This window comes from Phocoena phocoena, chromosome 20, assembly GCF_963924675.1.
Source record: "Phocoena phocoena chromosome 20, mPhoPho1.1, whole genome shotgun sequence".
Taxonomy (NCBI): domain Eukaryota; kingdom Metazoa; phylum Chordata; class Mammalia; order Artiodactyla; family Phocoenidae; genus Phocoena; species Phocoena phocoena.
In genome coordinates this window covers 6,599,874-6,743,622 of record NC_089238.1, presented here as the reverse complement: position 1 = coordinate 6,743,622, position 143,749 = coordinate 6,599,874, and the positions used below count along the sequence as shown (strand labels likewise).

The 143,749-nt window shown below is 47.4% G+C and overlaps 5 protein-coding genes across 5 annotated transcripts; 2 read left to right on the top strand and 3 right to left on the bottom strand.

Moving 5' to 3' along the window:
• The first annotated feature begins 9,989 nt into the window (after positions 1–9,989).
• SIGLEC11 (sialic acid binding Ig like lectin 11) lies at positions 9,990–17,761 on the top strand. Its single transcript, XM_065898267.1, has 9 exons — positions 9,990–10,032; positions 10,120–10,503; positions 10,665–10,952; positions 11,152–11,199; positions 14,307–14,564; positions 14,654–14,938; positions 15,177–15,273; positions 15,770–15,836; positions 17,570–17,761. The coding sequence occupies exons 1-9, from the start codon at positions 9,990–9,992 to the stop codon at positions 17,759–17,761; spliced, it is 1,662 nt and encodes a 553-aa protein (XP_065754339.1).
• Positions 17,762–26,643: 8,882 nt separating this feature from the next.
• VRK3 (VRK serine/threonine kinase 3) lies at positions 26,644–61,883 on the bottom strand. Its single transcript, XM_065898266.1, has 12 exons — positions 61,748–61,883; positions 56,648–56,843; positions 55,148–55,329; positions 47,202–47,266; positions 45,812–45,878; positions 44,431–44,515; positions 44,049–44,154; positions 42,314–42,406; positions 39,681–39,813; positions 38,368–38,488; positions 31,995–32,053; positions 26,644–26,792 (listed from the first exon to the last, which is right to left on the bottom strand). Exons 1-12 carry the CDS (start codon positions 61,881–61,883, stop codon positions 26,644–26,646), a joined length of 1,392 nt encoding a protein of 463 aa, XP_065754338.1.
• Positions 61,884–74,378: 12,495 nt separating this feature from the next.
• Positions 74,379–88,849, top strand: ZNF473 (zinc finger protein 473). Its single transcript, XM_065898265.1, is given in 5 exon segments — positions 74,379–74,502; positions 77,529–77,618; positions 78,900–80,783; positions 80,952–81,463; positions 88,748–88,849. Coding segments are annotated over 5 exon segments (2,688 nt in total). The 5' UTR covers positions 74,379–74,402.
• Positions 88,850–94,501: 5,652 nt separating this feature from the next.
• Positions 94,502–102,332, bottom strand: LOC136140182 (zinc finger protein 420-like). The gene is given in 5 exon segments (XM_065898264.1): positions 94,502–94,603; positions 94,688–96,116; positions 98,308–98,374; positions 99,469–99,564; positions 102,299–102,332. Coding segments are annotated over 5 exon segments (1,728 nt in total).
• Positions 102,333–102,503: 171 nt separating this feature from the next.
• Positions 102,504–120,515, bottom strand: IZUMO2 (IZUMO family member 2). The gene is given in 5 exon segments (XM_065898263.1): positions 102,504–102,536; positions 103,362–103,450; positions 120,015–120,089; positions 120,288–120,326; positions 120,329–120,515. Coding segments are annotated over 5 exon segments (423 nt in total).
• Between the last annotated feature and the right edge of the window lie 23,234 nt (positions 120,516–143,749).

The following is a 143,749-nucleotide window of genomic DNA, read 5'->3' as shown; positions in this document are numbered from 1 at the left end:
TCTAGCAAGCTACCTTGTCATCCAACTTCCTCACATCTCATTCTTTTTAGCCTTGTTTACTTCTCCCTATAAAAGAAAAACTCTGCTGTCTGACCCTTGCGCAGCTTGCAAATCTTACGGTTTTCCTGATTATAATAGTACCTCTCCCATTGCAATAGCCCCTCCTCTGCTTTGCAATAATCCTTTTGAAGAAAGTCTTTCTTTACCAAGTCTGAATTGTTTTTCATTGAGGTGAAATTCACAAAACATGTAATTAACCATTTAAAAGTGGACAATTCAGTGACATTTAGTTCATACAATGTTGCACAACCACCACCTCTATCTAGTTCCAAAACATTTCCATCATGCCAAAATAGAGCCCCATGCCCTTTAAGCAGTTACTTCACATGCACGCTCTCCCTCCAATTTTTTTTTTAAAGTTATTTATTTATTTATTTTTGGCTGCGTTGGGTCTTCGTTGGTGCGTGCGGGCTTTCTGTAGTTGCGGCAAGTGGGGGCTACTCTTCCTTGTGGTGCGCGGGCTTCTCATTGTGGTGGCTTCTCTTGTTGCGGAGCGTGGGTTCTAGGCACGCGGGCTTCAGTAGTTGTGGTTTGCGGGCTCTAGAGCGCAGGCTCAGTAGTTGTGGCACACGGGCCCAGCCGCTCCGCGGCATGTGGGATCTTCCCGGACCGGGGCATGAACCCGTGTCCCCTGCTTCGGCAGGCGGACCCTCAACCACTGCGCCACCAGGGAAGCCCCAAATGATCTTTAGTGCTAATTCCCCTCTGGCATTCCTGTGGATTTTGGCTTGGGAGGTCCTTGACAATTGTTGCTCAGAAGATGATTTTCATATTTGATCTGTCACCTTTATGCATATTTAAGAAGGATGGTTTTGTTTGAACAATCTAGAATAGGCACAGACTCTTGATCTCCATCTCTGATTCGTTTTGTTACCTATGAAGACTTGCGATTTTAAGCCCAGAAAAAAAAAAAAAGCCCGAGTTCTGGAATGTCAATAATTTACATCGTACGTGACAAGAAAACCACAGGCCAGTGCAGCTCAATCTTATCAGCAAAGAAGGAGAAAGAACTAAATTCAACTTGACTTAATAACAGTGAAGTTAGGAGAACTTGGTGCTTTTTCTCCTCCAGAAAAACAGGCGTCTTTGCCTCTCTGAGCCTAGCTTCCTTATCTTTTTTTTTTTTTAGATGTTGGGGGTAGGAGTTTATTAATTAATTTATTTTTGCTGGGTTGGGTCTTCGTTTCTGTGCGAGGGCTTTCTTTAGTCGTGGCAAGCGGGGGGCCACTCTTCATCACGGTGCGCGGGCCTCTCACTATCGCGGCCTTTCTTGTTGCGGAGCACAGGCTCCAGACGCGCAGGCTCAGTAGGTGTGGCTCACGGGCCCAGCCGCTCCGCGGCATGTGGGATCTTCCCGGACCGGGGCACGAACCCGTGTCCCCTGCATCGGCAGGCGGACTCTCAACCACTGCGCCACCAGGGAAGCCCCTAGCTTCCTTATCTTGAAGTCTGGGATGGCAGTACTGGACCTGAGAGGTAGCACAAATGTGGAGAGAAATCACGAGGAATTTGGAAAGAGTTGGACCTGGGAGCTAACCCTTTCTCCATCATAATCTTTCTTCGTGAGCTGAAAATAATGGTGCAGATGGGCACCCATTGTAGAGTCGGATATCAATTTAAAGGATTTTGACCAGTGTTTAAAGATATGAATAGAACAGAATACAAAATACCATGTATCACAGAGTGGTATTTTGTGAAACGATGTTGATGTGAAATCATATCTTACTTTGCATCACGGTCAGAAAAGTTTGGAAGCCAAAGTTATGAAGCACCCACTATCAAATACTGATTTTCAGACAACTGCCCACCCGCTATCAACTCCCTCTCAAAGCTGCCGATTCAACCACACCCAAAGCAAACGTTCCTGGTCTCCCAGCGTCTCTGTCTTAGCAGAACTCCGCCGCCAGGTGGCGCCTGTGCCCCGCTGTGAGTGGGTTAACCTCCAACCTTGACTCAGCCCAAGCCCGTGATTTCCTTGGGGTCTTCTCTCGCCCCGAGGATCCAGTTTACTGGGACTAGAAGCCCTGACCACGAACAGAATTCCCAGAACAGAGAGCGGCAGGAGGGTGCAGGCGGTCACGAAGGGATGTGGCCATCCTAAAATATCCACTCATCCCTTCATTCCACAGTGTGCATTAAATGCCTCTGTGCACCTCCCAGAGCTCACATCCCTGTATGGGAGGACGGACGAGACCTCAAATTCACCACCCTGCCGGTACAGGAAGGCCTCCCCGCCTAGTCTGACGCGGGACAACCCGGGGTGGAATCCAGGCGGCTGTGTGACCTTGGGCAGCTCGCTTAGCCTCTCTGTGCCTCAGTTTTCTCTGCTCTAAAATGGGACTAATAGCACCTACTTGATAGGGCTGTCTGAGCATTAAATGAGTTAATATTTGTAAATCACTTTGAAGGGCCTGGTGTGTTTGTTAAACCAATTGCTAAAAATTCCCACTTTACAGAAGAGAAAACTGAGGATCACAGTAGGGGAGTGAATCACCAAAGCCACATTTCCCCACCTAGGGAGATCTCTGAGTTGAGTCCAGTGACCTTGATTCCACGACCAGAGTTTTTCCTCGGCATTGTGCTTGCGGTAGAAGTAAACCCAGTTCCCTTGGCATAGTTGGCGGGGGGCGGGGAGCTGCCCAAGCCAGTGAAATACTGCAAAGGAGCCCAGGGTCCAACTAGACAACAGTTAGTACCGGAGTCACAGCTGAATCTAGCGTGGGGCCCTGTCTCTGGGTCAGTGGAATAGCCAGACAAGTAAATAAATCATTTTCTTACAATGAGCGACATCCAGATTGCAGTAAAGACATAAAGAGAAAGTAATGTGAGCTGGTCAGTAAGTGTTATGGAGCTATACTGCCTCTTTAGTACTGAACCGTGATGAATTATGAAGTAAGGTTGGGCGTGGCATTAACCCTCCTTCAGGAGAAGGGATCTAACAGGGCTAGAAGGCAAAGGCCAGTTACATTAACAGGTCCCGAGATTCCTGTATCACCTACGTATGCTGCTCTATGGTCTTGCCCTGAATGTTCAACCATGTTCAAGTTCCACCTGGAGTTCCCAATGACCATCTGACCAAGTGTACTGGGTTGGATAGTGTCTCCTCCACATTTATGTTCTTCCCAGAGCCCCAGAATGTGACTTTGTTTGGAAATAGTGTCATTGCAGATGTAATTGGTTAAGATGAGGTCACATTACCGTAGGGTGGGTCATTCATCCCATATAACTGATGTCCTTACAAGAAGAAAAGAAACACAGAGATGCAGGGAGAAGGCCAGGTGAAGACAGAGGCAGGGATGCATCCACAAGCCAAGGGATGCCAGAGATTGCCAGAAGTCACCAGAAGCTGGAAGAGGCAAGGAAGGGTCCTTCCCTAGAGACTTCAGAGAGAGGAGAGCCCTGCCAACACCATGATTTTGGACTTCTAGCCTCCAGAACTGTGAGAAAATACATTTCTGTTATTTGAAGCACCACAGTTTGTGGTGCTTTATTACGGTAGTGCTAGGAAAACAATCCACCAGGGGGTAAATGACTCAGTCCTGTTTCATAGCTGGTTTGAATTACTATGTTGATAATAGCCAGAAATGTGCTGTTTCTGTATTAGTGGCCCTGAGGACTTAAAAAAATTGTGTTAAAAATACAAAATATATAGCAGCACTGTTTACAGTAGCAAGACAGGGAAGCAACCTAAATTTCCATCGACAGAAGAATGGGTAAAGAAGATGTGATATGTATATATACACACACACAATGGAATATTACTCATCCATAAAAAAGAATGAAATAATGCCATTTGCAGCAACATGGATGGACCTAGAGATTATAATACTAAGTGAAGTAAGTCAGACAGAGAAAGATATCATACGATAGCGCTTATTTGTAGAATCTAAAAAAATGATACCAATGACCTTATTTACAAACCAGAAATAGACTCACAGACATGGAAAACAAACTTATGGTTATCAAAGGGGAAAGCGGGGTAGGGATAAATTTGGAATTGGTAATTAGCAGATATACACTACTATATATAAATTAGGACCTACTGTATAGCACAGGGAACTATATTCAATATCTTGTAGTAACCTATAATGGAAAAGAATCTGATAAAGGATAGATATATGTGTCTAACTGAATCACTTTGCTGTATACCTGAAACTAACACAACATTGTAAATCAACTATACTTCAATAAACACATACAGAACATGACGTTTACAACTTTAACCATCTTAAACTGTATAATTCAGTGGCACTGAGCAATTCACAGTGCTGTGCAACCATCACCACTATCTCGCTCCCGAACTTTTTCATCCCCTCCCCCACCCCAAACAGGAAGCCTGGACCCATTAAGCAATCACCCCCAAAACCACTCTCCCCCCAGCTCCTGGAAACCATTAATCTGCTTTCTGTCCCTGTGGCTTTGCCCAGTCCGAATACTTCATATAAAAGGAATCATGCAATATTTATGTGTAAGAACAGAGCCCTCAAAGATATCCAGTTCGTAATCTTTGGAAATCTGTGAATGTTAATTTCTATGGCAGAAATGACTTAGCCTATGTGATTAAATTAAGCATTTTGAGATGGGGCAATTATCCTGGATTCCCTGCATTGGCCCTAAATGTAACCACAAGCATTCTCCTAAGAGGGAGGTGGAGGGAGATTTGAACACAGAAGAGAAGCCCGTGTGATGGAAAAGCAGATGAAAGCAGAGGCAGACAGAGAAGATGCTACGCCATTGGCTTTGCAGATGGCGGAAGGGGCCTTGAGGCAAGGGGATGGATTCTCCTCTAGAGCCTCTCAAGGGAGTAGGGCTTCAACTTCAACTTAAAACAACCCAAATGCATTCTCTTACGGTTCTGGAGTCTAAAAGTCCAAACAGAGTCTCAGGGAGATAAATCAAGGTGTCAGCAGGGTTGGTTCCTGGAGGATCTCAAGGTGAATCTCTTTCTTGCTTCTTGCAGGTTCTGGCATCACTACAATCTCTTTGATCATCATCTATCATTTACCTCTGCTGTGGTCCATGCTCCCTCTGCCTCTGTCTTATAAACTTGTGATCACGAGGCTCCACCTGGAGAATCTCTCCACCCCAAGAGCTTTAATGTGATCACACCTGCAAAGGTCTTTTGCCCTGCAAGGTAACACGTATTCACACATTCCGGGGATTAAGACGGGGATGTCTCTGGGGGCCATTATTCAGCCGATCACATACACTGTCTTCTGGAACCCTCCACCTGGAATGGGACCTAAGAAGTGGCCAAATTGGGCAGGTTTTATGCTTTTTAGGCAAAGAAACAAATCTGTGAGGAATTGACAGGACAAAGAGACTTGGGCTTTGGGTGTCCAATTAGTGAAGAACCTAGTGAGAATTTAGGCTTGGGGTAGTAAATTAAAGAAGTAACGAGGTTTGTTTACACAGGCTTCTCGCCTCAAATTCCCTAGGTCTGCTGATAAGGGTGTCCTTCTCCCTCCAGATGTGGGGAGGGCACCTTTCACTTGAGAGATTTATGTCCTGCTCTCAGGGAAGCAGAAAGGAGGGTCAGAGTGTCCTCTTGAGTTGGCCGTTTCTATTTATTTATTTATTTATTTATTTTTATTTATGGCTGTGCTGGGTCTTTGTTGCTGCGCATGGGCTTTCTCTAGTTGTGGGGAGCGGGGGCTACTCTTTGCTTTGGTGCGCGGGCTTCTCACTGCGGAGGCTTCTCTTGTTGCGGAGCACAGGCTCTAGGTGCGTGGGCTTCAGTAGTTGTGGCATGCGGGCTCAGTAGTTATGGCTCGCAGGCTGTACAGCACAGGCTCAGTAGTTGTGATGCACAGGCTTAGTTGCTCCATTTTTCCCGGAACAGGGCTCGAACCGGTGTCCCCTGCATTGGCAGGCAGATTCTTAACCACTGCACCACCAGGGAAGTCCTGGCAGTTTCCTGAGTAACTATAATGCAAAATAATCAACATGCCATTGAAGCACATTTTGAGATGGCCTGCTCTGGGCCCCAAACACACTTGCACACATACACAAGCTGACACATACCCATTTGGGTTATTCATTGTGAGTCCTGGGGTAAACTCTCCACCCTACTATTTCTCCCGGGAATGGTGGAGCTCTATATCCAGGCAACTGGACCTAGTTTTCAGGCCAAGGAGGCCCAGAGGCGATGACATCTCCCATGGAAGAGAAAGAATAGTGCTCCTGATGGGGTGACAGCTTGGTCCTCAGCACTGTGTCCATGCCATGTGGTCCTGAGTCTCCCAGAAATCCTACCAGTGGCTGGCCTCCCCACCCCCATTCTTTCTGGCCATCTATTGGAAAAGCAATGAATAGTCTACTTGATTTGAAAGAAGGGAAGTTTTCGGGGCCTGTTTTGCAATTCTGTAGAAATTGGAAAACTGACTCAGACCAAGACAAGGCAGAGCGATCGAGTCAGAGACAGAGATCCTGGTTTCCCTTCTCCTCAGAGCCTGCCCCCAAGGCCTGCTCTCCGTGGGGTCCAGGCTGGGCTGTAGACGACAGCGTAGCAAGTGCAAGAGGAGGGATGGGCACCTCGGTACCAGCTGGGACCATTTAGTTAAAAGTGATGTTGCCTCCAGGGACTTCCATGTTGGTCCAGTGGCTAAGACTCTGTACTCCCAGTGCAGGGGGCCCCGGTTTGATCCCTGGTCAGGGAGCTGGATCCCATATGCTTCAACTAGGAGTTCGCATCTTGCAACTAAAACCAAACCAAAACAAAACAAAAACGTCGCAAGGAAGATCGAAGATCCTGCGTGCCTCAGTTAAAAACAAAACAAAACAAAAACATGTCGCAACAAAGATCGAAGATCCGTGTACCACAACTAAGACCCCACACAGCCAAATAAAAAAAATGAATATTAAAAAAAAGAAGTGATGTTGCCTCCTGTTTGAGAGACAAGCAACAGGGAAGTAAAGTGAGAAACTGGTTGTAGATGAAGAGGAACTGAGGGTTTCCTCTGTGCATTTTCTGTGCTTTTCAGGCTGCATTTATCCCATTTCCTTTTTATGTATTTGTGATAAACTCAGCAATTTTCCCGGTCAGCAACTTCCCATCCTAGACAAGTTCTGGGCTCTTTGAGAGCTGACCACTGCAGGTCCACCAGAGGGCGCTCGAAAAGGCGAGCGCTGGTCCCCAGGATGGGCAGACCCAGGCAGGTGGGCACCGTCGCCCCCACTTAGGTAAACGGTGGCTTTCTGCACCACAGTCTGAGGAGGAGGAGGGAAACAGACTGTTCTGGGGATCCTCAAGACCACCCTGAAGTTTGATGATTCATTGGAAGGACTTAAAGAATTCAGAGAAACTGTTATGCTCAGGATTTGTTACAACAAAAGGACACAGATTACAATTTGCCAAGGAAGGAATTCCCTGGCCATCCAGTGGTTAGGACTCTGCACTCTCACTGCTGGGGCCCCGGCTTCCATCCCTGGTGGAGGAACAAAGATCCTGTAAGTCACGCTGCACGGCCAAAGAAAAAAAATTAGAATAGAATAGAATAGAATAAAATAAAATCTGCAAAGTTCACAGGACAGGGTCCAGGGGAGGCCAGGCACAAGGTTCTGGTGGTCTCTCCCAGTGGAGTCATGTGGACAGTGCTTAATTGTCCGAGTGCTATGGACTGAATCCCCCCATCCCCAGTTCCTATGTTGAAGCCCTAACCCCCTCAATGTGACTGTATTTGGAGATAGAAACAAGGGGGTAATTAAGGTTAAATGAGGTCATAAGGGTGGGACCCTTATGCAATAGGATTAGTGCCCTTATAGGAAGAGACACAGAGACACCAGAATTCTCTCTCTCTCCCTCTCTCTGTCTCTGACATGTGAGGGCACAGTGAGAAGGCAGCTATCTGCCAGCCAGGAAGCAGACCCTCCCCAAACTAACACCTGGATCTTGGACTTCTGGCCTCCAGAACTGTGAGAAAGTGTTGATACATTTCTGTTGTTTAAGCTGCCCAGTGTGTGGTATCTTATGGCAACTCAAAGCTGACCAATACACCCAGCAACGATGTGTGACAGCATTTGTGGAGTATAAACCTTGGTGTCCAGCGTTTTTACTGGGGGTCTGTCATGGGTTGAATTGTGTCCCTCCAAAAAAGATGTTCAAGACCTAACCCCCAGTACCTGTGAATGTGACCTTATTTGGAAACAGGGTCTTTGCAGGTGATCAAGTTAAGGTGAGGTCATTAGGGTGGGTCTAATCCGATATGACCAGTATTCTTATTAAAAAATAAAAAGGAAATGTGGACACCGAGACACACATGCCAAGGGCTTAGGATTCCCTCCCAGGAGCTGGGTAAAGCCCACGCCTCTCTTTGGATGAGGTTAATTCTTTACTACATGTGTTGCCAGTCACTTGAGAAGTTGGGTTAGATGCCAGCAGAGTGGTCCCAGATATGTGTCCTTCATTCCTATGTTGTCCCGACCCTCAGGAGAGGGACAGATGCTCATCAACCCAGCCCCTGGGCAGTGCTGACCACGCTCTCCTCTTAGGGCAGGTCTGAGTCTGGAAGCTTCTTACAAGTGCTGCCTAAATCTTTTGCAGGCCCCTGAGCAAAATGAAAATGTGAGGTCCCTTTGACAAAAAAAAAAAAGCAGGGAAAACCTTTTTCCTTTTTTCCATGGACTCTCTATCAGTCATGTTTTGTTTTTCTCTTAACATTAAAAAAAATTGTCTTAAAATACCCATAACATAAAATTTACCATTTTAACCATTTTAAAAATAGATTTATTATTTATTTATTTTTGGCTGCAATGGGTCTTAGTTGTGGCATGCAGGATCTTTCGTTGCAGTGCACGGGTTTCTCTCTCGTTGTGGCGTGGGCTCCAGAGCGCGTGGGTTCTGTAGTTGCAGCACTTGGGCTCTGTAGTTGCAGTGCACGAGTTTAGTTGCCCCATGGCACATGGGATCTTAGTTCCCCAACCAGGGATCGAACTGGCATCCCCTGCATCGCAAGATGGATTCTTAACCACTGGGCCAGCAGGGAAGTCCCTGTTCATAGTGTTTATATTTGCTAGTTAACGTCCAATCCCTTGGGCTTGACTGGGGGGATGGGCAGTGCAGACACTCACAGGCACCCACTCAACTCAGCACACTCCAGACCCTCTCTGTGCCCAAGTGGTGGGATGGGGGTGCGAGGGTGGGCCCAGAAGCTGTCTCCAGATCCAGGATGTCCCCGGATTGACCCTGTGTGATTCAAAGTTCCAATCCCCCTGGCATGCGCTCCTTATCCATTAGACTTCACTTAGAAAATGCAAACTCTAAGATAAAATTATTAGGAATTTCAAGATGGCAACCTCAGAGCATCAAACCCCAGGTGGGAAGCCCTTCTGAGCGTGAAGCCATGTGCAAATATTCCACTTCGTACTGTGGAGCTGGGATCCTTGTGTGGACACATACACGGCCCCAAGACAGGCAGGGAGGTGAGTAGACTTTGGAGAGCCTGGGTGGGGGCACTGGGTTTGGGGTCACGCAAAAGTGAGGCCGGATTTGTGAGGTCATACCCTCCACTGCCCGCAGCCCCTGCGTGCAGTAGATGTTTGCCTGGCAAATGAATGAATGAATGAATAAATGAATGAATGAATGAATCCCTGCCTCCAGCACCTCACCTGGAGCCTTTCCCCGCTTGTTTCCTGGGAGAGCCCCGCTCCCGGCACCGCCCTTCCCCTAGGCTGACCCAGGGTGGCTGCTTCCTGGGGTCAGGGTTTAGAGCAGCCCTGTATCCTCTCTCTGCTCTGATGCGTCCATCTATGAAAGGAGAAGTCAGAAGAGATGTCTTCCAGACATTTGCAGTTCCGAGCTTCCTCTTTTACTCATCTGTGGATGGTCACTGCCCCCTTCTCCCCCAGAAGCTTCCTGTTGGGGCTTCCTCCCCGGACAGACAGGCAGGTCCAGAAACTGGACAGTCCTGGAAACTCCTGGCCCCTTGGACATGGACAGGTTGCTGCTGCTGCTGCTGCCCCTGCTACGGGAGGGTGAGTGCGTGGATGGTGGGGAGAGCAGGGTCCCGGCCGGGACAGGGCTGGGGCTGGAGCTGCAGCTGAGCCTCTGTGTCCCCCCAGGGTCCCTGCAGCAGGATCCGTGGTACCAGCTGCAAGTGCAGGAATCGGTGACAGTGCAGGAGGGTTTGTGTGTCCTTGTGCCCTGCACCGTCTCCTATCCCTCGCTTGGCCGGACCGACTCTACACCCATTTATGGTGAATGGTTCCGGAAAGTGGATAGACCATCCCAAATGGACCTTCCCATGGCCACAAACAACCCAGGCAGGGGAGTAAAAAAGAAGAGAAAAATCCCATTCCACCTCCTTGGGGACCCTGGGGCGAACAACTGCTCCCTGGGCATCGCAGACGCCCGGAAGGGGGACAGTGGAAACTATTATTTTCAGCTGATGAGAAGTGATGTGAAACATAGTTACAAAAATAACCTGCTCATTGTGAACGTGACAGGTACGGAAGCGTCCCCAGGAACAGATAACAGGGATGGGGGGGAAGGACGGACCCCCCCTGTCCCTCCACCTCTAAGGGGGACACTGGCGCATGGTCACATCAGGGCTGGGCACACACAGGGGTCCCCTCTGCGGTCTGGCTTCTCCCTCTCTCCTCTCCAGCGCTGACACGGACCCCCGATATCTACATCAAGGAGCCCCTGGAGTCCGGCTCTAGCAGCCACGTGACGTGCTCCGTGCCAGGGGCCTGTGACCGGGCCACGCCGCCCACCATCTCCTGGACCGGGGCTGCCCTCCGCCCCCCGGGACTGGACTCGAAGGGGGCCTATAACTCCTCGGAGATCCTGCTCACCCCCGGCCCGCAGGACCACGGCACCAACCTCACCTGCCGGGTGACCTTCCGCAGGGCTGGCGTGAGCACGGAGAGGACCGTCATGCTCAACGTGTCCTGTGAGCGCGGAATCAGGATGGCGGGCTGCTCGCGGGGCGGGGAATCGGCACTGGTGACCCGGAGGCCAGGGGCTGGGAGGGTCTGCCGGAAGGATGTAGGCCCTATTCTGCTGTGCTTCCAGTTCTGTGCCTCCTGGGGGGTGAGGGGCACGGAAGGGTCAGCTCTGACTCTCTTCCTCACTGCGTCTCTCTGCCCTAGACGCCCCCCAGAACCTGACCATCAGCATCTCCCGAGGAAATGGCACAGGTAGGAAGGGAGGGCCGTGGGGATACAGCGGGGATGGGAGAGACGGGAGAGCCCCCATTCACTCCTAGACAGATTGTTTTTTATTTACTATTCATTTCGTGCGAAGACGATTTTTCAAACATATGCAAATTATGAGGAAACACCATAAAAGGAAGACCCGGGGTTTCCCTAGTGGCGCAGTGGTTGAGAGTCCGCCTGCCGATGCAGGGGACACGAGTTCGTGCCCCGATCTGGGAAGATCCCACATGCCGTGGAGCGGCTGGGCCCGTGAGCCATGGCCGCTGAGCCTGCGCGTCCGGAGCCTGTGCTCCGCAACGGGAGAGGCCACAGCAGTGAGAGGACCGTGTACCACAAAAAAAAAAAAAAAAAAGGAAGACCCGGGTGGTACTTACCACCCTGGGTAAGAACTAGAAGATCATCTCCACCTTTGGAGCACCCGATTTTAGCCCCTCCCTTCTGGGCTCGGAGAAAGCCACTACACTGAATTTTGTGTGATTCTTCTTTTTATTGATTTCATTTTACTTTATTTATTTAAAAAATATGTATTTCTTTATTTTTGGCTGCCTTGGGTCTTTGCTGCCGCACGCGGGCTTTCTCTAGTTGTGGCGAGAGGGGCCTGCTCTTCGTCTCGGTGCGCGGGCTTCTCTTGCTGCGGAGCACGGGCTCTAGGTGCGCGGGCTTCGGTAGTTGTGGCACGTGGGCTCAGTAATTGCGGCTGGCGTGCTCTAGAGCGCAGGCTTGCTAGTTGCGGCACATGGGCTTAGTTGCTCCGCGATACTTGGGATCTTCCCGGACCAGGGCTTGAACCCGTGTCCCCTGCATTGGCAGGCGGATTCTTAACCACTGTCCACATTAGGACATTCACAATGTGGTGCAACTACCCAGCTCAACCTAATTCCAAAACTTTCTCATCACCCAGAAAGAAAGCCCTGTACCTGTTAAGTACTCAAGTCCTCTTCTCCCCTCTCTCCAGCCCCAGGCAACTACTCATCTACTTTCTGTCTCTGTGAATTTGCTATGAATTCTGGACATTTACAGAAATGGAATTACACCATATGTGGACTTTTGTGTCTGGCTTCTTTCACTTAATGTGATGTTTTCAAGGTTCATCCACATTGTAGCATTGATCAGAACTTCCCTCCTTTTTTACGGCTGAATAATATTCCACTGTGTGGATGGACCACCATCTGTTTCTCCATCCATCTGCTGATGGGCATTTGGGTTGTTTCTACCTTGTGGCCGTTGTGAATGGTGCTTCTCTGAACATTCCTGGACAAGTAACTGTTTGAGTCCCTGATGTCGATTCTTTTGAGTCTGTACCTGGGAGTGGATTTTCTGTGGCAGAGCTGCCTTGACTTTGGTGTGGCAACATCTCATGATCTTGACCTTCACCCGCAGTGCTTGGAGCTGTAATGACCATGTCTCCTTGTCGACAGACCATTCCACTGCGGAACTTAGTTTTCCATTCCATTTTTGTTTTTCTCTTTTCCATTCTACTTTTTTTTTTTTTTTAGCGGTATGCGGGCCTCTCACTGTTGTGGCCTCTCCCGTTGCAGAGCACAGGCTCTGGACGCGCAGGCTCAGCGGCCATGGCCCACGGGCCCAGCCGCTCCACGGCATGTGGGATCTTCCCGGACCAGGGCGCGGACCCATGTCCCCTGCATCGGCAGGCGGACTCTCGACCACTGTGCCACCAGGGAAGCCCTATCCATTCTACTTTTGACAAGCGTTTGAGTTCACTGATTTTAGTTTTCCTGGGAATGTCCCTTCAAACATTCCCCATTCCCTGGGCGAACAGAATAGCCTTTCTTTTGGGCAATACTTCTAAAGCTTGATTGAGCACACACATTTCTCAACGACCCTGTGACAATGAAGATTCTTACTCTGGAGGCCCAGCGAGGCCTGCAAATCTGCATTTCTAACCAGCTCCTGAAGGGTGCTGATCTACTGGGTCACAGTCCCTACTCTGAGTTATGAGATTATAAGTTTTAGGGCCAGGAGCATAATTGTGGAGCCTCAGGGATGTATATATATATATTATTTTTTAATTAATTAATTTATTTGGCTGTGCTGGGTCTTAGCTGCGGCATGCAGGATTTTTTTTTTTTTTTTTTAGTCGTGGCACGCCGGCTCTAGTTCCCTGACCACGGCTCGAATCTGGGTCCCCTGCCTTGGGAGCACGGAGTCTTAACCTCTGGACCACCAGGGAGGTCCCTCAGGGATGTCTATTATCGATGCCACTAGATGAGGCTATGACAGAATAGCTCTGGAATGGCCACACGAGAAACTGGCAATGAATGTTGCCTGGGACAAGAGGAATTTGTCACTTGGGGAGTCAGTGTGGGAGGGACTTCATTCTGGACACCCCTTCCTTCCTCTGTGAATTTTAGAATGCGAGATGTGAACGCCCTATTTACTGAGATAACCAGGGCAAAGGAGGTGAGGAGGTAGAGACCAGGTCCTGAAGCGCCTTGAAGGATCTGGGACTTGAATTTTGGATACTTGAACGGCTAATGGTGAGCAGTTCAGGAAGGAAGGAGAGAAACGTGGATGAGGGCAAATGCCTCAGAGAAGTTAAGGGGCAACCCGTGTCCATCCACAGATGGACAGATGAACAAAACATGGCCTATTCAGACAATGGATGAGATTCAGCCACGAAAAGGAATGAGGCACTGACACACGTAGATGAACCTTGGAAACATGCTGAGGGGAAGAAGCTGGATATTTACACGCCATGGCCGGAAGAGACAGATCCACAGAGACAGAAATTAGTGGTTGCGTAGGGCTGGGGTGATGGGAGGATTGCGGGTGGTGGCTAAGGGGTGCAGAGTATTGTGGGGGGTCATGAAAATGTTCTAAAATTGATTGCGGTGATAGTTATCGCATGACTTTTAGGTGGTATGTAAATGGAGTTGCATGGTATGTGAATTATATCTCAATAAAGCTGCTTAAAAAACTACTTGTGGGATTCCTTCCCAACTTAAAAAAAAAAAAAAAGTAGAAAGGAGACATAGAAACAGGGCTTCATAGCCTGGGCTCAGCTCTCTCTTTCTCTCTGTCTGTCTCTCTCTGTCTCTGTCTTTGTCTCTGTCTCTCTCTCTCTCCAGAGCTGAAATACCTGGGGAACGGCTCATCTCTTCCTGTCCTGGAAGGAGAATCTCTGCGCCTGGCCTGTGTCACCGACAGCAACCCCCCAGCCACACTGAGCTGGTCCTGGGGGAGCCGGACCCTGAGCCCCTCACATCCCTCGAACCCTGGGGTCCTGCAGGTGCCCCGGGTGGTGTCGGGCCATGAAGGCGAATTCACCTGCCTAGCTCAGCATCCTCAGGGCTCCCTGCGGACCTCCGTGCGTCTCTCCGTGCAGAGTGAGCTGGGAGGAGGGAGAACACCCAGGGAGAGGACACTCAGGTCCAGGGGCGGGGAGGGGCACGCTGACACTTCTCGTTCCCCACAGACGCCCCGCAGCTGCTGGGACCCTCCTGCTCCCAGGAGGATGAGGGTCTGCACTGCGACTGTTCCTCCCGAGCCCAGCCGGCCCCCTCCCTGCGCTGGCGGCTGGGGGAGGGGCTGCTGGAGGGGAATTTCAGCAACGCCTCCTTCAAGGTCACCTCCAGCTCGGCTGGGCCCTGGGCCAACAGCTCCCTGTGCCTCCGCGAGGGGCTCAGCTCCGGCCTCAGACTCGGCTGCGAGGCCCAGAACGTCCACGGGGCCCAGAGTGCCACTGTTCTGCTGCTGCCAGGTCAGGGGACCTGTTGAGGGCAGAGGCTTAGGGGGAAAGGAGTCTCCATCCTTTGAAGATGGAGCTTGTGGGGAGAGGGGCTAGGACGGGAGGGGATGAGAGACAGGGGTGGGAGCAGAGTTCTGTTCTTTGGCTGGTTGGGGGCTGCAGAAGAGGAGAGCTCAAATTCTGTGGGAGGAAGGGGCATGAGGGTCCTGGGGCTTGGAGGGGAGTCACCCTACACCCCGATCATCTGCAGGGAAGCCCAAGCTTGGAGGAGAATTCGTTCTGGGGGCCGTCGGAGGAGCTGGCATCGCTGGCCTGCTCAGTCTCTGTTCCTGCCTCATCTTCTTCACGTGAGTGTCATCTCTTGGGGGAGGGAGGCGAGTGCAGGGGGCGGGAAGGGGTCTGAGCCCTGGAATCCCAGGCAGCCCCCCCTGGAGGAATCTGGGTGGTGCAGGGCTTTGGAGAACTGGGCCTTGAGTCAGGGAATCAGAGCAGGGTCTGTCCCCACCCCTCCATCCCAGCTATCCATGAAGGGCGCCCGTTCTCATTATGAAGGTCAATAAGGTGAGGCGCACTCCTTACCCCCTGGCCTCGGTCAGCCCTTCTAGCCTATTTTTTTTTTTTTTTAATTTTTCTTATTTTTTGGCCACGCTGTGTGGCACTTGGGATCTTAGTTCCCCGACCAGGGATCGAACCCATGCCCCCTGCAGTGGAAGCTTGGAGTCTTAACCACTGGGCTGCCAGGGAAGTCCCAGCCCTTCTAGCCTCTTAAGCAGGGAGGACAGTAGTCGCCCTCCAAGCTCTGAGCCAGCTGGGCTGCTGAAAGGTCCTGGCTTCCCCTTTCAGAGTGAAGACCTTCAGGAAGGTCCCCGGTGAGAAGGATGCGCCCTCCCTGCTGGGTCCCACCTCCCAGGTGAGTGATGGGCGCTCTGCCCTCGGGATCCCATCTGGCTATCTCCCCAGCATGGCCACGGCTGCAGTCCTCTCGATGACTTAGACGCCCATCATGACCCACACAGGCTTTTCCTCTTGGACCCTATCAACACAGTCACACAGCCCAGCGACCTGAGAGTCACCCTTCCCTCTGCTCTCCGTCTCCTCTCTCAGAGCCAAGGACCACCCAGCCATCTTACTGACTATATTCAGTTCCACCTGGACCCTCCCTACCCCCACCTCCTCCTTTCTCTCTGGACTGCTGACCCACTTCCCCCCCCCCACTTCCTACCTCACCTCCTCAAGACAGGATGCCACAAGGCTCTCCCCAAAATAATTATTGTCTACTATCAAGTTTGGGGGTCCCCAAGACAAGCTCAATTTCAATAACTCACCAGGAGGACTCACAAAACTCACTGAAAGCTTTTATACTCATGGTTATATCACAGGACAAGGATAGAGATTAAAATCAGCTAAGGGAAAAGGCACATGGGGCAGAGTCCGGGGGAGGCCAGGCATGAGTCCCCAGTTGCCTCTTTCAAGTGGAATTGTGCAGAAGGTGCTCAACTCTCCCAGCAATGATGTGTGGTAACATGTATGGGCTATTGCCAGACAGGGAAGCACACCTGAGCCTTCACATCCAGAGTGTTTTTTCTTTTTTTTGGCCACACTGAGCAGCTTGTGGGATCTCAGTTCCCCGACCAGGCATCAAACTCATGTCCCTGCAGTGGAAATAAGGAGGCCTAACCACTGGACGGCCAAGAAATTCTCCCATACCCAGCATTTTTATTGGGAGTTGGTTACGTTGGCATGGCTGACTGCCCTCATGGCTTAACTTAGTGTCCAGTGTCTGCAGAGGTGTGATACTGTGTGACCCAAGGCCCCCACCATCTGTCACATGTTACACCATCTAGTGTGGGCCAAGACCCGGGTGAACAAAGACACTCTAATCAGTCAAGATATTTCAAGGGCTTAGAGGTTCCCTCCCAGGTGCTGGGGCAAAGGGTCACATTTTCTTTGGGCAAGGTTAACCCTTTCTGGCACAAGATCCTTTGATTTTAGGGTTCATAATGCAATTGGGTGATTGTGTTTGCCTGAACCTCTGAAATGCTGAGTGGTCCCTGAAGGGCCATCCAGGTCTGAGCAAATCCCTGTCCTCACACCATCCATCCCATTTTTGTCCCATCTTAATTTGCAATTATATAGTAATATAATTGACTACTGCTTTAACGCCTGCTCCCCGCCATCCCCCCACCCCCACCCCAGCAAGTTGCAGGAGGTCAGGAATGGTGTCTTCTTTGTTCCTCACTGAATATCCAGAGCCTGGCACCAGGGGAGCTTTTCCATAAGGCAGCACTGGAGTCAGAAAGATCTAGAATGAATCTTGGCCTTACCAATGACTAAACGTGTGATTTGGGGATATTTACTTAGCTTCGATTTCTCCACCGATAAATGGGGATAATGGTGTCTCCCAAGTAGATTGTTGTGAGGAATCCAGGAGACTGGCAACTAATTACTAAGGGCCAGGCATTATTACTCTCAGGCATTTGTTGAATGAATGAATGAATGAATGAATGAATGGGGGCCTCAGCCAATGTCTGGAATGAATAGATGAAAGACTGAATGTTCAGTTTTCAGGTTTACTTATGGACCCCACTTGCTCTCTTCCAGCCCTGTTATCCTGATATGACCCCCTTCTTCCCCTCCACTCAGGGTTACCAGCATGAGTGTCCTCCAGGCAGCCTCCGGGACCTCCCCCTACCAGTGGTGGCCGCCCCCACATCTGGGGTGGAACGTGAGCTCCATTACGCCTCCCTCAGTTTCTACATGCTGAGGCCCCGGGAGCCTCAGGACCAGGAGGCCGCCAGCACCACCGAATATGCTGAGATCAAGATCCATAAATGATGACCCCCAGCTCTGGAGACCTCCCCCCACCAGAGCTCCCCAAAGACTCTCAGCTGAGGCTGTCGATGGGCTGCATCTCATCCCTCCGCCCCACCTGCCCCTCCCCCTCCCCCTCCCCTCCACAGGGACCCACCCCTGGGGCACTTCCTCCTCCCAACACATTGCATACTGGCCTCTCTCTGAGCCTGCTTCCTGGAAAGTCAATTTGTGTGTTTTCTCAGACAAAAAAAATCATTCACGGGCTTCCCTGGTGGCGCAGTGGTTAAGAATCCGCCTGCCAATGCAGAGGACACGGGTTCGAGCCCTGGTCTGGGAAGATCCCACATGCCGCAGAGCAACCAGCCCCGTGGGTCACAATTACTGAGCCTGCGCGTCTGGAGCCTGTGCTCCGCAATGGGAGAGGCCATGATAGTGAGAGGCCCGCGCACTGCGATGAGGAGTGGCCCCCACTTGCCGCAATTAGGGAAAGCCCTCGCAGAGAAACGAAGAGCCAACACAGCCAAAAATAAATAAAAAAAAAAAAAAAAAAAAAAAATCATTCACTGATTATCTGAAATCAATGATTCAAGGGTACCTCTTGAATTTTGTGTCCTTGATATTTTGGTTCTCCTTAAGTTTCTGGCTTTGCAGAATCTGCTTATAAAATTCCTTGCACTTCCAGTCTGTGTCCATTTACATTGTAATATAGTTTTTAACGGGGGTCACATCCAACTGATTTTGTTCTTTTTTCCATTGAGTGTCCATTTAATTTTTTCCATTGTTTCCATTCATGAGGAAACATGCCCAACAAGAGCATTATGGGCCAAGATAGGGAATGTGTTTTGGGCATAAAGTTAATAACTTCATGCTGATGACTGTCCTTCAGATTGGAGGTGCTGAAGCATGTAATTCCATCTTTCATAGCAGATTTTGCTTTGCCATTTTTCAGGATCACGTTGCATCTCTTGATCAATGACCTTTAAAAATGGTGTCTACCGACAAAACAAGAGCATGGTTGCCACTTTTTACCCCCTTCCTCAACATGACACAAGATGGTTCCATGTGCTCTCATGCTGGCAGAGTATTTGGTAACATCTGTGTAAGAGAATCACATTCTCCAAGGGATGAAGTCTTTTTGAAAATACCGTCATGGGAATGCCACAGTAATTATCCACTTCAAGTCAGAATTTCTTCTCACAGACGTTGAAAACAAACAGATGGTTACCAAAGAGGAAAGGAGGCAGGGAGGGATAAATTAGGAGTTTGGGATTAACAGATACACACTACTATATATAAAAGAGATAAACAACAAGGACCTACTGCATAGCTCAGGGAACCATATTCATTATCTTGTAATAACTAATAAGGGAAAAAAATCTGAAAAAGAATCTATATGTATATATGTATAACTGAATTACTTTGCTGTATACCTGAAACTAACACAACATTGTAAATCAACTATACTTCAAATTAAAAAAAAGAATTTCTTTTCCTGTTCTAAGTCATGTCTCTTTTAAGAATAGCCTTGACACTTAAAGAAATTTTCCATCAATTCTTTAAACAACAGAGCACTTAACATTGTTTTCTGTTCTTTTTATATATTTATTTTTGGCTGCCTTGGGTCTTGGTTGCTGCGTGCGGGCTTTCTCTAGTTGCAGTGAGCGGGGGCTACTCTTCATTGCGGTGCAACAGCTTCTCATTGCGGTGGCTTCTCCTGTTGTGGAGCATGGGCGCTAGACATGCAGGCTTCAGTAGTTGTGGCACGTGGGCTCAGTAGTTTTGGTTTGCATGCTCTAGAGCGCAGGCTCAGTAGTTGTGGTGCACGGGCTTAGTTGCTCCACGGCATGTGAGATCTTCCTGGGCCAGGGTTCGAACCCGTGTCCCCTGCATTGGCAGGCGGATTCTTAACCGCTGCGCCACCAGGGAAGCCCTCTGTTCTTTTAATTTGCATAATTCTATGGCTAAACAAACCCTGGAAATTATAAGTAAGCAATGAAACATGCTTCCCCCCATGGATCATTTTATTTTTATTTTTATTTTTATTTTGGCCGTGCCGTGTGGCTTGTGGGATCTTAGTTTCCCAACCAGGGATTGAACCCGCACTCTCAACAGTGAAAGCACCGATTCCTAACCACTGGACTGCCAGGGAATTCCCATGGATTATTATTATCTTCTTCTATAAATTTTATTTATTTATTATTTTTGGCTGCATTGGGTCTTTGTTGCTGCCCACAGGCTTTATTTAGTTGCGGCGAGCGGGGGCTACTCTTTGCTGTGGTGCGCGGGCTTCTCATTGCGGTGGCTTCTCTTGTTGCGGAGCATGGGCTCTAGGCGTGGGGGGCTTCAGTAGTTGCAGCGCGCGGGCTTAGTAGTCACTGCAACTAGAGAAAGCCCACCCAGCAACGAAGACCCAACGCAGCCAAAAATAAATAAAATAAATTAAAAAAATAAATACGTTAAAAAAATAAATACGTTTCACAACGTAGACGGGAAACATCTACATCTCACAACGTAGATGTGAAACATTTCACAAACACCCAACATAATTTGCATTTGTAGACTCTCCACCAAAGCAGTAAAAACTTCCCCATTAACTTCCAACTGGGTGTTAAAAATAAGACAACAGGCCCAAAATGGAGTTGCTTATGCTAAGCCCCACGTCACCAAACAGAGACTCCGTGTCAGTGTTGGCTCTTCCAGAAATGGCAACTTAAACCATCAATCAGGAATCATCTGATCAGAATTAGTTAAGCAATATGCCTGACAGACCCCTGCAGTCCCCTGAAGAAAAGCAAGTTTGCAATAAGCAACCTGCTTTTTTTGCCTAGTAGAACTTTCTTTTTTTTTTTGTGCGGTACGCGGGCCTCTCACTGTTGTGGCCTCTCCCTTTGCGGAGCACAGGCTCCGGACGCGCAGGTTCAGCGGCCATGGCTCACGGGCCCAGCCGCTCCGCAGCACGTGGGATCCTCTCAGACCAGGGCACGAACCTGCGTCCCCTGCATCGGCAGGCGGACTCTCAACCACTGCGCCACCAGGGAAGCCCAGCAGAACTTTCTTGTTCCTGCTTCCTTCTGCCTCTAAAAAGTCCTTCAACATCTGTTCTATCTGCTCGACAGGACGCTGCTCAGTTCTGGAATCACTGAACAGAGCCAATTAGATCTGTAAAAGGTACTCAGCTGAATTTTAACATCCACAAGGAAGTCTCTGCAAACATTTGCTATCGTTTCTGAGGTCTCATCCAGAAGGCATTTTACTTGCAATAGCCTGAGAAGCAATCCTTTTTCGTAAGAAAAATACTTCACAAGGGAAGGGAAGTGATTTGTCCTTCCCAGCTGCCTAGTGGGCGGCCCCTCTTGGAGATGAAACCCCACACCTTGTTAGGGAACCACTGACCGAAACTGCTCGCCTTTGCCAAGCACGATAATAACCACTTGCATGAGTTGTCTCATGACAGGAGGTCCTGATAAACAACATGGTGCTTGCAGGAGAATTCAGGAGGGGCCAAAACGAGGGAGGAGGCGCCAGTCGGTAATATGTCCTGCCAACCTCCCACAAATCCTCATGCTAGAATCCATCTTGGCGGAGAGATGCGTGCACCACCAGGAAGGACCCTGAGTCAGCCCAAATATGGGCACAAGCAAGATGCTTGGCCAGAAACAACCCGGAAACTGACCCCATCACCATAAACCTTGAGACTGCGAGCCACGTGGCAGAGCCCTTCTCCTGGCTTCCCTTACCCTGCTGCTCTCTGCTGGGGCGCCCCTTCCCAATAAAGTCTCTTGCTTTGTCAGCATGTGTGTCTCCTTAGACGATTCATTTCTGAGTGTTAGACCTCACTCTCGGGCCCTGGAAGGGGACCCCTTCTGGTAACAACTTGAGTTTACTGAAGGCTCAGAGGTGCCCTGCAGTAAAAATTATTTAAAAACGCACACCCCCAGCACCACAAATGTCTCACTAACCTTGAGCCAGGGTTTCATTTTGGGGCAGAGGTCGGGTAGAGGGGACAGAGAACAGGTTCCAGCCACTGTCGGCCACATGGTGGCCTGTGAGTCACTCCCACTCCCCTGGACCCTGTGATTCTCATCTAATGCCGATGACCACACCCTCCTCTTTCAGAGGTTGGGGGATGAGCTGCCAAAACCTGGGCTCTGGAGACAGATTAAAGCGGGCTCACTGACAGGGAGGGAAACTGCCCACATTCTCGCTGCTCTGCCAGGACGGACGTGGGACTCTCCCATTGTCTGAGCAGCGCTGGGTCTCGCTGCCTTTGCTCGCTCAGAGAGAAGGGTGGAGGACAGGGGCCTGCCGGACTTTGATGCTGGACTGGCCAAGTGCACTGAGGGCAGGATGACGGGACGGGCAGGTGTTGACTATGACCGTCCCTCTTGCCTGATCTGGGGCCCTGAAGGGTGGCTGACGTCCCTCTTCTTTTGTGGACTCATAAACAGAGGGGCTGTACGTAGGAGATTTTCTGATGGGTTTTCTCTCTCCTTAAGGACTACCTCCTTCTGGAAAGGATTATACACACTTCCTTTCAGCCAGGAAACGATCATCAGTCTGCTAATCTCCTTTCCTCTCCTGAGCAGGGAGAGAATCAGGGCGTCTCAGAGCAGTTTCTTCCCCCATCCGGCCTCTGATTCTCCCCATCTCAAAGCAGGGTGGATGGTGTAAGATATCCAAGGTCCAATTCGGGGAGGCGGCTTTATCCTCTCCTCCTCCTTAGCCTCTCCCAGTCTAATCACTTGCCACGTGCTGCCGGCCAGCCTGCCTTTGACATCTCTTCCCCAGGCCCTCCTTTCCTCTAACTACCCTCCCACAGCTTCCTCCCTGGTCCCTCTGAGTCCAGGCTCCCCCCAAAGGCGCCCTCCTGTCCCAAGGCCTCTCCCTCTCCATCACAGCCCGAGCTTTGTCTTCAGAGTGCCGATCACCACGCGAAGTCGTCTCCTTGAACAGCGTCTCCTCCCGCTTGACTGTAGGCTCCACTGGCTCAAGGACCTTGGCAGGTGTACTTGGTTCATCGGGACCCTCTGTGCAGCATGATGCATGTCATATAGCACGTGCTCAAGAAACGCCTGCTGAATATTTCTTGAGTGAAAGGAAGGGTGAATGTATGGAAGAGAAGAAGGGTAAGTGGATGGGAGAATGAGTAGTAAATGAATGGATGGATGAAAGGGTGAGTGGATGGAGGGATGGATGGACAAGTATATGGAGGGATGGATGGAGGGTTGGATGGAGGGATGGATGGATAGATAAGTGAAAGAATGGATGGATGAGTGTCTGCCTGAAAGTGTGAATAGATGTATGAAAGAGTAGATGGCTGGGTGAAAGCTTGAAGGGATGGGTGGGTGGGAGAAAAATAAAAAAATGAGCTAGGGCTTCCCTGGTGGCGCAGTGGTTGGGAGTCCGCCTGCCGATGCAGGCGACACGGGTTCGTGCCCCGGTCCGGGAAGATCCCACATGCCGCGGAGCGGCTGGGCCCGTGAGCCATGGCCGCTGAGCCTGCGCGTCCGGAGCCTGTGCGCCGCAACGGGAGAGGCCACAACAGTGAGAGGCCCGCGTACCGCAAAAAAAAAAACACGGGGAAAAAATGAGCTAAAGTTTTCCAAAAGGAACTTCTTTTGCAGTCACTCAACCCTCCAAGCTCCAAAGAAACAATTCATTGCTACAGCACAGTGGTGCCAATGGCCGCGTCCTTACTGAGAGGACCAGCCCAACCCCCATCTGTGAACTGGGGGTCTTCTCAGTCCAAAACGCCAGTGGCTGGTGGGAGACAACGGCTGAAGGGAGGGATGGTCAAAGGAGGGAGTTCACAGTATCTGAGCCTAACTTCCGGGTTCCCTGAGGCTGATCTAGACGGATGATCTAAAGAAGTGGCAGGAATGCACATTCGAGGGATCTTTCTAACAGCTTGTCTGTGATTCTATAGCAGTCCTTGAGTCACATATCTTCTTTTTTTTTTTTTCCATTTCAAACTGCAGGCTGAAAGTTCTAGAAGACGATAAAAATGGCTGTCAGTGTCATTCATTCAAAGAGCACCCTTTAAGCCCCTACTGTGTGATAGGGGCTTTCTACTTTCTAGGGATGCGAGATACCACCACGAACAAGAGGAACAAGAAGACTTTGCTGGGCTTACAATCTGGAGGAGAAGCGTGGAGACACGACAGATTAAACACGTTTCCCTCCAGAAGGCGACAAGGGGAGGCCTCGGGATCTGAGAGGCAGTGATGAGAAGGAGCCGGTCATGCACACCGAAGGGGAGAGGCTTCCCTGGTGGTGCAGTGGTTAAGAATCTGCCTGCCAGTGCAGGGGACACGGGTTCGAGCGCTGGTCTCGGAAGATCCCACATGCTGCGGAACAACTAAGCCCGTGCACCACAACTACTGAGCCTGCGCTCTACAGCCCGCAACACAACTACTGAGCCCGTGTGCCACAACTACTGAAGCCTGAGCTCTACAGCCCGCGTGCCACAACTGAGCCTGTGAGCCACAACTACTGAAGCCCGTGCGCCTAGAGCCCGTGCTCCGCAACAAGAGAAGCCACCGCAATGAGAAGCCCGCACACCGCAAGGAAGAGTAGTAGCCCCCGCTCACCGCAAGAGAAAGCCCGCGTACAGCAACGAAGACCCAACGCAGCCAAAAATAATATATAAATAAATTAATTAAAAAAGAAGGGGAAAATCGTCACAGACCATGCGAATGGTTAAGTGCAAAGGTCCTGAGGTAGGATTGAGCTTGGCCTGGCCTAGAATCTGAGGGGTGGTTGGGCGCTCGGGCCAAGGCAGAGGCGAGATGATCCTCAAGTTACTCCAAAGTCCCCAGGCTCCTTAAGGAGCATCTCTTCATTAAGTTCCTAACGAAGGGACAAACTTGGCAGTGAGTAAGTGGTCCCCAGAGAGTGAGCTGTAATGATCCTGAAAGGGGCTGTTCGGTCTTTAGCTTTTAAATTTCCATGGTACTGGGGGCGGGGGACAGGGAGGTACTGTAAGACAGGCCAGCACTGACGGGAAGGCTGGACTCACCCACTCGGTAAATATGGGTGGAATATTTATGAGCCAGGCCAGTGATGTGAGTGGGAAGCACAGAGATGCAGAAACAGACGTGACCCGGCCCTCCCGGAGCTCACCGCCAGCAGGTGACCAAACTCTCGGGGGTCCGGGCAGAGGCAGAGCCCTGAAGGAGAGGGCTAGAAGAGACTTAGCAGCCGCCTGCAGGGACAGGGCTGGGGGCAGAGAGGGGTGTGGGAGGACCCAGAGGTCTCTCAGGACAGCTGGGGGTTGGGGGGACAGAGACTGGGAGGGTGGCGAGCTGGGTAGAGGTCACGCCTTCACTTTTGGAGAGTGTCTGTGATTAAGGCAGGGAGCCTGCTAGGTCACTGAACAAACAAACAACCTGGCATTTCTGGAGCGCTCTGCACCCAGGCACTGTGTGAAGAGCCGGACACACATGTTACCTCGTGGTTTCAGCTCTGGGATGAGAGTAAGGGTTGCAGGGCTGAAGAAGCACCTGTCGTCAAGGTGCCAAGAGAAGAAGACCACACTGTGGGAGACAGGCTGCCACCCACAAGGATGCTCCTCAAGACGCACGCGGGCCTGCTTCCTCGGCCGTGGCGCTGCTGATAGCAGGGCGGCCTGTGTGTCGCACAACACGGAGCAGCATCCCCAGCCTCGACCCCTGAGATGCCAGCAGCACCTCTCCCCAGGCGTGAGCACCAAAAATGTCTCCAGACACTGCCAAATGGCCCCCGGGGGAACACTGCCTCTGTCTGAGAGCCGCTGAGTTGGACAGACACTGAGCTTTGAATCCAGACAGACATGTGAGAGAAATGACAACCCCACAGACAGGGGAGGGCCTTGGGGAAGCTGCTCCTCAGAACCCACCCGTGCTGCCTCACCAAAATGAACCGTCAAGTGAGCTGAGTTTATAATCTTGACCTTCCACAGATTCCCGTAAGCTCTCACTCAGTGCTAAGGGGCGTGTAAATGAGTGAGTACAGCCCCCGGGGAAGAGCAATCGCTTATCTCCTTCAAAAGAAATCCATCCTCAGGCCTGTGTGCACACGGGTGTTCAAGGTGTTTTGTCTGGAAAACAAAACCCTGGCAAAGCAAGCAAACACCCAGCCACTGGCGTTATAAAGAGCATCCTTCATCTCCACCATCGAAGAGCTGCAAGACTGTGGGGCAAGGAACCAAACAGTATGAATTGCCCTTCCTCATTATCCCAAGGAATGGCCATATGGGCTCAGTGGAACAACAATGAAAAAGGCAAAAGGACCAATACAGCCCCTTTTATAAAGATGTGGAATGTTTTGTCAATGTGTTCGTCCACGTGTTGTACTGTGTAGCCTTTCTAGTTCCTGGGCGTTAGCTCCCCTACTTCCCTATGTGTATGCTTACTGTAGTCAAACTTTAGAGTCATCGCGCACACACACACACACACACACACACACGAGCAAGGTGAGGCACTGGACACAGAGCCAGGGGTTTTGGTGGGGGACAGATGGGGTTTTTTGGGGGGTGACCCAAAGGAAAGCAGAGACTGCAGGTGGATGGGTAGAGGGATGGAGGGATGAGAAAAGGGACAGAGAAAGACAGAGAGACTGACCACATCTCGGTGCTAACTTCCAGGCCCCGAATCCAGTCACACCTAAAGCTTCCCCCTCGGAATATTCTAGTGACAAGGGCCAATCAATTGCCCTTTTCCTTAAAGCCAGTTTGAGTCGAGTTCCTGCTACTTGTGCTACTTGTGATGCCCGGGGTCTGGAAGGTTCAAGAATCCTGTGGAAAAAGGCAGCAGCTCACTGGGAAGTTGGCCCCTGGAGTATAAACATCAAATGGCATCGGTGGAAACAGCGGTGGGAGCTGGGGAGAGGGTTAAGCCTCACAAACTCTTCCCACTGGAACGCACCTAGGGTACCACCTGGAGGTCCAAGGGGTCGTAGGCCGACACCCGCAGATCCTGAAGCAGGGCTTTCAGATTGTTCCTCAGGGCAGTGTAGGGCGGCTTCTCCTCGTACTTGAGGGCCATCACCACCTTCAGGTACTTCTGCAGGGTCTCTGTGGTCAAGACACGGGAGGAGCCTGAGAGGGGTACCCAACCCAGAGCCTGAGGGGCTCTGGCTAGAGGGTCTCAGCCGTGGTGCCCATTTGCTCGGTGCTTCCTCTGTGCCCAGCACTGCCACGACCACTTAGATTTAAATTGTTTTTTTTGGAAAACATCAAACATAAGCAATAGGAGAGCGGTACCATGAACAGCAGCGTATCCGTCACCCAGTCTCATCAGCTGTCAACTAATGCCCATCTTGTTTCATCAAAACCCCTACCCCTTCCCCATCCTGTATTGTTTTAAAGCAAACCCAGGCTGATTATACAATTTTATCTCCGACTATTTGGTGGGTATCTCTAAATGGGAGCCAGCAGGCTTGTACGCCGGGAATCTCTGTGGCCAGGACCCAGCTCAGCTGTTCTCCCACAAAAGGCCCACGGAAGGCAGGAAGCCGATGGACGCAGCTATGCACCAAGACAATTTATTTATGGACTCTGCGGCTTGAACGTCAGACAGGTTTCACGCGTCACAAAGTGTTCTTCTCTTGACTTTTTTCCCCAGCCATTTCAAACTGTAAAACAATTCTTAGGGGACTTCGCTTGCAGTCCTGTGGTTATGACTCTGCGCTTCCACTGCAGGGGGCACGGGTTGGATCCCTGGTCAGGGAACTAAGATCCCGCAAGTCAGGGTATGAGGCCAAAAAAACCCCACAAAAATTTAGTTCACTGGCTTACAAAACCAGGCTGGCTGCCCCAGGGATGGAGTTTAAAAGATAGAGGCTGTTTTAAAAGATAAAGCCTTTTTGTTGTTTGTTTTCCCTAAATAGCACAATACCATTATTACACTTTTTAAAAGTGCCAATTATGAAACCAATACAGTAATCATAATAGCTCCCACTTGAGCAATGTCGTCTCAGGCTGGCTCTGAGCACGTTTAATTAGGGCTGCGGCAGAAGCTAAGGCAGCACCCCTGGGCCCAGCTCTACACTGAATTCTCGGGACAACCCTCGGGAGGTGAGGGCTATTATTCGCCCCATTTTACACGTGGGGAAGCGGAGGCTCAGAGAGGCTGGTAAACCTGGGGCTGAACTTCCTTCTGGCCCCGCCCACCCCAAGCCCGGCCCCACCAGCCCCACTGGCGCCACCAGCTCCACTTCCCCGTGACTGCCTTAGAATCAGCAGAGCTGCAATAAACTAACCGTGGGGCTCCTTGTTTTTTTTTTGGTCATGCTGGCGCAGCTTGCATAATCTCAGTTCCCTGACCACGGATTGAAGCTGGCCGGGCCCTGGGCAGTAAAAGCCTGGCATCCTAACCACTAGACCACCAGGGAACTGCCAATGGGGCTCATTCTTACGGAGCAAGAGCCCGAGGCTGGAGGGGAGAGTGACTTGAGCAGCAGAGACATGATCTGAATCCAGGGATTTCAGGTAATTTAAAAATGAGTCCTGGGCTTCCCTGGTGGCGCAGTGGTTGAGAGTCCGCCTGCTGATGCAAGGGACGCGGGTTCGTGCCCCGGTCCGGGAAGATCCCACATGCCGCGGAGCGGCTGGGCCCGTGAGCCATGGCCGCTGAGCCTGCGCATCCGGAGCCTGTGCTCCGCAACGGGAGAGGCCACAGCAGTGAGAGGCCCGCGTACCGCAAAAGAGTCCTTACAGACTGGAGGGGATAAACTATCCTTTCCCGGCTGTCTCTCTGCCTCATGTTTAGAGAGCAATGTAGACGTCCTACAGCAGGCACGCTGGAAAAAACCACTCCCCCAAAACAAAACCAAAACAGCCTCAATCTCCAGTAAGAGGAATCGGCTTTAAAAATGATGGTTCACATGAAAAGATGCTCAACAGCGCTAATCATTAGAGAAGTGCAAATCGAAACTACAGTGAGGTTATCACCTCAGTCCGGTCAGAACGGCCCTCAGCGAAAAGTCTACAAACAATACATGCTGGAGAGGGTGTGAAGAAAAGGGAACCCTCCTACACTGTGGGTGGGAACGTAAAGTGGTGCAGCCACTACGGAGAACAGTATGGAGGTTCCGCAGAAAACTGAAAATAGAGCTACCATATAAACCAGCAATCCCACTTCTGGGCATATACCCATAGAAACCTCTAATTCAAAATCATACACACACCCCAGTATCCATAGCATCACTATTTAAAGTAGGCGAGACAGGGGAGCAACGTAAATGACCACTGACAGATGAACAAATAAAGAAGACGTGGCATATATATATATATATATATATATATATACACACTGGAATATTACTCAGCCAAAAAAAGAATAAAGAATAAAGAAGACGTGGCATATATATATGTATATATATATACACACTGGAATATTACTCAGCCAAAAAAAGAATAAAGAATAAAGAAGACGTGGCATATATATATATATATATATATATATATATATATACACACTGGAATATTAGCCAAAAAAAGAATAAAGAATAAAGAAGACGTGGCATATATATATGTATATATATATACACACTGGAATATTACTCAGCCAAAAAAAGAATAAAGAATAAAGAAGACGTGGCATATATATATATATATATATATATATATATATATACACACTGGAATATTAGCCAAAAAAAGAATAAAGAATAAAGAAGACGTGGCATATATATATGTATATATATATACACACTGGAATATTACTCAGCCAAAAAAAGAATAAAGAATAAAGAAGACGTGGCATATATATATGTATATATATATACACACTGGAATATTACTCAGCCAAAAAAAGAATAAAGAATAAAGAAGACGTGGCATATATATATATATATATATATATATATATACACACTGGAATATTACTCAGCCAAAAAAAGAATAAAGAATAAAGAAGACGTGGCATATATATATATATATATATATATATATATATACACACTGGAATATTACTCAGCCAAAAAAAGAATAAAGAATAAAGAAGACGTGGCATATATATATATATATATATATATACACACTGGAATATTACTCAGCCAAAAAAAGAATAAAGAATAAAGAAGACGTGGCATATATATATATATATATATACACACTGGAATATTACTCAGCCAAAAAAAGAATAAAGAATAAAGAAGACGTGGCATATATATATATATATACACACTGGAATATTACTCAGCCAAAAAAAGAATAAAGAATAAAGAAGACGTGGCATATATATATATATATATATATATATATATATATATACACTCACTGGAATATTACTCAGCCAAAAAAAGAATAAAGAATAAAGAAGACGTGGCATATATATATATATATATATATACACACACTGGAATATTACTCAGCCAAAAAAAGAATAAAGAATAAAGAAGACGTGGCATATATATATATATATATATATATATATATATATACACACTGGAATATTACTCAGCCAAAAAAAGAATAAAGAATAAAGAAGACGTGGCATATATATATATATATATATATATATATATATACACACTGGAATATTACTCAGCCAAAAAAAGAATAAAGAATAAAGAAGACGTGGCATATATATATATATATATATATATACACACTGGAATATTACTCAGCCAAAAAAAGAATAAAGAATAAAGAAGACGTGGCATATATATATATATATATATACACACTGGAATATTACTCAGCCAAAAAAAGAATAAAGAATAAAGAAGACGTGGCATATATATATATATATACACACTGGAATATTACTCAGCCAAAAAAAGAATAAAGAATAAAGAAGACGTGGCATATATATATATATATATATATATATATATATATATATACACTCACTGGAATATTACTCAGCCAAAAAAAGAATAAAGAATAAAGAAGACGTGGCATATATATATATATATATATACACACACTGGAATATTACTCAGCCAAAAAAAGAATAAAGAATAAAGAAGACGTGGCATATATATATATATATATATATACACACTGGAATATTACTCAGCCAAAAAAAGAATAAAGAAGACGTGGCATATATATATATATATATATACACACACTGGAATATTACTCAGCCAAAAAAAGAATAAAGAATAAAGAAGACGTGGCATATATATATATATATATATATATATATATATATATACACACTGGAATATTAGCCAAAAAAAGAATAAAGAAGACGTGGCATATATATATATATATATATATATATATATATATATATACACTCACTGGAATATTACTCAGCCAAAAAAAGAATAAAGAATAAAGAAGACGTGGCATATATATATATATATATATACACACACTGGAATATTACTCAGCCAAAAAAAGAATAAAGAATAAAGAAGACGTGGCATATATATATATATATATATATATATATATATATATATACACACTGGAATATTAGCCAAAAAAAGAATAAAGAAGACGTGGCATATATATATATATATATATATATATATATATACACACTGGAATATTACTCAGCCAAAAAAAGAATGAGATAATGCCATTTGCAGCAACATGGATTATCAAGCTAAGTGAAGTAAGCCAGACAGAGAAAGACAAATATCATATGATATTGCTTATATGTGGAATCTAAAAACAAAAAAACAAATGAAATTATAAATAAGACAGAAATAGAGATATAATTAGAAATACATTTTATAATATAAAATACAAATATAAGATGTATTTCTAATTATAACCCATTACTCACATACATATATATCAGTATAAATATGTATCACTGAAGATACGGCATTTCCTTAACTTCTGTAAGGCATTCGTATTTTTCTGTTTTTTAATTTTTAAAAATCCTGTTTTTGACCTGTTAAACGGATTTCAGGACTAATGAGTCAGAACTGTAGTTTTAACTGACGTTAAGTGTATTATACCACAATTAAAAAAAAAAACCCCATAAAATTCTACAGGTATTGACACAGAAGTCTCTAAGGTATCACCTTCTTAAATGAAAAAGTAAGTCCGAGACCAATATACGTAATATGATTCCATTAAAAAACCCCACACATTATGTGTGTGTGTGTGTTGCTGTTATTATTGTCCAGACACACTTCTGAAATTTGGGGGAAGATTTCTGTCTTTCTGCAAGGGGCACAAATACATGTGTGATTTGGAAAACTCAAAGAAGGAAAATAGACTGGTGTAAAGAGAGGCATCCCCGGGATGGGCTTGAGCCCCGGGTCCCTCCAAGGCCCCTGCCTGCTCCCTCCCCTTGGGACATACCTGAGGTATTGATCCAGTGACTGCACTGTCCCACGAGGCCTTCTGGGTTGTCAAGAAACCTGAGAGGACAGAGGTACATGTGAAAGGCCTTTTAGGGAAGGAGAGCAACCTTCTGAAACAGGATGTCTAGTAGATGTGCCCTAGTTCTCATTATTCACGGTAGTTAGGACTTAGACACTGAAGGAGCCAATTCTGAGCCAGGAGTTTACCAGAAGCACAGCTTCCAATCGCAACATTTTTACCAACTGATCAATACATCACCTGGTTTTACCTGTGTGCCTAAAGACATCTTATTTAATATAATGTTGATCCATTCACATGGATCTCTGGTCCAACAGCACTGAAGGATGCTCATCTCACACACGTATTTCCTTGCGCTTAGCACTTCATCACTATGCTTGGGGCCATTTTAAACAGCAAAATCCACCCCCGCCAAAGCATAAAAGTGTGGAAAATGTGGCACTAAACAGACCACATGAAGGACACTTGTGAGCTGAAACAAGAAGGCAGAGTGTCGCCTTGTTCAGCCTCGGGTAGGATCACGTGCATCGGGCAACTCAATTTTCTCCACTCTGCGTGTCTGAGAATGACTTTGAAAGCCATTCAAAGTATTGATTTTGGGGTTACAGATACATTTTAGTGAAGAGGTCAACTCACAAATACAGAATCTGTGAATAATGAGGATAAACTATCTATCTGTCTATCCACACACGTATTTGTATACATATACATGTATAAATACACAGACACACACACACACAGACACACACACATCCTCTTGGACCACTCAAGAAAAATGAAAGTTGCGGCGGAGGGACAAACTAGGAGGTTGGGATTAACATATACACACTAGTATATATAAAATAGATAACCAACAAGGACCTACTGTATAGCACAGGAAACTCTACTCAATATTTTGTAATCATCTATAAGGGAAAAGAATCTGAAATAGAATATATATATATATTCATATATATATCCATATACATATAACTGAATTACTGTGCTGTATAATGAAACTAACATGCTGGGGACCTTCCTGGTGGCACAGCGGTTAAGAACCCTCCTGCCAATGCAGGAGACACGGGTTCGAGCCCTGGTCCGGGAAGATCCCACATGCCACGGAGCAACTAAGCCCGTGCGCCACAACTATTGAGCCTGCGCTCTAGAGCCTGTGAGCCACGACAGCTGAGCCCTCGTGCCACAACTACTGAAGCCCGCGCACCTAGAGCCCGTGCTGCTTAACAAGAGAAGCCACCCCAATGAGAAGCCCGCACACCGCAACGAGGAGTAGCCCTGCTCTCCGCAACTAGAAAAAGCCCGCATGCGGCCACAAAGACCCAACGCAGTCAAAAATAAATAAATAAAATAAATTAAAAAAAAAAAACTAACATGCTATTGTAAACCTACCTCAATTAAAAAAAAAAAGCAAGAAAGAGAAATGAAAGTTCATCCACTTCCTTGGCTCCATCCTCAGAGTCCTGGCCTCCTGTATCCTCCTCTGGCCTGCACCACCGGGCTGGCTCCCCACTGTCCACCCAGGCATGGGGTGCTGTCCTCCCCTTCCCCGCCCCATAGCCCACAAGTCCCCAGGCCCCACCCTCCTGCTCCCTAGCACTCTCTGCCCCATTCCCCGCTCTGTCCATGGCTCTAAGCCCAGCTCAGGCCTCACCCTTTCTCCCTGGACCCCAGCCTCCTCCCTAGCTTTCCATGCAACCCCCCTACAGCCCCAGAGAGTCTTTCTATGCCCAGAGTGGACCCTGCCCCTCCCTGCTCGCAGCCCTCCTGTGGTTCCCCAGTGCCCTGTTGGGAAACCTCTGGCAGCAAAGACACCAGCCCCTGTGGCTTTGCCTCCCTGGCTTCCTCCCTCCATCTCATACTCCAGTCACACCAAACTCCTAGCCCAACCAGGTCACACATCCACCCACATCCCCTGGCCTCTATACATATTGCTCCTCTGCCTTTGGCAGCCTTTCCCCACCTTGACCCCCCGTGAGTGGCTGCTCTCCCTTCTGGACATGGCTTGAGGGCTGGTACCGTGGAAGCTTCCCCTGGACCCCTGCAGGTTGGGGAAACAGATCCCTGCCGAGTGTCTGCACACCCTGCGCATAGGTCCACGGATCCCCTACAGCAACTCTCATATGTGCACAAGAAGGGCTGGGTCTGACCCTTGTCTCTCCCCAGCAGCCTCAGGGTGTATGTGGTAAATGATTGAGCGAGCGAGTGATGGCAGAAACGGGCTGTGCCAGCCTCAGGACATTGTAAATTGTGTGAGCAATTCTCCCATCACAGGCTGTCACTGTGTTCGTGGGACCTCCCCACCCAGTGGCAGCCTTGAGAGCAGGGACCAACTGCAACCAGAGTCTGTGCTTTCCCTGCTGGGGGCCTTGCACAACAGAAAGCCATGGGGAATCAAATTGCCTCTCCTCTTTCTTTTATTCATTCATTCTGTCATGAACTAGAACTTTCAAAAAAAATGAATACATATTTGCTGAGTGAATGGAAAAAAGCCACGCACACCAGTAAGACGTCGGAGAGGACAGGCTAGGGCTCCGGAAAACGTGCATGTGGCAACACTGCCCCCTTGTGGGCCCTTTGGTTACTGCCTCAAGTCAACCGACAGAGGCTGGGCTGGTGGTGTTTAGAATGAGTCCCACCATCACCACCGATGCTCCCTGTGGAGTATCTTCATGTTCCCCGCCCTCCCTCTGTGATCGTGGCTGGAATCTGGGGTTCTGGAAGGAACTCTTACTTATTCTGAAGTCATTGATAAAGTGATTACTAAGACCTATTTTATTTACTCTGCGTCCTACTTGGCAAGGGCGGAGCCTCTTAGTGAAGCATGTCACAGTCACATTTGTTTAACTCCTGTGAAGGGGAAGGTGGGAGAGCGGTGAAAAGGGAGATACGACTGTTCTTAGGAGTTAGAGGAGGTAGGGGGAGGGAGGATCCAACCCAGTGGAGCCTCAGGAAGCAGGTTCAGAATGCACGAATGAACGAACAGAGAGTTCACACATGTGACATGCTGTCTATCCAGAAATCTTGCCTCCCCTTTGTCCACCTGGGAAACTCCTCGGCAGACCGGGTCAGGCGTCTCTTGGGTAAGTGCTCCCAGGGGCCCGAGGCCAGGTCACGTGCCTCCCCTCTGCTCCCAAAATGCCCCGGGGCTGCCTCCACCCTCACAGGCACCGCTCACTTCCTGCCTGCGCGTCTCCTCCCGGCCTGGGAACCTCCAAGGCTGGGGCTGCCTCTGCCTGACCCATGTGCCCACACGGAAGCCCAGGCCTGGGTGTGAAGAAGGTTCACGCCTTCTTTCCTTAGTCGTTCATCCATCCTGCAACTATCTCATGAGCACCCACAACGTGCCAAGCGCTGTACTGCGAACGACACAGTGACAAGAGAGTTGACGCGGTCCCTGCCTTCAGAGAAATCCGACTAAAGGGGGCACTGCGGAGGAGTCCGCTACCTGGCGCCCAGTGTCACTGTGATGGCAGAATCCCAGGGGTCGGCAGCCACAGGCTGGAGACATTTCCCAGCCCCCACTGCAGCTTGGGGTGGCCACGTGACCAAGAGACATGTCAATTCCGGTCCTGCCCTCTAAAAGCAACGGGTGTCAGTGGCACTAGAGCTCACACCCAGTATGAGGGGGGCTGAGGTACCCCACAACCCTTGGTCTCCTACCTTGGGGCTGTTAGTGAGAAGGAAGTAAAGATCTACCTCGTTTGGGCCGCAGTCTTTCGAGGTCTCCTCGTAAGAGCAACTCAGCCTCGTCACTAACACAGCAGAGCGCTTCAAGGAGCAGTTCACAAACTTCAGCCTCACTTAACCGCTTTAGCGGCTGGGCTGTGGGCTCCGACTACTTGTGTTGCTAATTCTGTGACTCGTTTTCACCTGACTTCAATGCAAAAATGGAAAACTACTGGAAAACCAGAAAATAAGTGCAGAAAGAAATGAAGAAAGCAGGGAAATGGGCTCATGTTCTGGCAGGTTCTGATGCAGAGGAAACCTGGGAGCTGAAGGCTGCTCTCTCTTTCTCTGTCTCTTCATCCTTCAGCAGAGATGTTGGGGCCTATTAGCACCGAAGTGGGACCTCCTACTTGCCTCACTGCCTTTCTGGAGGTGATTCATCTGTCACAACTGCCATGAGACCTGCCCTGGCCTTTAAATCTAAAAGAGCAGGCATGCCCACACCCTGACAGCCCCCCTGATGGCTACCCAGGGTTCCGAGCTGATGGCCCCCACCGCCTGACCTCTGCCGTGCTGTGTGTTTCACGATCTCTGTACTGTCTATCTCCCCCATTAGAATGCGAGTTCCCTGAGGGCAGGGATGTTTGTCCTTAGTTACTCCTGTATCCCCAGGCCCTCGAATAGAGCCTGGTGCATGGGAGGTGCTCACTGAGTATTTGGTGAGTGGAGGATGGTAACAACCAAACACCACCAAGCCACGTGCGATGGGCCGCCCATACTTGGGAGACACTAGCTTCCAGGTGAAGGGCCTCCTCTGGAGTCAAATGACCTGGGAGCAACTCTAATCAGCTGTGTGACCTGGGCTGATTACCTAAGCTCTCTGTGCTTTCAGATCATGAGAGCACTTACCTCAGAGCTGCTCTGAGGATGACACAGGGGAGCACTGGGCGCACTGCCCGGCACAGGAAAGTATACAATAAAGGTCAGCCTTGAACAGGTCATTACGGGCAGGCCAACGTGACAGGCGTCCCTTCCTCTGAACGTGAACAAGCAGGAGACCTGATGCAGTGGGGGCGAGGGAAGGGCTCCCCGGGGACTGACGACTAAGCCGAAACCTGAAGGAGGGTGAGATTTGGGGCATGGCATCTGGGTGTGCGTTCGATCAGCATAAATCAAACATAACACATTTCAAACACAACGTATTTTTCAAGGACACAGCTACACCTAAAATTAACTGAGGAGAAGCACTGAGCTTCTTTAACAATGTAAAGTTTAAAAAATAAAGCATTGAGTGAAAGAAAGAAAGAGAATGAAATTTAGAGCACAGTACCATTTATGCAAGTTAAATACATTCATCATATGTTGTTTAAGGACATAGACGTGTCTATACAAACTGATTTGAAAGCAGTAGTCAGAAGCAGTAAAGTTGATGCACGTGTAATGATGGGGTTACAGTGTTGAGTGAAAAAAGCCAGAAACAGGTGAGATTCAGAACAGAATACCATTTATGCAAGTCAAATACACACAGTGCCACCACCGTCATGCAAGTTTAAGGATACAAGTACATTTACGCAAGCATATCGGTAGGACATATATTCAGCAAGTATGTGTGTCCACAGTTGAGAGAAGGAAGCTGGGGGATAATTAAGAGGGGGCAAAATAAAACGAGACAGAGGCTCAACAGGAACCAACAACACAGCATACTGAGAACTGAAAAGTACGACAGACTCAATGCTGTTCACTGGAGAGTTTTTCCTCTTCCCACTCTGCACACTTTGCCTGGATAATCTCTCATCCTCTCCCAGGGCCTCTGCTGACAATTCCTGAGACATTGCTGGGGTCTAAGGCTCCGTTTGGACTTCATTCCTGCACTTCAGATGGGAGAGCCAACCATCTCCTGGATGGCCCCTCCTGGATGACTCCTCTTGGGGCAACTCTCATGCCCCAAGCCTATACCAGAGTTTGAATCCCAACGTGTGGACCTGCAGAGCTTCCCTGTATCTAGCCGTCTACTGTCCTTGGTGCTGAAGACCGAAGCCCCTGTGCTTGCTTCCCTCTGAGCCCAGCTGCCCTCTGTCCTTGGTGCTGAACCGCGCACTCAGCAGCACCTCCCTTGGCACCGAGGTGCCCTCTGTCCTTGGTGCTGAGCATCTAAAACAGAACCAGCAGGACCCGGCGCTTTTACATGCAGAGGTGAAGGAAGCATGTAAAAGAGGCCACTGTTGCCAGATGCCGAGGCAGGGCCCAGGCCAAAATGTTCAGGTTGCCTGTGGGTCCCCGTGAGAGTGAATGACTCATGGTGTCCTGTACACTGTGAGCATTTTCTACAGGCCAGGCTCTGTGCTGAGTGCTGCGTACCTGACTCCCCCGAATCCTTCCACAGCCCCCTGAGGTGGGTGCTAATAGGATCCCACCTGACGGAGGACACTGAGGCTTGTGGAGGTTAAGCTGCTCACCCAACACCCTGCAGCAGTGGGGCTGGAGTCTGACCCCAGGCAGTGTGGCTCCAGATCCCACGCTCCTGTCTGCTGGAATGGACGGTAGAGCAGATTCCCGAGAACTGCAGAGGCCTTGACCCTGCCAGATGCCGCCTCCCCCTCTTTTCTGTTCCCTATTGGGTTCTGAGCTTCAGTCCCCCCTGCAGGGGTGCTGGGCAGTGATGGGCTCTGCTGACCCCCAGACTCACTTCTGTTTCAGCTTCATGATATCCTCGGTGTTGGGAAGGCAGTTCGTCCATGGCAGGGTCCCATAGAGCCACTTCAGCAGACAGTAGCCCAGGGTCTGGAGGTCACTGCGGCGGGAGGGCCCTGGGGAGGGAGGGGAGGAGGTGGCGGCTCAGTCCAGATGTCCTGCTCACTGACACGCCCCCCCCTCCTTTCTCTCACGGATTCAAGCATGGGCTCACACACTCAGCCACCCAAACATACAGGCTCTCATCTGTTCATTCACTTCTCACTCACCTACCCTCAGTCCCTCATGGGTCTCTCGATTACTCATCCACTCCCTCAGCCATCCCTTCATCCCCGCTTTCACTAGCTCACTCCCTCATCTACTTGTCTTTCATTCATGCACCTATTTATTCAATGAGTCCTCAGAGCCCTGTGTGCCAGGCCCCTTCCCACATTCTTAAAACACAGATAAGAGTCTGGTTGGGTCCCAGCCCTTGACAGTCCAGTGGAGAGACAGTTATAGCGTGGGATCATCTGGGTTATAGAAGAGACAGAACAGCGCATGAGGGAACGCGGAACGATGGGCACTGAACTCAGCCTCACTCAGTAAGGGAAGGCAAAGGAGAGAGCAGCATGATTTTTCTTATGCTTCCTAAATCACACGATGTAGACAACACTCCATATAAGCATTCAACAAACAGTGAGAGTTGACTGTGCCAGACCTTTGCCCTTTGGTGCTGGAGGCACAGGTACCATCACTTCCCCGGGGGAGCTTAGTGTAGTGGGAGGGTGCGGGCAGGTACATGGATGGTCATATCAAGGGGTTGGGAAAGGAGAGGCCGAGACCTCCTCAAGGAATCTTCTTCTCAAAGTGTTCTCTTCTCTCCCCATACACCTTCCTTGGATAATTTCATTCCCATCCCTGGGCTTCAACTGACAACTCCTGAGATACTGCTGACATCTGAGTCTCCATCCAGACCTCGCTCCTGTACTGCTGACGTGGACAGCCAACTGCTTACTCAACAGCCCCTCCTAGATGACTCCTGGACAACTCTCACGTTCCAAGTCTACAGAGATCCTGAACGTGAACCTCTGGAGCCACAGGGCTTCCTTGCAGTCAACTGCTCACTGCCCTTGGCGCTGGACTACTGCCCCACGATGACCTCATGTGTGTGGGCGCTATCCATGGTCCTGAATCCCTACTGTGGCTCCCTGGCTCAGCCTGACTCCTGTGTTTGGCCATCTGCTGTCCGTGGCTGTGAAAACCTACAACGGCCCTTGTCCGAGAAGCATGTCTCCATGGTCCTGAATCCCTTCTCTGGCCTCTTACCACATCCCTTGTGCAGGTCCATGCTAATGAACTCAAGGTCCCCCTCATGTGGGCTCCTGCTGCCTTCGTTGTACGCCACGTGTCTGCCACCTGGCGAATAGCGGAAGGTGAAGCCGTAGCCTGCCAGGGTCACCTGTGTGGACGCGGGGAGAAGCCATACAGTTTGAAGGTTAGGAGCTTGGATTCTGGAGTCAGAGATTTCAATCGTGGGTGCAATTTGAAACATAATGCCAAACAGTACACAAGGGTGTGAAAAGAACACAAACCAACTGTCCCCATCACTGCTCAGCCCCCCTAAACCCACTGTCCAGAAGTAACCACTAATATAGATTCTTATGCATTATTTCAAATCATTTTCTTTAAATAATCAGTAAACACATGTGGTACGGGAGGGGGCTCTAGTTTCCCACACATGGATCACACTCTACCTCCTGCTGGACACACAGCTTACTGCACTTCAACAGTGTATTGACTCTAGAGCCAGACAGACCAGGTTCCAATGCCAGCTTGGCCCTTTAGTGGCCATACAACTTTGGACAAATTATGAAACGTCTCTGTGCTTTGATTTCTCCATTTGTAAAATGAAGATATGACAGTCCTCACCTTGCAGGGCCGTTAGGAGGCTTAACTGAGTTTAAAACAAAAAGCCCTTATCTACTAGACACACAAAGTTAGCCACATCAGCTTTTTAATGGCTGCATTTAAAAAAAATTTTAATTAATTAATTAATGTCTGCGTTGGGTCTTCGTTGCGCGTGGGCTTTCTCTCTAGTTGTGGTGAGCGGGGGCTACTCTTCACTGTAGCGCACGGCTTCTCACTGCAGTGGCTTCTCTTGTTGCAGAGCACGGGCTCTAGGCACGCAGGCTCAGTAGTTGTGGCGCACAGGCTTAACTGCTCCACGGCATGTGGGATCTTCCCGGACCAGGGCTCAAACCCGTGTCCCCTGCATTGGCAGGCGGATTCTTAACCACTGCGCCACCAGGGAAGTCCCTAATGGCTGCATCTTATTCTGCCGAATGGAGAGTAGACAACTGTTGGCTTTGTCCGTGTGAGACCTACATCTTTTTCTTCTGGTCACAGTTTGTGATGGTTAAGTTTATGTGTCAGCCTGACTGGGCCACAGGGTACCCAGACATGTAGCCAAAGGTTATTCTGGGTGTGTCTGTGAGGGTGTATCTGGATGAGATGAATATTTAAATCAGTAGGCTGAATAAAACAGACTGCCCTCTCTAGTGTGCTTGGGCCTCACCCAATCAGTTGAATAGAACACAAAGGCTGAGTGAAAGGGAATGAATGCCTCCTGCCTGACCACGTGAGCCGAACATCAGCCTTTTCTTGCCTTTAGATTTGAACAGAAATATTGGCTCTTCTTGGGTCTCGGGCCTGCCAGCTTTCAGACTGGAAATCACACAATCACCTCTTCTAGTTTCCAGGCCTTTGGATCTGACGAGACACATTATCAGCTCTCCCGGTCTCCAGCCTGCCGACTGCAGATCGAGGTCCCTAGATCAGCTTCCATAATTGTTTGGGGCAGCTCCTTATAATAAATCTCTTTCTCTCTCTCCCTTATATATATACGCACACACACACACACACATACACATTCTATTGGTTCTGTCTCTTTAGAGAGCTCTGACTACTATGGTTCCAGGGTTTTTCTCTGGGATCACCCCTCTCCAATTCTCAGTCCATGTGTCTGAGGTGGGGCTCACCTGAACTATTTCCACTGGGGTTGCTAAACTGAGGGGATTTGAGCCTCATTTGCTGGTGGTTATTTTGTCACCACAGGAAAGACAGTTTGCCTGATTATGAGCAATGCAAACACAAGAAGAGCCCAGAAACGGAAGACCCAGCTTCCCAATGACTGGGTCTGAGTTCTTAGATTCAGCCATGCTTGAAGCCAGTGAAGTCCTAGATTTTTCCACTCCATGGAGCAATAAATTGCACTTGGCCCTTTTTAAACTTTTTTTCCTCTTTCGTTTTTGCTTAAGGCATGTTAAATTGGGTTTCTGTCATTAGCAGGAGTAATTAGAATTTACTTTAAAATACTAATTAGTACTCTACTGGGAGTATGTATTTGAGGTTTTCCAATTTTACTGTCACGATCAGTGTTGTCAGGAACATTTTGTACATGTATCTTCGAATATATGGATAAGATACGTTCCTAAAAGTGGACCCAGTAGATCAAAAAACATATGCAGTTGAATTTTGACTGCTATGTTCAAATTACCTTCCAAAAAGGCTGCCCATTTCATACTTCCAATAGTACGTAAAGAATTCCTAGTTCCTTACATCCTTATCAGCAGGAGATATTATTTTTCTTTTTAATTTTGTCCACCCAAAGGGTAAAAATAGTGTATTTTAAGAGTAATTGCTGTGACTATTCGGGAGTTTAAGCATCTTTTCATATACTTAACATGTGGATTTCTTTTTCTACGAACTGCTTTTCCTATCCTTTGTCTATTTTCCTACTAAGTCACTTATCTCTTCTTATTTATTTGAAGGAACTCTTTACACATGATGGATAGCAATTCTTTGTCTGCAATAAGCATTGTGAAATGAACGCAGGTTTTGAGACAGGTGAGATCCTGAGCCCAGAGCGCCCCCAGGATGGAGGAGGGCCTGGCTATTACCTGGCACAAGTCCTCTGGATTCACAAAGATATTCTCAGCTGTCACGTTGCCGTGAACATACTCATTCTCATGGAGGAACTCCAGGGCATCCAGCTGCGGGGAAGAAAGCAAGCGTCTCCGTGAGCAGCAGGCTAACACAAAGAGGCTCTGATGCAAAGCTCCGGAGGGAACCCCCACTGTCGGGCCTGGGGTCACGTGGTGCTGCTTGTGGTGGCGGCGGCGGTGGTCCAAGCCTGACTACTCCTAAGTGAAGCATCAGGAAGCCCACCCTGACAGCACACCTCAGCATGTCTTCTAATTAGGTTTTTGAAAAATTCAGCATTAAAGCTGATATTTGGTTTTCCATTGACCTCTTATGTCTATCTCTTAGCTGATCTCAGGAGGGGAAGAAGCTGGTTACTTATTGACCCCCCGCAAGAAAGAAAACCCAGCACTCATGTACATCAAAGAGGTTTTTTCTCATTTGCCCTAGGGAGCAGAAATACATTTAGCTAAGTAATTTATATTCTGATCTCTAGCTCTGACTTTTCCATTGAGCTCATATATTGAACTGCCCAGGTACTCCTTACATCTTGATTACAACCCAAGCCCCCATCGACTCCAAGGCTCTACTGCCCACCAAGTTCTGCTTGTTCAAACTCTCCATCCCCCCAGCCCAGCTCCTCCTCAGGCCTGGTCCTCTCTGTGCTGACCTCACCCAGCCTCCATCTCACCCCTCCGGCCCATCCCCACACCGCCCACAGGGTCTTTCTACACCCAGAGCTGACCCTGCCCTTCCCCTATTCCCAATCCTCGCGTGGCTCCCCAGCGCCCTCGGGACAGAGTCCCGGTCCCCCAGGTTGGTGTTCAAGGTCCTGCGTGATCTGGTCACTGCTGAGCTCTCCACACCAACCTCAGCTGTTACCTTTCCCCTCTACACGTCACACTCCAGACACTCTGAGCGTAATGACCTTCGGGACTCACCTGATGTGTCACTCCCTTGCCACTTCCATCCCTCCAGCAATTTACACTGGGTCCTCTTATTCTCCATCACTTCTAGTCAAAGCACTTTTCAAAATTTGTGCAACTGTGATTTAATATCATCCTCTCCCACTAGACATAAAAACCATGACTGTGCTGCCCCCCACGGTACTCTCAGCCCCTGGGACAGTGTCTGATTCCCAGCAGGGACCTGATAAATATTTAATGAAATGATGGATGAAGGAAGGAATGAATGAACAAAAGTCTTGTGCTCTCTCTCCCACACCAGCCTTTGCCTAAGCTATATCCTTGGCCTGGAATGTTCTCCCATGCATCTCCACTCCTACTCTACCCAGCACCTTGCTATATCCCACTCTTGACTTAGAAATGACCTCTACCAGGAAGTTCAACTGAACCCCTCAATTTAGGCTGGGACCCTTCCTCCAACTGCTACGGTCTCCTGACAATACTTATCACTCTGTTTTTTTTTTCTGGCCGCGTTGCATGGCATGCAGGATCTTAGTGCCTCAACCAGGGATTGAACCCGTGCCCCCTGCACTGGAAGTGCAGAGTCTTAACCACTGGACCGCCAGGGAAGTCCCACTTATCACTCTGGTTCTAACAGCCTGGTGTTCAGCTGTGTTGGTCACCGTGCTTGCCCCAGTGCCCAGCAGAGGGAGGTGCGGGCTGAACGTGTCAATGAGCAAACAGACGGATAAACTAGGACCCGGGGGGCCATCCTCTGGATGGGAGCCTGCAACTTTCAGGGACTTACCAGCCGGCAGGCCATCTGGAACACAGAGCTCACTGACATCACATGCTTCGGGTAGTCATCCAGGATTGACTGAAGGCTCCTCCCCAGGATGGGGAACACCAAGAACCTGGAAGACATGAGTGTCCCAGCAAGTGGGAGAGATGACCAGGGGAGGGGATGGAATACAAGCCACCAAGGATGGGGTGTGGCTGGGGGCTACCAGATCCCGGTCCTGGGTGAGATGAAGGGTTCGGATTGGTGGGGGACCAGCCTGCCTCAAGGCTGGGGGAAGGAAGGAAGCAACTATCTGGCCAATGGCTCCAGGGTCCCAGCCACGCCTGGGCATGTGACAGGGAGAGAAAGGAAGGGGCCAGTGAGGCGAGTGGCAAGTGAAGTGACTCACCTGTACTTGTTCTGGTGAATGCCAAAACCGACGCAGGTGGGGATGGCCAGCTGGGGGATCGAGTGCAGCTTTTTCCACTTGTTCACTGTGGGAGGCAGGGGCCTGACAGGTTAGGGCCCACCTGGCCCTGCACCCACAACGGACAGCAGCCCGTTCCCAGACCAGAAGCAGAGCGCGCCCGAGCCCAGGCCACACACTGGGTCTCCTGGTTGGTGATGTCGCCTCTGTGGGTGCATGACAGTGAGGGGGGTGACGATAGGGGGTGTGAACATGGGAGAAAGCACTGACAAATCTGGAGTGAGTGGAAGCGGTAAGAGCGACAGCGGAACCTCTGAATTCCCATGTAGAGCTAATGAGATTGGGGAGTGTCTAAACTGGTCAAGGTGTCACTACATGTCCGCCCACCTTCCAGGATCTCAGTTGGATGGTACAGATCCAGCGGTGTGCTGATAAAAGTTTAACAGCTGGTTGTCTGGGGAAAGATAGCCTTGATCTGTCGTGTTTGCTGACTTCTGTGGTGTAAATACTTCCCAGTATGGCCAGTTTCAAGCTACCAATGTGGTATCATGGAAGACTGAGGTGGAAAGAGAGGCAGTAGTGTGCCCTTACATGGTATTTCCACCACACAGATACAGTGAATGTAAATAACCTCAAGAATATAGATAGTAGGGACTTCCCTGGCGGTCCAGTGGTTAGGACTCTGCGCTTCCGCTGCAGGGGGCATGGGTTCAATTCCTGGTCGGGGAACTAATATCCCACATGCCAGGAGGCGTGGCCAAAAAAAAAAAAAAAAAGTCTAGATGATAGAAAATGTAGACAAATAATTAGGAAGGGATGAGCTTTGAGTATTTATTACCCTTGCTCTTAATTTGACTGTAAATTGATAAAATTTATGATGACTGTTTTATTTATTTATTTAAGATGGCTATGACTGAAAGCTTGCAGGGCAATTTTATTATTTTAAAAATGATTTATTTATTTATTTGGCTGTGCTGGGTCTTAGTTGCAGCATGCAGGATCTTCGTTGTGGCATGCGGGATCTAGTTCTCTGACCAGGGACTGAACCCAGGCCCCCTGCATTGGGAGCACGGAGTTTTACCCACTGGACAACCAGGGAAGTCCGATGGCTATGTTTTAATAACTGGCTTGCAGTATTTGTGAAAATTTAATACTTGGTGCTCAAGAGCTGGTATGACAAGCCAGCCTCAGCCCATTGTCCGCTGTCTGTCATCTGGGGCCTGAGGCCCGAGGGGTGATGGGAGCAAACCTGGGCCTTTAATTTAATCCCCACCCTTCCCACACCTTCAGGGAGAAGCCAGTTGTTTTGACCAAGCCGGTACCCCCAACTCTTCCCCCACTTGCCCACTTCCCTGAGGAATACCTTGCAAAGGCTTGGCGGCCCGCTGGAAGAAGTTCTGCTCGTTGAACAAGCGCCCGTCCTTGGCATCCTAGTAGAGGAGGAGAGGGGAAAAGGCTGTCACACTGGAATCTCTTAGGCAAGGGCTCCAAGGTCATCACTGGCCATGGATTACCCCAGGGTAATGCCAGCAATAACCCAGGTTCCCCAAGTCCTACACATCAGAACCAAATTCCCTAGGGTGCTCCATGTGAACATATATCAGAGACTTTGAGTCACTGCCCAGGTTCCTTTTCTTTTACAATAGGATCTACAAGTTTTCCCTAGACACATGCCCTTCAGCTAAAAACTACATTTCCCAGTCTCCCTTGCAGTGAGGAATGCCCACATGACCAAGTTCTGGCCAATGGGGACGTGAGCAGAAGAGACTGGGCAACTTCCAGGTTATGCCCTTAAAGGGCTAGGGCAGGCACTCCCCTTCCTCTTTTCCTCTTCCAATTGGCTGGAATGCAGATGAGATGGTAGGAGGTGGAGCAGCCATCTCAGCCCATGAGATGAACGTTATAGATTGAGGGGCCTGGAGCAACAAGAGAGAAGGAAAGTAAGCCCCTGGTTTATGGAACTGTCATATCAGCCCTGGACCACTGCCCCCAGACTGTTAAATGGAAAAGCAATAAAATATACTTGTTTAAGCCATAACTAACATTGGGTCATTTTTTTCCAAGCAGTCAAACCAAATATTTTAATTAAACACAACTAGTACAGCTGGGTTCTTCAGGGCACAGGGTCAAAAAGAACTGCGTTCAAATCTCAGCTCTGCCATTCACTCATTCTTTCTATAAAGCACCTATTATGTGCCTAGTATTGTTCTGGGCATTGTCAATACAGCAGTGAACAAAGCAATTTTCATAATGGGCATCCCTGGGCAAGCGACGGAGCCTTTATCTCCTCATCTGTTAAATGGGAAACACAGTAACCACCCCACAGGTTTGATTATGAAACTCTTAGCCCAGGGTTGGGCGCAGGACAGGCTCTCAGCAAGCAGGTGCTATCACTCATCTGCGAGCCTGGTTCAGGAGCACTGGCTCTGAACCACTCACACGGCCTCCATCTAGGGCCAAGGGAGGGCACCCAACCCAGCCGTCCCAGGTTTCGGGCGCTTGCCCAGACACACAGCCAGAAAGCATCAGAGCCAGGGCTCATGGGTGGACCCAACTGCGGTTTCTGAGGGGCCCCATGTAGAAGAACCCAAGGCCCAGAGGGAAACGTGCCCCACCCAAGGTCCCACTGCTCCTTGAAGGCCAAGGCTGTGCTCTCCGGCTTGCCCAGCCCACAGAGGGGCTTGGAGGTCAGTGGTGCATTTGCTAAAGCCCCAGGCCATCCCCTCAGTGCCGCTCCCCCCGGGGCCACTCACTAGTTTAAGTGAGAATCTTTCTTTTCGGAGACTTGACTCGCAGGCAAAGGTGGAGTCGGGCTCAGCTGTGGATGGACGAAAGGAGCAAGGTTATCATCTAGAGGGAAGGTCAGGGTCAGCGTCCTCAGAGTAACGAGCAGCAGCTGTGGTTAACGGATTCCCAACAGGGTCAAGCGCATTCTCGACTTTCATGACCTGCTCCTTCCTACTTTCAACAGCTTCTTTCTTTCTCTCTGTTAATACACAGCTGTGCACAAAGGGTAATTAACCATGAGACTGCTCTCCTCGGAAAGGCCTGCGCGCAAGGCTGAACCTCGGCTGGTGTCTGCGAATCAGCTGGGAAGGTTCTAAGATTCCTAACCAATAAAAGGGGCTCCCGGTGCCCAAACCATTACACTGAACACCTGCTTTCCTTCTGCGAGTAGAATTTTGGTGCCTGCCAGGCAGACAGTGCCTGTGGGACCAGCATCCAATAAAAACCCTGGGCACTGAGTCTCTAAAGAGCGTCCCTCTAATGAGCATTTCATGTGTGATGTCCCACCTTGTTATGCATCCCGTGTGACTCCAAGGGGAGGGGACTCTGGAAGCTGGCGCTGGTTCCCCCGGACTTACCCCATGTGCTTTATCCCTTTGCTGACTGTGCTGTATCCTTCTGCTATAATAAATTATGACATGAGTATGACTATAGGCTGAGGCCTGTGGGTCCCCCCAGTGAATCACTGAACCCGGGGGTGGTTCTGGGGCCCCTGACTCAGCAGCTGTATGCATTTGTCTGCATATATGGGTGTGTGGCTGAACCACACCGACTCCGTCTTGTCAGGGTCATCTTAGGCCCACCGTCCTACCCCCTCCCCTTTCTGCATGACAGAGCTCTAGCCTACGCATGAGGAACGCACCCAAGCCAGATAAGTTCCTGATTAACTTTAAGCCTTCCTCTGAAAACTGGAAGAATGACTTTTGCTGACACAGATGGTTCATGGCCCACGAGGAATAATGGTTATGAGTCCCCCCAGGAGAAGGAAAAACCCGGCTCCTGCTGGTGCAGACGTGCCTCCCCCTTAGAAGTCAGATTCTACCTTTAGCTTTGGCCCCTTTAAATCCCCTGTGCCCCTTCTGGCAGCACAGAGAGCAGCTGCAAATGCTTCCAGATCGCTGTCCGCAGGGTCCTACCCATGTGTAAGGTTCCCACAATAAACTTCGTAACTGGACTTTATGGAGCTGTCCACTTCGTTTTCTTCGATCTCAAAGTTCCTTCTCAGCTCAGGGGATACTATTCAATATCCCCGTCTTTGAACAATGCATAAGTACCGTGTGATGGACGCAGATCCCCTTGGAGGAGGACCTGTTCCCCTAGCCCCACGCAACCTGGAGAGGCCACTGCAGCAGCCTTCAGTCCCTCAGGGATGCCCTCAGCTGCAAGTCCCAGGGCGGCCCATAGCCAAAGGCTGATGGAGGGGGATATAAAGGCCCAGCCGTGTTGGCCTAACTCAGAACCACACTGAAGGACCGCTTCTCCTCCAGAGCCCCCATGGGGCCAGCCGAGGCGATCCCTGGGCTGCTCCAGCGCTCTATGTCTCCCCCCTGCCCCACCACTTCCTCCGCCTCCCCTCTGCAGGTGCTGATCCCTGGGGCACTTCCTCATAAACACCTGCACGCTTGCCCCATTCTGCTTAATTACAAACCCTGCAAAGTCTACTGCCCTGTGCTAAGTGTGGGCTTTACGCACACTGTTTCCGCTAATGCTCAGGACAGCCCTAGGAAGGTCTAATACAATGTTATTGTTATTACTATTATGGTGGCTGTCGTTGTTAGCTCCATTTTTTTTTTTTTTTTTTGCAGTACGCGGGCCTCTCACTGTTGTGGCCTCTCCCATTGCGGAGCACAGGCTCCGGACGCGCAGGCTCAACGGCCATGGCTCACGGGCCCAGCCGCTCTGCGACATGTGGGATCTTCCCGGACCGGGGCACGAACCCGTGTCCTCTGCATCAGCAGGCAGACTCTCAACCACTGCACCACCAGGGAAGCCCCCATTTTTTTTTTTAAGAGATCAATGGAAAATTTTATTAGAGCCAAATTTGAGGATTATAACCTGGGAAAAGCATCTCAGAAAGCTCTAAGAACTGTTCCCTGTTAGCTCCACTTGACGGACGAGACGAGAAAGCCGAAGCTTACTGAGGCCAAGTGACACGGGAGGCTTTGTGCCACGTAGATCTGGGCTCAAGCCCAGCTCCTCCCTCAACTCCGTGACTTGGTGTGAGGTGCTAAACCTCTCTGGGCCTCCGCCCCATGTCAGTAAAGTAGGACTAATGAAGCCCACCCCTGAGACTGGATGCAAGGATTCAGAGGGGTCGGTAGGAATAACAACAGTACCAGCTGAGCAGGAATCATAGCCAGCTTCACCCGTTTTTGGTTTTGGCCATGCTGCGTGGCTTGTGGGATCTTAGTTCCCTGACCAGTGACTGAACCTGGGCCCTTGGCAGTGAAAGCATGGAGTCCTAACCACTGGACCGCCAGGGAACAACCCCAGCTTCACCCTTTGTATGAGCTGCTCAATGATGCCCCCACCACAGCCCAGCATCACACTGGGCACTCCGGGAGCACTCAGTGTGTGGCAGCTTTTAAAATATAATCAGCCGAGGGCCCACAGCTGGTAGGTGGCAGAGCGGCACTGGCCTAGGTCTAGCTCACCCCCAGGAGCTCATGAACCGAACCATCGCCATCCATCCCAGCTAGCTCTCTGCATCCTCCTTCCTTTTCTCTCTTCTTTCCCACCCTTCCTAACCATCCAGGCTGGTGTTGTCTGAGACACTGAGCTAAGGGGCAGGGAGGTGACAAAGTTACCTAGAACCCACCCTTGCCTTCAAGAAGCTCCAGCTGGAGCCGGGCAGGAACCAGGGCTTACAGATTTAAGGCCAAAGGTGACCTGAGCCCAGCCTAAAGGAGGGAAATGTGGAAAGATCATGGATCTTGGGGGAGAGAGGCGTCCTTCCCACCTGTGCGGAGGGGGTTTTGGGGGGGATCTTTGAGGGGCATGCTGGAAATGGCCGGGGCACCTCTCAGGCATAAAAACAGTACCTGCCTCAGAGTTACCTCAGGGTCCGAGGAAAAGCACCAGTCAACGAACCACATGCCTGGCACTCGGAAGCAGGCAGAACAGCTGGTAATTGAAATATGCTTTTCCCGCCCTGCTCTGCAGATTATGAAGGGCTTTTCCCCTCCACTCTTCTCACCGGCCCTCCCGCCGACGCCGGGGAGTCAGCTGGGCAATTCCCATTACAGAGAGGAAGCGACAGAGGAGGAAGGGCAGTGGGCTTGGCCGAGGGCCTCAGCAGCGCCGGGCTGTAAACCTGGCTCCAGACCCTGCGACCTGGGAGACCCCTGCTTGATGCAAACCTGATACATGTATGGAAAGTCCCTATGTGTGACAGATGCAGACAGGGGTGTGGCAGGCAGGCAGGTGGGAGCCTCTGATGGCCAACAGACAGGCGACATTGAACTTGGAGCAACAATGCTGCGCTGGGCTCCATCATAACCAGAATAACAACAGGAAGCGTTTATACGGTGCTTTTGCTATTTTCCTGCTCATCGTTCTACTCATTTAACTCTCTCAACGACAACCCCGTGAGGTCGGTGTTATTACACTCTCCATTTTGAAGGTGAGGAAACTGAGGCGCAAGGTAATGACACCCCTCGAGGAAGATCAGACAACGAGCTGCCGGCAGAGGCAGAAGGCTAACTCAACCGGTCTGCCTATGCTTTCCCGCCTCCTCAAACCTGGCTGGGGACTCCGGGCATCCCATGCCCCACCGTCAGCAACACCAGGATCCTGACGCTTCCTGCGCGGGTTTCCAGCCTCCGAGTCTTTGCCTGTGCCGTGCCTCTGCCCGGCCTGCCCTTCTCTGGCCCAACCTTTGTTGTGGGCACAGCTGAAAGGCGCTTAATAAAAGAATAGTGATTCCACCCGACAGTTTCCAGCTGACGGGGTCTCTCTGTCTTTGGAGGGCACGTCTGGGACGGCCTGACTCAGTGGTTCTCAACCGTGGGCGGTTCTGCCCCCCAGTGGGCATCTGGCCATGTCTGGAGACAGTTTTGGTTGTCACGACTGGGAGGGAGGATGGGTAAAGGTCGAGGATGCTGCCAAACACCCTATCGTGCACAGGACGGCCCCCACAATGAATGCCAAGGGTGCCGGGGCTGAGAGTTAACTGTGTACTTAAAACAAGCCCTAAAGGATCCCTGGGTGACCCCTCGAAAAGGGAGGCAACCATTCTCCCAGAGCAGCTGAAACCGAGGACCGGGGGAGGCTCAGGGCAGTCACTGGGAGAAATACGTCGTGTTAAGAGGCTGCAGGTAGAGAGAACCAACGGCGAGTCTTTGTAGGTGTGATTAAATTAAGGGTCCTGTGCTGTGGGACTGTCCGGGATGATCCAGGGGGCCCTAATGTAATCCTACAAGGGTCTTTATAAAGAGGGAGGCAGAGGGAGATTTGACCACGGAAGAGGAGAAGGCGATGTGATGGTAGAAGCAGAGCCTGGGGTGATGTGCTTTGAGGATGGAGGAAGGGGCCACAAGCCGAGGGATGCAGGCGGCCTCTGGGAGCTGAACAGGCAAGGAAACGGATTTGCCTCTGGAGCCTCTTGGAAGGACTAGCCCTACCCATATCTTTTTTTTTTTTAATTTTATTTTTTTGGCCGTGCCGCGCAGCATGCAGGTTCTTAGTTCCCTGACCAGGGATCGAACCCGTGCCCCCTGCAGTGGAAGTGCAGAGTCTTAACCACTGGACCACCAGGGAAGTCCCTTCGCCCATATCTTAACTTTAGCTCCGTGAGACTGATTTCAGTCTTGTGACCTCCACAACTAGAAGAGAATAAATGTGTGCTGTCTTCAGCCACTAAGTTTGTGGTGATTTGTGATGGTGGCCACAGGAAATGAATACAAGCCCCGAACCTCCATCCACAGGGGGGCAGGCCAGGACTTGAATCCCAGTTGCTTCTCAGAAACAATTCTCCACGGCATACCGCAGCTGCAGGGATTTACATGGTTGCCTCGGTGACAGGTCTCCCAAACTGGGCCAGGGAGACCAGGGAGGATGACATTATAATTCAGTGTTTCACAAAGTAAGAGCGTGTGCCAGCTCACAGGGCTGTTATGGGAAGCAGGTGAGCTAACAGACATAGAGAACTTAGCGGGGGTGGGCGCCCAGAGCGGGCTGGAAGCGTCAGCTGCTATAATAATCACAGTTCTGGTTGCTGCTGTTGTTGTACTCTCACTGTTTTCAACTACATTTTGCCGACTGGTGCAAACTGGCAGAAGCCAAAGGCAACCCGTCCTGGGGTAACGACACCCTGAGGCACATCCATACGCAGCCCCCTCCCCACTGTGCCGGAGCCAGCACCCGGGCCTCGCACTGGGCTGGGAAGGCGTCTGGTCAAACAACCCGAGACACAAAAGGTGAAGACACACGGCCCAGAGCATTTCCTTCCTAACTTTCCACTGTGGGTTTCTGATGTGAGGACACAGCTGGTTTTTTTTTCCTTCAGATGCCTCCTGCCTTATTTGTCTTTCTTCTCCCTCTTCCTTCTCGGTCCTCTGGGCCTCTCCCCATCCTTCTCTCTCCCCAGCCTTTCTTGTTGTTGGTTCTGCCCCTCTATCCTTTCTCTTCCTCTCATTCCTTCTCACCCCGATTCCCTCCTCCTCCCTCCCTCCCTCCCTCTCTTGTGGTGTAATGGTTACGAATTACACCTAGGTTCAAATCCCAGCTCTGTCACTTTGAGGCTGTGTGACCTTGGGCGAGTGGCTTCCCCTCTCTGTGCTCCAGCTATAAGATGAAGTAACATGAGTGCCTCCCTCCTAGCGTGGCTGGGAGCATTAAACGGGCCCCAGAACAGCGCCTGGCATGGAGTGAGCGCTCCCTAGTGTCCCTTTATGCTCTCCTCTCTCCCTCCCTCGCCCTCTGTCCCTCCATGACTAATGCTACCTACCTCCGCCTGAGAAGATCCCTTTACCGTTTTCCAAGCTCATTGCCTCTGTCCCTTCTCACCATTTGGGACCAACAGCCCCAGGAGGTGGGCAGGACACCACCTCTCACTTTCCCAACTGGGACATCAAGGCAGAGCTGCTCGCCCAGGCTCACTCAGTGTGCTAGAGCCCAGTCACGACTCCACCTGGGTCCGTTTTTTCTTTTTTTTTGGCCTTACCGCACGGCACGTGGGATCTTACCTCCCTGACCAGGGATCGAACCCAGGTCCTCTGCAGTGGAAGCCACTGGACCACCAGGGAAGTCCCCACCTGGGTCTGTCTCAAATGTGGCTGCCCTGCCCTCCTGCCCAGGCTCTAAGGCAGGATGGCCAACCTGAGGCTCGAAATTGCCGGCACCCGTGTCTGGCCGGCCGGTGCTTCCAAATCAGCGATTTCCTCTCAAAATCCCGATCTCTGGCTTTTCCTGCAAGCTTGGAAGCTCTCTGGAGCCAGATCTCTGTCTAGTCGTTAACACCCCCTGGGCTTCATTTTCCTTATCTAGAAAATGGGGATAATGACCTTGCTGACGTCATGAGGCTGTCACGAGAATTAAACGGGTTAAGAAGTATAAAGCAAACATATGTCCACGTGAAAACCTGTACACGCACGATCACAGCAGCATTATTCATCACGGCCCGAAGTGGACACAGTCCAAACATCCACCAACTGATAAATGGATCAACCAGATGTGATATATACACACCCCGCAATCTTATTCGGCCATAAAACAGAAGGAAGTTCTGACAAAGGCGACAACATGGTTGGACCTTGAAAGCATCGCGCTGAGGGGAAGAAGCCAGACAAAAAAGGCCACAGAGAGCATCGCTCCATTTACCTGAGATGTCCAGAAGAGGCAAATCCAGAGACATAAAGTAGATCAGTGGTTGCCAGGGGCTGGGGGGGGGCGGGGAGGAGGAGGAGAGTAACTGGCAAAGGTACAGGGTTTCCTTTTGGGGTGACAGAAATACTCTGGAACTAGATGGTGGTGACGGATGCGCACCATCGTGAATCTACTAAAACCCACCGAACTGTGGCCTTTAAAATGGTGAATCTTATGTTATATGAATTTTATCTCAATTTAAAGAAGTGCAAAAAACCTCATAAAACCACATAACGTGCTTAGAACAAGGCCTGGTCTGGAGTAAGCGCTCAGTTAATGCTAGGTTGATTAATACTAACATTTCCAGTGCAGTTATTTTTTCCTTCATTGTAACAAGTTGTCTTGCTGCATTTTTCGTTTAACTGTTGTTTTGTTTAACTTTAAAGCCCAGCCCTGCTTCTTCCCATCCCACTGATAAGAAAGCCTGGAGCTCCCTCTTTTGGTGATGGCAGAGATTCAAACCACATGAGGCCCTGCCCCGGGCAGAACCCTCACCCCAGCCCTGCCCCTTAACCACAGTAAAAACTGGGGCTAGGTGCTCTTCCTTGTTCTCACAGAGCTTCTCCCCCCACCAGAGATCTCAATTACGCAAGCAGTAAACCTTTCACATCCTCATCGGTCTCAACATTCAAACCAAATTTGGAGGGAGGGTCCATCCTATCTCTGCAGGACAGACAGACAGTGATCACTGTCCTTATCTTCTGGCCACACGGGGCCTGCACTCCCACGTGACAACAGTAGGTGGCGGTGGAGAAGAGTGTCCTCTTTATCCAGGGCACATGCGCTTTGGTTGGCCACAGTCCCCACCACTCCCAATCGCCTGACTCCCAGCCTCCTGCACTCATTTACTCTACCTTCCCAGCCGCTGTAGGTGCATAGGTTTGCAGTCCCAGCTCTAAGAGAAAGCTGCCTCGAGGCAGGTCTGCAGCTGGGATACGGCTCCATCTCCATTCTCAGAAAGTGGTTCCCTCCCCTTTGCCTTGGCTCCAAGATGGCCCGACCCAGCCCAGCCCAGCCCAGCCCCTGCCCACCTGTGGACAGAGTGTACCTTCATAGAGAATGCCCTGGTCATCCCTGCTCTGGAGGCATCTCAGCTTCCAGTGCCGCCCACTCTTGTCTATCAGCACCGTCCTCTCCGGCAAAGCCTTGAGCGAGGTGGTCACCCGGCTCCGCTTCAGTGCCTGAGGGCTCTGCCTGGTTGTCTGAGGGCTGCTCCGGGAGGTTGGGGATCTGCTCCAGCACCCTGCAGGAGGATGGTGAGAATAAAGAAAAGGCGGCATCTGGGAGAGAAGAGTTGGGTGGGTAATCAGACGGTGCTTATAATACTGTTCATTTATTCATTTGTCCATTCAACAAAAGCTTCCTCGGACCTTTCACAGATCCTGTGTGCTGAAGCTGGGGACCTGGACGTGAGCTGGATCTGGACCCTTCCCTCGGGAGCCTCTAATTTGGTGGGGGAGACTGACCTGGACACAGCTGGTCAGAACTGAGTCTGAGACAGGGCAGTACAGAGGAATATGAGAAAGAGACTGACTGTGCCTGCAAAAGTCAGGGGAGGCTTCATGGAGGAGGGGACATTTGAGTTGGGTCCTATTGGATGAGTAGAAGTTTGCCAGGGAGGAAAAGAAAAACCATTCCAGACATTCAACCCAAAACATCCTAAAACAGGACCTGGTTTTGTGCTGAGCATGAAGAGGGACCAGACATTTGTTAGACTGAGGCCCTGCCTTTGAGGGGCTCCTAGACTGGCAAGACAATGCGGGCGGTGTGGTGAGATAGGGACACGGGAAAAGATATTCCCTGCTTCACTCCTCCCAGCCGCCATCCACCCAAGGCACAGATGGGATGAGGCCGTGGGGCCCAGAGAATAACAAGGGAGAAAGAGGAGACACCGAAGGGCTGTGACTTGAGATCCGAAGACCCGGTAGGAAGGAGATGGGCATATGGTCCTCACCCTTCCCTGCTCACTGGCTGGCACAGGGCATACACAAATGAGTCCACCTGGTCCCTGTCCACGAGGGACTCTCAGTCCAGCAAGCAAGGCAGAAAGGGACATGGAGCCTGGAGGAGACATGAACTCAAATGAGGACATCACTGGCACTGTGGGAGCCCAAAGAGGACAAAGAGAGGCTCTGGAGGGAGATGAGGTGGACTTGATCCAGCCTATGGCATTCAGGAAAGGCTTCCTAGAGATCTGACCCTGAGCGCTGGAAAGAGGAGAGGCCCTAGGGCTGAAGGAACAGACTTAGCCAAGACCAGAAGCTGAAAACCCTAAAAAGTATTTCCAAAAGTGAGTTTTCTGTGTACAGGGTTGTGGTGAGAGCTAAAGGAGGAACCAGACCATGGTCTCAGAGGTCAGGCTGAAGAGCCCAGACAGTGGGGCGATGGGGACGGTAGGGGGCTGTGAGCAGGGAGGGGTGGGGTCACCTCTGGCCATGTCGGGATGGACTGGAGGGGGAGCCTGTGGGCTGGAAGGTGGGGGAGGATCCTGGGAGGAGGGTCCAAGCAGGCGTATGCGATGCCTGAGCAGGGGCACGATGCCTCGAACATTGTCAGATGACCCTCCTTTTCCCCGTACTGAGCATAACTCTCATCTTTGGGTTTCTCACAGGTACTGAAGGTATCTTCAGATTCAGAACTGTCACCTTCTGAGAGAAGGGATGATGGGGGAGAGGAAGCGCAGCTGGGCCATTTCACTTTCTTGGGAGATGTTTCAGAACTGGTGTCCCTCCTTTTCCTTGAGCCTAGAGAAAGGAAGACCGAATGCAGACTGGAGTTACAGAAGTCCTTTCCAGGAACCATTAAACCAGAAACCTGAGGTCATATTCAACACTCTCTTCCCTTTGACCCTCACAGCCAAGTTTTACTACTATCACCTAAATAATCTAAACAAACTCTCCTTTGTTTTAGTTATTCTTTCCTAAGAGAGGCTTAGCCTCTCTTTTATATCCTCAAGCACTTTATCACAGTGTGGTCTCATTTAGGTAATTTCTTCAGATCTGTCTTCCAGTTTACTGTTCTCCTTCAGAGAGTGTCTAGTCTGGAGTTTAAACCATCCAATGAGTTTCTGATTGCCATGATAATATTTATTTTTATCATCAGAGATTTTATTTGGTTCTTTTAAAATCTGCCTAATCAATCCTAACTAGCTTTCGTTCCTTCACTGTACCTTCAATTACTTCTTTTATTTCTGTAAACATAATAAATGTGCTTTGTACATATTCTCGTCTGTTAATTCCAAGGTCTCTGGTCATTGCAGGTCTGATTCTATAGTTTGTGTTTCTCCTGGCAGTGGCTCGTTTCCTGGTATCTTTGTTAATTGGTTGGGAGCTGATGTGCCTGCTGGAAGTCTAAGGTCTGTCTTTAAAAGATGTTCCACAAGAAAAGATTTGCCTCTGCTGGGGCGGAGGGCACCCACCACTCATCACTTTATACTAACTTTTCTGCTTGTATTTTTTGGGGGCCACACAGATCAGTATGAATTCTGGCCCCAAACTGGTTAAGGATGTGAGTTCTTGGTTAGGAGTTCTCAGAGAGGACATTTTTCACTCACAATCAAGGCTGAGACAGACAAATGTCTCCACATATTTGCTCTGTGGAGCAATTTTTTTTACCACTGAAAAGTCCCAGATTTTAGAGGCGGTTTCCAATCTCACCCCTGTGCTGCTCAGGCCCTATGCTTTGTCTCCTGTACTCCATAATGACCAGCACACAGCCCAGGACCAATACCCCCTATAGCATTTGCTCAGCCCTGGGGGTCTGTGTTTTTCTTTCTTTCTTTTCTTTCTTCCTTCCTTTCTTCCTTTTCTTTTTTTCTTTCTTTCTTTCCTCTTTCCTTCCTTCTTTCTTTCCTTTCTCTGTCTCTGTCTCTGTCTCTCTCTCCCTCCCTATCTATCTATTTATTTATTGCCTGCATTGGGTCTTAGTTGTGGCAAGCAGGATCTTTCGTTGCAGCGTGCGGGCTTCTCTCTAGTTGTGACGCATGGGCTCCAGAGCAAGCGGGCTCTCTAGTCGTGCGTGAGGGCTCCAGAGCACATGGGCTCTATCGTTGGGGTGCGTGGGTTTAGTTGCCCCGTGGCATGTGGGATCTTAGTTCCCTGACCAGGGATCGAACCAGCGTCCCCTGCATTGCAAGACGGACTGTTAACCACTAGACCACCAGGGAAGTCCCTGTGTTATCTTATTGCTCACTTAAATGTAATTACCTTACTTTCCTACCATTCGGCCCTATGAATATAAAGATATTCTTTATATTTTATCCAGCATTTTGTGGTGTGCTGAGCCATAAGGGACTTTTCCTTATCATCTAGTCTGCCGTATTACTAAAATCAGAAGTCTTCTTTCAGTTGACACTACCTCAGCCAGCATACTTGGTCTCTGGACTCCTGGAATGGCCTCCTAACTGGTTTCCATGCCTCCAACCTACTTTCCGCACGTAGCATTCAGAGAGGTCTCTTCAAAATGCAAATCATACTGTGTTTCCCATTTGGCGGAAATTCTTCCATGGCTCCTCACCACATCAGTGATTACTAAACTCCTTACCCATGGTCTACAAGGCCCCACGTGTCTGCCCCCAGTACAGCTGTCCTTCTTTACTTCTCCAACATGTATGGCTCTTCCCCATACCATGCCTCGATGCCTGAATTCCTGTTCCGACCCCCTCACCTTGCCCCCAGTCTTCACTTGGCTAACTCTCATCATCCCTAGATCTCGGCTCAAACATTACCCACCCAGGGAGGCCTTTCCTGACCCTCCCAGAAACACATCTCCTTTATGTGTGTTCTGTGGTCCATCCATTGCCCTTCTGTTATCATGCACTCAACTAATAATTGTTTATTCAATGTCTGTTTGCCTTACCAGCCACCAAAATCTCTGAGAGAGCAGAAACCAGGTCCATCTCACCTGTTACTACATCCCTGGGCACAAACACAGCACCTAAGTACACAATAGGCAGTCCAAGTATGTTTGTTGCCTGATGACTGGGTGAATGAACAATGAGTGAGGCCCAAGGCGGGCATTAGGGAAGGCTGGGGTTAAGGACTCAGGCTCTGATGGATGGACCTAGAGATTATCATACTAAATGAAGTAAGTCAGACAGAGAAAAACAAATATCATATAATATCACACATGTGGAATCTAAAAAAAAAATGATACAGGACTTCCCTGGTGGTGCAGTGGTTAAGAATCCACCTGCCAATGCAGGGGACACGGGTTCGAGCCCTGGTCCGGGAAGATCCCACATGCCACGGAGCAACTAAGCCCGTGTGCCACAACTACTGAGCCTGCGCTCTAGAGCCTGCGAGCCACAACTACTGAGCCGTGTGCCACAACTACCGAAGCCTGCACACCTAGAGCCCGAGCTCCACAAGACAAGCCAATGAGAAGCCCGCACACCACAGGAAGAGTAGCCCCCGCTTGCCGCAACTAGAGAAAGCCCGTGTGCAGCAACGAAGACCCAACACAGCCAAAAATAAATAAATAAATTTATATAAAAACACGATACAAATGAACTTATTTACAAAACAGAAACAGACTCACAGTCTTCAAAAACAAACTTATGGTTACCAAAGGGGAAATGTGTCGGGGAGGGATAAATTAGGAGTTTGGGATTAACATACACATCACTATATATAAAATAGATAATCAAAAAGGACCTACTGTACAGCACAGGGAACGCTACTCAATATTCTGTAATAACCTATATGGGAAAAGAATCTGAAAAAGAATGGATATCTATATGTATAACTGAATTACTTTGCTGTACACCTGAAACTAACACAACATTGTAAATCAACTATACTCCAATATAAAATGAGAATGGGAACCAAAACCATACACTAAGGATGAGGAGAAAGACAGGAGGAGCCTGGGTCCCTTACGGCATCATGGGGACACCATCTGTACACTGGACTGTCCCCTCTAGACTTTTTGTTAGAAAGAAAAACAAACCTCATTTGTTTAAACCCTTGAAGTAGTGTTTTCTGTTACTTGCAGCCAAACACACTCCTAAATGATAAAACGAACGTTGCTGAACTTTCTGCCACGTATGCCAACTTCCTTCTGTGGCCTTCAGATAAGCAAATCCACTTCGATTTACCAACGTAGGATCTGTGCTTGGGCTTTCCATTGGCTGGGACCTACTGCTGATATTTCATTCATTCAGTCAACCAATCAGTAAGATTTCTCAGCACCCAACTCTGTATCAGGCACAGTCCTGGATGCTGTGCAAACAACAGAGCTTACAAACCACGAGAAACTCCTATCCTTACAGAGCTTAAAGATGAGGAGCAATATAAATGAGTAAAATAATGTATTTAATACAGTTGATACTTACACGTACTGAAAGGCAAGATAAAGCAGGGGCAGGGGACAGGGGCTGTCACATGTAGGAGGATGCAATTTAATTAGAGGTGTCAGGGAAGGCCTCTCTGAGCAGGCAACAATTGCATAAAGACCTGAAGAAAGTGAGAGAGGGGGTCATGCACCAGATGAGGGAAGAACCACCCAGAGAGAGAGAACAGCAAGTGCAACAGCTTAGAGGTCCAGGGTTAGGAGATGAGCTCTGAGAGACAACAGGGACCTGATCATGTCAGGCTTAACCTGGGAAGGTAGTGAGCAGGGGGAATGACAGGGTCTGACTTCGTTTTAACAGGGTCCATCAGGCTGCCACTTGAAGAGAGCTGCAGGGAACAGAGAAGAAGCAGGAATACCAGGGGAAGAAAGCTTCTACAATATTGGTGAGGTGAGGGTGAGATGGATCAGGGTGGTGGCAGGAAGTGGTCCAATTCAGCATTGAGTTTTTTAAAAAATAAATTTATTTATTTTTGGCTGCATTGGGTCTTCGTTGCTGCTCACAGGCTTTCTCTAGTTGAGGCGAGTGGGGGCTACTCTTCATTGTGATGCATGGGCTTCTCATTGCACTGGCTTCTCTTGTTGCAGAGCACGGGGCTCTAAGGCACAAAGCCTTCAGTAGTTGTGGCACATGGTCTCAGTAGTTGTGGCTTGTGGGCTCTAGAGCGCAGGCTCAGTAGTTGCAGCACACGGGCTTAGTTGCTCCGTGGCATGTGGGATCTTCCCGGACCAGGGATCAAACCTGTGTCCCCTGCATTGGCAGGTGGATTCTTAACCACTGTGCCATCAGGGAAGTCCTTGGCATTGACTTTTAAAGTGAGAGCTGATGAGATCTGCTGGAGGGCTGCAGTCATGGGGTGGGAGAGAAAGAGGACTCGAGGATGACTCCATGGTCTGAGAAACTGAATAAGCTGAACTGCTGTTACCTCGATGGGATAGTCTATGGAAGGGGCAGGTGGGGCGTGGCAGTCATATCAGGAGCTTAGTTCTGGGCATGCGGAGACACTTATGGGACATCCAATAGATGTCAAGCAGGGAGTCTGATATATATGAATGTAGATTTCAGGGGAAGAGTCCAAGCTGGAGACAGAAATGCATGAGCTGTCAACTTCAGAGCCACGAGCCCGATAAAACGCCAAGAAACTCTGTATAGGGAGAGCCTGAGCTCTGGGCTTCTCCGGTATCCATGCAGGGTCAGGCAGACTGCAAAGGTGTCTGTCTTTCCTTCCCAAACGCACACACGCACGCACACACATCACCCCTCCTAAAGGGAGAAGCATAAGGCCCCGGTTCTTACCTTGGGAGGATGACGTAGACGGCTTGACAAAGGTCTGGGACCCCTCGTGCTCCTCTGTAGGCAGAGGTTTTCCGCAGTGGGGGCAGAATTTGAAAGTTGCTTCAACACCTTTGCCACAGTCTGGACAGAAGATCATGCTAGAAAACAGAAGTGGGGTCGGGGGACAGGAAGCTGGAAGGAAACTTAATCCACTGCCGAGTTCCCCATGATGATGAGATTACAGAAAGAAGAAAAGTTATCATACCTGGAATACCCTCTCTCAGAAAGTGGCCACTCCTTTTTTTTTCTTTTTTGGCTGCACTGCACGGCATGTGCGATCTTAGTTCCCTGGCCAGGGATCGAACCTGTGCCCCCCTGCAGTGGAAGTACAGCATCCTAACCACTGGACCGCCAGGGAATTCCCAGAAAGTGGCCACTCGTAAAATGAGTTCTCAGGGACTTCCTGGTGGTCCAGAGGTTAAGACTCTGCACTTCCACTGCAGGGGGCACGGGTCTGATCCCTGGTCAGGGAACTAAGATCCCACGTGCCGCGGCCAAGGGGGGGAACAAAAGTGAGTTCTTGCCCCTTGTCCAGCCTCTAGCCACCTGTCTCTCCCTAATGGCCCAGGGCAGGTACAAAGAAGAACAAATGCAGAGTAAAACTGCAGCACTCACAAAAGATATGAGAATGGCTTGAGGTCAATAAAAGTTCTGCAGAACTGCTCCAATCACGGAAGCATTGAGGGCCTTCAGCTGTAATTGTGATGCTCATTTCTTGAACCATGTTATGGGGAAGGTAGAGACCATTAGTGCTTACCAGATGTCCACATCCTCCCCTTCACTTCCCAGGATCCTCTGCAGTGAGATTGGGGCCACTAGTTTTGGCTACTTCTGGCCAATGGGGTGTGAATGGAAGTTACTTCCCAGCTGAGGCAGTTAAGAGCCCAAGTACCTCCTCTGTCCACCCATCCTCTTCAGGGATGGCCCAGATGGTCCATACTCCAGATGGCATAGGTACAAGATGAAGCAGGGCTGCCTGGTCCATGTTGCAATCTCATGATGGGCAAATAAACTTACATTGTATTAAGCCACTAAGATTTCAGGGTTTACTTGTTACTGCAGCACATCCTACCCTATCCTGACTAACTTAGAGGGGTAACGGGTGTTCACTACATTATCCTCTAAGCCTTGTGTATTTCTGCAATACTTCCTAATACTTTAAAAAATCAAAGGCAAAATCACACATAGAGCCTACAACAAATGAGGATACAGCAGGTGTATTCATTTGCTTGGGCAGCCACAACTCAATACCATGGACTAGGTGGCTTAAACAACAGGAATTTATTTTCTCACAATTTTGGAGGCTAGAAGTCCGGGATCGAGGTATCAGCAAGTTTGGCTTCTTCTGAGGCCTCTCTCCTTGACTTGCAGATGGCTGCCTTCTCACTGTGTCCTCACACGGTTGTCCCTCTGTGTTCTAATCCCCTCTTCTTATTGGATTAGGGCCTATCGTAGTCTGTTTGAGTGGCTATAATAAAATATCACAGACTACTGGGTGGCTTACAATCAACAGAAATTTATTTCTCACAGTTCTGGAGACCGGGATGTCCAAGATCAAGGTGCCACCGTGGCTGGGTTATGGTAAAGGCCCTCTTCTGGGCTACAGACTGACAACTTCACCCTGTGTCCTCACATGGAGCAAGGGGCTGGGGAACTCTCTGGGTCTCTTTTATAAGGGCACTAATCCCATTCATGAGAGCTCCACCCTTACGACCTACCCACCTCCCAAAGGCCCCACCTCCTAATACCGTCACATTGGGCATTTCATTTCAACATATGAATTTTGCGGGGGGGACACAAATGTTCAGACCACAGCAGGCCCACCCTAAAGACCTCGCTTTAATTACCTCTTTAAAGGCCCTATCTCCAAATACAGATGCATTCTGAGATACTCAGGGTTAGAGTTTCCTAAAAATATGAATTTTTGCGGGATACAACTTAGCCCATAAGAGCAGGATGAAACTAGTTCATAAATGAAGCAGAGAAACTCAACAGGGATGACAGTGCAATAGGCATTTCCAATGAATATATTTTAAATAGCAAAAGAAAAAAGCAAAATTATTTTATTTGTTTTTTATTCTAAGATTCAGTGTACAGTCCCAGTTATAAGCTGGGATATCAAAATAGAAGTCAAAATAAACTTGTGCTCGAGACTTCATTTTGCCTTGCAAGACAAAGTTCTTTTCTTTTTACTTTCATTTATTTATCTTTGACAAATAACAACTGTCTATATTTAAAGTGTACAACTTGTTTATATATGTGTGTGTATATATATATAAATAATTCTAATTTGCCATATATGTATATATGACAAATTAAAATTATAATGGAGTGATCATAGTTCAGACATACAAAAATGGAACTGGGCAGCCATTGAGGATCTGGTCTCAGGACTTTCCTGCAACACTGAGAACTTGAACTTTCTGTGAACTATACCTAACCCAAGGACACCAGCCATCTTTAAAACAACATCTGCCACCTGGAACCTTGTGTCTCAGGGCTGTTCCCCCTTGTATAGATGCAACCATTCTGACCCCAACCAATCCTTGCTTAACAAACACCCTACTTCTTGCCAGCTTGATTTTTTTTTTTAACATCTTCATTGGAATATTTGCTTTACAATGGTGTGTTAGTTTCTGCTTCATAACAAAGTGAATCAGCTATACATATACGTATATCCCCGTATCTCCTCCCTCTTGCGTCTCCCTCCCACCCTCCGTATCCCATCCCTCTAGGTGATCACAAAGCTGGTATCCCTGTGCTATGCGGCTGCTTCCCACTACCTATTTTACATTTGGTAGTGTATATATGTCCATGCCACTCTCTTCATCCCAGCTTACCCTTCCCACTCCCCGTGTCCTCAATTTCATTCTCTACGTCTGCATCTTTATTCCTGTCCTGCCCCTTCAGAACCATTTTTTTTTTTTTAGATTCCATATATATGCGTTAGCAGATGGTATTTGTTTTTCTCTTTCTGACTTACTTCACTCTGTATGACAGACTCTAGGTCCATCCACCTCACTACAAATAACTCAGTTTTGTTTCTTTTTATGGCTGAGTAATATTCCACTGCATATATGTGCCACATCTTCTTTATCCATTCACCTGTCAATGGGCATTTAGGTTGCTTCCATATCTGGCTATTGTAGTTAGTGCTGCAATGAACATTGTGGTACATGACTCTTTTTGAATTATGGTTTTCTCAGGGTATGTGCCCAGTAGTGGGATTGCTGGGTCGTATGGTAGTCCTGTTTTTAGTTTTTTAAGGAACCTCCATGCTGTTCTCCATAGTGGCTGTATCATCTAATTATAATTCTTGATAAACAACTAATGTAACTAATTGTGGCTTTGCAGTTTTTGCCTTTAGAAGCTTCTTTCATTTGTAGTCCAGTGGAACACAATTCAAGTTGCTTCTTCTTTTTTTTTTTTTTTTTTAATTGTAATACGTATATATGTATTTCTTTATTAGGATGCCCTCAAGTACTTCTTGAATCTGGGTCTCCTGGGCTGCAGTCCTAACAAACCCCAAATAAATCCCTCTTTATTTCAGTCAGTCTCCGTTTCTGAAAGTCTGGTTAACAGTATACATTATGAAACGATCACCACAATCAAACTAATTAACATATCCATCACCTCTTATAGCTCCAATTTGTGTGTGTGTGTGTGGTAAGGACACTTGAGATCTACTCTCTCAGCAAATTTCAAGTATACAATTAGCTATTATTTACTATAGCTGCCATGCTATACATTAGGTCTCCAGAATTTATTCATCTTATAATGGGAAGTTTATACCCTTTGATCAATATCTCTTTTCCCCCACAGCCTCTGGTAAGCACCGTTCCACTCATTGTTACTATGAGTTTGACAATTTTTTTTTAGATTCCACATATATGTCAGATCATGCCATATTTATCTTTCTGTGTCTGGCTCAGTCTAATTAAAACCTTTTCCTCTATTCACTGTAAAGACTGGTTTCTGTTGAGAATGCAAACAGTAGAGTCCTTAAAATCACAGGCTCTGGTCCCAGGCTGCCTGGATTTGAATTCCAGATGTGCTCCTTGCTGGGCATGTTACTAACCTCTCTGTGCCTCAGTCTGCCCAATGGTAAAACGGGGCTTTTAACAATTCCTGTCTGACAGAGTGGCTGGTGGCCTAAATGCAATACATTTCTATCAGTTGCTAAGAACAGGGGCCCGGCCCACAGAAAGCCTTTTAAGTTAGTGGTTGTTATTACCCTATCATGCCCTGTATCCCACTTATCATCTTGCGTTTGTTAACGTTTCTATTCCTCCCTTTTCTCTTTCCATATCCTAAGTTCTGAGCCTCTCAGGTCTCTCCATTTCCTCTTGGTACTAACTCATGAAATTCCAGTGCTTGCCCTTGAAACACACAGGCCGTCCAAACAGCCCATGAAAGAAATCTCAACCAGAGGAGAAAAGGGTTCCTCTTCCCCTTGGCCTGCAGAAGAGCACAAACCACGCTGTGGCATAAAACTGCCTTTCTGTTATTTTACACAAGTTGTGTAAGACATATGATTTCAAAACTGCCGCCAAGTGTTCTTTAGCCTCTAAGAAGGTTGTAATCCTGATTGGTCATGTAACTTAATCATTTGCTTTCCTGGTAATAACATTTAAATGGACATCTCTAGCTTTTCGAAGATATAAATACTGGTGAGCATTTTTTTAAGCTAGAAGAGTCACCATCACTTCTCCCTTCAGGCCATGACAAACCAGAAACCCTTGTGTGATGTTGGAGCCACAAGATCAAAACTGTCTATAGAGGACAGCTACCCTGGAGAGTTGCTCCAGACCTTGTATTAGTGAGAAACTGGTGTCTGGGTTAATCTGAGATTTGGGGGTCAATTGTTACTGCAGCATGGTCTAGCCTAGTCTGACTAATACACTCAAGACTGCTAGGTTACTTATGTAAATAAAAGTTTGAAAATTTGAGGCGGTTTCAGTGGAATTTCCCCAGGTGCCAAGTGCCGTCGGATAAAGACAGCTTTTAGGAATGGGTAAGTGCCTGGACCACTGCCACGCCACTGATAACCTTTCTCCTGGGAGTGAAGTCTGCGAGCAGTAACACACAGGAGATGCAGCAGGAGCAGGCTGTTGGTGGGGAATAGGACTTAAGGGGCATACGTGCCAGGGGATGGTACCTTTATGGGGTCACGGTCTGGCCCTCGGATTCACTGGCCTGGAAACTCCATCTTAACTGTGTCCTGTAAGTGAAAAGAGGTGGAGAGGCTGACTCAGGTTTGCTGCACATGTAAGTAAAAGATAACGGTTGGGACTTCCCTGGTGGCGCGGTGGTTAAGAATCCGCCTGCCAGTGCAGGGGACATGGGTTCGAGCCCTGGTCCGGGAAGATCCCACACGCCACGGAGCAACTAAGCCCGTGCGCTGCAACTACTGAGACTGCGCTCTAGAGCCCACAAACCACAACTACTGAGCCCACGTGCCACAACTACTGAAGCCCGCGCGCCTAGAGCCTCTGATCCGCAACAAGAGAAGCCACCCAATGAGAAGCCCGCGCACCTCAAAGAAGAGTAGCCCCTGCTCGCCACAACTAGAGAAAGCCTGCGCGCAGCAACGAAGACCCAACGCAGGCAAATAAATAAATAAATAAATATTTATTTTAAAAAAAGATAATGGTTAATGTTTATTGAGCATTGGCTATGCAGCCAACATGTGCTAAGTTTGTTCATTCACTCATTCGCTCAATAATTATTCACTGGGCTTCCCTGGTGGCGCAGTGGTTGAGAGTCCGCCTGCCAATGTAGGGTCCCACATGCCGCGGAGTGGCTGGGCCCGTGAGCCATGGCCGCTGAGCCTGTGCTCCGCAACGGGAGAGGCCACAACAGTGAGAGGCCCGCGTAGCGCAAAACAACAACAACAACAAAAATTATTCACTGAACTCCTAATATGTGCTTGCTACTGGGGATACAGCAGCAAAGGAGACAAACAAGGCTCCTGACCCGACAAAGCTCATTCTAGTGGGGGAAGACAAGTTTAATAAATAAGCAAGCAACTGTTTAATACGTCACGTGGAAGTACAGCTATACTAAACTCTCAATAAATATGTATGGAAGAAACAAGGGAGTCTCAGTGTTGACGTCACCGGTCCAAGGTCATATGGCTAGCTCAGGACTCAGAGTCAAGGCTCCAACATTCAGGCCAGTCTTTATCATTCATTCACCCATTTTCATTACTTACTCAACAAACATTTACTGAACATCTGCTATGTGTTAAATACTGCGCCCCTCCTGGAAGAGCTAAAGATTAGACTCTAACTTAGGGCAGGAAGGCTAATCACCTAGGTGACAGGATTCGCCTCGGCCCCGTCCTCCACGGAAACCAGGGATGACGTAGTACCACGGCGGGGCGTCTGTCGAACTCCCCATTAGCTCCGCCCGTCTCCGTCGTAGCCACGCCTGTCACCAAGAGCCCGAAGAAGCTGGGGACACTTGGAGCCGGCAGGTTATTTCGGAGACCAGAAGCTTCTTTCATCCCGACCCCCGACGCCCGCTCCCAGGGGCTCCGCCTCCCACAAAGAGTCGCGCTCACGTCACAAGCACCACGACCGAACTCTGGCTAGGGTATCAGGAGACCTCCCCCTGCTCCGCTTCTCCTTCCCCTCACCTCTAGATTTGGTGAGGGGAGTGGGGAGACACATATTTGCAGCCAGACCCTCGAACCCGCCAGAGGAACTGAGACTCACCTTCTCAGTTGCCCCGCGAAAACTTCCGCTTGGGCGGAAGGCGCTGCGCGCGCACCCTCTCCCTCGCGGAAGAACTGCGGCCGCGCAGCCTACGCAGACCTCCGGATTGCCCGCGGGCTGTGCCTTCCTGAGAACTCCATTTCCCAGGCACCTTCGCGGCAGACCAGCCCTCTGACTCACGGCTGGGGGAGGGATTATTCCCTCATCGCCCAACCCCATTCCACATTCTGTGGAACGCTTCCTCGTTCTATTGCGCATATGCCAACTTGGAGCCAATCGTAAGGAGGGATGAACTACGAAGACCGACTAGGTTGTCCTTCAAAAGCTGGACTACAATACCCAGATGCCACCTGATGCCGAGTCTCTTTCTACTCTATTTCCCAGTGTGCTCAGCGGGGCCTCTAAGGACGAAGAAGAGGGTGGAGATGGGAAGACAAGAAAAGGCGTCCGCATAGCTCTCTGGGAAACGGGGTCCTGGGGCTGGCGCGGAGGATCCTGGGTGGGGAGTAGCTCTGAAGAGATTCTCCCGGTAACGGAAATGGCTGCGGGGAGGCGCGTGTCCGAGCAGTTGGGTCTCCGGCTCCCACCCGTTTGAGGTCGAGTCTTTTAACCTGGCTGACCGCAGTCTCGAGGTGAGGAGACGCCGGGGCTGGGATCGCTGAAGACGAGAGGTGACGGAATGCTTTTGGGGAGACTTCGGCACTGGGCGAGTCGCCTTGGGCTGTGGGTATCTAGGTGGAGTCTTGAGCCCTTGTTCAGAGTTACAAGCCAGGATCTTGCTGAAGTGGTTTCCAACTCTCACCGGCAGCCCAGAGAGGATCGATTCTATTTTATTTTATTCTTGGGTGAGGAAACTGAGGCTGAAGGAGGGGGTGAGTTACCTGAAGTCTTTGGCAGAGCTGGGTCGGATCTTGAGGGATGAATGAATGGCAGTTCCTTAGAAAGTCAAGATATTTACCATTTATTTGGGCGCTATCTGTGTGCCAGGCGCCGCTCTGTACTCGCATTTTCTCTTGTCAGCTCCGCAGCCACCAGGATCATCTCGGGAATCAGAATTTTTCAGAATTTAGAGAGTTAGTAGGGTGCATGTTTCATAACTAGGCAACACCCCCAAGCGAGATCTGGGGCAATTCTTGGAAATCGAGTATTTCTGCCGGAAAAGGCATGAATACTCACACTAAAGGGGAATAAAGAATATACATAGCCTGTGGCAATTCGGGTTCAGATTGGCTGCCAATTTTTGAATAAAGTTCTGGTTTTCAGAGCCTTACGTTTTCAGAATTGTAGACGAGATTGTGGATGAGTTGTATCTGCCTCATTTTGTACATGAAGAAACAGGCACAGAAAGGGTGAATGATCTGGCCATGGTCCCACACCAGGAAGAGGCAAGATTCCCTGACTCCAGGGCCTAAGGTTTTCCAGTCCTATTTGTCTCAAGTTATTATGACAGGCTGGGTGACCTTGAGCTTCGCATCAGGGCTCCAGTTTCTTCCCTCCCAGGGCTGAGAGTGTATGAGATGTGGACAGAACGGTATCTGGAAACTGTACGTAGAGTTCTCAAACTAAGATGTCTATAAGCGTCAGGCAGATAAGGAAAAGGAGAGAAGAGGTCTGGGTGAGGGCTGTGGGGCACCTGGGAGGGCTCACCCCATCTAAAGCGGGGTGCGGGGGTAGCTCTAAACGGCCTCCAACAAACTAGCTTCATGCGAATGCAGACCCCATGTGGCCAAATCCTAGGATTTTTCAGAAGCTGGAAATCAAGTTTTTAGGTGAAATCTCCCAGCTTTTAAGTTTGGGATTATTTAAAAGAATTTTCTGTCAAAACACTCAGTGCCAACTCAGGCCAGATAAAACATCTGTGGGGCTTCCCTGGTGGCGCAGTGGTTGAGAGTCCGCCTGCCGATGCAGGGGACACGGGTTCGTGACCCGGTCCGGGAAGATCCCACATGCCGCGGGGCGGCTGGGCCCGTGAGCCATGGCCGCTGAACCTGCGCATCCGGAGCCTGTGCTCCAAAACGGGAGAGGCCACAACAGTGAGAGGCCCGCGTACCGCAAAAAAAAACACCCCAAAACAAAAAACATCTGTGGATTGGACATAGGGAACGGACTTCTGGTGGCCAAGGGGGAGGGGGGCTGGGGGAGGGACAGATTGGGAGTTTGGGATTAGCAGATGCAAACTATTATATATAGACTGGATAAACAACAAGGTCCTACTATGTAGCACAGGGAACTACATTCAATATCCTGTAGTAAACCATAATAGAAAAGAATATGAAAAAGAATATATATATATATATACACACATATACTGTATGTACATATATATATAAATAACAGAATCACTTTGCTGTATACCAGAAGCTAACACAACATTGTAAATCAACTTTACTTCAATAAAATAAAGTTTTAAAAATCTGTGGGTCAAATTATACTAAAAAGTCACGGCTTAACCTCTGTTGTGAGGGAAATCCTCGTTGGGTAAAATGTTAGCACTTATTATAGGTCTACCACATTCCCTTATCTGCAGTCACAAAATCTAGAAAGCTCTGAAAACCAAACATTATTTTCTATGCATTTGGTGCCCGCAACTGATTAGAACTGCTGTGATTTATTACTTTTACTTATCCTACCTAGAGTGAATATTGATACCTCTGTTCTAGAAATATCAAAGTATTCAATTATGAAATGCTCCCGCCAGCGCCCTCCCCCCACCCCACTGCATTGGGATTCTAATGAAATACACCATATATATGGTGGATCACCTTTTTTTTTTTATAAGAGTTTTTTTTTTGGATGTGGACCATTTTTTAAAGTTTTTATTGAATTTGTTACCATATTGCTTCCGTTTTATGTTTTGGTTTTTTGGCCATGAGGCATGTGGGATCTTAGCTCCCCAACCAGGGATCAAACCCACACCCCCTGCATTGGAAGGCGAAGTCTTAACCGTTGGGCAGCCAGGGAAGTCTCTGGATTATCTTTTTTTTTTTTTTTTAAACGAATACCCATAGCTCTTTATTTATTTATTTTTTGCGGTACGCGGGTCTCTCACTGTTGTGGCGGAGTACAGGCTCCGGACGTGCAGGCTCAGCGGCCATGGCTTACGGGCCCAGCCGCTCCACGGCATGTGGGATCTTCCTGGACCAGGGCACGAACCCGTGTCGCCTGCATCGGCAAGCAGACTCCCAACTACTGCGCCACCAAGGAAGCCCTTGGATTATCTTTTTTTTTTTTTTTTTTTTGATTATCTTTTTAAAGTCTGAAAATTTCTGAATTCAAAGCATACCTGGCCCCAGAGACTTAAGAATTGTGGACCTGTGTCGTTGCTGATTCATGATATGGAATGCTTTTGACACCCCATAGGTATATGCTACTTAGGAAATACACAGTGGCCGCACCAGTGGTACAGTGTTTTGCATGCTATGGGTCATGAAAATAACTCGGGGGGCAGTGACCATACTTTTTTTTAATGAAGTAAAATAAAAACAACCAGAATGGTAAACATCCCAGTCCATCCTACTTTGTAGGATGAAGTATTGTTTCATGAAGCTTTTGTTCAGTTATGTATGCAAATGAGTAGTCATGGTATATATTGTCTGTGTTACTGTGGGTCATGGTTTATAAAAAAAGGTTGAAGAAACATCAACAGTCTTGGAGGCTCACCTGGACTCAAGTCTTAGAGATGAGAATCAGAAATATCAGAAGCATCGTCCCAGGGGTTCAGTTAGAGACACATGTGTTCTGTCAACAAATATTTAAAAAATCCCTACTGTGTGCCAGGCACTGTGCACACAGTGGGAAGCAAGACAGAAGGTTCCGCCAAGGTGATAGATCTGAATCTCCACCTCTCCCAAGTGGGTATTTACTGGCTGTATTTACTGACTGTGAGTGCCAAGAAGGGTTGTGAAGTGGCCCTGAGGGCTCTGAAGCACAGGAGAAACGTGGGGCTGGGTGGTTTCAGTAAATGGAATTGTTGTGTTCCTGCAGGGAGACTTATGTTCTGACTCCTCCTCCTGCTTCTGGAAGTTTTGGGGGCTCCTCCAGCGTGGCCAGAGTCAGCCCTAGGAGGAAGGGACACTTTCTCCCAGGAGGGGGAGCTTAAAGGAGGACTCGGCTGCTGGGCCCCCATTGGCTATGACTGAGGTGAGTCGAGGGTCCCTCCCTATCCTAACCCATCGTCCCCAAAGGCTGCACAGCTGGCCTGCCTTGTTCTGGCTCACTGTCTTATCATGGTCCCCAACTGGATCTTTTTTTTTTTTAATTAATTTATTTATTTATTTTTGGCTGCGTTGGGTCTTCGTTGCTGTGCGCAGGCTTTCTCTAGTTGCAGCGAGCGGGGGCTACTCTTCGATGCCGTGCGCGGCCTTCTCATTGCGTTGGCTTTTCTTTGTTGCAGAGCACGGGCTCCAGGCACGCAGGCTTCAGTAGTTGGGGCTCGCGGGCTCCACGGAATGTGGGATCTTCCCAGACCAGGGATTGAACCCGTGTCCCCTGCATTGGCAGGTGGATTCTTACACTGCACCATCAGGGAAGTCCCCCAACTCGATCTTCTTAAAGGAAAGCCCTCACACTGTCGCTCTCCTGCTCAGTATCCTTCCAGGAATCCTTATTGCCTATAGGATAAAATCCAGGTTTCTGAGCCCATCCCTGCGTGACCTGGGTCCTGCCCCCCTCCACACTGTCTTCTCCGTGTCCCCACACACGCCGTACTCCCTCCTTGGCCTGGTGGTAAAATGTTACTCTGTACTTTCCAGCTTCCCGCCTTTGGTCAGGCTCCTCCCTCTGCTAGAATATACCCCGCCCACCATCTCTGGCTGGTGAGTCTTCCACAGCCTTCAAGACCCAGCTCATTCCCCCCACTTTCCCTGGGCAGTGTCAGCTCCTCCCCGCTCTGGTCTCCCATATCACCCCTGCTGCCTCAGCTGTAGCACAAATCCACCCGGATGGGGTGTCCCTGACTATATATATCTGTCAGCCCCACCAGACTTGGCGCTCCACGGGTACAAGTACTGATTGGGACTCATCTCTGGGTCCCCAGGGACCATCACCGGTTTGGCACACAGGAAGCCTCAAGATGTTTTTTGTTTGTTTGTATTTTAATATTTATTTGTTTGCGCTGGGTCTGAGTTGTGGCAGATGGGCTCCTTAGCTGCTGCTTGGCAGCTCCTTAGTTGTGGCATGCATGTGGGATCTAGTTCCCTGACCAGGGATGGAACCTGGGCCCCCTGCACTGGGAGTGCGGAGTCTTATCCACTGCGCCACCAGGGAAGTTCCTCAAGGTGTTTGTGGAATGAGTAAATGAAACAGAAACAGGCTCACAGACACAGAACAGACTTGTGGTTGCCAAGGGGGAGGGGGTGGGGGAGGGAAGGATTGGGAGTTTGGGATTAGCAGATGCAAACTATTATATATAGACTGGATAAACAACAAGGCCCTACAGGGAACTATATTCAGTATCCTGTGATAAACCATAAGGGAAAAGAATGTGAAAAAGCATGTATATGTATAACTGAATGACTTTGCTGTACAGCAGAAATTAACATTGTAAATCAACTATAATTTAAAAATTTTTTTTTAATTAAAAAACCTTAAAATCTTGAACAAACACTGAAAAAAACAAAAGCCAAGGTAGATGGATGTCAGGATCAGGCAGACCCACCTCTGTGACCTTGAGGGAACCTCACGTCTCCTCTTCAAGACTCCTGTCCTTTTCTAGAAAATACGGGGATGCCCAGTGTCTTACATCTGAAGGTTCTCACAAGACGACTTTTGCCAAAGGCCTGGCGCATGGGGGGCTGGGGGTGCTGAGTAAGCCGTTGGCCCCTCCCTGACCCCAGCCCCGCAGTCATCACTGACAGTGTGTTGCATTCCAGGAATTTGCGACCCTCGAGGACGTAGCCATGGACTTCACCTTGGAGGACTGGGAGCAGCTGGGGCTGGACCAGGGCGACCTGTTCTGGGACACAGCACTAGACAACTACCAGAACCTCTTCCTGCTGAGTGAGTGTCCACCTCAGCCCCAGGGGTCTGTCACTGCCTTGCTCGGTGATCACCCGTGGCTCTCTTGTCACCCATGGAAGGGGCCCCTGCCTCCTGAGCGCCTCAGACCAGCGTACTCAGCTGGCCGATTCTGCAACATTGGCAACACCTGGCAACCTTTTTGATTGTCACCAGTTGGCAGTGGTGGGTGTGCTCCTGGAATCCAGTAGGTGGAGCCCAGAGGTGCTGCCACATATCCCAGAATGCAGGGATTATCCGACCCCAAATGGCAGTAGTGCCCAGGTTGAGAAACCCTGATCTGGCCCCTGCCTTTCCTGTTATCATGGTAGAAGAATTCCTCCAGCTGACACTTAGGGATCTTTGCATTTGCTGTCCTCTGTCTCCTCCCTGACTCAGGGCTTCCCCTTTTTTCTTTTTTCCCTTAAAAAAAAAAATATATATATATTTATTTATTTATTTATGGCTGTGTTGGGACTTTGTTGCTATGCGCGGGCTTTCTCTAGTTGCGGCGAGCGGGGGCTACTCTTCATTGCGCTGTACAGGCTTCTCATTGTGGTGACTTCTCTTGTTGCAGAACATGGGCTCTAGGTGCGTGGGCTTCAGTAGTTGTGGCACGTGGGCTCAGTAGTTGTGTCTCGCGGGCTCAGTGGTTGTGGCGCACAGGCTCAGTTGCTCCGTGGCATGTGGGATCTTCCCGGACCAGGTTCGATCCCTGGTCCGGGAAGAGCCGACATTGGGATCCCACTTTGGCAGGCGGATTCTTAACCACTGCACCACCATGGGGCTTCCCTTTTTTAAGACAAACTGCAACCCCATGAGCACTCCCTGCTTTTCCCCTGCCCGGCTTGCCCACTGCTCCTTCATGTTCTGACCGCTCATTTTATGGTCTGTCTCCCTCTGCTAGGATGGGAGCTTCCTGCGGACAGGGACTCGTGCTGCTCCCTGGTGCAGTCCCCGTGTCCGGAACGGACAGTACCCGCTTTGGGGGCTCAACGAGCAGATGAGTGAGCAGCAAGAGCCGCTGTGTCAGGAGCTGGGTCTTGTGCTGGGCAAGCGCTTACAGTCCTCTCTTCCCATCTTCCAGTCACCGTGCAAGGAAGTCTGGCTCCCTGTTTTCTTGATCTTCCTGAAATCGAGGTTCAGAGAGGGGAATTCACCTTCCCAGCTCTGTGGGAGTCCCCAGGAGCACCCCGACATTTGGTGATTGACTAGGAGGACTCTCGGGACTCAGCGAATGGTCCTACTCACGGCCATTGCTTAATTCCCCCAGCGACCAGGTGCGCCAACGCATATGAAATGTCTACGAGGATGCTCATTAGAGACCCAGCACCCAGGTTCTTTACCGGGGGCTGGTCGCATAGGCACCCTCTGCCTGCCACGTACCCAAATCCTAGACTCCCCGAAGGGAAGCAGGCGTTTGGGCACAGGGAGCCCCTCTTGTTGGTTAGGGAATGCTGGAACCCCCCACTCCCGAAATCCAGGTTCCCAGACACCAGCCAAGGGCCAGCCTTGCAAGCAGGCCTTTCCAAGGAGAGCAGGCAGCCTGCGGCGCTAACCGTTTTCCCTGGGCTGTGAACAGCAGTGTCACCCAGGGAGGGAGCGGCAGGGCAGAGACACTAGGTGGAGCCTGTGCTTCTCTTCATCCATGTCACCTCATCCTGATCGGCTCATTTCCCCTTCTCAAGTTCCTTGCTTCTTTCTTTTCCAAAAGCAGAAAAAATAATTTATTCCAAAAGATTTTTAAAAAGGAAAAAAAGGATTACACACTGAAAAATATCATTTCATGTAATTTTATTGCATTGGGGCAGATTTTCTCTAAACTGCTCAATGTACGCTACAGAAGCAGCTTGTGGGAGGTCAAATCTCAGTGTCTGCAATTTTTAAATTACAATCCATGGTAGAAATGTGTTTCCCTTGACTCCCTGGCACACGTTTGTGTGTCTATATATATGAATGGTGTAATTGTTTGCTATGGCGCTCTTGCAGATGCCACAAATGTGGCTGAAAACAGCACACACTGACTGATGGTTCTGGAGGTCAGAAGTTTTTTGTTTTTTGTGGTTGTTTTTAATTTATTTGTTTTATTTTATTTTTGGCTGAGTTGGGTCTTCGTTGCTGAGCACGGGCTTTCTCTAGTTGCAGCGAGCGGGGCTACTCTTCGTTGTGGTGCGTGGCCTTCTCGTTGCAGTGGCTTCTCTTGTTGCAGAGCACGGGCTCTAGAGTGCAGGCTCAGTAGTTGTGGCGCACGGGCTTAGTTGCTCCGTGGCATGTGGGATCTTCCCAGACCAGGGCTCGAACCTGTGTCCCCTGCATTGGCAGGCGGATTCTTAACCACTGCACCACCAGGGAAGCCCCATGGAGGTCAGAAGTTTGAAGTGGGTCTGCCTTGGCTGAAATCCAGGTGTGGGCATGGCTGGTTCCTTCTGGAGGCTGTAGGGGAGAATCTCTTTCCTTGCCCTCTTTCAGCTAAAAGATGAAGCCTACTTGCTGGGCTCATGACCTCTCATCTTTGAAGTTAGCAGTGGCTTTCTCCCCACTGTAGCACATTTCCCCAGGGATTACAACTCTGTGCTCCCTTCCTTGAGAAAGTTTGCAGGGGGTAGAGTGCGGGATTGAGCTCTGGGACCCCAACACACTTCACGGGGCCTAGCCCACGGAGGCCTCTGGCCGTGTGTGGTCCATGGGTGAATGAATGAATCTCAGGTGGCCGAGGAAGTACCTGCCTCTCCCTGGCCACTCTGCTCATTCCTCAAGAGCTGTTACAGATCCTTTGTGTTCCCAGGCCCAGTTGTCACAGCTCTGATCATTCTGGATTGTGACTGTCCAGGTCCCTCTCCTCCACTGGACTGGAAACCCTGTAGGGCAGGCGTTCCTGGAGTCACCCAGTGCTGCATCTGGTCCTTGGGAGCCGTGCGCTGGATAAGGTGCTGAATAGTCAGGAGAGCTGGGAGGTTCCCACTCAGTGGCTGGATGGCCCTCCATGCTGCTGTCATCTGGTTGGTGACAATGCTTTTCTCTCCCTTCAGATCCCCCCAGACCCAACCTGACCTCCCATCCAGATGATGAGGAAGAGCTGGCGGCCCTGGCGAAAGGAAGCCCAGAGTCAACAGGCCCTGGTGAGTGGGCAGAGAGGGCCCACCAGCACCCAGCGAGCAGGAGGGTGGAGGGGTCGTGGGGTGTGGCCCTTTGTGGGCCCTCCATCTTTGGGACCTCCATCCCACCCGGTTTGTCTACCCAGGCAGCTTGATTCCCTGCTTCCGGGCTTCACTCTGCCTTGCACTGGCTTTAGGTCCAGGACCCTCACCCAGCATGCCTTATCTCTGCCTGACTCTGTGTTCAGCACATGGTTGTCCTGTTGCCCTTCCTCTGTCCCCTCCACATCCTTCCAGACTCAGCAGGGGTTGGCCTTCCATTCCCTGAGTTGGTCTCTCCACCTTCTTGCCTTGTGCCCCTTGAGCACTGTGGACCCCCTGTCTACCTGTTTCACCCTCCTTTCATTCAGGCCCATCCTTCCTTCCTGGTCCACAGGGCCTAGCAGATGGCCCATCTGTTAGTAACTCAAGCCTGGGCCTAAATGCTGCCAAGAGCCTTCGGTCTGCCCTCTTCCAGGCCACGGTTTCTCCAGGGGATCCAGTCAAGCAGTGAGGATTCCTAGGTGTTAACACTGGTTGAGACATCCCCAGGAGGAAAAAGCAGAGGCAGGCCCTGCCTGGGGCACTGGAGGCTTTTCTCATTGTTAGGCTGTTAACATGAGGAGAAGGACCCCTGAACCAGAGGCCACGGAGTGGAGGCTGCATGGCTCAGTCTCAGCCTGCACCCCAGCCGTCAGCCTGGAGCTCCATTCTCTGCTCACCTCTCACGAGCTTGTGAACGTGGACCTTCTGTAGCCTCCCGTTGTGCACGCAGGTGTTTTCACATAGGCCCAGGCTCCTGCAACCGTGGATTCCTGTTTCTGCCACCTTAACATCCAGGCTGGTTCCAAGCATGTGGAACCATGTGCAAACCACCTTTGGGTGTGGCTACAATGATGACCACGTGGTAACAACCACATTGCATTGCTATCATTTATACCTCTTTTCCATTGAGTGCACTTCTCTAGGAAGTGGGCCTTAGCTGATGGGGGTGATGGTGGAGAGTATCCACTGAGAGCCTCCACTTCTCTGTGGAACCCTCGAGGTTGCCCAGCTTCCCTCTTAATCCTCATGGAAATGGGCTCTGTTTCCTGTGATGCCAGTTCCAGCTGGATCACCACTCTGGCCCCGTCTCCTTCATCTCCTTGCCAGATAGGCCTGACTCAGGACCCATCACCTGTTCTCCCTTTTGTCTGCTCTCAGCGTGCAGCTCCCGTCTTTAACCCCCAGGGCACAGGAGACATTTGCTCTTGCCCTCTCTTTCAGACACTGCTGAGGCCAAGACCTCTCCTCTGCCACAGGACTTCTTGGAAGAAGGACTCTTCCAGGAGATTACTGAGATGTTTTCCAAGGATGGCCTCTGGAACTCCCATCTGGAAGAAGCCTACATAGATCAGAGCTGGTTAGATAGTTTGCTTGGAGATCCGGAAAGTCTTCTGAAGTCCGATGTTGTTACCAGCAAGGAAAGTCCCACAGAATGCAAGAGCCACGAACTTGAGAGCCACAAACTCAAGAGAGGCCTTGGTCCCGAGTCCCTCCCTTTCCCAGGAGCAGGTTCTGTGACTCCTGATCTTCCTGAAAGGAGCCTGACACCCGCTAAGTCTCAGGAAAGTGGGAATGACTTTGGGTGCTACTCAGACCAGAGCCAGCAGGATAACATCCAGGGAGGGAAGAAACCTTATAAATGTGGTCAGTGTGAGAAGAGCTTCAGCCAGAGCTACCATCTGATCCAGCACTGGATTCTTCACACTAGGGAGGACCCCACTGTGCCTCAAGAGAATGAGAAAGATGTCAACCAGAGTTCCTGCCTTTTTGTGCAGTCAGTGTCTCACACAGGCTCCAAATCCTATGTGGGTAACAAGTGCGGGAAGACTTCTAGTCAGAATACATACCTCCTGTGGCATCAGAACATTCACAGTGAAGAAGAACCACGTCAGAGTCAAGACAGTGATGGTCCAGCAGGTCAAGACTCACAGCCTGTTGAGTGTCACAAACCACCCCCAGGTGGCAAATCCTACAAACGTAATGAACATGGTGAGAGTTTCAGCCAAACCTTTCATCTCACCCGGTATCAGAAAACCCACACTCGGAAACTCTACGAATGTGCCAGATGCAAGGCAATCTTCAACTTTAACAAATACCTCCTCCAACATCAGAAAATTCATGCTGCAGAAAAGACCGCTGTGTGTCAGGAGTGCGGGAAGGCCTTCAGGCGAAACTCCTTGCTTGTCAAACACCAGTCTGTTCACACTGGGGAAAAACCTTATAAGTGCGACGAGTGTGGGAAACGCTTCAGCCATATCCTGACCTTAAAGACCCACCAGAGGGTTCACAGGGGCGAGAAGCCTTACGAATGCAACACATGTGGGAAAGGCTTTTACCGGAACACTCACCTTAATGAACACCAGAGGGTTCACACGGGCTACAGGCCCCACAAGTGCCACCAATGCATCAAGAGTTTCACCCGGCCCTCCCACCTAAATCGACACCTATCCATTCACGCCATAGAAAAGCCCTACAGCTGTGCAGAATGCAAGGAGACCTTCAGCCACAATGAACACCTTGTTCAGCACCAGAAAATCCACGCTGTGGAAACCCCCTACGAATGTCAGGAGTGTGGTGAGCGCTTCATTTGCCACTCGACCCTAACTTGCCACCAGAGCATTCACACCAGAGAAAAACAAGGACTCGACGAGAGCAGGAAGATCTTGAATGAGAAGCCAGAGCACAGAGAGCCTCCAAGGGTCAGTGAGAAGCGCTTTAAGTGTAACAAATGTGAGAAAACCTTCAGCTGCAGGAAATACCTGACTCAGCATGAGCGGATTCATGCCAGGGTGAAGCCCTTTGAGTGTAACCACTGTGGGAAGGCCTTTAGCCAAAGTTCACAGCTCATCCGCCACCAGAGGATCCACTCTGGAGTGAGGCCGTATGAATGTAGGGACTGCGGGAAGGCCTTCGTTCATAGTGCCTCCCTTGCCAAACATCAGTCCACCCATAAGAGTGAGCACCCCTTTCAATGTAACAAAAGTGGAAAGACCTTCAGCCAAAGTGCATGTCTCTCAGAACATCAGTTAATCCAAACTGCGGAGGAGCCCTTTAAACCTAACAAGTGTGACGAAGTCTTTGCCAACAGTAACCACCTTGTTCAGCATCAGGGAACTCAGGCAGGAAAGAAGCCCTTTGAGCAAAATGGATGCGGGAAAACATCACAGCAGAGCTCGTGCCTTTCCAAGCATCAGAGAATTCACACAGGTAAGAAGCCCTATGAATGTGGTGACTGTGGGAAAACCTTCAACCTGGGCGCTCAACTCATCCGACACCAGAGAGTTCACACTGGAGAAAAGCCTTACGTTTGTCAGGAATGCGGGAAAGCCTTCAGCCAGAGCTCGTGCTTTTCTAAGCATCAGAGAGTTCACACAGGTGAGAAACCCTATGAATGTGGCGACTGTGGGAAAACCTTCAGCCTGGGTGCTGCACTCATCCGACACCGGAGGATTCATACTGGAGAAAAGCCTTATGTTTGTCAGGAATGTGGGAAAGCCTTCAACCAGAGCTCATGCCTTTCTAAGCATCAGAGAGTTCACAGTGGGGAGAAGCCTTTTGTGTGTGCCGAATGTGGGAAAGCCTTCACCCAGAAAGCAAATCTGATGCAGCATCAGAGAACTCACACTGGGGAGAAGCCTTATGCTTGTGATGTGTGTGGGAAAGCCTTTGGCCTTAGAGCCCATCTCAGTCAGCATCAGAGAATTCACACCAAGGAGAAACCACATCAGTGTCCACATTGTCAGAAAGCCTTGTGCTGCTGCTTAGGTCTTAGCCGACATCAGTGAGTTCACACTCCAAAGTAGCAGGTAGCAATTCTGCCCATGGCTGCTGGGTGGCAGCAGGATCCCAGACATCTGAGAATGTGTTCATCCGAGGCCTAAAGTTGAAACCATCCCAGTGTAAGCCCCTCCCCCCAAGAGTAATAAATCTCTTTATTAATAAAGATTGATTAGAAAATTTGCACGCGTGAGTTTCATTAAAACAATGAAAACACAAACATTGAAAAGCTGTGGAGCTTTCGAAGTCAGAGTTAGACTGGAGCCAGTCTGCTGAGTTAAATCCCAGCTCTTCCATCTGCCACCTAAGTGACCTAGGGAAAGTCATGGAACCTTTCAGGGCTTCGGTGTCCTCATCTGTAAGGTGGGCAAAATAATAGCTACCTACTTCATAGGGCTGTTGTGAGGATAAAGAGATGTGAAGCACTTTAGAACTAAGTGCCCAGCACATAGTAAGTACTCACCAAGTGTGAGCTACAAACACACATCAGATATAACAAATATACACTTTTACATTAAAAGGAAGAGAAAATTAAGCAACCCTCTATCTTTATTTCACTGCAGTTAACGTTATTACTAATAATGTGCATGGCTTTTATTTTTAAAGTTTTCCACCAAAATATCCTTGGCTTCGTTGGATCCAAAAACCCAGCACTTTGCTCTTAAAAAAAAAAAAAAAAAAAAAGCCTAGCCTTTTTCTTCCCTCCATCTCTCAGCTCTGTCCTAGTACTTTCTTTCTTTTTAAATTATTTTATTTATTTATTTTTTGGCTGCATTGGGTCTTCGTTGCTGCACACGGGCTCTTCTCTGGTTGCGGCGGGTGGAGGCTACTCCTTGTTGCGATGCACAGGCTTCTCACTGCGGTGACTTCTCTTGTTGTGGAGCATGGGCTTTAGGCACGCAGGCTTCAGTAGTTGTGGCACACAGGCTCAGTAGTTGTGGCTCACGGGCTCTAGAGCGCAGGCTCAGTAGTTGTGGTGCACGGGCTTAGTTGCTCCGTGGCATGTGGGATCTTCTTGGACCAGGGCTCGAACCTGCATCCCCTGCATTGGCAGGTGGATTCTTAGCCACTGCACCACCAGGGAAGCCCTGTCCTAGTACTTTCTTAACCCACAAAAAGCCAAGAAGAACACGTAAACTAACATTGCATGGCAAGAACTTTCCACTCTAACCTCCCAAACCTCTCACTCAAAAGGACCCCCTCCCATATCCACATGCCACCCCTTCCCATAATCTCCTCCTACCTAAAGTTGTTGGTTAAATGATGAGACCCAGTTTATCGTGAGAGTTAATACCGTAAACAGCTGGATTCAGTTAGGAAAGCTGCATTGGATGTCGCTGTCTCCACACAGTTCACACCATTTATACAGAAGATGTGCTTGCTAGCAAAAACTGTGATGCACAGAAACGACTGCTGGAATGTTCCTCCTTTACCAGTTGTCCAAGGTGGCCACTCACCAGGCGCTTCCCTAGGCTCTAGGGTGGGGAACACCAATACGGTAATCCCTGCCCTTGCCTTGAAGCTTCTAGAATCAAAGGGAAATGGATGGCCTCGTTTCCATTGCCAAGTGACGTCTTAAAATACCACATTCTCTTATATCACAGCAATTCCCCTGAGGATAGTTGGCGAGCCCAGTGAGGACACAGTCCTTCCTGTTGGAGCCCCAGAGTTCACTGCTCACCTTGGCCAGGCTTGTTCTACAGCTGAGTCTCACCTCAGGGAACCACACCACCAACTCTCTTGATGGCACCTCCTCGGCCCTGAGCTTTTGTGTCCCACCAGCTAAGTGACCCAGTCACCTCTTTGCTGAAGTACAATCTTACAAAGACATTGGACTCTTGACACTTTTAATATTCTTTCATATTTTTGGTGCTAAAAAATGTTCAGGAGTATGTGCTCTGGGCCCTTAGGATTTTCAAACCTTGTACCTTGAGTTGTGCTGGTTGGTTTTGTCGTTGAAACTGGGACCTTGTTGGCTGACCGTTCACACCACAGTGGGGAGTGTACTGGTTTTCAAATGGTGGAAACGTCCAACTCCCCACCTGTTGTATCTGGGCAACAGGCCTGATAGATACCTAAGGGGTAGGGCAGGGCAGGAGCAGAAACTCAACTTGATAAGTGTGTTCAACCAAGAGTTTTGACACCACAGATAGAGGTCAGAGGTCTTGTAGAAAGTTGGCAGCCATTGTGTGTGGGGGGAGGTGGGGGGGGCATCTATGTAACTAGTGACCTGTGTTCCGCGGGCCAGTGTAGAAACGCCCGACCTCATGTTTGCGTGTTGGTTCTCTGATTAAAGTTTTGAGTTTCTAAGTGTTGGTTGCTTTTCTCAGCTCAGTGTCACACACCTGGGCAGAGGCTGGGCATGCACAGTCACTACCTGCCAAGTGCTCACATTCTAGGATGGGAGGGCTCCTAATGGTGAAAACCACCCCACGATGAGATGGTTAAATCTGTTTTCCCAAAGTCTGGGAGGGGCAAGGACCACCAGGGAACCACTCAATTTCAGTTGGTCCTCAGTACATCATCTACTGGCACTTTTCCATTCTCATGCAATCCTACTTGATCAAGGAGGAAGTGTGGACGGCATGTTTATTCCTCTCTAGTTACAAAGACACAGTAGGCCTCAGGCTCAGGCAAGAGTTGTTGCTAGAATTTAATATTGTTTTGCTCTCCTGGTACTTATTTTACTTCCCCTCTCCCCCTTTTTCCTCTACTGACAAGAGATAACCAGTTTCTCACTCATGGTAGTGGTAGGAAGTCCTCTTTAAAAATAAAATGATCTGTTTTGTTTTTAAGCTGATTTAAAGGAAAATGCGTGGCACACAACTACAGCAAAACAAATTGACGGTGGTATGTCATCGAATGAGGTTGGGGGACACTCGGCTAAGGCCTAGCATCCTGCCAATGGACTCTTAATTGTATCCATCAGGATGAACTAGATTATGCTATGGTCACACGGTTGTGTGTCAGATTTTGGTGGCTGTTTATTTCCCTCATGTCATGCTACATGTCCACTGTGGGCTGGCAGGGGTGGGGAATGGGGTGGGGCTGGCATCTTACTCTATCCAACCCGAGAGACCAGTGTTCCCTTTTTGAGTCTGTTGATCCCTCTTGGTCACCCCAATGAGAAAGTAGCTTTAACACTTAGCCTCTCCCCAGGACCCCAAACTCTGCACTTTGGGTGGGCAATGCTATCCACTGAAAATGTGCAAATTGTAGTTTTCGTTGCATTTACTTTTACAGCAAACTTCCATTCACGGCAAGTGATACCGATTGTTCAGTCACAGTTGCGGTTGAAAGTTTCAAAGGGGATGGATTGAAATAAATAGGAGAATCTTGGGACAGGCAGTGGCGTCTTAGGAGGATGGAAAGGGGCCGCTCTGCATAAACCAAGGAGGTGGGATGTGGATGCCTAATGTTGAGAAGATACTGTTCTAGGAAAATCGTACCTAGGAATGGTGGTTGCAAGGAGCTGGAGAAAGGGGCAGTTTTACAAGCTGAAAACAGTTGTGGGGATGGGTGGTGGTGATGGCCACACAAGTGATGAGTGTATTTAATACCATTGATCTGTACACTTACAAATAGTTAAGATGGTAAATTTTATGTGTATTTATCCACAATAAAAAATAGACAAAATTAAATGGATCAGAGATATATCTAAATGTAAGAGCTAAAACTATAAACTCTTCGAAGAAAATATAGGTATAAATTTTAATAACCTTAAATTAGGTAATGGATTCTTAGATGACACCAAAAGCACAAGCAAAAAAAGATAAATTGGACTTCATCAAAATTAAAAACTTTCGTGCTTCAAAGGACAACATGGAGAAAGTGAAAAGACAACACAAAGAATGAGGACAAATTGTTGCAAAGCATATATCTGATATAGCACCTGTAGCTGGGCTATATAAGGAACCCTTACAGCTCAATAGTAAGACAAATAATCCACTTAAAAATGGCAAGGGATCTGAATATAGATTTCTTCAAAGAAAATACACAAATGGCCAATAAGCACATGAAAAGATGTTCAACATCATTCGTCATTAGGGAAATACAATCCAAACCACAATGAAATACTACCCACTAGGATGGCTATAATCAAAAAGACAAGTATTGGTGAGGATGTAGAGAAACTGGAACTTCATACCCTGCTGGTGGACTTGTAAAATGGTTCAGTCACTTTGGAAAACAGTCTGGCAGTTCCTCCAAAAGTTACACCTAGACTTACCCTATGACCCAGCAACTATACTCCTAGGTATTTCCCAAGAGAAAAGAAAACACATGTCCACATAAAAACGTGTACATGATTGCTCATATCACCATCATTTATAATAGCTTCCAAGTGGAAACTAATGTCTATCAACTGATGAACTAATAAAATGTGGTATAATCCATACAATGGAATACTGTTTTGCAATAAAAAGGAATCCAGTACCGATAGATGCTACAACAAGAATGAACCTTGAAAACATTATGCTAAGTAAAAAGATCAGATATAAGAGGCCCCATATTGTATGATTCCATTTAAATGAAATGTCCGGAATAGGCAAATCCACAAGACACAGGAAGTAGATTAATGGTTGCCAGGGGCTGGGGAACGGGAGGATCGAGAGAGGCCGGCTAAGGGATTTCTTTTTTAGGGTGATGAAAATGTTCTACACTTGGGACTTCCCTGGTGGTCCAGTGGTTAAGACTCAATGCTTTTACTGCGGAGGGCATGGGTTCAATCCCTGGTCAGGGAACTAAAGATCCCGCATGCCGCGTGATGTGGTTAAAAAAAAAAAAAAAAAAGTTCTAAACTTGTTTGTGGTGATGGTTGCACAACTCTGCGAATATACTAATTATTTGTGCTGTGAGTGAAGAAATGTGCTTCACCCTCCATCACTGAAGGCTTGTTACCCTGGAGGCAGCCTCTGGGGGTCATCTTCCCCAGAAAGCCCTTCCAAAGTGGGAGATCTTGCCCCACGTTTTGAACCCTCAACTGTCTGAACTGTGACTGAACCCAATTCACAAGGGTCAGGTCAGGGCTGGGGCCAGCAGGTGGGACATAACAGCCTCGGTTGCTCAAGCATCTGCAAAGAGGGCTGGGAACCCATTAAGTGTAAATGAGCCCCACGTGAGCAATAATCCAACCTGTCATTCAGCTCAGCTTTCCTGAGCTCTAACCCATGAGGATGCAGGACATTACACTTCTGTGCTCCATCTGATAATGACCTTAGGCTCCCTGTTCCTGGACCATGTTACAAGTACGGAGCTTCTGAAGGACTATGGCCTAACAGGATGCCCCCCCCTCCCCATCCAGACTGATGTCGGCACACACACACACAGCAAGAAGGTATGAAACGATTTACTAGTCACACAATGTGACTTTCTTTAGGGAGCAGGCAGTCTTCCCAAGCTGGTTCGAAAGTGGCTTGAAAGAGAGCAAGGACCGGCTTGGGGTTAGTATAGTGGTTAATGGGTGGGGCCAGGGTGAGGGTTCCTGCCTTTGGTTTGAACTTCCCACTGGCACCAAAAGAGGGCACAGCCAGTCTTTCCAATCTGCTTCCCCAGATGTGGGACACGGGAAAAGGGAGGGGTGAGGCTCAATGCTTTCAGCAAACATTGAAAAAAACGGAGTTGGGAATTCCCTGGCAGTCCAGTGGTTAGGACTTGGTGTTTTCACTGCCTGTGGTCCCAGGTTCAGTCCCTGGTCGGGGAGCTAAGATCCCGCAAGCTGCGTGGTGTGGGAAAAAAAAAGAAGAAGAAAGAAAAACGGGACCTCCCTGGCGGTCCAGTGGTTAAGACTTTGTCTTCCAATGCACGGAGTGAGGGTTTGATCCCTGGTCGGGGAGCTAAGATCCCACGTGCCTTGTGGCCAAAAACCCAAAACATAAAACAGAAGCAATATTGTAACAAATCCAATAAAGACTTTTAAAAAATGGTCCACATCAAAAAGAATCTTAAAAAGAAAAAGTAAAAAAAATAATGGAGTCACTTTATTACATGAGGACTTTTTTTGTTGTCTAATAGCATTTCGTTGCTTGGCTTTGAAAATTATGTGTAGGCCTATCTGCTGGTGAAAGAAATCCCAACAAGATAGAAAAGAGTTGTTCCCTTTGTACCATAAGCTGCATAAAAGCAGATCTCCACTGAGTCAGAAAACTTCCATGCTTGATAAATTTCAGCTGTTACAGAGGGACAGAAAGACCTGATAAACTCACCAGGAAAACACGGCGTCACAAGGCTTGGGCCATTCCATTCCTGAGAGATCATTTACACCCGTTACGACAAGGAGTGAGAGCCAAAAAGTGACACATGCTTCAGTCTTGTATTACTCATAAAACAATAATAACGATAAATTTCTTATTACAAAACATTTACTAATTACCTTCCTTATAAAGTTAGCTTAGAAACTGAACTGGTTCAACACCATTTAATTCAGCCAATGAGTCCCTAAACCAAGAATGAAAGATCAGTGAATAGCCCTGGACGAATCTCTACTCTTCTCTGAGCCTCACTTTGCCCGTGGACTCAAGAAGGATTGGATAGGAGGATAGGATTGGATAGGAGGATTCTCAGGACAGTCAGCGAGTTCCGCCTACTCCAGCTTCATTGGCTCAATTCCACCTGAGGTCCCGCCTCTTTTCCAGCGTCGCCCTCCCGTCCACGCCCATTCCAGCCAATTCCCGCTCTAGTCCTGCTCATAACCCCGCCTCATAACCCCGCCCCTACAACCGCCTCGCCTCAAAGCCCGCCCCCCTTCCAGCCTCAGGTTCCTTGACTGCATGCCCCAGCCTCGCCCAGCTTCTCAATCCCCTCTGTCCTCTAGATCAGCGGTCCCTAACCTTTTTGGCACCAGGGACCGGTTTCGTGGAAGACAAGTTTTCTACTGACCTGTGGCGGGCGGTGGGGTATGGTTCAGGCGGTAATGAGAGCAGTGGGGAGCCCCAGATGAAGCTTTGCTCGCTCGCTGTTCACCTCCTGTTGCGCCGCCCGGTTCCTAACAGGCCATGGACTGGTGGGTACACCGGCCAGAGGGTTGGGAACCCCTGCTCTAGATGGCCTAAGACTCCGAGACCGCTCCGAGCCTCTCTTCTGGCCAAAGACGGGGAGGACACAATGAGTGTCAAGGACACTCGTATCCTGAAGTACCTGGCAACTTGGTCTTGGACTTAGAGTGGGTCCCCCACAGACAGTCCCCACGAAGGCGGTGCCGCGGAGTGCGCAGCGCCTGTGCCATGAATGCCTCTGCGCCTGCGCAGGCTTCCTAACTACATTTCCCAGGTCCTCGCGGGATTCCGGCTCCTCAGGGCGACGGTTCTCTGAGGGCAAAGGCGGAGGAAACCCTGGAGTTCCGGGGCGGCCTCCGCTTTGCGTACAGCGGTGTCAAAGGCTTCTTCTATCTTCCGTAGGCGGAGTGGTGAAGGAGAAGGTGGTTACACAGTTCGTTTCCTCTCGACCAATCACAGGCTGCGTTCTGAAAGCTAACCACCGCGCGTCCGTTGTCAGGGCAACCGTCAATTCCGGAAGCCTGTCTTCATGACAACTGTCTAAGCACTGACGCTAGGCGAGGGGCCCTCTTTATTTATTTTATAAAATAAATAAATAAATTTATTTATTTTTGGTTACATTGGGTCTTCGTTGCTGCGCAGGCTTTCTCTAGTTGCGGCGAGTGGAGGCTACTCTTCCTTGCCGTGCGCGGGCTTCTCATTGCGGTGGCTTCTCTTGTTGCAGAGCTTGGGCTCTAGGCGCGTGGGCTGCAGTAGTTGTGGCACGCGGGCTCAGTAGTTGTGGCTCGCGGGCTCTAGAACGCAGGCTCAGTAGTTGTTGCGCACGGGCTCCGCGGCATGTGTGATCTTCCCAGACCAGGGCTCGAACCCATGTTCCCTGCATTGGCAGGCGGATTCTTAACCACTGCACCACCAAGGAAGTCCCAAGGGGTCTTCTTTAAAGGCGTTTCTATGTAGTAGGGATGCTCAACAAAATAGCGTGCTCATAAAAGTTAATGAAAAATGTGTTACAGCACAAAGAAGGGAGAAAAACTGGGTAGGGCGGGACTGAAAGGGCTGATGTGAGGAAGGTTTCTCAGGGGAGGGGTCTTGAATAAGGCTTTGAGGGATGTGTAGGAGAGCGCCAGGAAGAGAAAAAGGAAAAATGCTATCTTTATTTATATATCTGGCCAAAATTTAAAGCTGTATGATATACTTACCTTGAGGGAGTGGGGAAACTAACATTCTCTTACCGTGCAAGTGGGGATGGGAATGGCTCAGGCTTGAAATAAATCAGTCAGTGACTATTTTCTGAGAACCTACCACGTTCCAGGAAGTGCTCTAGGCGCTGGAGATATAGTGGTGACAGACACAAAGGACCTGCCTTCAGGGAGTCAGAGCAGGCAGTAAATAGGGGACCTATAATAGGAAATTACGGTAAGTGCTATGAAGTAAACAGGGAAGTGGCTGAGATAGGAATGAAAAGGTGATCAGGCAATATAATTATTTGAGAAGATAATTGTGAAATAAAACCATATAAATCTCAAGTAAATTGTAGGGAAATATTAATGTATAGCAGGTGGAGCTTGCCTTACCTGTAGATTTCTTCTTCCTAGTGTTTGTGAGGTTGAGTTGGGGTTTTCTCTTACTTGCCACTGAAGGCATCCTGAAGTACTAGGATAAACAAGATGAATGCCTTGTTTTGGTCCTTTTGGCTACTTGAGCTAGTAAACTGTCTTTCTTGTTTGAACTCTTTTAAGTTTTCTGTTATTTGAAACCTAAAACATCTTTTGTAATATAGCTTATTATTCTCATTTAAAATATGAAGAAACTGGATCAGACAGCAAGGCAATGGCAAAGGCAAGATTCAAAATTAGGTTCTCTTAGACTAAGAATTCAATTATTCTACGTCAGTATGTTAGTACAGGAGGGGTGAATCTTCGAGAAGGGAGTGGACCAAGTGTGCTGAGAAATTTACATATATGGTGGAATATATTAGGATGGGTGATTTAAAGATGCTACACTGCTGGCTTTGAGGATGAAGGGGCCACAAGCCAAGGAATGCAGGTGGCCTCTAGGAACTGAAATTTTATACCATAAGCCATAAAAATGCAGAAGGAATGAACATTTACTTGTTAAAAAATCGTAACAGTACTAGAATAAAATATAGAACTTTCTTCATAATCCTGGTGGGGGGGTGAGGCAGGTTTTTCTTAGTGTGAAGCTGGTCCAAGAACTATAAAAGAAAATACAGATAGAGTTGAATACCTAAAAAGTTTAAAATTCTGTATAGAAAAATATACCATAAACAAAACTGGAAGAGAAATAATAAACTGGCAGAAAATATTAGTAATGTATATACCAAAGAGTTAGTATATGCAATACATAGACTTGCTCCTATAAATCAATACAAAAAGGCAGCCCAATTAAAAATGGGCAAAATATACAAATAAGCAATTTGAAGAAGGCAAAACATCAATAAAGGCATAAGAAGATCATTAATCTCCCTACCAATAGGACATTTTTACTTATTAGGTGAGAAACGTTAAAAATAATAAAAGACTAATACCGAGTATTTGTGAAGGAAGTGGAGGAAAGAAATAGGCACTCATGTACACTTTCAGGAGTTTTGTAAGTTGGGTCATCCTTTTTTGGAGGATTATTTAGCAATAACTATCAAAATTTTAAACATGGACATTCTATGATCCCACAAGCTTACTTCTAGGAATTCATCTTATGGAGATAATTTGCACAAGTGTCAAATAATATATGTCCAATGATGGAAAAGAAAATAAAACAACCCAAATGCTCATTAATAGAATTTGGTTAAATAAATTCAAGAAACTCTATCATGAACTATTATGCAGCTGTTAAAAGTGGCAAATGATGATACATATATATATACATATATACATGTGTATATATTTTTGTACAATATGTACTATATATATATTTTGGATTGATTGTCATGGGAAAATATTAATATTATATCAAGTGAAAAAAGTCACTTAAAATCACGTCTGTGATTATGCCATATAAATTTTATGTACATATATATTTCATACCAACAGAAAGGGAGAAACAACAGAAAACAGTCTAGAATCTTTGGAATGAAGATTTATAGAGAGCCATAGTGTTCTTCATTTTTGTGTTGTTTGAATTATTCACAATAAACGAGTATTTCATCAACCATGAAGGAAGTCACAGAAGAAATACCTGAGCAAAGACTTTTAAACATGGTAACTACCAGTGATGATGTTGGTGAGATGCAGTCCCATCCACTGCCAATCAGATGCAGAAATTTCAGGAAGCCATTAACTATGTGCACGGGGTCATTAAAATGTTCTCTCTTTGACACCACAGACTCCCTGCCAGGATTTTACTTGGGAGCTGGTAGGGTGCTTAGCCTAAGACTTCAGTAGAAGGGATGTTTATAAAAGTCAAAAACTGGAAGCAACCAAATTATCCAACAGGGGACTGGCTACTACTAAACACAAAATATGCAAAGCCCCCAAACATCAGGTTGTTAAAGATTATCTAATGACGTGGGTATTTAATGATATCGGTAAATCATATTTAATGATAGGGGCCTATGATATAAAGTTAAGTAAACACAGAAGTATGCTAAACTGTATATTAACTATGTCCCAGATTTATTAAAGCGTTATAATACTGTGATTAAGTTTTAAAAATAGCAGAAGTATACCAAAATGTTAACAGTTATCTCTGGGTAGCACTGGCCTTTGCGTAAAATCTTCCGGATTTCTTGGATCTTGTAAATTTTTTATAAAAAGCATGTATTGGTTTTTATAATAAGATAATAAACATTAATTTAAGAAGGAAATGTTATATGTGAAATGTGTTCAATACCAATAGAAGTTCAGTGCATAGCTCCTGGAGCTTGACTACTTGAACTTGAGTTCAGGCTCCATGACCTCATAGCTGTGGGGCTTTGTCTACATCATCAGCATGCCTCGGTGTCCTCATCTGTGAAATGGGTAATACAGCCCTGAACATATGTGGTTGTTTGAAGAATGAAAGGAGTTCACACGTACCAAGGACTTAGCACAAAATTGGCACACAGTAAGTTACTGAAATCACTAGCCATTTTATGTGTTTGACATGGGAAAACATTATATGATTGATGTTCAGTGTTGGTTATAATGTAACAGAACTGTAGTCCTCACTTCCTAGCTTGCTCCAGGTAGATTAGGTCCAGCCCCTTTAGAAAGCAATTTAACAATATGTTCCAGGAACCAAGAAAATGGTTAGAGTCTTGATTCTGTTATTCCCATCCTGGGAATTTGACTTAGAGAAATAATCCCCCCAAAAGGAGAGAGGGGGGCTTCCCTGGTGGCGCAGTGGTTGAGAGTCCGCCTGCTGATGCAGGGGACACGGGTTCGTGCCCCGGTCTGGGAAGATCCCACATGCCGCGGAGCGGCTGGGCCCGTGAGCCATGGCCGCTGAGCCTGCGTGTCCGGAGCCTGTCCTCCGCAACGGGAGAGGCCACAACAGTGAGAGGCCCGCGTAACGCATAAAAAAAAAAAAAAAAAAAAAAAAAAAAAAGGAGAGAGGAAGTTAGCATGGAAATGCTCATTATTACATGATTCATAATTGGGAAAATTGGTGAATAACCTGTGTCAATCTGCGGCTTAGAGCAAAGTCTAAATGGGGGCATGGATTTATAGATTATTCTATGCCCACCAATGAAACATCATTAGCCCTAATAATGATGAGGATGGAGTTTACGTGGTGACAAAGGACAATGTCATGGTATAATGAGGGCAAAACAGAGAAGCCAAAATTGTTTCTGATTACAATTAAATAAAGTAACACTTATTTTAAAATGATATTCAGAAGGAAAGATGAAAAAAAATCAAAACAACCTGACTTCTGAGGATGGCCAAGTTGTAGGTGAGTATATAGCTTTTTGTTTTATGATCCAAAATTTTCAACATTAAAAAATATGGATATGGAATACAGAGTGAAACGAAACCATAAAGACATACACCCAAAAATGACTAGTGGGTCTCTCTGGCCTGTGGGATTATGGGGAATTGGTATTTTAGTTCATACTTCTCTACACTTTTCAAATTATCCTTTAAAATAAGCTTATCTTATTCTACTTTAAAATTTTTCCTGTTATAAAAGTGTATGTATTATTTTTATAATAGAAAATACTATGTTTCAAAAATATGAGAGAAGGGCTTCCCTGGTGGCGCAGTGGTTGAGAGTCCGCCTGCCGATGCAGGGGACACGGGTTTGTGCCCCGGTCCAGGAGGATCCCACATGCCGCGGAGCGGCTGGGCCCGTGAGCCATGGCCGCTGAGCCTGCGCGTCCGGAGCCTGTGCTCTGCAACGGGAGAGGCCACAACAGTGAGAGGCCCGCGTACAGCAAAAAAAAAAATATATATATATATATATGAGAGAATAAAAACCTCCTTTTGAGCATGACTAAAATCAGAAAATGATGTCTAACAGGGCAATTACTTTGTAAAGCACAATTCCTGGAAGTGGAAAAGACAGAAACAATAGGACATAAGAAATGGCTGGAAATATGTGAAACATATTCCATGTTTAAGCCAACTGCAGATTTTTCAGTGAAATTTGTAGCTTAAAGTTTTAAAGGAAACTAAAATCGCCTGGCATTTATCTTTAGTTACATATATTTGTGACTTTTACTCTAACAGATGAATCTTTCCAGCTGTGTTTGTTTTTTCTTGAATTTCCAGGCTCCAATTTAACACATGATGAATAAATTTTAAAAGCTCAGAGAGACCTTATTAAAGATCCCAGATGAAGTTGCATCCTGTGTAGACCACCCCATACCTACCACCATCCAGGGACGTTGTAGGGTTCAGAAATGGGGGGGAAGATTAGATTTTAGGGGGGAGCCCTTTAAATGATCAGAAGCTGTCTCTGCTGGTGATAAACAGTGCCATCCTCCTTCTAGGAGGCAAAAAAGGAACCAACTCTCTCAATATATAGTGTTATGGCTCCTCTCTGGGAAGAAGCTTCTACTGCTGATGAAGGCTGAACGGAACCCAGCAGAAGAATCACCAGTTTGTTTCATTCTCAGGCTCTCTAGTCAGCATGAGCTCTCTGATGATCACTAAGCTGCATGTTCCAAGCAAAGGCCTTCTCAAAATTACCGCAGACGTAGCCATCATGCACAGTGTGAAGTCTCTGATGTTCGGCCAGGTGTGAACCCCAGCTGAAATCCTCTCCGCGTTCTTTACATGCACAGCGCTTGCCACCCATATGAACTTTCTGGTGTTGAATGAGGTGTGAAATCTGGGCATAGGTTTTCCCACAGTTCTTACATTTGTAGGGCCTCTCCCCGGTATGAATCCTCTGATGCTGAATGAGGTGGATACTTTGATTGAAGGCTTTCCCGCATTCCTTACAGGTGTAGGGTTTCTCGCCGGTGTGAATCCTCTGATGTTGAGTTAGGGATGAGTTGTGACTGAATGTTTTCCCACACTCCTTACACTTATAGGGTTTCTCGCCTGTGTGGATCTTCTGATGCTCGATGAGATGGGCGCTCCGGCTGAAGGCTTTCCCACACTCACTGCACTCATAAGGTTTCTCTCCGGTGTGAGTCCTCTGGTGTTGGATGAGGTGGGAAATCTGGGTGTAGGCTCTCCCGCAAATTGTACACTCATAGGGCTTCTCCCCGGTGTGAATTCTCTGGTGGCGCATAAGTGAGGAGTTCTGGCTGAAGGTTTTCCCGCATTCGTTACACTTGTAGGGTTTCTCACCAGTGTGGATCGTCTGGTGTTGAGTAAAGGAGGAGGTGTGACTGAAAGCCTTTCCACACTCATTACATATATAGGGTTTCTCCCCCACGTGAACGCTCTGGTGCCTCATGAGGTGGGAGATCTGCGTGTAAGCCTTCCCGCACTCATGACACTCATAGGGCTTCTCACCAGTATGAATTCTCTGATGCTGAGTCAGGGATGAACTGTGGCTGAAGGCTTTGCCACACTCGGGGCACCCGTAAGGTTTCTCTCCAGTGTGGACTCGCTGGTGCTGGGTCAGTGACGAGCTGTGGCTGAAGGTTTTCCCACACTCGTTACACTTGTAGGGTTTCTCACCAGTGTGGATTGTCTGGTGCTGAGTCAGGGAGGAGGTGTGACAGAAAGCCTTGCCACACTCACTGCATTTGTAGGGCTTCTCCCCTGTGTGTATTTTCTGGTGGCGGGTGAGGTGGGACACCTGGGAGTAGAACTTCCCACACTGGTTGCATTTATAGGGTTTCTCCCCAGTATGGCATCGCTGGTGTTTGATAAGGGAGGAGCTCTGGGTGAAGGCTTTCCCACATTCCTTGCATTTGTAGGGTTTCTCTCCAGTGTGGATCCTCTGATGCTCAGTGAGCGATGAGCTCTGGGTAAAGGTCTTGCCGCATTCGTTGCAGGCGTAGGGCTTCTCTCCTGTGTGGATGATGTGGTGCTGGATGAAATATGAGCTGTTGCTGAATGCTTTCCCGCACTCGTTACACTTGTAGGGCTTCTCTCCAGTGTGAATTCTCTGGTGTAGGACATAATCCGAATGGTAGATGAAGGCTTTCCCACATTCCGTGCAGTTAAATGGTTTCCTTTGGTGTTTCAGGCTCTTTCTTGACCTGGTCCACTTCTGAGGATCCTCTCCCCCAGGCACTCTTTGCTTCCCAATGAAAGCTGAGGTCTGCCTGAAGTGTCTCAACTCGCCATGGGTGTTTTCCTCGGGAGTAGTAAACAACCATCTCAAACGCCTCTCCTGCTTTCCCTGGTCTTCCAGTTGACGGCCGCATGTCCAGGAGTCCCCCAACTTGGTGTCTCCAAGCACTGCCCTTAAAATGCCCTCTATCTTTCCCATTGGGGAAGCCACGTCTTTGGAAATACTCTTTTTTGGAAGTGTCTCCTGAGTAGTTTCAGAGTTTGTCTCCAAGTCTGAAAGAAATGGAAAATATGAACTTCATCTGTCCTAGGACAAAAGAAGCTGGTTATTTAGATCTGGCATTGTAATATTTTTTTTTTTTTTTTGGCTGTGCGGCTTGTGGGATCTTAGTTCCCCAACCAGGGATGGAACCCGTGTCCCCTGCAGTGGAAGTGCAGGGTCCTAACCACTGGACCGCCAGGGAATTCCCTGACATTGTAATCTTAAAAAGAAAGATTTCAAAGTTTATATTGCTAGTTCTAAAGGCATGAGGTAGATAGATTCATGTTGTGACAGGGAAGAATGGTCTCAGTATATTCTAAACATGCAAAAAAATGAGTTGCAAAGCAGTTTATATGCACAGTGGTTTCTTAGCCATATGTGTAATACATTTTCACAAATCGATAAGAAAAAGAGAAACAATCTAATGAAATAGTGAAGCAGGAATGTGAATAGACATTTTGCAGAAGGAAAACAAGTGGCTGATAAATATGTGAAAAAAATGCTCAACATCAGTAACAGTCTAAAAAGTCAAATTTCTCAGATGCCATTTGACACTTTTTATATTGGAAAATATTAAAAATATCCAAATGTTGGCAAACGAGCATGGTAGAAGCATTCTCACACTATGTTGGTGGACACGTGCAGGGAAAGAGTTAACACAGAAGGTCCACTTTACTCAGTTTTTATCTCTGTAACCATGGCAATGACCCTTAGCTAAGCTCTGAGAATTGAATTCCTGGTATTTTACATAATTACTGGTTAATGAACTTTTTCTGTGTGCTCAAGAGGATGGGTCAAAATGTACTAGGCTGTCAGCATTGTTTACTGTATAATTTGCTGGGATTTAAAAAAGAAAATCAATATTTTCTTGGCCACGTGGCATGTGCGATTTTAGCTCCCTGAGCAGGAATTGAACACACGCCCCTTGCATTGGAAGCGCGGAGTATTAACCAGTGGACTGCCCGAGAAGTCCCAGCATTGTTTCCTGTAAATGGAAGATTCATGATGCCCGTCTGGTGCCTGATTTGGGGTCTTCACCACGGCTGGTCATGTAGCAGGTATGTGCTAATGATATCAAGCATCTTTTCATATGCTTACTGATCATTTGTGTGTCTTTGAAGAAACGACTACTGAGATCTTTGGCCCATTTTTAACTGGATTATTTATCTTTTTATTGTTGAGCTGTAAGAAGGATCAGTCCCTTATCAGACATATAATTTACAAAATTTTTCTTGCTTTCTGTGGGTTGCCTTTTCATTTTCTTTATAGTGTCTTTTGAAGCACAAAAGTTTTAAATTTTGATGATGTTCGATTTATTTTTTCTTTTCTTGCTTGTTCCTTTGATGTCATATCTAAGAAACCATTGCCTAATCCAATGACAACAGGATTATTTTCAAAATCCCGCAGAGCATTTAGTTGCTATGTCTCTGTTTGGGGTGATCCCACAACCATCCACTAATCTGGTGATTTTTCTGGAAGGATTTACATGACTCAACAAGTTGTATGCACAGCTAAAATTTCTTACAGCAAAGTATGTAACAAATATGTGTGTAGGTGAAGGCTACAGAGATGATGTGAGGGCTTCCATGTCAGCCTCTCTCTGCAAGGGTCACTTGGATGTGCTTTTCTCTACTCATGTGAACTTCGGAGACACATGGTAGAGGTCTTCACCCAGGGAAATCCACTTGAGTCTTAGAGCCTAGAGTTCTCTAATTCAGTCCCCAAAAGAAATTCAGTGAAGTGGGTACTATCAGTGTCCCCAGTCAATGTCCCCACTTGACAGATAAGCACCAAGAGCTTAAGTCACTTACCCACAGTCACACGGCCTGACAGTGGCAGAGCTGGGATTTGAACTCAGAGAGTCTGGCTCCAGAGCCCACACTCTTAACTGCCACATGAACAAGTGCAGTAATAGCAGCTCAAGCAAGGAGCTGTGAAAGCACCGAGAAGGGGCAGGTCACTCAGCCTGGAAGTCAGGGAAGGCCTCCTGGAAGAGGTGACCTGTAGCCTTGAGGATCATGAAGGTGTCTGCCAGGCAGACAAAGCAGGGAAGGGTGTTCCAGGCAGAGGGAACAGCATGTGCACAAGCCCAAAGGTGGGAACACACATTCAAGTTCAGGGAGGAACAGGCACTTCAGGGAGTGAGGTCAGGGCGTGAGGTACCAACACCGGTGGATGGTGATGAGAGATGAGGCCAGAGACAGAGTAGGCTGGATCACACAGGGCCTTGAGTGCCAGGTGTGCGGCTAGGACTTTGTCTCAGGGGTAATGGGGAGACACATGAGGGCTATGAGCAGGGGAGGGACGGGATCTGGGGCTGTGTGTGAGAGGAACCAGAAGACTGGAGGCTGGGAGGCCAGGGAGGAGGCTGGGGTGAGGGTCCAGGTGAGGGTCGCTGAGGGCTGAGCCAGGGCTGTTGGCGGGGGGTGGGGTGGGGAATGGGGAAAGAGAGCGGGCAGGAGGGACAAGACTGGGGCCTGATGGGCTATGGTGAGTGAGGGGGTAGGAAGGGGTGAGTACTGGCCCCACAACAGGATGGACAAGTGATGGAAAAAAGGATGCTTCAATTCCCTCCTCTGATGAGGTCACGGGCCAGTAGGGGCAGAAATCTGGCCTCTTCCTGTCCCCCAACATGTCAGGCCAGATCCCACTTCTGGGTCTCTTACACAAGTGATTTCCAATAAATAATCATAACGATAACCAGTGTAGCCTCTTCTTTTCTTTTGGCCACGTTGCGTGGCTTGTGGGATCTTAGTTACCTGACCAGGGATTGAACCTGGGCCCACAGCAGTGAAAGCCCAGAGTCTGCCATGGACCTCCCCATCGTAGCCTATTCTGAGCAGGGGGTTCTGGGTGCCCTCTGTATGTATTAACTCACTCATTCTTCCCAACCCTAGGTGCTATTATTGACCCCATTTTGCAGATGAGGAAATTGAGGCACAGAGGAGCTAAATGACTTGCCTGAAGGTCACACAGCCAGGAAGCGGTGGAGCTAGGATTTGAACCCAGCACCCACAGTGATAGCCTGTATGGTACACTCCCTCACTCTCAAACGACCGTCACTGATCATGACAGATGGAGGGTAGGAAGACAGCTCGCATCTGCTGGACATCCTCACCCACCTGAACAGGTAACTCGCCAGGCTTCTCTCCTCTCCATCCTGGGCTCTTCCCCTCGCTCCAGACGGGAGATCACATCGGGTTTGGACCCAGGAAGCCCTTCCCCTGAAAAAAATTTTAGACTTGGCTATGGGTGTCGCACGCAGTCACAGGGAGGCCTCAGGGCTGGGCCCCAAGCCCTGGGTATGCAGGGGAGATGCATACATTGGACACCTAATGATTAGAATTAGATTAGATCTGCAAGACTCGTTTATTGAGTGCCTACTACATTCCAGAGAGAACCTGAGCCCTGACATCACTGTTTAAGGCTCCAGCTCTGTGTTCAAGTTGAGTGAAAAATACACATAGCATTTCAAGGACTTGATATGGAGAAAAAAGGAAACAATGTCACTAATAATTCATAGATTGATTATGATGTCAATCTATGCCTAAATGATCATATTTTGGCTAGGCTGGGTGCAACAAAACAGATTACTAAAATTCATCTCATCTGTTTCTTTTGACTTTTTCGGGCCTGCTGTCTTTGAGATCACTAATTCCTCTCTTCCTGCAGTGGGGGAATATTACGCCCCCAGGAACCTCAACATGGGGCCTGATTTGGAAAGAGGGGCTTTGCAGATGTAAATGGTTAAGATGGGGTCCTACTGGATTCGGGTAGGCCCTAAATCCAATGACTGGTGTCCTTATAAGAAGAGGAGAGACACACAGACACATTTGGAGGGAAAAAGGCCAGGTGAAGATGGAGGCAAAGATTGGGGTGATGCAGGTACAGGGCAAAGAATGCCAAGAATGCCACGAGTCTTCAGATGCTGGAGAAATCCAGGAAGGACTCTCCTCAGGAGTCTTCAGAAGGAGCCCGGCCCTGCCTGCACCTTGGTTTTGTGCTCCTGGCCTCCTGAACTGTGAGAGAATACATTTCTGCTGTTGTGAGTCCCCAGGTTTGTGACAATTTGGTACAGCCGCCCTAGGAAGCAAACATACTCCCTAATGATCATTCCTGTGAGCAAACATGCTGAAAAATTGCTCCCACCTTAAATGGAGAAGCAGGAGGAGGAAGAGAATGGAAGGGGGTAACACTGAGGAGGTGGGCAGGGGCCAGGTCACATAAGGGTATGAAGGAGTGGGTACAGGCCATGCCCAGGACTGGCCTGGTGACTGGATGGGCGGAAACTGTCCCTGAGATGGGGGAACCGGAGGAGGAGTGGGTCCAGGGGGATATGGGGAGCTCAGTGGGGACAGGGAGCATGGGATCTCCCCAGGGAGGTATTCTGCAGGCCACCAGCAGCACAGATTGAAGCTCGGAGGGGCAGACTGAGGGGACCTCATCTGTATGCACAGATTGTGCAGAAAGGGGTTTAACACAGCAGGCTGACTGCTCTCCTTGGCAAGGCCTGCTTGCAAGGTTGCCCTTGCTGGCATCTGGGAACCTGGGTTTCAGGAGGGTTCCAGAACTCTCTAACTGATAAGAGGGGCTCCCTGCGCCCGAACTGTTTGTTCAAAACAATGTGGTTTCTCTCCTGGGCATATATCCAGAGAAAACTCTAATTCAAAAAGATACGCGCATACCCTACTATGTATAAAATAGATAACTAATGAGAACCTATTGTTTAGCACAGGGAACTCTACCCAGTGCTCTGTGGTCACCTAAATGGGAAGGAAATCTAAAAAAGAGTAGATGTATGTATACGTATAACTGATTCACTTTGCTGTACAGCAGAAACGAACACAACATTGTAAAGCAACTATACTCCAATAAAAATAATAAAAAAAAAAAGGGCTTCCCTGGTGGCGCAGTGGTTGAGAGTCCACCTGCCGATGCAGGGGACACAGGTTCATGCCCCGGTCCAGGAAGATCCCACATGCTGCGGAGCAGCTAGGCCCGTAAGCCATGGCCACTGAGCCTGTGTGTCCGGAGCCTGTGCTCCGCAATAGGAGAGGCCACAACAGTGAGAGGCCCACGTACCGCAAAAAAAAAAGAAAAAAAAAAAAAAAGATGCACCTGTATGTGCATAGAAGCACTATTCACAATAGCCAAGACGTGGAAGCAACCTAAGTGTCCATCAATAGATGAATGGATAAAGAAGATGTGGTACATATATACAATGGAATACTACTCGGCCATAAAAAAGAATGAAATAATGCCATCTGCAGCAACATGGATGGACCTAGAGTTTTTCATACTAAGCGAAGTAAGCCAGAAAGAGAAAGACAAATACCATATGATACTTATATGTGGAATCTAAAATATGACACAAATCAACATATCTACGAAACAGAAACAGACTCACAGACACTGAGAACAGACTTGTGGTTGTCAAGGGGGAGGGGTGGGGGAGGGATGGATTGGGAGCTTGGGATTAGCAGAGGCGAACTATTATACATAGGATGGTTAAACAAGGTCCTACTGTATAGCACAGGGAAATATATTCAATAATATATTTGTATCCTGAGATAAATCATGATGGAAAAGAACATGAAAAAGAATACATATGTATGTATACCTGAGTTACTTTGCTGTACAGAAGAAATTAACACCACATTGTAAATCAACTATACTTCAATAAAATTTTTTAAAAAAAGAAGAGGGCAGGGGCACAGGCTGAAGATTTTGTGGGACAGGCAGAGGACTTGGGGCCCTCGGGGATGCTGGGACTCTGGGAGAAGCCAGCAGAGAGACAGAGAGATGGACAGGGGCCGCCCAGGAGGGTCCAGTGAGAGGTGCAGAGAGGACCCCCGTGAATGCCCACATTTAAGCAGCGGGTGGGCATGGAGGAGATGAGGGCTGAAGGGGGCATCCTGCCTCTTCCTGGGAGGGCAGGGGGCAGGGCCTCACCCAGCGATAGAAGGTTCTGGTAGTTCTCCAGCATCACATCCCGATACAGCTCCCTCTGGCCAGGCCCCAGCTGGCCCCACTCCTCCAGGGTGAAGTCCACAGCCACGTCTTTGAAGGTCACCGATTCCTGCAAGGGCCAGTTTTATATCATCGACAGGCACGTCTTTCCAGAACTCTGGGGTGGGACAGGTCATGTGTCAAGAGCCTACCACTTGTTCCCTGCGCTGGAACGCTCTGACTTGGCAGATTTGGGACGACTGAATTAAACCGGCCCACGGGAATGTAAAATGTCTAGGTAGGGCAGCCGTTAGCCCACAGGCACCTTGGTAGAAAGTAGAATAAGGCCCCCCAGCACTCACATGACTCTTTACTGCCATCTGTTGGAAAATTGTTATAATACACCAATTATTTCTAGCATGTGACAGTTGACTGCCATCTGCGTGTAAATTGCTATAATCAATATACCGATGTAGGAGGTGGAAGATGCAAATCATGCCACTGAGATGAGGCACCCTTGTGCAGTACGTAACCTACACACCTGTACATGACAGCCCTGAGAAACACTTTTAAAAAACTACCGGACTTCCCTGGTGGTCCAGGGGTTAAGACTCCGCTTTTCCAGTGCAGAGGGGCACAGGTTCAGTCCCTAGTTGGGGAATTTCTGCATGCTGTGCGGCGCGGCCAAAATAAAAAACAAACTACCAGTCATGGTTATGTCGGAGCTACGCCTAAGTCGCACTCCATCCCACACTCCAACTCTGATCCCAACCCCCACTCCGGATTCCAAGAATAAGGCTCAGGATGAAGCAAAACTATCTACTGTCCACGTCGCCTGGCAACCAAAAGGCTGCTGAGCATTAGATGACTGACTTTTAGACCGTGTCGTAACGTCCCATCTCAGAGAATTCTGCCCCAGACCCCGCACCTCCCAGTCCCAGAGAAACTCCCATCACTGTATCTCTCCCAGTATTGGGAGGGGCAGAAGATCTTGGCACAGGCAGAGACGTGGAAAGCCGTCTGGGGTCCACAAAGTCATCTCGGGGAAGAGGGAGCCCAGACTCACCTGGCCTTTGCCCGTCAGGGTCCTGACGGCCATTGCTGGGTCCCAGGCATGCACCTCCAGAAGAAAGAACCAGGCCTTAGTCTGCAAAGCTACAGGAGGAAGATGGAGCAGAGAGGGGGTCAGTTCTGGCCTAGACAGACAGACACTTTGCCAAAGATGCCTCATGACAGAGGGGCCCCTGGTCTCCTGAGAGCCAAAGCAAAGGCTCAGGGCAGGGTGCCTGAGGCCCCCGTTCTTTTTATATATATATATAAATTTATTTTATTTTATTTATTTTTGGCTGCATTGGGTCTTTGTCGCTGTGCGTGGGCTTTCTCTAGTTGGGGCGAGCGGGGGCTACTCTTCGTTGCGGTGAGCGGGCTTCTCATTGCGGTGGCTTCTCTTGTTGTGGAGCACGGGCTCTAGGTGCGTGGGCTTCGATAGTTCAGGCACGCGGGCTCAGTAGTTGTGGCTCGCAGGCTCAGCAGTTGTGGCGTGCGGGCTTAGTTGCTCCGCGGCACGTGGGATCTTCCTGGACCAGGGCTCGAACCCATGTCCTCTGCATTGGCAGGGGGATTCTTAACCACTGCGCCAACAGGGAAGTCCCGAGGCCCCCATTCTGTAGTGATCACCACTAGTAATCAAGGGGCTCAGCTCAGTGCTTTGTGACCGCCTGGAGGGGTGGGATAGGGAGGGTGGGAGGGAGGGAGACGCAAGAGGGAAGAGATATGGGAACATATGTATAACTGATTCACTGATTCACTTTGTTATAAAGCAGAAACTAACACACTATTGTAAAGCAATTATACTCCAATAAAGACAGGAATAAACAGCAGCTCTCAGAGAAGTAACTACAGTTATCCCCAGATGAGGAAATCCAAGCACAGGAGGCCACGGCCATTGCTCAAGGTCATATAGACGTCAAGTGTCAGAGTGAGATTCAAACCCAGAAGTCTGCCCCCAGAGCCAACCCCTCCTTTTTTTTCTTATAATTTTTATTTATTTAAAAAATTTTAATTTTATTGGAGTAGAATTGATTTGCAATGTTGTGTCAGTTTCACGTGTACAGCAAAGTGAATCAGTTACACATATACATATATTCATTCTTTTTAGATTATTTTCTCTTATAGGTCATTACAGAATATTGAGTAGAGTTCCCTGTACTATACAGTAGGTCCTTGTTGGTTATCTATCTTATATACAGTAGTGTCTTATAATTTTTAAATTGTGGTAAAACACAGAACACATACCATTTTAACCATTTGAATATATACAATTCAGTGGCATTTAATACAGTCACAACGGTGTGCAACCATCACTGCTATCTAGTTGCAGGACATTTTCATCATCGTCCTAAAAGGAAACCTTGTACTTAATCAATTACCCCTGAATCTCCCTTCCCCCATGCCAGCCCCTCCTCATAACCACTAACCTTTCTGTCTCAATGGATTTGCCTGTTCTGGACATTTCATATCAATGGAACCATACTATATGTGACATTTTGTGTCTGGCTTCTTTCATTCAGCACGTGTTCAAGGATCATCCATGCTACAGCATGTAATCAGTGTCTTATTCCTTTTTATGGCTGAATAATATTCCCTTGTGTGGATGAACCACATTTTGCAGAGCTCCTTCTATCTGTCCTAAAATCCAAGCAGTATCCAAGGATCCTGGACTCCTGCTTAAGATGTCATTTAAAGAAGGATTCCAGCTGTTGAGATGAAGTTGAAGAATCCTTTACAAAGAGAAGTTGGTGCTCAGACTGTGGTCACCCCCATTCATTCGTCAAACATGCTCTGGGACTCATGTGAGTAACAGGCTCCATTTGGGGTTCTGAGGGCAGAGAGATGAGTGAGATGTGATCCTGCCCTCGAGGGACTTCCTGCCTGTGAGGGAGACAGGCCTGGACATAGACCAGTTGGTGGGCTGAATTAATGGTCCCAAAAGATATCCCTGGGGTGCACTACTGGGCATATACCCTGAGAAAACCATAATTCAAAGAGTCATGTACCAAAATGTTCATTGCAGCTCTATTTACAATAGCCTGGAGATGGAAACAACCTAAGTGTCCAGCATCGGATGAATGGATAAAGAAGGTGTGGCACATATATACAATGGAATATTACTCAGCCATAAAAAGAAACGAAATTGAGCTATTTGTAATGAGGTGGATGGACCCAGAGTCTGTCATACAGAGTGAAGTAAGTCAGAAAGAGAAAGACAAATACCGTATGCTAACACATATATATGGAATTTAAGGAAAAAAATGTCATGAAGAACCTAGGGGTAAGACAGGAATAAAGACACAGACCTGGGGCTTCCCTGGTGGCGCAGTGGTGGGAGTCCGCCTGACGATGCAGGGGACACGGGTTTGTGCCCCGGTCCGGGAGGATCCCGCATGCCACGGAGCGGCTGGGCCCGTAAGCCATGGCCGCTGAGCCTGCGCGTCCGGAGCCTGTGCTCCGCGACAGGAGAGGCCACAACAGTGAGAGGACCGCATACCGCAAAAAAAAAAAAAAAAAAAAAAAAAAGACACAGACCTACTAGAGAATGGACTTGAGGATATGGGGAGGGGGAAGGGTAAGCTGTGACAAAGTGAGAGAGTGGCATGGACCAAATGTAAAATAGATAGCTAGTGGGAAGCAGCCGCATAGCACAGGGAGGTCAGCTCGATGCTTTGTGACCACCTAGAGGGGTGGGATAGGGAGGGTGGGAGGGAGGGAGACGCAAGAGGGATGAGATATGGGAACATATGTATATGTATAACTGATTCACTTTGTTATAAAGCAGAAACTAACACACTATTGTAAAGCAATTATACTCCAATAAAGATATAAAAAAAAATGATATCCCTGGGATGAACTTTTAAAAACAATTAATTAATTAATTTTTAAATTTTTGGCTGCTGTTGGGTCTTCTTTGCTGCGCTCAGGCTTCCTCTAGTTGCGGCGAGCGGGGGCTACTCTTTGTTGCATGCGCGGGCTTCTCATTGTGGTGGCTTCTCTTGTTGTGGAGCACGGGTTCTAAGCACGCAGGCTCAGTAGTTGTGGCGCTGGGGCTTAGTTGCTCCACGTCATGTGGGATCTTTCCGGACCAGGGCTTGAACCCGTGGACCCTGAATTAGCGGGCGGATTCTTAACCACTGCGCCACTAGGCAAGGCCTGGGATGAACTTTTGATGTGATTAAGTTAAGCATCTTTTTTTTCCTTTTTGGGGGGGTGATGAGTTCCTGAATGCAGCCAGCCTCTCCTGACTCAGAGCAGAGCGGGCTGTGTGCAGACCACACCCACTTGTAACATTTGTAAGAGAGCCAGGCTGTGAGCTCAGAGCCCCAGCAAGTCCTTAGAAAAACCAAGTTAAATATGTGACCTTTCCACAGGCTGCCTGGAGGGATTGATATCTGTGGGTTCTGGAAAGCCCCATACACTGCAAGGTAGATAAAAAACACTAGGTTTGAGTCTTTGGGCAGGACTGTAACCCCAGCCTGGAACACTGCCTCTCAAGTTAAGCATCTTGAGATGGGAAGATGATCCTGGATTATCTGGGTGGACTCTAAATGCAATGACAAGTGTCCTTATAAGAGGGAGGCAGAGGGAGATCTGACACGGAGGGGAAGCCCACGTGACAGAAGTAAAGAGGAGCAGAGTCAGAGAGACAAGGCACTATGCCTCTGGCTTTGAAGCCAAAGGAAGGGGCCACGAGCCACGGGATGCAAGCAGCCTCTAGAAGCTGCTAAAGGCCAGGAAACCGATTCTCCCCTAGAGCCTCTGAAGGAAGCATGGCTCTGCTGACACCTTGATTGCTGCCCAGTGAAAACCAGTTCAGACTTCTGGCCTCCAGAACTGTAAGAGAATATTACATCTGTATTGTTTGAAGCCACTAAGTTTCTGGTAATTTGTTAGAGCAGAAATGGGAAACTAACACGGTCCAGAAATAAAGACTCAGAGCCTCACGTGCTTCCAGGCTAACAGCTGCACGTACACCCAGCTACACAGGAACACACCCACCTGAGGGCTGAAACCAGTGGGTGAAATTTTGATGAGGAACAGAGGCTTAACCACCTCCCCATGAGTCACTTACTACGGTAGTGCCCCCTTATCCGCAGCTTCGCTTTCCACGGTTTCAGTTACCTGAGGTCAACTGTGGTCCAAAAACACTGAATGGAAAGTTCCATAAAGAAACAATTCACAAGTTTTAAATCACACACCATTCTGAGTATCGTGATAAACTTTTGCGCCGTCCCGCTCTATCCCACCTGGGGCATGAATCATCCCCTTGTCCAGCGTATCCTGCCCCATAGTCACTTAGTAGTTGTCTCGATGGACTGTCGCGGTATCACAGTGCTTGTGTTCAAGCAACCCTTATTTTACTTAGTAATGGCCCCAAAGTGCAAGAGTAATGATGCTGATAATTCGAATATGCCAAAGAGAAGCTGTAAAGTGCTTCCTTTAAGTGAAAAGGTAAAAGATCTCAATAAAGACAGAAAAAAATATCAGACTTCCCTGGTGGCGCAGTGGTCAAGAATCTGTCTGCCGGGACTTCCCTGGTGGTGCAGTGGTTAAGAGTCCGCCTGCCAATGCAGGGGACACGGGCTCGAGCCCTGGTCCGGGAAGACCCCACATGCCACAGAGCAACTAAGCCCGTGCGCCACAACTACTGAGCCTGCGCTCTAGAGCCCACGGGGCACAACTACTGAGCTTGCAGGCCACAGCTACTGAAGCCCGTGCGCCTAGAGTCCGTGCTCCATAACAAGAGAAGCCACCGCAATGAGAAGCCAGCGCACCGCAATGAAGAGTAGTCCCCGCTTGCCGTAACTAGAGAAAGCCTGTGCACAGCAACGAAGACCCAACACAGCCAAAAATAAATAAAATTTAAAAAACAAAAGAAAAAAAATCATATGCTGAGGTTGCTAAGATCTACGTTAAGAATGAATCTTCTATCTGTGAAATTGTGACGAAAGAAAAAGAAATTCAGGACTTTGCTGGTGGTCCAGTGGTTAGGACTCAGCGCTTTCACTGCCATGGCCCCAGGTCCAATCCCAGGTCGGGGAAGATCCCACAAGCCGCGTGGCCAAAAAAACAAAAAAACCCCAACAAACTGCAAAAGTTACAGCCACAGCGCATGTAACTGTAAAGCATAAGTGCTTTACAGAAGAGGCATTAAATTTCTACAATGAGATTTTTTGAGAGAGCCCACATTCACAAAACTTTTATTACTGTATATTCTTAAAGTTATTCTATTTTATTATTAGTTATTATTGTTAATCTCTTACTGTGCCTAATTTGTAAATGAAATTTTATCATAGGTACGAATGTTTAGAAAAAAACTGTGTGAAAATTAATAAAAGTGAACCTCATTTAAAGTGGAGTTGGGGGACTTCCCTGGCGGTCCAGTGGTTAAGACTCCATGCTTCCAATGCAGGGGGCGTGGGTTTGATCCCTGTTCAGGGAAGTAAGAGCCCATATGCCATGTGGTGCAGCCAAAAATTAAATTAAATTAGATTAGATTAGATCAGATTATTTAAAAAGTGGAGTTGGGAGGCCAGGAGGGGGAGTTCTCAAGCAGCACCACTCCACAACCATCACAGGCCCTAATGGAAGAAGCTTCAGCAGGAAAGAACCATCTATTATAGGCCCCAACCAGAAAAGATGTACATTGCATCCCCTACAAGAAATCAACTACCACAGCAACTAGGCCAATGAGAAACCATCACCACTCTGAATTCTCACTTTTCTCTAACGGACTTTCATTCAAAAGAACTCCTCTCAATTTCCCATGTTTTTTTATTTCTATATAAGATAAAGTTCCTCTCTTGTTTGTTGGACTCCTATGGCTTTTGCTATAGCCTGCTTGTCCCGAACTGCAATTCTTTGCTGTTCCTGAATAAGCCCATTTTGCTGGTAAAATAACCCGCTGCTTTATTCTTTAGGTTAACAACAGTATATAGAGGGTTCAGTACTATCCAAGATTTCAGCCATCCACTGGGGGTCTTGGAATGTACCCTCCGAGGATAATGGGATCTACTGTAATTACAAAATGAAGAGGATAACTTTTTTTAAAAAGTTAATTAAATTAATTAATTTAATTTTGGCTGTATTGGGTCTTCATTGCTGCACGTGGGCTCTCTCCAGTTGCGGCTAGCAGGGGCTACTCTTCGTTGCGGTGCATGGTCTTTTCATTGCGGTGGCTTCTCTTGTTGTGGAGCACGAGCTCTAGGCACGCAGGCTTCAGTAGTTGTGGCACACGGGCTCAGCAGTTGTGGCTCCCGGGCTCTAGAGCGCAGACTCAGTAGTTGTGGCGCAAGGGCTTAGTTGCTCTGCAGCATGTGGGATCTTCCCAGACCAGGGCTCGAACCCATGTCCCCTGCATTGGCAGGCGGATTCTTAACCACTGCGCCACCAGGGGAGCCCGAGGATAACTTTTTAAAGGGGAGAAACTTGTGACCAGTGATGGGCAAGCGGACATCACAGGCTCCTGCTCTGTTAAGGACACAGCATCATTCCTAAGGTATTTCTGCCAAAAGCATGTAGCCTAAATCTAATCACAAGGGAACAACCAACACATCCAAACTGAGGGACATTCTAGAAGTACATGGTCTGCAATCTTCAGAATTGCTAAGATCATGAAGGTCAAAGAAAGACTGAACAACTGTTCCAGGTTAACGGAGACTAAAGTGACGACAACGAATGCAGTGCATGACACGGGATTTTCTTTTGCTATTAAGGACATTATTGGGACAATTAGCAAAATCTGAAAAAGGCCTGCAGATTAGCTAATCAATAGTATTGTATGGATGTTCATTTCCTGATGTGAGCATAGTGCAATGGTTTTGGAAGAAAATGACTGTTTTTAGAAAAAACACACAGACTTATGGAGGCTGGGGGCACGCAGAGGCCCTGAGAGAAGGGGACAGACACAGAGAAAGAGAAGCAGAGACACAGGGAGAGAGAGAGAGAGAGAGAGAGAGGCAGAATGGGGGTTGGGGTGGTGGTGGGAGATTAGAGAGGGGAGATGAGACCCAGAGGGGCTAGGGCTTTCGGGTCAGACAACCCTGGTTTCACACCATGTCGACAACTCATCGGCATTGTGATCTGGAAGAAGCCATGGAATCTCCCTTGCCTGTTCTTCACCTGCTAAGTGAGGAAAAGGTACATTCTCCCTCCTGGGAAATGGCCGCAGAACCGCACTCGGCTAGACACCTGGAAAACAGCGGGCTCCCAATTCCTGTGCGTTGAGTCGATGGCAGTGGAGCTCTGGGGCAGCCTCACGAGTGACAGGAGGGGGCGGGGCGCCGCCCACAGCGCCTTCCCCTCCCACCCAGGCAGACTCGGTCCGCCTCCTGCGCGCCTGCCTCAGTCAGCCCACACCCACCGGCAGCCTCTCGGGTCCGCCAGTTCGGAACTCACCTGTGCGCCTCCGCGGGTTGTGCACGGCGGCCAGGCCTTCCCGCCCTCCTTCGGGCCCCGGAAGGCGCCTGCGCGGTCGCTGTCTCGGAACCTCAAGTCCTGGTTCTTTAAACTGCGCTCCGCAGCTGGACTGTATTTCCCAGAAACCACTGCGGCTCACGCTCTTCTAGGTCTAAGGTCTCTGAGGGCAGGGGAATGCTGGGAAATGGAGTCCTCCAGTAGAACGTGGGGCGGGAGAAAGAATGCTGTAAACAGCTACTTTGCAGCTGGCCGAAACATGGTATTTGGCAACTGTATGGCTGTACTGGCACCGTGAATATTTCCATTATAGCCAGAGTTTTTCACTGCCCTCCACAGGAGGCGACGTCATAGTCCAGTTAACCCATCGAACTCAAATTTCTCCTACCAAAGCAAAAGTTTTCAAGACACCACCTAAACTGATGGTGAATGAATCGAGACTCTGTTACTTAATTATTCAATTTCCCTGGGCAACCGCCTTCCTGTTTGGCTCAGTTTCATCCATCACCTCTTAAAGGGCAGCGTGGTAAAGGAAATAGACCCCTATAGTGGGAGCTGGAGATGGCCAGGAATGCAAGGATGCGCTGGGTTATTATAAATTCGTCTGTTAATATATCAGAATAATAAAATCCTGTTGCCGAAACTCAGACTCTGTTCATCGGTGCTGAATAGAAACGCGGAGTCAGAGTTTTGGGTGAAGTAGAAAAGAGTAGCTTTTATTGCTTTGCCAGGCAAAGGGGCCACAGGGGGCTAATGCCCTCAAGACTGTGTGACCCACCTTGGAGGGGGTAGTGAGGAGTTTTATAGTGTTCAAGGAGCAGGGAGTGATCAGCTTGTGGACAGTTCTCGGATTGCTTGGCATCAAAGTGAAGTTTCAAGCATCATCAGTCTTCTGGTTTCAAACAGTCTAGGGTCTATGTTCTTTTTTTTTTTTAATAAATTTATTTATTTTATTTATTTATTTTTGGCTGCGTTGGGTCTTCGTTGCTGTGAGTGGGCTTTCTCTAGGTGCGGTGAGCATGGGGCTACTCTTCCTTGCCGTGTGCGGGCTACTCATTGTGGTGGCTTCTCTTGCTTCCAAGCACCGGCTCTAGGCATGTGGGCTTCAGTAGTTGCAGCAAGTGGGGCTCAGTAGTTGTGGCTCACAGGCCCTGAAACGCAGGCTCAGTAGTTGTGACACACGGGCTTAGTTGCTCCGTAGCATGTGGGATCTTCCCGGACCAGGGATCAAACCGATGTCCCTTGCATTGGCAGGCGGATTCTTACCCACTGCGCCACCAGGGAAGTCTACCTCTACTTTTTTTTTTTTTCACTTTCTCCTCTTTTTATTAAGGATTACATAATCTTCACAGAGTTGTGAACATTGCTGCAACTTTAAAAACAGTTAACTATAAAGCATCACACAAATGAAACCTCTTTTTATGAATTCTTTGAATTCAGATAAACTGAGTCACTCTATAACCCTTACACACACCAAAATATAAATTTTTATATTGTCAGTCACATGTTCAATCTGGTTGGGTCTATCATATTGACAAATGCACCTGTCTCCATTTCCCTTTCCCTAAAATTGGGGTGAATTTGGCTTCAAAGGAACTACTTTTTTTTTTTAACATCTTTATTGGAGTATAATTGCTTTATAATGCTGTGTTAGTTTCTGCTGTATAACAAAGTGAATCAGCTATATGCATACGTATATTCCCATATCCCCTCCCTCTTGCGTCTCCCTCCCACCCTCCTTATGCCACCCCTCTAGGTGGTCGCAAAGCACAGAGCTGATCTCCCTGTGCTATGCAGCTGCTTCCCACTAGCTATCTATTTTACATTTGGTAGTGTATATACGTCAGTGTTACTCTCTCACTTCGTCCCAGCTTACCCTTACCCCTCCCCGTGTCCTCAAGTCCATTCTCTATGTCTGTGTCTTTATTCCTACCCTGCCCCTAGGTTCATCAGAACCTTTTTTTTTTTTTAGATTCCATATATATGTGTTAGCATATGGTATTTGTTTTTCTCTTTCTGATTTACTTCACTCTGTATGACAGACTCTATGTCCATCCACCTCACTACAAATAACTCAATTTCGTTTCTTTTTATGGCTGAGTAATATTCCATTGTATATATGTGCCACATCTTCTTTATCCATTCATCTGTCGATGGACACTTAGCTTGCTTCCATGTCCTGGCTATTGTAAATAGTGCTGCAATGAACATTGTGGTACATGACTCTTTTTGAATTATGGTTTTTTCAGGGTATATGCCCAGTAGTGGAATTGCTGGGTTATACGGTAGTTCTATTTTTAGTTTTTTAAGGAACCTCCATAATGTTCTCCATAGTGGCTGTATCAATTTACATTCCCACCAACAATGCAAGAGGGTTCCCTTTTCTCTACACCCTCTCCAGCATTTGTTTGTAGATTTTTTGATGGTGGCCATTCTGACCAGTGTGAGGTGATACCTCATTGAAGTTTTGATTTGCATTTCTCTAATGATTAGTGATGCTGAGCATCTTTTCATGTGTTTGTATATCTTCTTTGGAGGAATACCTATTTAGGTCTTTTGCCCATCTTTGGATTGGTTTTTTTTTTTTTTTTTGATATTGCGCTGCATGAGCTGCTTGTATATTTTGGAGATTAATCCTTTGTCCGTTGCGTCATTTGCTGTGCAAAAGGTTTTAAGCTTCATTAAGTACCATTTGTTTATTTTTGTTTTTATTTCCATTTCTCTAGGAGGTGGGTCAAAAAGGACCTTTCTGTGATTTATGTCATAGAGTGTTCTGCCTATGTTTTCCTCTAAGAGTTTTATAGTGTCTGGGCTTACATTTAGGTCTTTAATCCATTTTGAGTTTATTTTTGTGTACAGTGTTAGGAAGTGTTCTAATTTCATTCTTTTAAATGTAGCTGTCCAGTTTTCCCACCACCACTTATTGAAGAGGTTGTCTTTTCTCATTGTATACTCTTGCCTCCTTTATCAAAGGTAAGGTGACCATATGTGTGTGGGTTTATCTCTGCGCTTTCTATCCTGTTCCATTGATCTATATATCTGTTTTTGTACCAGTACCATACTGTCTTGATTACTGTAGCTTTGTAGTATAGTCTGAAGACTGGGAACCTGATTCCTCCTGCTCCGTTTTTCTTTCTCAAGATTGCTTTGGCTATTCGGGGTCTTTTGTGTTTCCATACAAATTGTGAAATTTTTTATTCTAGTTCTGTGAAAAATGCCAGTGGTAGTTTGATAGGGATTGCATTGAATCTGTACATTGCTTTGCGTAGTATAGTCATTTTCACAATGTTGAGTCTTCCAATCCAAGGACATGGTATATCCCTCCATCTGTTTGTATCATCTTTAATTTCTTTCATCAGTGTCTTACAGCTTTCTGCATACAGGTCTCTTGTCTCCTTAGGTAGGTTTATTCCTAGGTATTTGTTTTTTTTTGTTGCAATGGTAAATGGGAATGTTTCCTTAATTTCTCTTTCAGATTTTTCATCATTAGTGTATAGGAATGCAAGAGATTTCTGTGCATTAATTTTGTATCCTGCTACTCTACCAAATTCATTGATTAGCTCTAGTAGTTTTCTGGTAGCATCTTTAGGATTATCTATCTATAGCATCATGTCATCTGCAACCAGTGACAGTTTTACTTCTTCTTTTCTGATTTGGATTCCTTTTGTTTCTTTTTCTTCGACTGCTGCAGCTAAAACTTCCAAAACTATATTTAGTAACAGTGGTGAGAGTGGGCAACCTTGTCTTGTTCCTGATCTTAGAGGAAATGGTTTCAGTTTTTCACCATTGAGAACGATGTTGGCTGTGGGTTTGTCATATGGCCTTTATTATGTTGAGGTAGTTTCCCTCTATACCTACTTTCTGGAGAGTTTTTATCATAAATGGGTGTGGAATTTTGTCAAAAGCTTTCTCTGCATCTATTGAGATTATCATATGGTTTTTATCCTTCAGTTTGTTAATATGGTGTATCACGTTGATTGATTTGTGTATATTGAAGAATCCTTGCATTCCTGGGATAAACTCCACTTGCTTATGGTGTATGATCCTTTTAATGTGCTGTTGGATTCTGTTTGCTAGTATTTTGTTGAGGATTTTTGCATCTATGTTCATCAGTGATATTGGCCTGTAGTTTTCTTTTTGTGTGACATCTTTGTCTGGTTTTGGTATGAGCGTGACGATGGCCTTGTAGAATGAGTTTGGGAGTGTTCTTCCCTGTGCTATATTTTGGAAGAGTTTGAGAAGGATAGGTGTTAACTCTTCTCTAAATGTTTGGTAGAATTCACCTGTGAAGCCATCTGGTCCTGGGCTTTTGTTTGTTTGAAGATTTTTAATCACAGTTTCGATTTCAGTGCTTGAGATTAGTCTGTTTATATTTTCAGTTTCTTCCTGGTTCAGTCTTGGAAGGTTGTGCTTTTCTAAGAATTCGTCCATTTCTTCCAGGTTGTCCATTTTATTGGCATATAGTTGCTTTTAGTAATCTCTCATGATCCTTTGTATTTCTGCAGTGTCAGTTTTTACTTCTCTTTTTCATTTCTAATTCTGTTGATTTGTCTTCTCCCTTTTTTTCTTGATGAGCCTGGCTCATGATTTATCAATTTTATTTATTTTCTCAAAGAACCAGCTTTCAGTTTTATTGATCTTTGCTATTGTTTCCTTCATTTCTTTTTCATTTATTTCTGATCTGATCTTTATGATTCCTTTCCTTCTGCTAACTTTGGGGTGTTTTTGTTCTTTCTCTAATTGCTTTAGGTGTAAAGTTAGGTTGTTTATTTGAGATTTTTCTTGTTTCTTGAGGTAGGGTTGTGTTGTTATAAACTTCCCTCTTAGAACTGCTTTTGCTGCATCCCATAGGTTTTGGGTCATCGTGTTTTCATTGTTATTTGTTTCTAGGCATTTTTTGATTTCCTCTTTGGTTTCTTCAGTGATCTCTTGGTTGTTTAGTAGGGTATTGTTTAGCCTCCATGTGTTTGTATTTTTTACAGGTTTTTTTTTCCTGTAATTGATATCTAGTCTCATAGCTTTGTGGTCAGAAAAGACACTTGATATGATTTCAATTTTCTTAAATATACCAAGGCTTGATTTGAGACCCAAGATATGGTCTATCCTGGAGAATGTTCCATGAACACTTGAGAAGAAAGTGTATTCTGTTGTTTTTGGATGGAATGTCCTATAAATATTAATTAAGTCCATCTTGTTTAATGTGTCATTTAAAGCTTGTGTTTCCTTATTTATTTTCATTTTGGATGATCTGTCCATTGGTGAAAGTGGGGTGTTAAAGTCCCCTACTATGAATGTGTTACTGTCAATTTCCCCTTTTATGGCTGTTAGCATTTGCCTTATGAATTGAGGTGCTCCTATGTTGGGTGCATAAATATTTACAATTGCTATATCTTCTTCTTGGATTGATCCCTTGATCATTATGTAGTGTCCTTCTTTGTCTCTTGTAATAGTCTTTAAAGCCTATTTTGTCTGATATGAGACTTGCTACTCCAGCTTTCTTTTGAGTTCTATTTGCATGGAATGTTTTTTCTATCACCTCACTTTCAGTCTGTATGTGTCCCTATGTCTGAAGTAGGTCTCTTGTAGACAGCATATGTACTGGTCTTGTTTTTGTATCCACTCAGCCGGTCTATGTCTTTTGGTTGGAGCATTTAATCCATTTACATTTAAGGTAATTATCAATATGTATGTTCCTATTACCATTTTCTTAATGGTTTTGGGTTTGTTTCTGTAGGTCTTTTCCTTTTCTTGTGTTTCCTGCCTAGAGAAGTTCCTTTAGCATTTGTTGTAAAGTTGGTTTGGTGGTGCTGAATTCTCTTAACTTTTGCTTATCTGTAAAGGTTTTAATTTCTCCATCGAACATGAATGAGATCCTTGCTAGGTAGAGTAATCTTGGTTGTAGCTTTTCCCCTTTCATCACTTTAAATAGGTCCTGCCACTCCCTTCTGGCTTGCAGAGTTTCTGCTGAAAAATCAGCTGTTAATCTTATGGGGTTAACATATAACCTTGTATGTTATTTGTTGCTTTTCCCTTGCTGCTTTTAGTATTTTTTCTTTGTATTTAATTTTTGATAGTTTGATTAATATGTGTCTTGGTGTGTTTCTCTTTGGGTTTATCCTGTGTGGTACTCTCTGTGCTTCCTGGATTTGATTGACTATTTCCTTTCCCATGTTCGAGAAGTTTTCGACTATAATCTCTTCAGTGGTCCAGTGGTCCAGTGGTTAGGACTCCACGCTTTCATTGCCGAGGGTGTGGGTTCAATCCCTGGTTGCAGTGCAGCCAAAAAAATAAAAAAATAAAAAAAGAGAAGTGATGAGGAAAGTCCTTACCATTATAAGTCCCTTCCAGTTGACGGGTACCAACCTACTCATCCCCTTCCCCTTACCTCTAGGACCTCAGCTTCTACATCTCTCTCTCTCTCTCCACTCCAGCCTCCCTGGCCTCTTCAAGGTTCTGTGAATATGCCAATCACAGTCTCATCTCAGGCACTGCAGTTGCTGTCCTTTCTGCCTACAGCCTTCTAGCCTAGACTTCTACCCTTTCATAGCTTCTTCCCCCTCTCCTCCACATCTTTTCTCACGTGCTGACCTTTCAGTGACGTCTTTCTTGGCTGTCCTATTTTAACCTGCAAGCCCTGCCCCTATTCCCAGTACTCCCCATCCCCTGGTCTCTGCTTTATTTTTTTCCTCTGTAGTATTTGTCCCCATTTGACATGTTATATTTTACAGTAAAGGGTTAACTCAGCAGGTCTGAGTTTTCCAAACCCTGCACATTCCAAAAAAAAAAAGTCTTGGTTCTTGCCTCGTTCCTGGGAGGTAATCTTTAAGTCCTTGGAATAACCCGCCTGTTAAGTGTGTCTTTCTTTACTTGGAAGCCTTGGGTCACACCACACCGTCTGTGCTAACAATGTGATTCATGGTGGTGGCCTTGGGCCAACACAGTAGCAGCTTGACCTCTGGTGGGGCTGGAGACAGAATAACTGAGAAAAGCCACTTGGGTGCTCCTTGCCTATGTAACCAACCCCAATAATATAATAATAGTTGGTAAAATCATTGGCCTGGACTCTTCAAAAATGTCATCATCATAGAAGACAACTGAATGCAATGCATGATCCCAGAACAGATCCAGCACTGAAAGAAAACTAGCCATGAAGGGCATGATTGAGACAGTTGGGGACATTTTAATGAGGTTTGAATATTAGAGGATAGTATGGAATTGATTAAATTCCTAGGTACACTCACTGTGTAAGAGAATGTCTTTCCTTGTTTTTAGGAGATTGCCTGATTGCCTGCTGAAGAATTTAGGGTTGAAGTATCATTAAGTCTCAAATGGTACACACACACACACACACACACACTCACACCCCAAATGTGGCAATGGTTACCATATAGTGAAATGTTAAGAATGGTGTATAGGTGTTTATTGTACTACTCTTGCCACTTTTCTATCCATTTGAATTTTTTCAAAATATAAAAATCACTTTTTTTAAAAAGTGAGAGTTTAAAAATTACTGATGTTCAGGCCCCACCCCCTGATATTCTGATTTAATTGGCATGGGCTGCTGCCTGGGCTCCTGGATTGTCTTAAAAGTTCCCCAGGGGATTCCAACCTGCGGCCTGAGTTGAGACCTCCTGCTCTAAGCTTTTTCTGTGAAGGTCCAGACAGTCAGTATTTTCAGCTTTGAGGGCTATATGGTCATTGTCCCTACTCAGCTCTGCCTTGGAGAGCAAAAGCAACATAGACAGTAAATACATGAATGGGTGTGGCTGAGTTCCAATAAAATTTTATTTGCCGATTTGGCCCCCAGGCTATATTTTGCCAATTCCTGCTCTAGACAGAGACGCAAGATGCAGCATAATCACCTTAATAACTAACATTTATTGAGCACTTACTGTGGGCTAAACGCACCTTCACAGACCTCTTTATGGTTCTCAGTGACTATGGGGTGAGTGCTATTATTCCCATTTTACAGATGAGGAAACCGAGGCACAAAGATGTTAAATAGCATGCTGAAGGTTAGCCAGGCTTTGATTCCAGGGCAGTCCACCCTCAGGACCTCCACTGTAATTTCTACACCTCTCTCAAAGGTCTGGAATGAGAACTCAAACTCACTCCCTGTCCGCCAGCTGAGAACAGACCTTCCAGTGTTTAAAGTTCCCAGGAAGGGGCCTGGTCAAAGGGGACTATACACATTTGGATTTTTTTTTTTGGACAGCTTTACTGAGACATAACTCACATACTATACAATTCACCCATTTAAAGTACACAACTTAACGGCTTTTAGATTATTCCCAGAGTTATGTAACCATCGCCACAATTTTAGAATATTCATTACCTCTCCCTGCCCCCGCAAAAGCCCTGCACTCCTTAGTATGCATTGTTTTTTAAAGTTTCATATTCACTAAATGGTAGGGCAATTCTAAAAATTGAGATAAAATTTAATTTTTTAATGTAATTAAAATGATTGTTATTTCCTCCTGATTCTGTGACTACTGCATATTCGTTATTAAAAAGGGGAGGGAGGGAAAAAGAAAAGGAAATGGAAATCCACAGCAATTTGACAAGCATAGGCAAGAAAAGCATACATCACCTTCTGTTCCCTTATCCTAGGACAACCGACATCAGTATTCTGCGAATCTACCCACCTCCCCACCCCCATTCCTCTTTCAGGGCTCGCTTTATACAAACTACACACACACAAACGTTTCATATCTTAAAAAAAAAATGGTGGGCTCTTCCGTGGTGCCCTTCTCCCTGCTCCATCCCTCAAAGTGGGGTGAGGTTCCTGGGGCTTAGATCCGTCCTCCCACCCCAGTCCACAGGACCCTCTACTGCCCTCCCGTTAGGAACTGTCTTAACGGCCACAATGATTTCCAAGGACCAACCTTGAGAGTGGCGTCCCAGGAGCCGCTGAATACAAAACCAGGAGACACCTCATGGGGTGATGGTTAGGAATATAAGGGTCTAAGCTGGATGTCCCAGGTTCAAATCCTCAGCTCTGTTATTCCTAGCTGTGTGACTTTGGGTATGTCGCCTAACCTCTCTGAGCCTCAGCCTCCCCCTCTGTAAAGGGCAGATCACAATACCGCCCACCTTGATGACCTGTCCTAGACTTTTCTACAACTCTGACACAGTAAAGGCTGTACAGCGTGTTTGCTTTTATTTTTACATCAAGAGAAGGCGTGGTGAACCGGTGGAAAGGAAGGAAGGGAAAAGGGGCTGGAAAAAGGCTTTCCCTCTTAGTTCCTACCTCTAAGAGAATTAACCATTAAGTTGTTTGTTTGATTCTTGATAAAGGATGCCACAAGGTCCAGGTGCTCTATCCCTGGGGGCGAGAGGGGAGGAAATTCCAGTGGGTCCCTGCGAGAGCCAAGTGATCCCCTCCAGCTCCCTCCGAGATTGGCCCCGCCCTCCCCCCTTGGGGGCGTGGTCCCCAAAGGGTCGGTATCCCTGCCCAGCCTCGGGCTGCCCCACTGGTCCCTTTCTCCACTGTGCTAGGCACCCTCCCCTCCCCAGCACTCACCCACTCTCCCCACAAAGGCGTTCAGCGCGTAGTCCCGGAAGGCCCCTCCATGCCCAGCAGCAGGGCCCGAGCGCGGGCCTGCAGCTGCTTTTGATGGAAGCGGTCGGGGATGAGGGCGACGCGCAGCTGGCTCAGGGCTTCCCGCACCGAGTGGTCACACTGCAGGCAGCCCCAGCCTCGTCGGGCACTCAGGTCCAAGAGCAGCAGAAGTGCTAAAGTCAGAGGCATGGCACGGCCTTTGTGACTTCACAGAGAACCCGGTCGGCCCCGCCCCCCAGCCAGGGGCGGAGTCAGGGAGGCCCGGGGAAAAACACTCCGTGAGTGCGTGAGTGCGCAGGCGCATGTTTGCTGAGCACCTACTTTGTGCCAGGCGTGGAGCTGGGAGCTAAGGAGAGAATCTCAAAAACCAAAGGTCTGCCCTGCCTTCTTGGATCTTACATTCATTCTTTAAACTTATGTGGATTGAGCACCTACTATGTGCCAGGTCTGCTCCAGGAGCTAGGGTTAGAGCTGAGAAAAACAGGAGATCCCTGCTCTTTTCAAAACTTACATTCTTCAATCCAACAAATATTTATTGAACACCTACTGTGTACCGGGCCCTGTCCTAGGCGCCTGATGGAGCACTGAGGCAAACAGACACAGTCTCTGCTCACGTGGAGTTTACAGTTCAAGACCTGTCAATGGAGCACCCACTGTCTCCAGCGGAGCACTGGAGACAGACTGAATGAGATGGACACAGTTCCTGCTCATGGGGTTCCTTCTAGCAGGAGTGCAAGGATGTGCACGGGAGAGAAATGTAAAACCTAGTAAACAGATTAGTAAATAAGATCATGACAAACCGCATTAACTGCTGGGAAGTAAATAAACCATGTGATATATCATGAGTTCCCAGTACGCTAGTGCCCGGAGGTCAGGGTTTGTGTTCCCTGCCCTTGTCCAATGCCTGACATGTTCTAGGTGCTCAATAAATATTTATTGAATTCAATGAATCCACAGAAGAGGAAAACGCACCCTGTTTTTTCCCTGGATTTTTTTTTTTTGGAAAAATCTTCAAACCTAGAGAAAAGCTGCAGGAACAGTACAATAAACACTTGAATATACCTTATTAACACTTGCATCCACTGTCTCTCTCTCTATGTATATATTATATAGAGATTGTTAATTTCGATTAAAAATGGGCAAAGGATTTGAATAGATATTTCTCCAAAGAAGATATAAGAATGGCTAATAAGTACGTGAAGAGATGTTCAACATCACTGAGCATTAGGGGACTGCAAGTCAAAACCACAATGAGCTACCACTTCACACCCATGAAGATGGCTACTATCTAAAAAACAGAAAATAATGTGTTGGCAAAGATGTGGAGAAATTGGAACTCTTGTGAACTGTTGGTGGAAATGTAAAATGGTACCACCACTATGGAAAACAATATGGACATTCCTCAAATAATTAAAAGTAGAATTACTATATGATGAAGCAATTCCAATTCTGGATATACATCCAAAAGAACTGAAAGTAGGGACTGGAAGAGATCTTTGCACACTTATGTTCTTAGCAGCATTGTTCACAAAAACTGAAATGTGGAAACAACCTATCAATTAACAAATCGGTAAACAAAATGTGGTATATACATGCAATGGGATATTATTCAGTCTTAAAAAGGAAGGAAATTCTGACATATGCGACAACATGGATGAACCTTGAGGTCATTATGCTAAGTGGAGTAAAGCCAGTCACAAAAGGTAAATACTGTATGATTCCACTTATATGAGGTATTGAGAGTACCTAGAGTAGTTAAATTCACATTCAGGATATTTAACATTGGCTTGATCGGTTCAACCATATTCAGACTTTCTTTTTTTTTTTTTTTTTTTTTTTTTTTTTTTGCGGTAAGCGGGCCTCTCGCTGTTGTGGCCTCTCCCATTGCGGAGCACAGGCTCTGGACGCGCAGGCCCAGCGGCCATGGCCCACGGGCCCAGCCGCTCCGCGGCACGTGGGATCCTCCCGGACCAGGGCACGAACCCGCGTCCCCTGCACCGGCAGGCGGACTCTCAACCACTGCGCCACCAGGGAAGCCCTCAGACTTTCTTAAATGCCTCCTGACTCTTCTCTGCTTCAATATCACCGCCTCTGAGAAGTCCTCCCAGATTACCCCTTCCCTGTAAAGCATGCCTGCCTCTTTATTCTCTATTTTAGGGATCAGCAAACACTTTCTGTAAGGAGCCAGGTTGTAAATATTTTCGGCTTTGTGGTCCATAGTTCTCTTGCTACTGTAACAGGAAAGCAGCCGCCGACAATATGGAAATGAATAGATGCAGCTGTGTTCCAATAAAACTTTATTTATAGACACTGAAATTTGAATTGCATATAATTTTCACGTGTCACAAAATAGTCTTCTTTTGGCTTTTTTCAACCCTTTAGAGATGTAAAAGCCATTTTCAGCTGAGGAGTCATGGTTTGCCATTAACTCTAATTATCCTGTTAGTTTCTGCCTAGCTTTAATTACAATTTATAATTCATTTTTTCTCTTTCTCCTATATCATTCAATAAACCCCTTGAGGCGAGAAACCACATGTATCTTGTTCACCAGTATGTCCCCAACCCCTAGGAGGGAATTTGTAATAGATTTAAACTTAGATTTTAAAAAATGGAGCCTCAATTCAGTTATTGGGAACCCTTTAAACATGTTTGGAACAACTTAAGTATGGGAATCTACCTCTTCTACTGTAAATGTTATGAAATCTAAGGAGAGATCAAATGCTTTTAGTGAAAAAATTAGTGTCCGCATTGACCTGGGCTGTCCTGAGAACATTTTGAAGGCTTAGTACAATAAAAGTTTAAAAAAAATCTCAATAATTTTTATATTGGTTGCACGTTGAAGTGATAGCTTTTTGGGCCTATTGAGTTAAAGAAAATATTATAATTAGTGTCACCTGTTTCTTTTTACCTTTTTAATTTGGCTAGCAGAAAGTTTGAAATCACATGTAGGGCTCGAATTATATTTAAATTGGACATCGCTGGTGCCTAATAGGTATCATTTGAATTGAATTAGGTGTGATTAAAGTAACTGGGGTTAATGGGGAGAATCACTCAAGTTGTAAGGAGGAGATTAGACCACAAGGGGGTGCTCACACCACACTGAAATTCTCTTTTTCCCACCTGAGAAATCGCACTCTTGGCTTCCTGCTGCCCTCGCCTACCTTTCCCAGGATTGGCCACTTATAATAATAGCTAATGCGCTGCAGATGATACTTTGAGATACGAACCGAGATATGAACTTGCTCGTCCTTTCCCCTTCCTCCATTACCATGCCGCAGGCAGGCAGTGAGTCAAGGGGCTATTTGCCCCAAGGTAAGGAGTTGTCAGAATGGGACCGAAAATAAATGTGGGGAAACAAAGGCTGCAAATTCCTCCGCTTCTAAGCCCCAAAGCCTCAGGTCCAGGTGGGAGGCAGGAAGAATCTGGAAGCAGAACCAGTTTTGTTTCTCTGATGATGTAGCCACGCTAAAGGGCCATTTGGTAAAACTTCGTTAACTTGATTACCTGTGGATTTCACAACCTGGCAATTCCACTGTCTTTGGTGAAGAGGCTGAAGAAGTTCTCACGCTCGCCCATCAGGGGCAAAGATGTTCATCCCGGTGCTGTTTATGGTGGGGGCGGGGGGAGAGGGTGAAAGGCAAGCTGGTGTCCATCACTGGGGAGGAGGAGGTGCAGGGGAGGGTGGAGGTCCAGGACAGAGGAGTCTGTGGGCGCGAAGCAACAGACCAGGCTGTGCACACAGCAAGAATGCATCTGAGTGAAAATAGTAAGAAACAACCCAATACTGTTGATATAAATGTAAAATTTATATGTCCCAAACAAAAATACACAATGTGTAAGAGCACCTACAAACGAAAGAACCACAATAAACATGATAAAATAGTGACTCTGGCTGGGAAGGAAAAGGAAGCAGGTGGTAAGGGCAAAATGGAGTAAATGAATAAGAAATAAATAAAACTAACACTGGCTTTTGTGTGAACCAGGTGGTTAAGTGTGCCTCTGGGGTCAGACTGCCCACTTTAATTAATTAATTAAAATTAAACTCTGCCTCTTAATTACTGGGGGCCCTCAGTGAAATTAAGTAATTTCTCTGTGCCTCATCCATAAAATGGGATAACAGGAGTGCTGACATTACATTACGGGGTCGTCCCGACAAGAATGAAATAACATGAAATGTATAAAGAGTTTACATAGTACATAGCAACTGCTATTACCTGCCGGCTATCTTTTATACATTTTATGAACTGAAGATTATTTACTTAATCTTCTGCACCTGAGGTTGTTAGAAATGTAAGGGAAAAGGGAGGCCCTCTGAGCTGGAGGGGAGAGAGATGCGAGAAAGAGAGAAAATAAAAAATTTGGATGTGAATGTGGGGCCTTCTGAGTCTGGCAGAGGTGAGATGACATGAAAGATGCATGCTGTATCAGTGTGGGCTGGGTTATGCTGCTGTAACAAAGAGCACAAATATCTCAGTGGCTTAAAACAACAAACTTATTTTTTTGCTGTGTCATTACGGTTGGCTGGTCAGAACTCTGGGGCGGGGAAAACAGAGGAGAACCCACAGTTGTTCTTGAATGCTTCCACCCTCAAATGACACCTGCTTGTTGGCCAAATTGAATCACAAGGCCACATCACCCTTCACAAGAGTGAGGAAGAATGATCTTTTATGGGCCCAGAAGGATCGAGAGTTGGAATATTTGTGAGCAGCTTGAATGACCAGCTCAAAACCCTCTTTAAACTTAGGGACCTGAGAGCTGAGAAAACTCATCCTGAAAGTCTGGGGCTTGCTCAGAAAGAAGACAAACCTGTCAGAGAAGTTCCCTCATGCCATCAGGGTGGGGTAGTATAATAGTCACCTACTGCTGTAACAAAGTACTGCCCCCCCCCCCCAAAAAAAGAACACTGCCTAAAAACAACAATAAGAGTTTGTTATCTCACAGTTTCTGTGGGTCAGGAATTAGGAAGTGGCTTAGCTGGACTGTTCTGGCTCAGTGTCTCATGACGTCAGCTTGGGCTGCAGTCATCCATCAGAAGGCAAGACTGAGGCTGGAGAAGCTGCTTCAAAGATGGCTCACTGGCAAGTTGGCCCTGGCTCTTGGCAGAACGCCTCGTGTCCTTGCTATGTGGGCCTCCCCACAGGCTTCTCAAAGGTCCACAGGATATAGTATCTGGCTTCCCACAGAGTGAACATTCCAAGAGAAAGCTAGGAGGAAGTCGTCATGTCTTTTGTGACTGTCCTAGCCTCCGAAGCCATACACCATTACTTCTAGTATATTCTGTTAGAAGCAAGCCATTGAGTCTGGCTCACATTCAAAGGAAGGGGAATCAGCCTCCACCTTTTGAAGGGACGAGGGTCAAAGAATTTGTGGATATATTCTAAAACGACTGCTGGCAGCCGTATGCTGGAATGATGGTGTGTGCATTTGGCCACCAGAAAGCTCCATAAATGTCCTATAGGCTCCGGGGCACAAAGGAAATGGGGTAGAGACTGCTGGTTGCCACCAAAATCTGATCCCCCCTTGAGCACGCGTTAAGTACCACACATCTTCCTAGCTACTCATATACGTTAATTCAAGTCATTCTCATGACAACCACACGAGGTCATAGAACAATACCTTACATTTATCGAGCCCTTACTAAGTGTCAGGCACAGTCCTAAGTGCTTTACATGTATCAGCTCATTTAATCTCACGACTCAGTGAGACAGGTACTGTTTTGACTCCCATTCATAAGTAGGAAACTGGATCAGAGAGGTTAAGTAACTATTCTAAGGTGGCACAGCTAGTTAGTGGGAGGGCTGGGCTTTGAACCTGGGCAGTCCGGTTCCAGGGTCCAGGCTCTAGAACACAACTGTGTATTATAAAGAAAAGACTTTATGCTTTATGCGCACATTGTGATTGTAAAAAGTGGTGCCCGCTGCTCAGATATTTTCAGAGGTTTTACTGTGCTCCGTGAACCTTGTAAAGTAATTGACATAAAATAGTGTATTGCCCAAATGAAGGCATGACTTAACACATTTAATGGGCATGCCTCTTTTTTTAAAAAAAAAAATCACCATTTGACAGATGTGGAAACTGAGGCTCAGCAGGGTTAAGCCACTTGTGCTGCGTCGCGCAGGTAGAGACAGAAGCAGGAGTCGGACCGGGCAACCAGGATGGGGTCCTGACCATGAGCCCCGCTGGGCAACACTAATGGCCCTGTTTGGCGTTGGCTGAGGCAGGCAGAAAAGAATGCCAGGGAAACGTTGGAGGGATTTGGCTTTGAGCCCGGTGGAGGAGGAGGTGGAATTAGAAGAGGCTGTGCCAGCGCCTGGGGTGGGGGTGGGGGAGGGGGGGCTGTTTCCCACCATCCACTGTCCGTGCCCAGCCCCCTCCCCAGTCCACATCGCGTGGCTGCAGAAAGAGTGGCCTGTTCCCTAGCGCTGCCGTGGGAGGAGAAATTGGGACAAGCTCTTTGGAAAGCTGGCAGGATCTACAAGAGCTGGCCGTCTGCGTGTCCCCTCTGTGTGTACCGGTGAGAAATGGGTGCACGCGGCCGCCAGGGGACACGAATGCCCACAGTCCCCACTCTGTGAGGATCCCAAGCCGGAAACCACCCGAATGTCCGTCAACAGGAGACTCACTAGATAAACCTACTGTGTTTTTTTGTATTGATAGATTAAAGTGCATTCCTGTTTTCATGGTTTTTTTTTTTCATTTAAAACTAATAAGTGCTTCCCTTCGTTTTCTAGTAACTCGGTGTAAATATCAGGTGTTGCAGCTTTACGGTTTAAAAAAATTTTTTTTTAATTTTTTTAATTGAAAAATTATTATTATTATTTTTTCATTGACATTGTCTTTGTAAAATATTTTAGATACCGTATTCTTTTTTTTTTTGCGGTACGCGGGCCTCTCACTGCTGTGGCCTCTCCCGTTGCGGAGCACAGGCTCCGGACGCGCAGGCTCAGCGGCCATGGCTCACGGGCCCAGCCGCTCCACGGCATGTGGGATCTTCGCGGACCGGGGCACGAACCCGCGTCCCCTGCATCGGCAGGCGGACTCCCAACCACTGCGCCACCAGGGAAGCCCCATTTTCACCATTTTTAAGTGTACAATGTGGTGGCATCTAGTACATTCGCATTGTTGTGCGGTCATCACTGCCATCTGTCTCCAGAACTGTTTTCATCTTGCAAAACTGAAACTCAGTACCCATTAAACACTAAGTCCGTTTTCTCCCTCCCCTCAACGGCTGGTATCCAATATTCTACTTTCTGTCTCTATGAATTTAACTACTCTAAGTATCTAAGATAAGTGGAATCATGCAATACTTGTATTTCTGGGACTGGCTTATTTCACTAATGTCCTCAGGGTTCATCCACGTTGTAGTAGGTGTCAGAATTTCCTTCTTTTTTTTCCTTTTTTCTTTTGTGGCTGTGCCCAGCAGCATGTGGGATCTTAGTTCCCCGACCGGGGATCAAACCCATGTCCCCTTTAGTGGAAGTGTGGAGTCTTAACCACTGGACCGCCAGGGAAGTCCCTTCTTCCTTTTTAAGGCTCATTGATATTACATTGGTTGGATAGACCACATTTTGTGTATCCGGTCATCCATCAGCAAACATGTGGATTGCTTTGACGTTATGTGTTATGTCCTTTTCTGGATGTGTGTTATATTTCACAATAAAAAACCTTCATAAATAAATAATGTGCATCAAAAAACTAAAAGTAGAGTTGCCATATGATCCAGCAATCCCACTCCTGGGCATATATCCAGACAAAAGTACAATTAAAAAAATACATGCACCCCTATGTTCATAGCAGCACTGTTCACAATAGCCAAGACATGGAAACAACCTAAATGTCCATCGAGAGATGAATGGGTAAAGAAGATGTGGCATATATATATGGATATAACTGAGCCATAAAAAAGAATGAAACGATGCCATTTGCAGCAACGTGGATGGACCTAGAGATTATCACACTAAGTGAAGTATGTCAGACAGAGAAAGACAAATATCATATGATATCACTTATATGTGGAATCTAAAGTATGACACACATGAACTTATCTATGAAACAGAAACAGACTCACAGACATAGAGAACAGACTTGTGGTTGGCAAGGCGGAGGGGGTAGGGGAAGGACGGATTGGGAGTTGAGGATTAGCAGATGCAAGCCATTATATACACAAGGGATGAACAACAAGGTCCTACTGTATAGCACAGGAAGCACTACTCAATATCCTGTGATAAACTATAGTGGAAAAGAATATGAAAAAGAATGTATACATGTATATGTAAAACTGAATTACTTTGCTGTACAGTAGAAATGAACACATTATAAATCAACTGAACTGCAATTTTAAAATAAAAATTAACGTGCAGTGCTATTTGCTGCATTAATATGTACACACTGTCTCTCTCTCTCTCTCTCTCTCTCACACACACACACACACACACACACATCCTGGCCTGGGCCTTGGTGTTGTCCCGAGGCAGAGCTGGGGCCCATCACCTGGGACATCTCTGGGGGCACTTCTGCCCTGGTTCAGTCAGTCTCACATCCACGGGGTGGGGCACTGTTACACCCACAAGCTCCAGGCTCCAAATACTGTCACACCCACTGTCCGGGTTCCTCTCAACTCTTGTCACCCAGGCTGGGTGGGGGGCTATGACATTTCTGTTCAGACTTTGGCTCTGAGGCTGCTCCTGGGGCCAGAGTGCCCCACACCCTCCCCAGGTCCTTCCTCTTCTTCAAGCTCTGTCCCTCACTCTGTTTGTCTTTCCCTCTGTCTGGTCTCTGTCCTCCATCTCTGGATCTCCATCTTCCTGTGTCTCTCCTTTTCCTTGGCTTACTTTTTATTTTCTTTCCTTCCTGCCGTCCTTTAACCTCTGTTCAGGGAGCCACACACTTGCTGTGTGACCTTGAGCAAGAGCCTTTGCCTCTCTGTGCCTCAGTTTCTCATCTGTACCATGGCACTTGCAGGGCTGATGTGAAGCTGGAGGGAGTTACCACGTGTCCCAAGGGCATCTGGTGTACAGCTGGGGCTCAATCAAGATCACAGCCAACATTGGCAACTCTGTGCCAAGCCCTGGGCTAAGGTTTAAGACATAATGATTCATTTACCCCTCACAGTATCCCTATAAAGGAGGTAAGGTATTGCCCCCAGTTTACAGATGAGGAGACTGAGGTTTACAGGCTAGACTTGCCCAAAATCAAACAGCGAGTAAGTGGTGGGGCCAGAATTTGAATGCAGGTCACCTGGCCCGACCCCTAACCCTGAGCTATGAGACTTCTAGAGTATTAACTGTTATGTTTATCAATAAATATCAGAATTTCTGAGGTACTACTGACATTTGGGGCTGTATGATTCATCTTGTGGGGGCTGTCCGTGCACTGTAGGATGTTCAGCTGCGTCTCTGGGTTCCATCCACGAGATGCAAGTATCACCCCCATAAACATAAGCTGAAAGCAGCAGGAGAGGTATTTCATTGATCTATTCAGAAATCCTGATTGGGGAAGACTCAGACTCTGTCCACTCCCCTAGCCTCCTCCCTGGCCTCCCTGCCTCCAATCTCCCCAACCAGCCCATTCCCTCCAGGACCCCAGAGCTGATCCTGCCCCTCCTTTGCTCACAGCCTTCTCATAGCTCCCCAGTGGCCCCAGGACAGCGCCCAGCCCTTCATTGGAGACACCTGGCATCACCCTCTCTTGCACGTCTATATCACCTATGCCCACGAGATGCGGGCACTCGGGGATAGTCTGACTCACACCTCCAGACTTTGTGCAGGCAGGTCCCTCTGCCCAGAATGCCTTCCCCATTCTCTCCTTCCCCACCTGCCCAGTGGACTCAACTCCATGCCCGAGTCACAGCCTGGCATGTGCCCTCTGACCAGCTACTCCAGTCTAGGAATTCAGCCTTCAGAACTTGAAGAACCAAGCACATGGATATTCACCTCAGCACTGCTAATCCTAGCATATTAGAGGGGAAATAACCTAAATGTTCATCAGGAGGGGACTTCAGATAGATTCCAGGAGGAGGCTGTAAAATAAACAAATTTGATAGCTGCCCACAGCTATGAACAGAATCCTCTTCAAATATGTTACTAAGGGGAAAACACAAGGTGCAAAATCAAGCGTACTCTGTGCTCTGCCCCTCCGTCGCTCGCTGTGTGAGCTTGGGAAAATCACCTCACCTCTCTGAACCTCCATCACCTCGTCTATAAAATGGGATATTCATAATCTCAAAGGTTGAGGTGAAGATTACATAACAAAACATGAGGGGGAGAACCATATATATAAATATAAATATTCAGAAAATGTGAACTTTTAACGTTAGGGCAGAGGTTGGCAAACTTTTTCTGTAAAGGGTCAGTTAGTAAATATTTTTTGCTTTGCAGACTATATGGTCTCTCTTGCAGTGACTCAACTCTGTTATCATTGTGCAAAAGCACCATGCATCAAAGAATGGACGAGGCTGTGTTCCAATAAAACTTTATTTAATATAACAGACAGCTGGCCCATGGGTCATAGTTGGCCCACGTATTAGCATTGAAGAAGAGGCAACTGTTTATTTTTACAGGCTTTGTATGCCCCTCCAGCCTCCAAACTCATTTCCCTCAGTCTTTATCAGACAATATTGTGGTATTGGTTTCTCTTTCCCTTTAGGGGTCAGCCCTCCCCACGCCCAGACCTTGAACTCCCAGGTCTGGAGCCTTATCTGAGCTCTGTGGGTCTCCAGAACCAGCCTCCACCCCTGTCCTAGGAGCACAGCAGAAATATTTTTTGAATTCATCCATTCATTCATTCATTCATTCGTTCATAGAGACAGAGCATGCCAGGCACTGTTCTAGACACTGAGGCTATAACAGTGACCAACACAGACACAAACCCCTGGAGCTTATGTTCTAAAGGGGGAGACAGACCATAAATAAAATAAACACTTAAAACATGTAACCTATTAGATGGTCTTATGCACCACAGAGAAGTAAATAAAGCAGGAAAAGAGAATGAGAGTGTGTGTGTGTGGGGTGTTGATAATTTCCATAGTTCTGCCAGGGGAGGCCTCATTGATGAAGGTGAAGTCTGGATGGAGATGAGGGAGTGAGTCATGGGAATGTCCCAGGGGAAAGCTTTCTGAGCAGCGGGAACAGCAAGTGCAAAGGCCCTGGGGTGCGCACGTGCCTGGCATTTTCAATGAACAGTAAAGAAACCAGTGTGATAGCAACTGAGTGCATGATGGAAAGAGTGGAAGATCTGAGACAGGGTCAGAGGGGAGATGGGGTGGTTGTACAAAGCCTTATGGTGAGAAGTTTGCTTTTACTCTGAGTGAGGTAGAAGCCGGGTGGTATCTTAGTCTGCTCAGGCCGCCATAAAAAATACCATAGACTGGGTGGCTCCAACAACAGGAATTTATTTCTCACAGTCTGGAGGCTGGGAAGTCCAAGATCAAGGTGTCAGTAGATACTTTCTCCAGTAAGAGCTGTCTCCCCGGCTTGCAGACAGTGGCTTCTCCCTCTGTCCTATGGCAGAGAGAACACGAGCTCTGGTTTCTCTTCCTCTTCTTATAGGGCCACAACACTAATCCCATCCTGGGGGCTCCAGCCTCATGAACTCAGCTAAACCTAATTATCTCCAAAGACCCCACCTCCTAATACTGTCACACTGGGGGTTTTGGGCTTCAACAGATGTGTTTTGGAGGGACACAAACACTCAGTCCATATTGGGAGAATTTTGAGCAGAGGAGGGATGAGATCTGTCTGAGGTTTTAACAGGATTCTTCCGGCTGCCAGGTGGGGAATAGACTGTGGATGGAAGCAGAGAGCCCAGCAAGGAGGCAATAGATAAATCAGGAGATGATGATGGGCTGGACCAGGGTGGTGGCAGATGGGTAATGGGGAGTGGTGGAAACTGGAACATTTTTTTTTTTTGAACATATTTTTGAAGGTACAGGCTACAGAATCTATTGACAAGTTGGTTATGAGATGTGAGAGAAAGTGAGGAATCCAGAGGTTTTGGCCTGGAAGGATGGACCTTCCTCCCCCTGACACAGGGAGACAGAGAGGAGGAGGTCTAAGGATGGAGGGGTAGGCTGAATAATGACATGCCCCCCCATAGATGGCCAGGGCCTAATCACCAGAATCTGTATGTGACTTTACATGGTAAAAGGGGCTTTGCAGTGGTGAGTTACATGAAGGATCTTGAGGCGGGAAGATGATTCTAGATGACCTGAATGGGCCCAGTATCATCACAAGCGTTCTTATAAGAGGGACACAGGAGGACCAAAGGCAGTAGTATGAGATGTAACCATGGAAACAGAGGTTGCAATGGGCCATGAGCCAAGGTGTGCAGGCAGCCTCTAGAAGCTGGGAAAAGGCCAGGAGACAGATTCTCCCCTCAGAGCCTCCAGAGGAACCAGCCAACAAGCCCTGTCGACACCTTGATTTTAGCCCAGTGAGACTGATGACAGACTTCTGGCCTCCAGAACTGGAAGAAAATAAATTTGTGTTGTTTGAAGCCACGAAATGTGTGAGAATCGGTTACAGCAGCAACAGGGAACGAAGACAGAGGGGGAGAGGTTAGGAGTTCGGCTCGGGACAGGATGAAATGTCTGTTTGACACCCATGGGGAAATGTCAGGTGGACAGGGGGATAAGTGAGTCTGGGGTTTAGAGGAGAGGTCTTGCTGTGAACAAATGAATGAATGAAGTCATCTCGGTCACTCCAGAGTGATCAACGGCTCCCTATCTGCTCTCCCTACCCTGCCCCCGCCAGTCCATTCTCCATTCTTTGTTGTAGGGACCCTTCTGATACAAAATCCCATCCTGTCCTCTCTGCTTAAAGTGTCCGGAGGCTCCCTGTGAGCTCAGGATTTAGTCCACATTCCTCACCACTGAGCCGTGCCCACATCTCCAGCCTCACCTCACACTTCATCCTGCCTGCTTCTCTCCAGCTGCACTGACCTTTCTGTTTTCTGCGTGAACCTTGTATCTTCCTGTTACGGGACCGTTGCCTATGCTGTTCCTTCTGCCTGGACCACCTTTCCCTCCCATTCTACCTGATAACTCCTACTCACTCTTCAAGTCAAAGCTCAATAAGGACACCTCCTCAGGGAAGCACTCTGGATGGTCCCAACAAGGTCAGATCCCTCTGTTGTATATTCTCAGGGCATCATGCATCTTTCCAGGGAAGCCGTCAGCAGGGAGGGGATTCTACATAAGAAGGAAGCTCTAAGAGGACAAGCACTTCCTGCCTGCTGTACTCCCCAGCATCTAGATCAGCACCTGGTACACAGTAGGTGCTCAATAAATATTTGTTGGATGAGTGAATGAATGAGCAAATGTATGAATGACAAAAATAACAAGGATGCATACTGACAGCCACGGACTCAGAGAGGAAGGGATAAATGTAAACCCTTTGGCAAAGGAAGTATGGGTTGGGGATGGTGTGAGGGGAGAGAAGGAGACGGATTTGGAGAGAAAGAATGATAATAACCTTGGCCGAGAGAAGGAAATCCAGCCAAGAGAGTGGAAGCTTAGTCCAGACCTAAAAGGACTCCCCCCTTTTTTTTTTAAAGAAGATGTTGGGGGTAGGGGTTTATTAATTAATTAATTTATTTTTGCTGTGTTGGGTCTTCATTTCTGTGCGAGGGCTTTCTCTAGTTGTGGCAAGCGGGTGCCACTCTTCATCGCGGTGCGCGGGCCTCTCACTATCGCAGCCTCTCTTGTTGTGGAGCACAGGCTCCAGACGTGCAGGCTCAGTAGTTGTGGCTCACGGGCCTAGTTGCTCCGTGGCACGTGGGATCTTCCCATACCAGGGCTCGAACCCGTGTCCCCTGCATTAGCAGGCAGATTCTCAACCACTGCGCCACCAGGGAAGCCCCAGGACTCCACTTTTAAGCTGCATTGTCCAATGTGGCAGCCAGTTGCTACCTCTCACTCTTCTTTTTTCTTAAAATTTATTATTTTTTATTTATTTACTTTTGGCTGTGTTGGGTCTTCGTTGCTGTGCGCAGGCTTTAGTTGCAGCGAGCAGGGGCTGCTCTTCATTGCAGGACTTGGGCTTCTCACTGCGGTGGCTTCTCTTGTTGCGGAGCACGGGCTCTAGGTGCGCGGGCTTCAGTAGTTGTGGCTCGAGGGCTTCAGTAGTTGTGGCTCACGGGCTCTAGAGCGCAGGCTCAATAGTTGTGGCACAAGGTAAGGAAAGGTGCACCATGCAGGTGAGGCAGGAGATAGATGGGCTGCAGGCTGAGCCGCTGGAATTTATCCTCTGTGGACAGATACTCCAAGATGAAGACAATAGCAGGAGAGAGGAGCTGAGCCCCGCCCAGATAAGAGATAAGTAGACCACATATTTCTCATTCTCAAGGTCAAGGAGACCTTCCCAACTACACATGTACAGAAAGGCTCCTCAGAGGTCGAAAAGGGAGGGGGCGCCTTCCCATAGTAGGTGCTGTCAACCTACCCATAGGCCTCTTTGCTAGAATCCATCTTGGCTAAGAGATGTGCGCGCACGCAGGGGAGGACCCTGAGATATACGAAATACAGACTCAGAGCCAGACAAAGCAAGACGATTGCCCAAAGGAAACCCGGAAGAAATGCCCCATATAAGTGATTCAAACTACCATGAGGGCGCGACTCCCTCTCTGAGCCCACTCATTTGAGTCTATTCACACGTACCCTTTTTCCTCCTAATAAACAATTTACTTGTTTCACTACTTTTCGTCTCTTTGTGGGAATTCATTTCTACACAGCTGATGGGCCAGGGCCTCGTCACTGGCCAATGGTCCCTGGTGGTCTAGTGGCTAGGATTCAGCCTTCTCACTGCCATGGTTTGACTTTAATCTCTGGCTGGGGAACCAAAATCCTGCTTCAAGCTGCTGCAGGCTGAGGCCACCTGGGATCACAGGGACTTCTGTTTTGTTCAGTGCTCTATCCCCGGCGCCTGGCACACAATAGATACCCGGTATATATATGTATTGGATGAATGATGAATGAATGCATGAAAGAACGAGTAAGTGCAGGAATGGAGTAACCAGGACATGTGCTTGTCTTTTGAAGATAGTAATGGAGGGTTAGACTCCTGGCCGTGTGGTCGGTCAGGCAACGTCAGCTTCTTGGGTCCCGGTAGCCAAGGGGAAGAGAATTTGGGTAGATGGAAAACCTGTTTATAATGATCTGACCCTGGAACTTAACTCTGTTTTGCCCATAAACACAAAATGCTTCTTGCTCAGTTTGAGTTATACCAACTGTTCCAGGGGTGTGGCTGGCATGTAAATTGAGAGATTTTGCTCCATTGTACTCTGAGATCATCAGAAAGAGTTGACCGCAATTTTGGAAAAGAATCCCACGTCTGACAGCAAAGTATCTCCTGGTTTTTGACTTCATACATATCCCCGTGTCAGGCTGGGCTTATAGCTGTTGCTTTCATGTTGATTGTTATCCGTACATTGTTATCCGTGCAAGCCCTGGCTACTTCTTTATGTAGGCTGGGTCTCAAACTTTAATGAACATATAACTCCTCTGTGGGGAGGCTGTTCAAAGGCAGATTCTGATTTACAAGGTCTGGGATGGGGCTGGAGAGTCTACATTTCTAACAAGCTTCTCAGATTTGCTATGCGGCCGGTCCATGGATTGCACTTCCAGAGTAAAGTTCTGGGGTGGGGTTTCTCAGCCTCTGCACTACTGACATTTGGGGCCAGTGATTCTTCGTTGTGGGGCAGCCCTGTGCATTGTAGGATGTAGCAGCATCCCTGGGCTCTACCCAGCAGCACTCCTTACCAGTCATGACAGTTGTCTTAGTCTGTTTGGGCTGCTATAACGAGATACCATAGATAGGTAGCTTATAAACAACAGATATTTATTTATCACAGTTCTGGAGGCTTAAAGTTGAAGATCAGAGTATCAACACGGTTGGGTGAGGGTCACAGACTTCTTATTGCATCCAAACATGGTTGTAAGGGTAAGGGGTTTCTTGGGGTCCCTTTTAGAAGGGCATTAATCCCGATTGTGAAGTCTCCGTCTTCACGACTTAATCACCGCCCCAAAGTCCCACCTCCAGGTACCATCCCTTGGGGATTAGGATTTCAACATATGAATTTTGGAGGTACACAAACATTCAGACCTTAGCAACAAACAAAATGGTCTTCAGACATTGTCAAGTGTCTCCTGAGTGACACAATTGCTCCCTGTGGAGAATCACTGATCTAATTAGAAAGAGATCAGAAAAAGTTTGACAACTCTTGTTCTAGAATGTTCTTAGCAGCCTTATTGTAATACCCCCAACTGGAAATTACACAAATACCCATTCACAGTTGGATGAATAAATAGACAGTGTTGTATTCGTACAATGGAATGTCATCCAGCAGGGGCTGACAAACTTTTTCTGTTGAGGACCAAATAGTAAATATTTTCAGCTTTCTGGGCCATATGGGCTCTGGCACAGCCATTGAGGCATGCAAGCAGCTACTGACAACAGTAGATGAATGGGAGTGACTGTGTTCCAATAAAACTTTATTTATACAAACAGTCAACAAGCTGGCTCTGACCCCCAGGCTGTAGTTCGCCAACACCCACCATACAGCAATGAGAATAAACAATCCACAACATAGAACCTTGATACATTATGTTAAATGAAAGGGGTACAGACTGTCCAATTCCATTTATATGAAATTCAAGAACAGGAAGAACCGAAAGAAAAAAAAAAGAAAGAGAGATGAAAAGAGAAAAAGAACAGGAGGAACTAATCTATGGCGATAGAAGTGAGGACAAAGGTGACCCTTGAGGGAAGGAACACAAGGAGAGCTATCCTGATTTTTTAATCTGGCTTCCTGGACTTGCTCGCTTTGTGATAATTCATTGAGCTGTACACCTATGGAGTGAGCCCCCCTTTTGTGTGCATATTATTGTAAATAAAGATGGCAGGGGTGTTGGCTGGGATACAGCAGCTGGGACTCACTAGAGGCCCCTGATCTCTCGATGACATAGGGATCTGACGGCTTCGCAGCCTCACAGCTGTTGGGGCTTCTCAGAACTGCTGACAGAGTGAATTCGACACGGTGTAAAAATTCTCAGATTCTTACGAGAACCACACCCCCATGAGTCTACTCCCTTTTAATCTCACCAGTTTCAGACCAGGAAATGAGCAGGAAAAAAACAAATTAAACACCTCCAAGATACCAAGGGAAATGTCATAAACACCAGGCGGTGAAATTTATATTTGTTACTCATAGGAGAACACAGTCAACTCCTCTCCTTCAGGCTATGACTCGAGTGACAGAGAGACCTTCCCAGACCACTCTATCTAGGGGAGCAGCCCCTCACCCCACCACTTCCTGTCCCCCTTCTCTGTTTGTGTTTTGCCTTAGTGTGTGTGAGGGGTTGAATTGTGTGCCCCTCAAAAGGGTATGTTGTAGTCCTAGCTTCCAGTAGGTCAGAATGTGACCTTATTTGGAAATAGGGTCATTGCAGATGTAATTAGTTAAAATGAGCTCATACTGGAGCAGGGTGGACCCCTAATCCAATGTGATCGGTGTCCTAATAAAGAAAACACCATGTATAGACAGAGATGCACAGGGATAATGCCATGTGACAACAAAACTAGAGATTGGAGGGGCGCAACTGCAAGCCAAGGAGTGCCAAAGATTGCTGACAGCCATCAGAGGCTAGGAAGAGACAAGGAAGAATTCTTTCCTACAGGTTTCAGAGGGAACATGGCCCTGCTGACAATTTGATCTCAGGCTTCTGGCCTCCAGAACCATGAGACAGTAAATTTCTGCTTTTTAAAAAAATATTTATTTATTTATTTATTTTATTTTGTCTGCATTAGGTCTTGGTTGTGGCATGTGAAGTCTTAGTTGCGGCATGCATGAGGGATCTAGTTCCCTGACCAGGGATCGAACCCAGGCCCCCTGCAAAGTCTTACTGTACTACCAGTGAAGTCCTGAGACAGTACATTTCTATTGTTTCTAAGCCATCCAGTTTGTGGTACTTTTATTTATTTTTTAAATATTTATTTTTATTGGCCATACACATGGCATGTGAGATCTTAGTTCCCCAACCAGGGATCAAACTCATGCCCCCTGCAGTGGAAACACAGAGTCTTAACCACTGGACCACCAGGGAAGTCCCTGTGGTCATTTTTTTAATGGCCACACCAGAAAACAAATAGAGTGTGCATTACCATCTGACTTATTTACCTTGTTTATTCTCTCCCCACTGGGATGTAAAATCCATGAAGGTAAGGATTTTTGTTTGTCTTGTCCACTCCTGCAACACCATGGACTAGCACAGAGATTGTCATTAGTAGGTGCTCAATAAATATTGGTTGAATCAATTAAATCATTAATTTTGAAAACGTAGAGTGAGCACTTTCTTTATATCAATGCACTGCGTGGACAGAGAGGGTGTCTAAGGCATTGATGCTGCCCTTGGTGAGCTCCCATCCTAAGAGGACAATTACAAAATACAGACAAAAATAACTAGACAAGTCTGCATGAAATGAGTCTGGAGGACAAGGTTCTGGAGATTTAGAGATAGGGCAGTGAGGGTTAGGCGATGAGGGAACACTTTAAGGAGGAAACTGGATTTCAGCTAAGCCTTGACAGGTTGAATTATGTCCCCGCCCCACCAAAGATGTTGGAGTCCTGACTCCAGGGACCTGTAAATGTGATCTTATTTGGAAACAGGATCTTTGCAGATGCTCAAATTAAGTTGTGATCATTAGAGTGGACACTAATCCAATATGACCGATGTCTTTATTAAAAAAAAGGGGAAACTTGGACACAGACACATACAGAGGGCAGATGATGTAAAGACATGGAGAACATTATCTACAAGGCAAGGAATGCATGAGACTACAAGAAGCTAGGAGAGAGGCCTGGGACAGATTCTCATAGCCCTCACAAGGAACCAACCCAACCTACACCTTGATTTTGAACTTCTACATTCCAGAACTGTGGGACAATACATCTGTTGTTTAAGCCACTCAGTTTGTAGAACTTTGTTCTAGTCATCCCTAGCAAACTACTACAGATGGGTGAAATTCAGATATGTGGAAGAGAGAGGTTGGGCATTCAAGGTGAGGGAGCAGACTGGGCAAAGGTAAGGAGGTAGGAAACCACTGGGCTTACACAGAGAAGAAAGCACAGGTTAGTTTTATGGGGCTGTGGCATGCAGTATTATAGGGTGCTGCATCTCTAGGACACCTAACCCAGACATTTTAACCTTGCATCTCTAGGACACTTAACCTCCTTCTCAGTTCCAGACACATATCTCTTCTCCTGAAAGAGGGGATATTTGAGTTAGGTGTTAAAGGATGAACAGGAGTTCACCAGGGAGAGAGGGGGAGGGAATTCTGGGTAAAGGGGGCAGTGCTTGTGCAGAGATGAAAATTGAAGGTCTGGGATGTTGTCCTAGAAGCACTGGGGAGCCCTGGGAGAACTGAGCAGAGGATGAGCTCTGGGTGTAGAAAGACCTGGGACCACATGGGGGACAGGCCAGAGGGGAAATCTGGAGGCCTGGGAGGAGGATGGGGTAAGAGCCTGAACTGAGGCTGTAGCCATGGGGATGGAGAGAAAGGCTTGGGCAGAGATGGCAGCCAGAGGGCCCAGCTGTGGGAGAGGTGCAAGGAGGAGAGAGGCAGTGATGATGGTGCCTCTGTTATCTAACCTAGACAACTGGATGTACGGAGAAGCCATTTACCAAGAGAGAAAATACAGGTATTAGAGCAGGTTTGGCAGGAAAGATAATGAGTCTTGTTTTAGGGTAAGTGCACAGAACATTTATGAGAGACTTCCTTCCAGGATGTCTGACACCAAGAGGTGTGGAATTTAAAGAGTTAATCCCTCTGCTATTTGGAAAAGAAAGGGCTTGGCTGGAGTGTCTTTCTCTCTTGCCCCTCCTTTATGTCTCCGGGAATAAACGTATGTCAGATAACCTAGTCAAGAAAGCACCTGGCACTCAGTAAATAATCATTAGATGGTAATTAAGTGTGTATTTTTTTTAATGTAATGAGTGGAATGGTTGGATTTTTTTCTCATTCTTGCCACTTCTTTATTTCTTCTTCTCTTCACCCGCAGTGGGAAGGCAGTTGTCTGGCATAATAACACATTTGTGTAATCTTAAGAAAGGCAGTCACTTCTGCAAGAGACAGGTTGATTTCCCTGTAGATACTTCTAGAACTTTCCACGAAAGGGAAGTGTTGCATGTCTGTGCTGCCAACATGGTAGCAACCAGCCTCATGTGGCTGTTGAGCATTTGAAATATGGCTAGGAGGACTAAGGAACTGACTTTTCAAACTTATTTAATTTTAATTCATTTAAACTTAAACAGACTTATGTGACTACTGGTGACCATGTTGGGCAAAGTGGTCCTAAAACTAAACCTACTCCCCAGGAAGTGTAAAGAAATACCCTGCTTTCCTCAAAGACACAGACAGCCTCAAGGACTTCTGAGGTGGCAGTGGAGGGGAGATAAGAGAGATAGAAGAATAACAAAGAGGGACAGATTGGGAACTTTCTATGTGGATGACAGGAGTGTGAATTGAATCAGTCAAATAAAAAAGGCACACATCCCTCCTGGAACTCAGAAAGAAAAAGACAAAAAAACCCAGTTCAAATATGGGTGAAAGATCTGAACAGACACTTCATGAAGGAGAAAATACAGATGGCCAATAAGCTCCTGGAGAAATGGTCAACATCATTCGTCATCAGGGAAGTGCAAATTGAAACTGTAATGAGGTACAACCCATCTGCCATGATGGTTGATATTAAAATAACTGACAGTGTTAAATGTTGGTGAGGAGGTGGAACAACCAGAATGCTCATTCACTGATGGTGGAAATGTAAACGGCAGGCAGAGTAATATCCCCCAAAGATGTCCACATCCTGATCCCCAGGACCTGTGAACATTACCTTACGTGGCAAAAGGGACTTGGCAGATATGGTTAAATTCAGGATCTTGAGTTGGGGAGAGTATCCTGGATTATCCAGGTGGGTCCTGAATGTCATCACAAGGGTCTTAGTAAGAGGGAGGGAGGAGCGGCAGGGTCAGAGAGGAAGATGGAAGCAGAGGTTGGAGTGATGAGGCCAGGAGCCGAGGAATGAAGGCAGCCTTGAGAAGGGTTGGAAATTAAAGTTCCAGATCTGTGCTGCTGACATGGTAGCCACAAGCCTCGTGTGGCTATTGAGCGTTTGCAATATGGCTAGCGACACTAAGGAACTGAATTTTCAATCTTATTTCATTTTAATTCATTTAAGCTTAAACAGACTCATGTGACTAGTGGGCCACCATACTGGGCGGTATGATCCTAAAACTCAGTCTAAGGGATGGATTAGAGCCTCCAGAAGAGACACAATTCCTCTGACACCTTGATTTTAGACCTGTAAGACCCATTTCAGACATCTGAGCTCCAGAACTAAATAATTTGTGCTGTTTTAAGCTACTAAGATTGTGGCAATTTGTCATAGCAGCAATAGGAAGCTAATACAGCCACTTCAGGAAAAGATGTGGCATTTTCTTAGACGTTAAACCCACATCCACTCTGTGACTAAGAAATTCCATTCTAGGGACTTCCCTGGTGGCACAGTGGTTAAGAGTCTGCCTGCCAATGCAGGGGACATGGGTTTGAGCCCTGGTCCGGGAAGATCCCACATGCCGCGGAGCGACTAAGCCCATGCGCCACAACTACTGAGCCTGCGTGCCTGGAGCCCGTGCTCTGGAACAAGAGAAGCCACCACAATGAGAAGCCCGCACACCACAACGAAGAGTAGCTACCGCTCACCGCAACTAGAGAAAGCCCGCATGTAGCAACAGACCCAATGCAGCCAAAATTAAATAAATAAATAAAAATTTAAAAAAAAAAAAAAAAGAAAGAAATTCCATTCTAGAGAAATAAAAACATGTACCCAAAGAAAAGACTGGTAAAAGAATATTTTGGGGGGGGGGTAAATTCTATAATAATTTTATTTATTTTTTTATGGGTATCTTTTTTTAAACATCTTTATTGGCGTATAATTGCTTTACAATGGTGTGTTAGTTTCTGCTTTATAACAAAGTGAATCAGCTATACATATACGTATATCCTCATATCTCCTCCCTCTTGCGTCTCCCTCCCACCCTCCCTATCCCACCCCTCTAGGTGGTCCCAAAGCACCGAGCTGATCTCCCTGTGCTGAGCAGCTGTATTGATAGCAGCTTTATTCATAATAACCCCAAACTGGAAATATGTGTCCAACAGCAGGAGAAGGGATCAACAAATGTGTACGTCCATACAGTGGGATACCACACACTGATAAAAAGGAAGAGACTACGGATTCCTACAACAACATGGATGAATATTAAAAGCACTTTGCGGAGTGAAGGAAACCAGACACAAAACATAACCAACTGGAGGTTTCTGTTCATGAAAAGGTCTAGAACAGATAAAACTTAATCTATGGTGATAAAAATCAGAGCAGTAGTTGCCTGGGGTCGGGTGAGGGGCGGGGTGGAGTCAGGAATTGACAGGGAAGGAGCATGTGATAACTTCCCGGGGCATGAAAATGTTCTCTATATTTTCATAGTTGGGTATATATTTGTCAAAACGTATCGAACGGTATCTTTAGGACTTGTGCGTTTTGCTGTATATACATTTTACCTCAAAGAAAGAATCATTGAAGAAATAACAAACTCTAGCTGATAATGTGTGTGACGAAGTGTGTAGGATGAACTGGACTGATGTCTGCAAATTATTTTAGTGAATGGGCAGACTGCCATGTTTCCCAACTTCAGCGTTATTAACACTTGGGGCCAGAGAATGCTTCGTTGTGGGGAACCGTCCTGTGGGTTGCAGGATGCTAATAAGATTCTCTCCCACACACACAGGTTGCGACAATAAAAAAAAAAGGCTTCCAGACAATGCCAGATGTCCCCCCAGGAGCAAAGTTGCTCCTGGTTCAGAACCACTGAGATAGAGCGAAGGAAAAAGGGATACATTTGTAATAAAGCACATACAGTAAAATGGTACAACTGTGGGATCTAACTGTGTGCTCATTGCACACCTGTTTTCAATGTTTCTACGTGCTTGAAATGTTTCATAATAAAAATTAGGGAATAATGCACGTGCCCTACGATCTACCAGGACTAGTACTAGTATCCACTAGGGAGAAACAATTGCTCTGTATTCATAAGGAGACATATATGAGAACATTCACCATTCCCCCATTTCCTTATTTATAATAGCAAAACGCTGGAGACAATCTAAGGGGTTCTATCAATGTAAATGTCCGTCAACCCCATCAACTGGGGACTGTGTAAAATAAGCCACGATGCATTTGTGTTACGGAATTCTGTGCTGCGTTTTTTTTTTTTTTTTTTGAATGAGAAAGACATGAATGGACTGACACAGAGAAATTTTTAGGACATATGATCAAATGTAGCGCTGCCTGTAGAGCTAGGCGACAGAAACTAC

Bases quoted from the DNA above. Each gene is read 5' to 3' on its own strand.
- VRK3 (XM_065898266.1), bottom strand. From the start codon at position 61,883: ATGATCTTCTGTCCAGACTGTGGCAAAGGTGTTGAAGCAACTTTCAAA. The intron at 39,814-42,313 runs GTAATAGCCAGG...GCGTCCACACAG, and splicing joins ATCCAGAGGACTTGTGCCAG to GTGACCCTGGCAGGCTACGG. The intron at 32,054-38,367 runs GTGAGTCTGGGG...CTGTCCTCTCAG, and splicing joins ATCATGAAGCTGAAACAGAA to GTTTCTTGACAACCCAGAAG.
- SIGLEC11 (XM_065898267.1), top strand. From the start codon at position 9,990: ATGGACAGGTTGCTGCTGCTGCTGCTGCCCCTGCTACGGGAGG. The intron at 10,953-11,151 runs GTGAGCGCGGAA...TCTCTGCCCTAG, and splicing joins CGTCATGCTCAACGTGTCCT to ACGCCCCCCAGAACCTGACC. The intron at 14,565-14,653 runs GTGAGCTGGGAG...CGTTCCCCACAG, and splicing joins CGTGCGTCTCTCCGTGCAGA to ACGCCCCGCAGCTGCTGGGA.